At 42.2% G+C, this 144179-nt stretch overlaps 1 protein-coding gene across 1 annotated transcript; it reads right to left on the bottom strand.

Annotated features, from left to right (window-relative positions):
* Positions 1–36323: 36323 nt before the first annotated feature.
* On the bottom strand, positions 36324–89692 carry LOC131808362 (lysine-specific histone demethylase 1A-like). Its single transcript, XM_059134349.1, has 5 exons — positions 89594–89692; positions 88116–88556; positions 64109–64212; positions 61691–61723; positions 36324–39941 (listed from the first exon to the last, which is right to left on the bottom strand). Exons 1-5 carry the CDS (start codon positions 89690–89692, stop codon positions 39608–39610), a joined length of 1011 nt encoding a protein of 336 aa, XP_058990332.1. The 3' UTR covers positions 36324–39607.
* Between the last annotated feature and the right edge of the window lie 54487 nt (positions 89693–144179).

The raw sequence follows: 144179 nt of genomic DNA, 5'->3' as shown, positions 1-144179 counted from the left end.
CGAATAGCAAAAATCTGTGTTTAACCCAGCTGTGTCTGGCTTCTGTATAATCATGCTTCTAATAATTTGCTAAGAAATGAAAAATTGCTTAAACCCTCAACTCTAAGGAGCAAGAGGCTGGCTGAGGACAAAGCAAAAGCTGGCGCCTTGCACCCCCCCCCCCTTCACCCGCTCCCCTCCATATGTGTAGCATTATAAATAGTTAACTTGCAGAAATCACAGTCCTGCAGGGTAGGAGTCTCCCTTGGTTTGCAAATGTCCTTGAGATTTACAACAAAGAAGTTACCTTACGTTTGATAGCAGGAATGTAACATTTCACCAGGAGAGACTCCCAATTGTCTTTATGTTAGGACCTCATTAAAGGGAAAATGGCCTTGGCTTGATAGTAACCAGGCCTTCAATATCCTGATAGTGCTTTCATTCGCATGCGTGGGCTAACTGGCCAGTTCTGCTTCTGTAAGATTGCTTTGTCTGCTTTCGCACGTGGGTCCCCTGATCCACTCCACTGACGCCAAGTATGCCTGTTCAAATTATCAATCAGTCAGCTCAGCCCCTCCCGAAACTTGTTTGTCCATAAAAATCCTGCACTACCCCAGCCGGGGGTGCTCGGTTAGCTGGAGCTGCCGACCACCCGCCGGTACCTGCGTGACAATAAACCTCTTGCTGTTTGCATCCAGTGGCAGTGTTGGATTCTTGGGTAAGGGGATCCGCGGGTCTTTCACAAGTTAAGATTGAAGCCACTATTTTGGAGAGGAAGCAATAGTGTGTTAATGAGTTGAAATAATTTTTATTTTATGAAACATCTAGGATCAGGGGGACCAGGTTGTAGAGCAAATTAGGGTTTGGTTTTTGTTTTTATAATCAACTTTATTGAGGTGTGATTTAGATGCACTAAAATTTACTCATTTAACTTACAGTTCAGTGTGTTTTGATAAATGTAAGCAGTTAAGTCTCTATCAGAATCAACATGAAAAATTCTCATCATCCCCAATTGTTTTTTTCACTCAAAATTTTCAATGAAATATAAATGGAGGAGCTAAATATTTCAATTTTGCCTCATATTCTAATTTATTGCTAACTAAATTAAGCCACTTTTTTCTTGGTTTTCAGTGTCCTCCTCTTATAGCATGGAAATGAGACTTCTGTAGTGTCCCTGCTTTATTTATTTGGGGAGGTGATGAGGGAGCAGGAGGCTGGCTGAAGACAAAGCAAAAGCTGGCACCTTGCATCCACTCTTTATCTGCTTCCCCTCAGTCATATGTGTAGCATTCCTTAGGCATCCCTGACTGCCATGAACGATAAACAAATAGTTGCAGAGATCACAGTCCTGCAAGACAGAGATTCCCTTGGTTTACAAATGATCTAGAGATCTACAAACAAAGAAGTTACCTTATCAATAGCACAAATTTCCAGAGGCAAATAACTCAGCTCCTCAGCCCTAAATAAAGTTAAATTTCTTCTAAACCCAAATCTCACTAACAAAGACGCTTGATAGCAGAAATGTGAATGGCTTGCCAAAAGAACATTGATCAAGCCGCAAGGCCTCCGGTATCCCAGCACCTTATGAAAACTCCATTGAAACCTTCCTTCCCCTCACCTTCCCCCCAACCACAGGGTACATAATCTGCCATCCCTCACAACCTGGGGCAGCAGCTCTTCCTGCCCATGGGTCCTATCCCCGTGCTTTAATAAACTACCATTTTGCACCAAAGATGTCACAAGAATTCTTTCTTGGTCATCAGCTCCGGACCTCAGCCCACCGAACCTCACCTAGGTTCTAGAACTTCATCAGAGGGATATTCTACTTGTTTAAATGTCATAAGAGAAAATATTTAAATATTAACAAGCAAATAGAATTTATAATCTATCTCTCTATACCTGTCACCTTGTTAACTGTTTGCTGTCCTTATTTCATCCAACTCTCACCCCATCCCATGCTTTTTATTTTCCTACTAGAGTATCTTGAAGACAACCTAGAACATCATTTTATCTGTAAATATTCTAGTGTATTATTGTATAACTACTCTTCTCTGAGGACTTTTTATGTTTTTGCTTTTTAACAAGTATCATACCATTATCGTACTCAACAAAATTAACGCAATTTCTTAATTTCACCAATCACCCAATTCACGTGGAACATTTCACAAAATGTCTCAAATACATTTTGGATTCCATAGCTAGGACCATTAATATTAGAGGCTTGAGAAGAAAAGTATCTAAAATTCAGCATATGTCTTTCACTTCTCTCACCTATTCCCTTGCTCACCTTTCAGCTACTTGATTAGGCATTTAGTCCTATTGATTCTGTCTTTGCCACATGTTTTCCCTCTCCTCTCCTCTTCTTCCTTCCAGGTTTTTCTAACTCATACGCCCATAAGTAAAATACTGATCATTCCATTCACCTGGTTACCTGGCCCTAGTTCTGCTCAAATTATTATATATATACATATATATATGTATATGTGTATATATATATGTATATGTATATATATATAATAATTTGATATTGAAAGACCCCCCCCCCCGTCGTTAACTAATTAACTGCTCTTTTGTTGTGTAAGAGTACCCCTCCTCCCCTTGCAGTGAAAAGACCCTTCCCCCAGGGTTGAATTCAATGTAACTGCTCTTTTGCCTTTCTGTAACTGCTTGGCTTTTAGGGCATGACACTTGTCTCCTGTTTGAACAAGATACCTTCTCCTAATAGCCGAGGCATGGTTACATAGGCAAGGGGGCTGCATGGTCACGTAGGTCACGTAGACAGGGGGCTGCATAGTCACATAGACAGGATGTCTTTCTGCTGAGTAATAAGGTCAAACTTCCCCTCTTTGTTTCCCCTTCCCGCCTTTCTCTTCGCGCGAGGGGGTCTTCCAAAGCCAATCCGCTAACACCAAGTATGCCTTTTTTCAAATGTTCAAATTGTCAGCCAATCGGCCCCGTCCCATCCCGGACTTGTTTGTACCTGTCTATAAAAATCCTGCACCACCCCAGCCAGGTGTGCTCAGCTAGCAGGAGCTGCTGACCACCCACAGGCGCGCGCTGACCACCCACAGGCGCCTGCGTAACAATAAAGAACCTCTTGCTGTTTGCATCCTGTGGCAGTGTTGAATTCTTGGGTAAGGGGATCCGCGGGTCTTTCTATATATATATATATATACACACACACACACACATATATACATGAATTTCTAGAATGGAAGTGGGAGGAGCTACATGGACTCTCTACCCCAGCGAAACAACCATAACTATGGGAATTATTAAACAAAAACTATTACTTAAAATCTCTGGAAATTTTCTTAAGACCATTCAACAATTGGAGAGATACTTATCCAAAACAATCTAAATATTGGGGGAGGTTAAGATGGTGGAGAAGTAGGGGGACCCTGGGCTTTTCTCAACCCCCAAACACAGCTGTATTGAGGTCAGATCACATGGAACACCCAGGAAATTGGAGGATTGGAAGAAGGATCTTCTCAGTTGGAGAGAGACTGTGCAAGTTACATGGAGATGAGTTGCAGGAGAGAAAAACTGCTGTGCTGCTGAGGGGAGGGAGCCCTTTCTGCAGGCAGAGAAAAGGGAGAGAAAAACAGGGATTGAAAGACTGTGGCATTGGGTCCTCACAAGAAGAAAATCTGTGTGGACCATTGTTTGGGGAACAAGGGAAACTAAGTATGGAAGGTTTTTGTAAACCACGTGTGGAGCTGAAACTCTTGAGGTTTTGGAAGTGCACAGCATTCCCCAAAGGGGAGCTGTGGGTTGTACTACTGTGAAGAAAGAGGGTACTGGCCAGAAAGTGCACAAAGTAGCATGGGGGTCTCCTGTGTTACCCTGAGAGATAATTCCCCTTTTTGGAATACATTTGGAAGAGGGTATATTGCCTCTCCAAGGAGAAAAGACTCTGCAGATACCAGCAAACAGTCTTTCATTGGCAGGGGACAGAGTTGCACATAGAGGGTAAATAACCTGATTGCTGCTTTTCCAGGTGCTACACTAGAGATTCTGCACACCTGACAGGGGAGGGACTGTTTTTCTGGGACAAAGGACACTAGACACAGTGCTGAAGGAGGCTTGACTCCAGAGAATGCAGAAAAGGTGCAACAGAGGGTTTTTTAAGATTTGGAGTTCAGAATCCTAACTGTGCACCAAAGATAAAACACAGGAGAGATACCTGGTGTGCTGAAGGCCCTCACTTTTCTGTGAGGGCTTCCTGAACAGCAGAGGGTATAAGTTCCCCCTGTCCAAGGGAGGAAAAAGTGGGGTGGTGCCATATTTCCCTCCACGAACACAGACTTCAGAGAATGACCCCCAGTGGAGGTGAGAGCTGCTTGCACCAAACACAGTGCCCCTGTGCCTAGAAAGTATATATTCTTTGGGGCAGCACTGACACCAAGCTAGAGCAGCAGGCCTCTCCCTGAGAAGACCAACACAGGCAGAACCCCACATGCGCCAAGCTTACTGATCATACAGTGCTTCAAAGCAGTTCTGGTGGAAATAGGACCAGGCTCTATTTTTTTCTTTTTATTCCCCCTTGGAGTCAGGCTTATAGTTTTTGTTTTGTTTATGTTCAGTTAGCCAATACATAGTATAGCATTAGGTTTTGAGTTGCATATACCACCTAGTGCTCACAACAAACCATGCCCTCCTTAATGCCCATCACCACCATCACCAGGTTACCTCATTCCCCCAACTGCTCTCTCTTCTGTAACCCTCAGTTTGTTTCCTGGAATATAGAGTCTCTCATGGTTTGTCTCCCTTTCTGATTTTTTTTCCCCATTCAGTTTTCTCTCCCTTCCCCGATGGTCATCTGTGTTATTCCTTATGTTCACCATATGAGTGAAACCATATACTTGTCTTTCTTTGCTTGACTTATTTCACTTAGCATAATCCCCTCCAGTCCCATCCATGTCATTGCAAATGGTAGGTATTCAGCCTTTCTGATGGCCGAGTAATATTCCATGGTATATATGAACCATATCTTCTTTATCCATTCATCTATTAAAGAACATCTTATCTCCCTCCACAGTTTGGCTATTATGGCATTGCTGCTATGAACATTGGGTGCATGTGCCCCTTCTTTTCACTATATCTTTGGGGTAAATACTTAGTAGTGCATTTGCTGTGTCATGGGGTAGCTCTGTTTTTAGCATCTTGTGGAACCCCCATACTGTTTTACAGAGTGGCTGTACCAGCTTGCATTCCCACCAACAGTGTAAAAGGGTTCGCCTTTCTCCACATCCTCGCCAATGTTTGTGATTTCCTGTCTTGTTAATTTTAGCCATTCTGACTGGTGCTAAGTTGGTACCTTATGGTGGTTTTCATTTGTATTTCCCTGATGGCTAGTGAGGTTTAACATTTTTTCATGTGTCTGTTAACCATTTTTATGTCTTCTTTGGAGAAGTGTCTGTTCATGCCTTCTTCCCAGAAAAATGGGTTAAATATTTCAATAGATATTTTTCCAATGAATAAATGCAAGTGACCAACAAATATATGAAAAAGAGCTCAGCATCATTAATCATCAAAGACATCCAAATCAAAGGACAAAATCATGTCACCTGTTAGGATGACTATATATACATATATGTATGACTATATATATATATATATATATGTAAAAAAATGGAAATTTGAATTTTCATTTACCATTAGTGAGAATGTAAAGTGGTACAGCCATTATAGAAAACAGTACTGAGTTTCCTCAGATAATTAAAAATAGAACTACAGTATGATCCAATAATCACATATCTATGTATACATCCAAAGGAAATGAAATCAACAGATGACCCTGGTATTTGTTATGATAGCCACCAACTCCTGTATTTCCCACTAATTTTCTGTAAAGAAATAATTTTGTCTTTCATCACTGTTATGTTAACTATAAACTGTAAGTGTCCTTCATCAAGGTGAAAAAGTCTTTCTTAATTATTACTTTGCTGAGAGTTTTAAAAATCTTGAATATATGTTGAATTGTCCTAAATGTTTTTATCTATCTGTCTATCTATCAATGAATGATCAAGATTTTTCTTCTTCAGTCTGCTGACTTGGGAATTATTGTATCATCTTCCCATTTCTGTAACAAATTACCACCAATGTATTGCCTTCAAACCTCATAAATGTGATGTCTTACACTTCTGCAGGTTAGAGTCTCATGTGGGCCTTATTGGAGTAAAATAAACATGTCTGCAGGGTGCTCTAATTTTAGCAATGCTGGGAGAAAATCTAGTTCCTGGCTTTTTCCAGCTTCTAGAGGCTGTCTGCACTCCTTGCTGAGTTGCCCCTTCCACCTCCAAAGCCAGCAATGGCTTACTGACTTACCTCCATCCTAGCGAACTCTTCTGCTGCACTTCTACTTTTAATGACCTTGAGATGACCTTGGGACCACTTAGATAATCCAGGATCATCTCCTGATTTTAGTGTTAACTGATTAGCAACCTAATTCCATCTGCAATTTTTTCCCCCTTCCTCACATAAGGCAAAATATGGGCAGATTCCAAGGATTAGAACATGGACATCTTTGGGGGACATCGTTCTGCCAGAGGTGTGACCCATGGGTGAGTGTCAAGGAGCAGGGACATATATGAATGTAGGCACCCATGGGTGCCTAGGGAAAGAATAATAGGGAATTAGGGTTGCCCCTTTCTGGAGTCTCAGGGGGTAGAGTTCTTGATCATCTATACATGCCCTTTCATTGTGCTCCTCACTTTATGCACAGATGAGAGCTGAACTTCTCTGGGTGGAAGATTTGTGGGGGAACACCTCACTCAGTTCTGGTCCATTCCCTCATTCACACAACTCACTGTTCTACTTGTCCCTCCCAATGCCAGGGACTGTGGTCTAGGTGGGGTTGACTCAGCCACCCTCAGTGTCCAAGGGCCCAGGATAGATGGCCACTATCACTTGTACTAACAAAGGTAACAATGTTGGCAGGCAAGGAGCAGCCCAGCTGCAACAACACCTGGGCTGTGCTGCCAAACTCCTGACCAACAGATTTGCAAATGACTCTCAGGGATCTCAGAGAGATTCCTGGGCTCTAGGTCAGGCAGTCAGCCTTCTTGATCTCTGGCCTCTGGCCTAGAGAAGAGGCTGATCATTGTTGCTTAGTGTGAGACAGAAGCTTGATGTCTGCCTTGTCCTCAAGGCCCGCAGGGAAGAGATAAAAACCTGTTGGCTGCCTGTACCTACTTATTTTCTAGAGTTATTGCTGTTATTTTGTAGGCAAAGTGGCTGCTGCTGAGTTCTGGAGAAAAGTCATGGGGTTCACACATAGTCATCCTTTCTCTTCTGGTTCTCTGGCACTGGGTGGTTGCTGCACCCCCATTTATAAGGTCCTGGGTATGGTCTGCTGACCCAGCTGTCCACAATTCCTAGGGCTTTTGGTCAGATCACTCTGTCCTGCACTGGAAGTATTGGAGTAGATTATTATGTTAATGACTGGCACTAGCTTTGCTCAGGGAAAAAAATGCAGAGACCCTCCTCTTTCCTTGAAACTTCTGCTTACCTCCAGTTTCCTGATACTATATGTGTATACCCTAACAACAGACCCAATCAACCTTTGGGTCCAATATCAGGCAGAGGGTAACCAGCATGTGCCAAGGAGGGCTGGGTGGGCCCTCCTATTCCTCATGAGTGAAGCATCCACAAGATGTGCTTAGTTCTCTCTCCCTGTCCTTGAGGGCCTCCCTATGTTGTCCCCCAATCAGGGATGATGAAGAGAGAGCAACCACAGGATGAGGTGAAGGGCACCCCTGACTACAGTGGCAAGTGGGTTGGTCTTGGCCAGTCTGTCATGGTCCTTGGTCCTTCTGGTGTTCTGAATCTGGAACAAGCTCTCTCTGAGGTTGGGTTCCCTCTGGATCCCCCATCTATAGTGACCTACATGGAGGAAGAAGCTGTGGAGGTCACTTCAGTGAGTGCTGGGCTGTGGAAGAGGATACAGTCTTAAGAGGAGGCTCCCGGGCAGTGAAAATAACCCTCTCTGTGGGAAGGAGGCCATGGAGAGATGGGTGGGCATGCAGCTCTTTCTCCAAGGTCCCCTTCTAGAAATATGTGCCTCTGGTCTAATGCAGCAGGGGGAGCTGTGTGCCTGCCCTGCCGTGGACCCCTGGGGCACATCAACTGCTTATTTTTGGTCCTATGGGGAGACTGAGAGCTCAGATGTGGGAGGCCATCAAGGGGAAGAGAAGGAATATACATGACTTCCTTGTCCTCCCTTTGAGGGGGGCCAGTAGGTAAAATTGACTTTAGGCCCCTCAGGAAGCAGAGCTCCAATAGTCTTTCCATCATGGCCTAGTCCTCTTTTCTCCCTACTTGTCTGATTCTCTGCTTAAGTGATCTGCTGACAATGGATCAGGGGAGGCCCTGCCAGTTCCTTCTTATCGTATAGGTATCACATGACCTCAGACTCACCATCCCTGTGTCTCTTTCCATTCAGGGCCCTGGGCATTATCTACACTGTCTCAGGAATTTCAGTGTTGGGGTCTCCTGGACAGAGAGGTACTGTGTCTTGCACTGGGCTTGCAGTGCATCACTGGACTGTGTGGCACAGGCTGGTATCAACAGCTCCTTAATGCTGCCCTCAAAACTGGGATCCTCTGAAGTTCCTGGCATTTAGCTCCTTCTGGTATTACGGTGATGCATGCTATTTAAATTAGTTGTGAAGAGTCACATTCAGTGGAAAACTGAGTATATTTAGGATGATATGTTCATTGAATAGATGTAAGAATTGACCTCTAAAGGTCAATTGACCTGACACTCAGGTGTGAGTTCTTGTCCCTAGGAAATTGTCTTGATGACTCATCCCATATCTTCTATGACTATAGGATTAATCAGGCTTTTTTGCCTGGATTTGGACAAGTCACTTAACTACTTTGCAGGTAGGCTACATGCAGAGGTGACTAAATTCATTTTACAAGTTTGGACTTAATTAACAAATGTGTTAAGTGCTTGGGACATTTGGAGGATCCCTGAGGGTGGGGTCTTTGGAAAAACCTTGAGAGACTGTACAGTTAGCCTGGCCAGGAGGGCAGTGATTCCCCAATGCTGTTATGTAGCCCACAACCCCTAGATTCCAATAGAGACATCCAACTGTAGTCACCTACGTTTTAAGAAAATGTGGCAGGGGAAAAAAAAGATAAAGATTTCAGGCACATAACATAGAACTGAGAAAATAATGCCCATAACATAGGTTGACTGAGGTTGACTGTGACAGTGGAGAGAGAGAGCTGTGACAAGACAAGGATCTCAGAGCTTCAGAGAGGCTCACTCATGCTGAGTGATCTTGATTTGCTTAGAGGACATGACCCAGTAATGTGGGACTAGGCCATCTGCAGGCCACCAACCAACATTTAGTCAATGGTAACATGATAAATACATCCCAAGATCTTACATGAATACTGTTTCTCTCTCTCCTCACAAATGCCCCCTTGAGGAATTACTGTTACCTCTGTTTTAGACATGAGGGAACATACTCCTAGAAATTTTTTTGATCCTACCCTGCATCATGTGGTATGAATGGCAGAGCTAGGCATGGAGCAGACCATGCAGAATCAGATCCTGCACCCTCTCCACTGCAGAGTGTTTCCTCACCACACTGTCTCTGGAGAATTTCTGTCCTGTTCACCACATGCAAGGAGATATATACGCAGGATTACTCATAAGAACTTCACAGTCTCTGCCTCTATGGATCCTAATTATTCTTGCAAAGATAAACATAAAATAACCATACAATAAAAACCACATAATAAAAAGTTCAGCTAATAGGAGATCCCTGAAACAGATGACCTGGGCACAGCTCTAGTGAGAGAGATCTTGGGAGGTTCTGTGGAAGAGGGGCTGGCTGAGGAATGCATTCAGATTAACTTGGGGTACAACCTGGAGAATGGGTGGAGTGGGCAGTGGAGGGGGTGATGACTGCAGAAAGAACATCATACAGATGGAATTAGAAGCTGATGAGGAGTGTTTGAGGAGGAGGTGATGGGAGGTCAATGTGACTGAAGCTGTTTCTCAATCCACAGACAACTTGTAACCAACCAAGCAAACTGCAGGATGTGCATGCTGCCTAGACACAACTTAGGGCAGTCAATTCAAAACTACAGTAATGCTGTCATGAGGCTCAGACTTCCAACTGTGACATGAGGTACAATGAGAAGCCGAGTCTTTCCCAACCCATCTGCTGCATACACATCTGTGTGATGTCCATGTTTAGAGTGGTCTCCAGGAAAACAGGATGACAAAAATCAGCTATATCCTCTTGACTTCTCTAGAGAGGCCTGGGGCCAACTTAGAACAATTTTACATGTATTTTAAAGATACAGTGTGGATGTACAATGATAGGCAGCTTTACACCATATCTTGGAATCTCTGGATAACTTCATATTTCCTTTCCATAGAGTACAAGCCTTATCAAGATAATATATGATAAAATATACATGGCCAAAAATAATTGATTTTATTCCCAAATAGCTTTCTCTATGACTGTGAGGATTAATTAAGTAAATTTACAAGTTCAAGAAATCATACATAAAATATCTAAACTCTACCATTATAAAATTGTGATAAGCTTTACTTTATTTTTTTCAAGTTGGATGAAGAATATAACACAAGAAACCCCTAATGACCTAAATTAAACTGTAGGATATGGTCAATATTATCCAGAGGTGCCAACTCATATTAATCAGTGTATGATTTTAATGAAATTCCTTTATTTTAAAAATTTAACTCCTTTTAAGTGAGGAGCCTCTTCTGAGATGCAGTGTACACTGAACTGTGATTCCTGCAAACACCTGAGGTTAATTAGTGCAGACTGTGGCTTGAGGATATTCAAAAGAATATGATGTGGTGAATGACTTCAGTGCAAATTACAGCTTAAAGACCTCCAAAAATTATCTCCTCAGGGAAAAAAAAATCCACCAGGAAATTGGCAAAAATTGCCACCAACATCTTAAGAACTCTGGAAATAAACTCAAACTTACAGCAATAGAGAGAATGTGGATACTGGTAGGAGAAGGAGAAAAAAACCCAGGTGACTCTCAGAATCATGAGTTTTGTGCTTTTTTAACATGCCCTAGTCCCATCCCCTGCCCTGTGGCTCCAGAGGAGTTAAAAAAACAAAAGCCCATGTTCACAGTGAAAGTCAGCAATGTGGCAATCATTGGAGAGAACAATCTCATTTCTAGAGAATTATCACTAATGGATCTATCTGGGGGATGTCTGCAAGACCCTACTTGTTTGATTGTCTGTATTTAATCTCACTTGGTGCTTGCCTAGAACAAAAAGCCTTTTCCAGCATAATTGTCAAAAAAGTAGTTGTAGGCAGTTGTTTAACTTGTGCTTAAAATGACAGATATTGTTGGAAAACAATAGAGTAATAGAAAGTTTACAAGGAGGATCAAGAAATGAGATTAATAAGGGGATTTGAAAAGTTCTAACTTATTCCTAGGAGCCTAGAACACTGGGAGCATACTCAGGAAAGATCTTAGAAGGCCTTTCGCTCTCCCCTTTACTTGACCTGAATGTTCTGCACAAGCAGGAAGTGAAGGTTATGGCAGAGTTTTCAGCTGCCTGCTGAATGTTGAAGATATGATTCAACATGCTCACAAAGCCCTTTGACAAAGACTGAACAACTTCTCAGTTCTAGGCTGTTAATGAAATCTCTAGCTGGTCAATAGTTGACTACCATATAGCTGAACAGGGACTTTAGTGGTTACACATGGCAATACAGTCTTCGGAGAATTAGTTAAAGTTACTTATGAGAAAGCAATGACAAAAAAGAGCAGAGCCAATAAATCATAGGGAAGAGTGAGTATCAGATTTCTACAGTTCCCATATGATATTTTAAATAACCAATTTACAGCCCCTTGCCCCAATAACAAGAGATTTGCAGGAAAACCAGAAGTCTGACTGTACAGAAAAAAGTTGGCACACCAGGATGGAGTCTGCTTTCTTGACAGGCCTGCTTGTCAGACTGACCCTTGTTTGAAGTCTAGGAACTTGCAATCAGGAGGGTTCTCACCACTCTCTGGTAAGGGTGGCTTGCTGTGCCTAAACTCTTTATGCAAATCCTATGTAGAGTTTATGGAGAACCTATCTTTGCTAATGGAATTCTGAAATTCAGAGGTACTAGGCAGAGGGTGCCTAAAAGACCAGTTCACACTAAAAGATCTCTGGGTACAGAGTCTTTAATGAGCTTCCCTGGAAGATGTTTCACACTTTATTGCTGGAAGAATGAAGTGTACCTTTGTGATTCCACTGGAGTAGGATTCTTGAAAGCTTGCCTAGTTTTCTCTGGACCTCCCATGCACCTTTCCCTTTGCTTATTTTGCTTAGTGTGCTTTCACTGTAATAAATCGTAGCAATCAGTATGACTGAATACTGAGTTCAGTTAGTCTTTCTAGAGAGACAGATGTTGGAGGTGCTCTTGGGCTGACCCCTAACATAAGCTGATATAGAAGGAGGAAAAAAAACAACGAATAGACACTGTCCCCAAGTGTCTTTGGAGTCCAGACATTGGACTTACTAGACAGATATTTTGTATCCACTCTTTTAAGTATATTCAAACAATTAAGGGAAATGATAAAGAACAAAAAATAGTAAGAGAATTTTATCTCTTCAAGTAAAGAATAACAATAAAAGAGATATGAATTATAAAAGAGAACCAAATGGATATTCTGGAGTTGAAAAGTACAGTAACAACTGAAAATGTCACTAAAGGGGATTGTATTCATTTCCTAGGGCTGCTGTAAGAAATTGCAACATATTACATGACTTAAAATAATACTCTTTCACACTTCTGAAGACTGGAAGTCTGAAGTCAAGCTATAACCTGGGCTCTGCTCCCTATTGAAAGAGACAGAAAATTGTCCTTCCTTGACTCTTTCTAGCTTTTGGTATTTTCTGGAAATTCATGGCTTTCCTTGGATTGCATCTACATCACTCTAAATTCTGTCTCTTGTCATCAGATGGCTTTCTCCCCTCTGTGTATGTCTAATGCTCCTGTTCTTAAGTGGACAGCAGCCATTCCATTAGGGCATATCCTAATCCAGTGTAACTTTATTTTTATTATATTTGCAAATACCTTATTTCCAAATAAAGATACTTTCATGGGTACTGTAACCTACAGCTTTAGTGTATAATTTTGGGAGACACAAAGGCTGAACTACAGATTTGAGCAGGAAAAAGAAAAAAACCCAGCAAATCTGAAGATAGATCTAGAGATCTAGTCTGATGAACAGTATGTTAAAAATTAAGGGCAAGGAAAAAATTAGCAGAGCCTCAGAGGCCTGTTTAAAACTATCAAGCATATCAACATAGATACAAAGAAGAGTCTCCAGAAAAATAAAAGGGAATGAAATATAAAATAAGTAAAATAAAAAACAAATAAAAGAAAGGGACAGTGAGAATACATGAAATAATGACAGTAAAAATCTCACCAAATTTCATGGAAACATTGAAATATTTGAGAACTTCAACAAAGTCTAAGCAGGATAAACCCACTTCATAATAAAATTGTTCAAGGCCAAAGAAAATCATGAAAGCAACTAGAGAGATGTGATTAATCAAAAAGGCTCCTGTTTAACAGCCTATTAAAATCAGAAATGAGACTCCAGAAGATAGTGGGATGACCCAAATAGTACTAAAAGACAAAAACTATCAACCAAGACCTCTGTATCTAGCAGAGATGTCTCTTGGTGATGAAGGAGACACTGAGACATCCCCAGATAAAATTTGAGAGAACCCACTGCTTTCACCAGCCCTACAATGAGAAACAGGAGTCCTTCAGGCAGAAATGAAAAGACAACAGGGTAACTTAGAGAAATAAAGAGTTGCATAGGTTAATATACAAGAAAGTATAGATATATAAGTACATATATGTTGGCTAGTTGAACTTAAATAAAAAATATATAAATTCATAAGATGTATGTAATATAAATGTAAAAAATGTTTTCTCCTGATTTAAAAGAACACCACATGAAGTAAATACTATAAATATGTTGATGAGCACACAATGTGTAAAGATGTAATTTGTATGACAATGGCAATAAAAACAGCATGTGTATTGGATATACATGAAAATAGTTTCTATATGCCAGGGAGATTAATATGGTATAAATCCAATTAGAATGTTATAATTAAGGTGTTAATTGTAATCTGAGGGAAGCAATAAAGAACATAACCCAGAATATAGCAAAAGAAGCAACATGGGAATTTATTTGGTACATTAGAAAAAATGAGAAATAGAGGAATATTAGAAAAAATATGACATATACAGGCAAAAAAAGGGAAAAATTATGGATATCAATGCTACCTGATTGGTAATTAAGTGTTCATAGATTATATACTCTAATTCAGAGGCAGATATTGGCAGAATGGATAAAAAAACCCTATGACTCCTATAAAGGAGTCATGCTTTAAGTAGAAGATACAGAGGTTGAAAATAAAAAGAAAATAAATACTAAGCAAGAATAACCAAAAGAGAACTGGACGGGCTTTGGTAATATAAGACAAATTTTTATAACAATTTTTCTTCAAGAAAAAAATGACATTTTATAGTGACAAAAGGGCCCATCCTTCAAGGAGATTACAAACATTTTACACTTAACAAAAGAACTCCAAAATACATAAAACACACTGACAGGATTGAGAAGAGCAACAGATCCTCCAACGATAATAGTTGGAAATTTCAATATTCAACTTCCAATAATGAACAGAGTCTGTCACTTCTTGTAATGATCAGAAGGGTGGCAGGGTAGGGGCTGAGACCCATATTTCATGGTGCAGGGTACTGAAATTTAGAGAGATTAAGTGACTTGCTCAGAGTTGCAGCACTGATGAATGATGGTTCTGAGGGAGGGGATACAGATGGTTCCCTGGGGACAGAGATCCCTGATTACCTGAATATGAGATCATGTCCTAGACACCTGAATCAAGCCCTTCCCTTACTCCCTTTCCCATATCCTTTTGCCCCAAGGTTTATGCAGGGAAGACAGCTGGTGCCCCAAGGAGATGCCTGGACCAAGAGAAAGGCTCAAATCCTGACCCCACTTCTGGCTCTATATTTCTATGCCTGACTCAAAATACAATGTATTTTCCTCAAATAAAGAACCCCTGATGGAGCAGGGGTATCTGAACAGGTCTCCATCTCCCCAACTTGCCCCCAGCACTTGATTTTATCTTCTGCCTTTTAGTGAGACTTCCTGGTGATCAGATGGTCACCCCAAATGAGGTAGTTGACTCCCAATTGGCTCAGAACTCATGACATTCCAAACCAACTGCCCACATGACAGTTGCCCAATGCACTAGTTTCATCTTCAACTGACCAAACTTGGATAATGAGCAGTTAATTACCTAGGAGGGGTCTGCCAGGCTGGCACTTTCGTGGCCTAGGGGATGGAGTCTACAAGTCCCTAGTGTCTCCTTGGCTAAAGAACTGATCCACCATCTGAACTCACCAAGGATGGCATGGCTGAAAGCAGGAAGTTGCTGCACTGGCTCTTGATTATGTACCTTCCCTGCTCATTCTTTCCAACATCCAGTGTCCCTTGTACAAACTATAGACATTCTTCTTGAATCTACTTACTGATTTTATTCCCATGATACTTTCTTTTTTTTTTTTTTAAATTTTATTTATTTATTTAACAGACAGAGATCACAGGTAGGCAGAGAGGCAGGCAGAGAGAGAGACAGGAGGAAGCAGGCTCCCCGCGGAGCAGAGAGCCCGCCCGATGCGGGGCTCGATGTCAGGACTCTGGGATCATTACCTGAGCCGAAGGCAGAGGCTTTAACCCACTGAGCCACCCAGGCGCCCCCCCATGGTACTTTCAATGGAGTAGTCAGTGGAGGTGATATTTGTGGCTCTACCATTGTAGGGGCCTGGTTAGCCAGAGGTTGTAAACTTTGGTTGTAAACTTAGACTGACCCCGCACCTCCCAGAGGAACTTACTTGCAAACCCTGGATATAGTGGTGGGCCAGGCCGGATGGAGACATCCAATCAATGGGGTGCATATATATTTGCTATGGTGAATTGGAATTCAATTGGCCACCCCTATTGCCAATGGAACATGACTGTGCAGTTTTCCCTGTGTGTTGCAATCTCATTGGCCACCTGTGTGTGGCCAGGCTCAAGCACCTCTATAAAGGTTAGTCTGTGAGGGGGTGTGGGGGAGAGTAATAGTCCTCGGGGTAGTCGTCGTCAGGAGTGGTGCTGTTGCGAGCGGCCTCGCCACCGTGAGCGTCGTCGTTGGGGTCATAGTCATTGGGGTAGTCATCGGGAGCAGCACCATCAGGAAGCGTGGTCATCGGGAAGCAGCCTCCTCCAGGGAGTGGCCTCGTGGGAGTGGCTTCATGGGGAGCAGAGTCTGTGTCGTTGTCGCCTCTTCATAAGAGATGGCCCTGGCTGGTCAGTTTGATTCTGGATGCTTGGCGCGAAATAAAGCTTTGCTTGACCTTTGCTTTGCATCAGTCTCGTTCCTTTGATCATGGACCCTAACACCATGTTGTTTGGTCTCATGCCCATTTCAGTGTGACTGAACCACTGTGGGCACAGCCAGCAGAGCAGTGGACAGCAAGCAGAATTTCTTGAACACAGTTATGTTGTGAAACCTGTGTTTGAATCCCTTATGATCGTTTTCTTTTTAATACCCTGACCCACGATCCTAGAAAATACACTGAATAATATCTAACTTATTGGGTTACAAGAATGAAATCCTCTACTCCCATGTATAGTTCAGGCACAAGGATTACATATAATTAGCTCAAAATTAGTGTGGCAGCATCCTTCGAAGGTAGTTAAGTTGCCTGCATGGATAATTACCATCATCCTGTCTCCACTTTTGTGGTCACATGCATTAACAGCCACCCCAGTTTTTGGTTGGTTTTCCCGAAGTGTCAACAAGTTAGGGAAGCAATGGAGAACATGTGCACTTGTTTGCTTCACCATTTACATCCCAAGCATCTTGCATTCACATTTCCTCTTCCTGTTCTTCTTTCCCCCAGTTTGCTTTGTCTTTTCTTTCTTTTGAGTCCATTACAAAAGAATTTGTTGACAGCTGAAATGTAGAGAAGAATCAGGAATAACCAGAGCCACCTGGGGCAGGTAAATATTAAGATCTGCCAAGAGCAGATCCAGAATTTTGGGGGCCCCTCTAGCAGGAACCCTTCTGACTCCCTTCTGACTCCCAGCCCAACTCCCTGCTTGGGCCATTCAGGGCAGCTCACCAGGAGTCAGTGGTGCAGACCCAGGGTCAGGGTCCAGAGCAACACTAAGAAAGTGGATGAGGTAGGCTGCAGGGAAGTTTTTTAGACATTGATCCAAGGATCTTAAGTGCCTGGATGAGACCACATCCTACCGGATGAGAATCGTAAGAAGAGGGAATGGGGAAGAACTACAAAAAAGAATTTATGGAGAGCAAAACCAAAGAGGAAATAAATCACATGCACAGTTTTGTTCCCTGCATTGTAGTCCTCAAAATCCATTAAGTAACCCTGTGCATGTGTAATTGTAGGAGTGGGGAAGAGGGAATTTTGGGAAAGGATGGGGACAGGCAAGGTTGAGGTGAGAACTTGGATCTACAGTTCCTGTCAGGATAAAGGGTAACCTGGGGATAATTCTGTCTTCACCTCTGCAATGAGGGAGTGGGTCTCTTTGTTCTCCAACATATTTTTCCAGTCTTCAAATTTCATAACTGTGGCTAGTCAGTGCTCATGACTCAGTATTCCCCTTCTTCTTCTTGTCCTAATTAATGTTCATTGTCCTTCTCCTTGTCAATCTCTACCAGCCATATTGTTTTAAAATATGGGAACACTGGAGAAATGATCACGGGTATCCTGCCACCCTCCCTCATCAATCAAATGGTCAATTAATGAATCCTTCCAAACCCAGGGGGCACCTGTCATGGGACTGGGGTTTTGTTGGGCCCTGTGGGAGAGAATGGCAACCTGTTTTACATACTATCTGTCCTGTGTCTGGAGTAATTGCAGTTAATTTAAGATAATTAATTCTCCAAAAACCCCAAAAGTTTCCTAGTCCCTTAGAGAGCATGAACATGAAATTAGAAGTAAGCTAACTTGTCCAAATTCCCTTAGTCTATAAGTGGGGCAACAGGGTCTGTACAGCAGGTATGGCCATGTAAGCACACAGTACCTGCCAGGCTTTGTCCTGAACCTTGGGAGGACTGGGAGGGTGGGACTTGGGCAGGCCTGAGGAAAGTTCACAGGATGGGCATGACCAGGATGTTGGGGGCAAGGTCAGCACTGTGTGGCTGAAGCAGTGGGTTCTGAGAGTAGCACTGACTCCCTGCCCTGCTGCCCAGAGAGAGGCTCTGTCCTGTGCCTGGCCAATGACAGGTGACCAGGTCAGCTGGGTTGTAAGAGTAAGTATGTGAGATAGGCCAAGCAGCCCCTCATGCAGTCCTCTAGAATCCCTGGTAGCCATGGAGGGTCTCCTGGGTAAGCTGCACATGGGCTTCTCTCAGATGGAAGCATATTCACAAATCAGAGTTGGATGAGGTATGGAGGCTGGGATGAGCTAAAGGACATTGGAGCATATGCAGTAATTCCAGAGGAAATATTCTTTTATTTCCAGCTCTGGAAGTGGTCCTTAAGGAGAAGCAAATAGGAGAGGAACAAACTATTACCAGTCCTATAAATTAAAGGAGAGTTGACCTCTCATCTACCTCCTGGCTCACACTAGAAGAACTTCATATCCAGATTCAAGTGTCTGTGAGAGAGCCATTGTGTCCCACCAGATTACATCCATCATAGGTCAGTAACAAGAAAAATACCCAAATCCTAAGAGATGCCAATGAAACAGAACCTAAGCTTTGACGTCTGGCAGTGGGAAAGAGAAGGAAGTACAAGTTCCATGGGAAAGAATTTTTAAATAGGAAAGCAAAAATGAAGATTATAAACACAGCACACTCAATGCCTATGGACTCAATTATCCTTACTAATATGTCATTAAAATATGAAGTGAACAAATTAGACTTGTACATATATTTCCCTTTCCTTTCTGATTTCTTATCCACCTTCCCCAGTCTCCAGAGCAGGTGCAACCTAACTGTACCAGGAACCCTCTTACATTTCTTCTTCTTCTTTTTCTTTGAAGTGGAAGGAAAACTTCCAGACTCTTTTTATGAAGCCAACATTACCATGATCCCCAAACCAGACAAAGACCACACCAAAAAGGAGAATTTCAGACCAATATCACTGATGAATATGGATGCTAAGATTCTCAACAAGAACCCAGCAAATAGGATCCAACAGTACATTAAAAAGATTATCCACCATGACAAGCTGGGATTCATTTCTGGGTTACAAGGATGGTTCAACATTCGTAAATCAATCAATGTGATAGAACAAATCAATAAGAGAAGAGAGAAGAACCACATGGTCCTCTCATTTGATGCAGAAAAAGCATTTGACAAAATCCAGCATTTGTTCCTGATTAAAACACTTCAAAGTATATGGATAGAGGGAACATTCCTGAACTTCATCAAATCTATCTATGAAAGACCCACAGCAAATATCATCCTCAATGGGAAAAAGCTCACAGCCTTCCTGTTGAGATCAGGAACACGACAAGGATGCCCACTCTCACTACTCTTGTTCAACATAGTATTAGAAGTCCTAGCAACAGCCATCAGAAAACAAAGAGAAATAAAAAGTATCCAAATTGGCAATGAAGAAGTCAAACTCTCTCTCTTTGCAGATGACCTGATACTTTATACGGAAAACTCTTATAATGCTTCTTACCTAAGTGTTTTTCCCCACATAGTCATCCTCATCACTAATGGAATCGTGAATTCTCTCTACAAGAAAATTTATAGAAACACAAATATCAACAATCAGATTTTTAGAGAGGGCTCACCGTTTCCTCCTCCTCTAGTTGAGGTTTTGTGGGTCATAGAGCAACAACCTGATATTTCCTGTGGTTTCTCAGAAGTTCACTGGACTTGGTGAAATCAGAGCCCTTCAATAAGAGTTGGTCACAGTTGCAAACCTTCAAATGAGGCAGAGATGCTGAATGAATCACCCTTCACACTCTCAGTTTCTACAGGTTACATTATGGCTCTTACCTCCAAACTTACCACCTGAGATTCAAATTATTACAAGCCCACAGTGGCTAGTGTGACTGAGCAATGTGATGTTATTTTAATTCACTGAATTTTATTTTATTTTTTAATTATGAGCAGACATAGGTGGTTAGAGTCTACCACCCTGGGTAACAAGTTTTAGGATCCAAAGATGAAAAAGAAGTAACTTCCCCTCCCTTGGTGTTTCTTGCAGAGTAGTTTGCTATCTCATCTGATCATTCATGTGTAGGTATTTCTGGGCTCATGCACACATACTAGGCACTACGTAAGGCTCTGGGACACTAAACCATAAGGTCAATAAACAGGTCCTAGGGGAAGCAACCTAGAAATCCCAAACGTCTCTGTACACTCAATGGCATTAGTTACATTCACAATGCTGTGTACTCATCACCATCATTTATAGCCCAAACCTGTTCTTCATATCCAACATAACCTCTGAAAAACCCATGAAAAATCAATTAACCTTCTCCCCTGCTTCTGTACCATGGTAATCTTTACCTTCTGTCTCTATGACTTTGCCTATTCATATGGGTATATCATACATATGGATATATATATTATATATATATATATATATATATATATATATATATATAATGTCTTCCTGTGCCTGACTTATTTCAGAAAGCATATTATTTTTTCAAGGTCCATCCATGTTTTAGCATATTCTAAAATTTAACTCTTTATGGCTGAATTATCTCCTATTCTGTGTATATATCATATTGTACTTATCCTTTCATCACTTGATGGATTTTTGGGTTGTTTTCTTTTTTGGCTAATGTGAATAAGGGTGCTATGAACATTGGTGTACAGATTCCTGTATGATACTGTAATGATGATACATGACATTATGTACTTGTCAAAACCCAAATGCAAAACCACAAAGAGTGAATTTTAATGAAAACAATGGATTTTAATTAATAAAGTATACTAATGTTGTTTTCTTTTTAAAAATTTTTAATAAACATATAATGTATTATTAGTCCCAGGAGTACAGGTCTGTGAATTGCCAGGTTTACACACTTCAAAGCACTCACCATATCACTGTTTTGCTAATTTTGCTAATTTGCTAATTGTTGTTTTGCTAATTGTAACAAATGTGCCACATTTATAAGATATTAATAGGGGAAAAGGGGGGGATGGGCTTTCTGTATTATTTGCTTAACTTTTATGTTAATCTAAACCTATTCTAAATAATTCTATTAATTTTTTTAAAAAAAATCTAGAAACACTTCCAGGGAGAGATCTATTATCAGTCAATGTTCAAAAATCAGCTAAGTTTTCTAAATTAGCTAGAGACATTGTGAATCTAATTTTGAGTTAGAAATGCATTTTGACTTCTATAGTTTTAGTATGATCAATTGATGTAATAAATTTAAATTTACACACATAAAATAAGGGAAAAATGTGCCTTAGCATATTTATCCTTTTCATTTAAATATAGGGCACTGTGTAAACTAGAATAATTATTCGTGAATCAACTTAATAAGAAAATTTCTGCTTTCATCTAGATCTTCATCACCTTCACCTAGGTCTTTTATAAGGTACAACCTCTTGTGTGGCCAAAAGCAGATTTCTGAACTGCTGATTGGAGCTGAAAGTTGATATTCTTGACCTAACATGGGTGTTTCTTCTTACATCCTTAATGCAAGATCCTGGGAAGTGCATTATAATAGAACTATTGGCATCTCTCTGGCAGAAGATCATAGGGAAATTAGTGATAATTTACTCATAGTTCAACCTTCTGTTCTTCTTTTTTTATTTTTATTTTTTTTTTATTTTTTATTTTTTATAAACATATATTTTTTATATACATATATTTTTATCCCCAGGTCTGTGAATCACCAGGTTTACACACTTCACAGCACTCACCAAATCACATACCCTCCCCAATGTCCATAATCCCACCCTCTTCTCCCCAACCCCCTCCCCCCGGCAACCCTCAGTTTGTTTTGTGAGATTAAGAGTCACTTATGGTTTGTCTCCCTCCCAATCCCATCTTGTTTCATTTATTCTTCTACCCACTTAAGCCTCCATGTTGCATCACCACTTCCTCATATCAGGGAGATCATATGATAGTTGTCTTTCTCTGCTTGACTTATTTCGCTAAGCATGATACGCTCTAGTTCCATCCATGTTGTTGCAAATGGCAAGATTTCATTTCTTTTGATGGCTGCATAGTATTCCATTGTGTATATATACCACATCTTCTTGATCCATTCATCTGTTGATGGACATCTAGGTTCTTTCCATAGTTTGGCTATTGTGGACATTGCTGCTATAAACATTCGGGTGCATGTGTCCCTTTGGATCACTACATTTGTATCTTTAGGGTAAATACCCAATAGTGCAATTGCTGGGTCATAGGGCAGTTCTATTTTCAACATTTTGAGGAACCTCCATGCTGTTTTCCAGAGTGGCTGCACCAGCTTGCATTCCCACCAACAGTGTAGGAGGGTTCCCCTTTCTCCGCATCCTCGCCAGCATCTGTCATTTCCTGACTTGTTGATTTTAGCCATTCTGACTGGTGTGAGGTGATATCTCATTGTGGTTTTGATTTGTATTTCCCTGATGCCGAGTGATATGGAGCACTTTTTCATGTGTCTGTTCGCCATCTGGATGTCTTCTTTGCAGAAATGTCTGTTCATGTCTTCTGCCCATTTCTTGATTGGATTATTTGTTCTTTGGGTGTTGAGTTTGCTAAGTTCTTTATAGATTCTGGACACTAGTCCTTTATCTGATATGTCGTTCGCAAATATCTTCTCCCATTCTGTCAGTTGTCTTTTGATTTTGTTAACTGTTTCCTTTGCTGTGCAAAAGCTTTTGATCTTGATGAAATCCCAGTAGTTCATTTTTTCCCTTGCTTCCCTTGCCTTTTGCGTTGTTCCTAGGAAGATGTTGCTGCGGCAGAGGTCGAAGAGGTTGCTGCCCGTGTTCTCCTCAAGGATTTTGATGGATTCCTTTCGTACATTGAGGTCCTTCATCCATTTTGAGTCTATTTTTGTGTGTGGTGTAAGGAAATGGTCCAATTTCATTTTTCTGCATGTGGCTGTCCAATTTTCCCAGCACCATTTATTGAAAAGGCTGTCTTTTTTCCATTGGACATTCTTTCCTGCTTTGTCGAAGATTAGTTGACCATAGAGTTGAGGGTCTATTTCTGGGCTCTCTATTCTGTTCCATTGATCTATGTGTCTGTTTTTGTGCCAGTACCATGCTGTCTTGATGATGACAGCTTTGTAATAGAGCTTGAAGTCCGGAATTGTGATGCCACCAACGTTGGCTTTCTTTTTCAATATCCCTTTGGCTATTCGAGGTCTTTTCTGGTTCCATATAAATTTTAGAATTATTTGTTCCATTTCTTTGAAAAAGATGGATGGTACTTTGATAGGAATTGCATTAAATGTGTAGATTGCTTTAGGTAGCATAGACATTTTCACAATATTTATTCTTCCAATCCAGGAGCATGGAACATTTTTCCATTTCTTTGTGTCTTCCTCAATTTCTTTCATGAGTACTTTATAGTTTTCTGAGTATAGATTCTGTGTCTCTTTGGTTAGGTTTATTCCTAGGTATCTTATGGTTTTGGATGCAATTGTAAATGGGATTGACTCCTTAATATCTCTTTCTTCTGTCTTGCTGTTGGTGTAGAGAAATGCAACTGATTTCTGTGCATTGATTTTATATCCTGACACTTTACTGAATTCCTGTATAAGTTCTAGCAGTTTTGGAGTGGAGTCTTTTGGGTTTTCCACATATAGTATCATATCATCTGCGAAGAGTGATAATTTGACTTCTTCTTTGCCGATTTGGATGCCTTTAATTTCCTTTTGTTGTCTGATTGCTGAGGCTAGGACCTCTAGTACGATGTTGAATAGCAGTGGTGATAATGGACATCCCTGCCGTGTTCCTGACCTTAGCGGAAAAGCTTTCAGTTTTTCTCCATTGAGAATGATATTTGCGGTGGGTTTTTCATAGATGGCTTTGATGATATTGAGGTATGTGCCCTCTATCCCTACACTTTGAAGAGTTTTGATCAGGAAGGGATGTTGTACTTTGTCAAATGCTTTTTCAGCATCTATTGAGAGTATCATATGGTTCTTGTTCTTACTTTTATTGATGTGTTGTATCACATTGACTGATTTGCGGATGTTGAACCAACCTTGCAGCCCTGGAATAAATCCCACTTGGTCGTGGTGAATAATCTTTTTAATGTACTGTTGAATCCGATTGGCTAGTATTTTGTTGAGTATTTTCGCATCTGTGTTCATCAAGGATATCGGTCTATAGCTCTCTTTTTTGGTGGGATCCTTGTCTGGTTTTGGGATCAAGGTGATGCTGGCCTCATAAAATGAGTTTGGAAGTTTTCCTTCCATTTCTATTTTTTGGAACAGTTTCAGGAGAATAGGAATTAGTTCTTCTTTAAATGTTTGGTAGAATTCCCCCGGGAAGCCGTCTGGCCCTGGGCTTTTGTTTGTTTGGAGATTTTTAATGACTGTTTCAATCTCCTTACTGGTTATGGGTCTGTTCAGGCTTTCTATTTCTTCATGGTTCAGTTGTGGTAGTTTATATGTTTCTAGGAATGCATCCATTTCTTCCAGATTGTCAAATTTGTTGGAGTAGAGTTGCTCATAGTATGTTCTTATAATAGTTTGTATTTCCTTGGTGTTAGTTGTGATCTCTCCTCTTTCATTCATGATTTTATTTATTTGGGTCCTTTCTCTTTTCTTTTTGATAAGTCGGGCCAGGGGTTTATCAATTTTATTAATTCTTTCAAAGAACCAGCTCCTAGTTTCGTTGATTTGTTCTATTGTTTTTTTGGTTTCTATTTCATTGATTTCTGCTCTGATCTTTATGATTTCTCTTCTCCTGCTGGGCTTAGGGTTTCTTTCTTGTTCTTTCTCCAGCTCCTTTAGGTGTAGGGTTAGGTTGTGTACCTGAGACCTTTCTTGTTTCTTGAGAAAGGCTTGTACCGCTATATATTTTCCTCTCAGGACTGCCTTTGTTGTGTCCCACAGAATTTGAACCGTTGTATTTTCATTATCATTTGTTTCCATGATTTTTTTCAATTCTTCTTTAATTTCCCGGTTGACCCATTCATTCTTTAGAAGGATACTGTTTAGTCTCCATGTATTTGGGTTCTTTCCAAACTTCCTTTTGTGGTTGAGTTCTAGCTTTAGAGCATTGTGGTCTGAAAATATGCAGGGAATGATCCCAATCTTTTGATACCGGTTGAGTCCTGATTTAGGACCGAGGATGTGATCTATTCTGGAGAATGTTCCATGTGCACCAGAGAAGAATGTGTATTCTGTTGCTTTGGGATGAAATATTCTGAATATATCTGTGATGTCCATCTGGTCCAGTGTGTCATTTAAGGCCTTTATTTCCTTGCTGATCTTTTGCTTGGATGACCTGTCCATTTCAGTGAGGGGAATGTTAAAGTCCCCTACTATTATTGTATTGTTGTTTATGTGTTTCTTTGATTTTGTTATTAATTGGTTTATATAGTTGGCTGCTCCCACGTTGGGGGCATAGATATTTAAAATTGTTAAATCTTCTTGTTGGACAGACCCTTTGAGTATGATATAGTGTCCTTCCTCATCTCTTATTACAGTCTTTGGCTTAAAATCTAATTGATCTGATATAAGGATTGCCACTCCTGCTTTCTTCTGATGTCCATTAGCATGGTAAATTCTTTTCCACCCCCTCACTTTAAATCTGGAGGTGTCTTCGGGCTTAAAATGTGTTTCTTGGAGGCAACATATAGATGGGTTTTGTTTTTTTATCCATTCTGATACCCTGTGTCTTTTGACAGGGGCATTTAGCCCATTCACATTCAGGGTAACTATTGAGAGATATGAATTTAGTGCCATTGTATTGCCTGTAAGGTGACTGTTACTGTATATGGTCTCTGTTCCTTTCTGATCTACCACTTGTAGGCTCTCTCTTTGCTTAGAGGACCCCTTTCAATATTTCCTGTAGAGCTGGTTTGGTATTTGCAAATTCTTTCAGTTGTTGTTTGTCCTGGAAGCTTTTAATCTCTCCTTCTATTTTCAATGATAGCCTAGCTGGATATAGTATTCTTGGCTGCATGTTTTTCTCGTTTAGTGCTCTGAAAATATCATGCCAGCTCTTTCTGGCCTGCCAGGTCTCTGTGGATAAGTCAGCTGCCAATCTAATATTTTTACCATTGTATGTTACAGACTTCTTTTCCCGGGCTGCTTTCAGGATTTTCTCTTTGTCATTGAGACTTGTAAATTTTACTATTATGTGACGGGGTGTGGGCCTATTCTTATTTATTTTGAGGGGCATTCTCTGAACCTCCTGAATTTTGATGCTTGTTCCCTTTGCCATATTGGGGAAATTCTCCCCAATAATTCTCTCCAGTATACCTTCTGCTCCCCTCTCACTTTCTTCTTCTTCTGGAATCCCAATTATTCTAATGTTGTTTCGTCTTATGGTGTCACTTATCTCTCGAATTCTCCCCTCGTGGTCCAGTAGCTGTTTGTCCCTCTTTTGATCAGCTTCTTTATTCTCTGTCATTTGGTCTTCTATATCACTAATTCTTTCTTCTGCCTCATTTATCCTAGCAGTGAGAGCCTCCATTTTTGATTGCACCTCATTAATAGCTTTTTTGATTTCAACTTGGTTAGATTTTAGTTCTTTTATTTCTCCAGAAAGGGCTTTTATATCTCTCGAGAGGGTTTCTCTAATATCTTCCATGCCTTTTTCGAGCCCGGCTAGAACCTTGAGAATTGTCATTCTGAACTCTAGATCTGACATATTACCGATGTCTGTATTGATTAGGTCCCTAGCCTTCGGTACTGCCTCTTGTTCTTTTTTTTGTGGTGAATTTTTACGTCTTGTCATTTTGTCCAGAGAAGAGTAAATGAAGGGGCAAGTAAAATACTAAAAGGGTGGCAACAACCCCAGGAAAATATGCTTTAGCCAAATTAGAAGAGATCCAAAATCGTGAGTGGGGAGAAAGGGGATAAAAAGAGGTTCAAAAAGGAAGAAAGAAAAAAGAAAAAAAAAAAAAAAAAAAAAAAAGAAAAGAATTTTTTTTTAAAAAAAGAAAACACCTAAGAAAAATGTAAAAAAAAATATATATATATTAGATAAACTAGTAAAAAATCGTTAAAAAATAAAAAGGTAACAGTTAAAAAAAAAAAAATTTTACCCGAAGGCGAGAAAAAAAAAAAAATGAAAAAGAAAAAATTAAATTAACTGCAAGACTAAAAAAAATCACAGGAAAAAAGCCATGAGTTCCGTGCTTGGCTTTCTCCTCCTCTGGAATTCTGCTGCTCTCCTTGGTATTGAAACCGCACTCCTTGGTAGGTGAACTTGGTCTCGGCTGGATTTCTTGTTGATCTTCTGGGGGAGGGGCCTGGTGTAGTGATTCTCAAGTGTCTTTGCCCCAGGCGGAATTACACCGCCCTTACCCGGGGCCGGGGTGAGTAATCCGCTCGGGTTTGCTTTCAGGAGCTTTTGTTCCCTGAGCGCTTTCCGTAGAGTTCCAGAGGACGGGAATACAAATGGCGGCCTCCTGGTCTCCGGCCCGGAGGAGCCGAGAGCCCAGGGCCCCACTCCTCAGTGCGCCCTCAGAGAACAGCGCCCAGTTACTCCCGTCTGCCTGACCTCCGGCCGCGCTCCGAGCTCACCGAGCCTGCGACCGGTTCAAGGTAACACGGAGCTGCGAGCTTACTGTCGGCTCTGTCTCTGTAGCCGGCTTTCCCGTTCCAATACCCGCAAGCTCTGCGACACTCAGACACCCCCGATCCTTCTGTGACCCTGCGGGACCTGAGGCCACGCTGACCCCGCATGGGCTTCGCCCCGGTTTAGCCTCTGGAGCGATGTCCCTCAGCGGAACAGACTTTTAAAAGTCCTGATTTTGTGCGCGGTTGCTCCGCCGCTTGCCGGGAGCCGGCCCCTCCCCCCGGGGTCTATCTTCCCGTCGCTTTGGATTCACTTCTCCGCCGGTCCTACCTTTCAGAAAGTGGTTGTTTTTCTGTTTCCAGAATTGCTGTTCTTCTTCTCTTCGATCTGCCGATGGATTTTCAGGTGTTTGCAATCTTTAGATAAGCTATCTAGCTGATCTCCGGCTAGCTGAAGCAGTCTCAGCTTGCTACTTCTCCGCCATCTTGACTCCTCCCCCCTTCCCTTAGCATTTTAATCCAGATAATGGAAGATCAAATTGAGCACAGTTGGCAGGCTCTAAGAAGAAAATCAATCACTGAAAGGCAAAATGCAGCCTGAGCATGATCCGCTGAGGCGCGGCGACCCCGGCGGGCGAAGATGCGCTGTCCAGGGTAGCCAGCGTTCCTCTGCCCCGCGCTCCCGCCGCGCCCGCTCTACTTACCCACGCCCACACCCACGCCCGGCGCGCGCACGCCCGCCCGCCTCCCCGCCCCCTCGGGCTCGCGCCGCTCCCGCCCCTTCTGTTCTTCTTATTCACTAGCTGACCAGCAGAGCCTCTTGAATCAAAGATGGACTTCAGAAGATGTTGTAGTTTGGTGTTCTCTTAAAAAACATCCAAAGACAAGTTTTGTGGGCAAATACCTTTATTTGGTTGAGATATTGTAAGAAACTCAGTGAAGCACTCTGACCACACCTGATGGCCTGGGTTCAAATCCCATTTAGAAGCTATAAATACCTGAGAGAATTATGGAGATCCCTCTGTGCCTCAGTTCACTGCTCTGAGATATAGAAATGTTAACATGACTTTCTAATTAGTGTCCTGTTTTGAGGTGCAAAGTGATTTACTATGAGTAAAGCCTTAGAAGAAGTAAAGGACTGGTGATTCATAATTTCTCTGAAGTGTTCAGTTATTGGATGACTATGGGAATAAGGTAGACACCTGGTTGAATCCAAAGAGTGGAATTGGATGGTTCTATAGCAAGGAAGGATGGAAGCTTACTCTTCAGCCTTTACATGGGAATAATTCTTTACAATTATGCAGAATGGGTATTATTGTCTATTGTGATCCCTACACCAACCCTCTTGGGATGGAGGCAAAGCAGGGGCTCTACCCCATATTTTATAGTAGAGAGCACTGAAATTGAGAGAGATGAAGTGACCTTCCCTGATGAATGCTGGATCCGAGGCAGGAATGTAGTTGGTTCCCTGGGGGAGATCCTGGACCACCTGAGACCTTCCCAAGACCCCTCTCTGAGAAAAATCCCCTGGCCTTTAGAACTGAGAGCAGGGCAGGTAGGGTGACTTCTCTCTGCCAAAGCACTGTGAAAATGACTGGAACACACATGCCATTTACCATACCCTGGGAGGGGCAAAGTGGCTGTGCACACAACCAGGCAACAGCTCTCAGGGCCCCAGAAAGGACAGTAGGGAGGTCCCCCAGTTATCTCCCAGGAGCAGTGGACTTTGGTACAAGCATACGCCTGCAACCGCACAAAGGGCAGTGACTCAGACTCCCTCCAGGAGGATTACAGTGGGCATCCACTGCAAGAATCTTCAGAGTTTGGCACACACAAGATTGAAAACTGTTTGTCCCAGAGGGTTTATTGAAGAGGGGGGACCATAATCTTTTGGCTCTGGGCTGGAGATATGGGCAAGGCCATTTTTATTCTGCTCCTCTAAAGAGATGTAGAAAGTCTTTAAGGAACAGAAAGCTACATGGAGGACCAGACTGTAAGGGCCTACTTAATCAGAGGGAGCCACTTTTTTGTTTATGTAGTCAACTTAGATTGACCCTATGCATTAAACTTAGATTGAACCTATGCAGTAAACTTAGATTGACCCTATGCAGAAAACTTAGATTGACCCTGCCCCTTCCAGAGGAACTTACTTGCAAAGCCCAGATACAAGGGCGGGTCAGGCCAGGTAGAGACAGCCAATCAGTAGGGCATGCATACTGTCTCCCTAGCTACCAGTCCCAGGTAGCAAAGCCCAGATACAAGGGCAGGTCAGGCCAGGTAGATACATCCAATCAGTGAGGCACGTATATATCTACTACGGTGAATTATAATTCAATTGGCTGCCCATGTGTGACCTAACATGACTGTGCAGTTTTCTCTGTGTATCGTAATCTCATTGGCCACCTCTGTATAGTCCGGCTACACTACCTCTATAAAAGTTAGTCTGTGAGACTGGGAGGGGTCGCCTCTTTGCAAGAGATGGCCGTGACTGGTCAGTTTGATTCTTGATGCTTAGCGTAAAATAAAGCTTTGATTGACCTTTGCTTTGTATCAGTCTCACTCCTTTGATTACGGACCCTAACATCCGGACATTCTGAGTCCAGCCCGGGCAAGGGGTGGTGCAACTCTGTCTAGGCAATACACCTGAGAAGCAGTACAGCAGGCCCCTCCCCCAGGAGATCAACTGGAAGAACAGGTGGCCTACAACTTTAGGGATTCCACAAGACCATGAAAGTCCAGTGCCAGGGAAAATAATATTCTGAATTCCAGGTGTTTTTTCATGATTCATTTATCTTTCATTTCTTTTTTTTAACCTTTTCCCCATTTCACTTAGTTTCTTATTTTACCAACTTATGTTTTAAAGTTGCTTTTTAACTTCTAATTTTTAACATCCATGTTTTATGGATATATGCTTTATTTTAGTCCTTTTTTTCACTCAATCCAATTTTATTTATAAATATAAGTTTTGCTTTCTTTGCAATTTTGGAATGTAGTGTCTTCTAACACACAGACCAAAATTCAATCAGAAAAAAGTGAATCACCCTACTTTGTCCAACCTGTGAGATTACAGTCTCCCTTCCACCCCCCTCCCCCTTTTTATTTTGGTTTGGTTTGGTTTGCTTTTCTGTAGTGGTTTCTGAATGTTTTGTATTTGTCTAGGTTGTATTGTGCTAGGGTCATGAGGGATCTTTTGGGCTTTGCTCACTTGCTCACCCATCCTTCTCTGGGAAAAATAACTAGAAGGAGGAATTAACAACAAAAGAGAACCAGAGACAATGTTCTCTGCCACAGAGCTAATTGATATGGCTATAAGGAAGATGTCAGAGATGTAATTCAGGATAGCAATTATAAAGTTAGTAGCTGGGCTTGAAAATACCCACAAATCACAGTAGAGAATCTCTAAAGGCATAAATGAGATATAATTAGGCCGAACTTAAAAATGCTGCTGAGATGCAGTCTAAATTGTGTGCTCTAACATCTAGGGCCAGTGAGGCAGAAGAGAGAATAAGTGATCTAAAGAACAGGCTGACAGAGAGAAAGGAAGAAGGGAGAGAAAGACAACTCAGAGCCCATAAAGAAAGGCTTAGAGACCTGAATGATTCATTGAAAATAACCAATTTCAGAATCATCAGGATAAGAGAGGGAGTGAAAATAAAGAGCTAGAAAGTATATCCTACAAAAGAATGAATGGGTTAACTAGGAAATTAAAGAAGAACTAAAAAAAACCCCACAGAAACTAATGAGAATGAAAACACTTTAGCTCACAATTTCTGGGATATGAAAGTACATGGTAATAAAAGTCTCTCTCAAAAAATTAGAAAAATCCCTAATGCACAAGGTAACCGTACACCTAAATGACCTGGGGAAAGAGCAGTAAATAAAGCCTAAACCAAGAGGAGAAAAGAAATAATAAAGATTCGAGCAGAAATCAATGAAATAGAAACCAGAAGAACCATAGAACAGATCAATGATACTTAGAAGCTAGTTCTTTGAAAAAAAAATTAATAAGAATGATAAACCTCTGGCCAGACTGATCCAGAGAGAGAGAGAGAGAGAGAGAACCCAAATTAATAAAATCACCAATGAAAGAGGAGACATCACAATTAATACCAAGGAAATAAAATTGTTAGAGCATATGAGCAACTTTATACCAACAAATTAAGTAATCTGGAAGAAATGGATGCATTCCTGCATAGTTACAAATTACCAAGACTGAAACAGGAAGAAATGGACAATCTGAACAGACCTAAACAGCAAGGAAATTGAAGCAGTAATAAAAATCTCCCAAAAAAACAAGAGTCCAGGGCCAGATGGCTTCCCAGGGGAATGCTACCAAATATTTAAAGAAGGAATAATACCTATCTACTGAAGCTGTTTCAAAAAACAGAAATGGAAGGAAAACTTCCAGAGGCCAGCATTACCTTGATCCCCAAACCAGACAAAGACCCCACCAGAAAGAAGAATTACAGATGAATATCCCTGATGAGCATGGATGCAAAAATTCTCACCAAAATACTAACCAATAGGATCCAACAATACACTAAAGTGATTGTTCACCACGACCAAGTGGGATTTGTTCCTGGGCTGCAAGTTTGGTTCAACATTCACATATCATTCAATGTGATACACTACATTAATAAAGGAAGGGACAAGAACCATATGATACTCTCAATAGATGCAGAAAAAGCATTTGAAAAATCACAGCATCCTTTCTTGATTAAAACTCTTCATAGTACAGGGACAGAGGGCACATACCTCAATATCATAAAAACCATCTATGAAAAACTCACAGCAAATAATTCTCAATGGGGAAAAACAGAGATTTTTCCACTAAGATTAGGAACATGGCAGGGATGTCCACTATCACTACTGCTGTTCAACACAGTATGAGAAATCCTAGCCCCAGCAATCAGACAACAAAAGGAAATAAAAGAGGGCACCTGGGTGGCTCAGGGGGTTGGGCCTCTGCCTTTGGCTCAGGTCATGATCTCAGCTTCCTGGGATCAAGCCCCGCATCGGTCTCTCTGCTCGGCGGGGAGCCTGCTTCCCCCTCTCTCTCTGCCTGCCTCTCTGCCTAACTGTGATCTCTGTCAAATGAATAAATAAAATCTTAAAAAAAAAAGAAATAAAAGCCATCTAAATCAGCAAAGAAGTCAAACCCTCACTCCTTGCAGATGATATGATACTTTATGTGGAAAACCCAAAAGACTCCATCCCAAACTGGTAGAACTCATACACAAACTCAGTAAAGTGGCAGGATAAAAATAAATGCACAGAAATCATTTCCATTTCTGTACCAACAATGAGACAGAAGAAAGAGAAATTAGGGAGTCCATCCCATTTACAATTGCACCCAAAACCATAACATACCTAGGAATAAATCTAACCAAGGAGACAAAGGATATGTACTCAGAAAACTATAGAATACTCATGAAAGAAGTTGAGGAAGACATAGAAATGGAAAATGTTCTATGCTCATGGTATGGAAAAACAAATGTTGTTAAAAGGTCTACGTTACCTAGAGCAATATACACATTCAACGCAATCTCTATCAAAATACCATCAACTGTTTTCACCGTAATGGACCATATAATCCTAAAATTTGAATGGAACCAGAAAAAACCCTGAATAGCCAGAGGAATGTTGAAAAAGAAAACCAAAGCTGGGGGCATCACAATTCCAGACTTCAAGCTCTATTACACAAAGCTGTAATCATTAAGACAGTATGGTACTGACACAAAAACAGACACATTGATCAATGGAACAGAATGGAGATCCCATAAATGGACCCTTGACCCTTATGGTCAATTAATCTTACACAAAGCAGGAAAGAATATCCTTTCAGAAAAATGACACCCTCTTCAACAAATGGTGTTGGGAAAATTGAACAGCCGCTACATGCAGAAGAATGAAACTGGGCCATTTCCTTACACCATACATAAAAATAAATCCAAAATGGATGAGAGACCTCAATGTGAGACAGAAATCCACCAAAATCCTAGAGGAGAATACAGGCAGCAACCTTTTTGACCTTGGCCACAGCAACTTCTTCCTAGATACATCACCAAAGGTGAGGGAAACAAAGGTATAAATGAACTATGGGGACTTCATCAAGATAAAAAGCTTTTGCACAGCAAAGTTAACAGTCAACAAAATCAAAAGACAACTGACAGAATGGGAGAAGGTATTTACCAATGACATCAGATAAAGGGCTAATATCCAAAATCTATAAAGAACTTCTCAAACCCAACACCTGAAAAGCTAATAATCCAATCAAGAAATGTGCAGGGACATGAGCAGACATTTCTGGAAAGAAGATATCCAAATGGCCTACAGACACATGAAAAAGTGCTCAATATCGGGCACCTGGGTGGCGCAGTGGGTTAAGCCGCTGCCTTCGGCTTAGGTCATGATCTCAGGGTCCTGGGATTGAGTCCCGCATCGGGCTCTTTGCTCAGCAGGGAGCCCGCTTCCCTTTCTCTCTCTCTGCCTGCCTCTTCATCTACTTGTGATTTCTCTCTGTCAAAATAAATAAATAAAATCTTAGGGAAAAAAAAGTGCTCAATATCACTCAGCCTGAGAGAAATACAAATCAAAACCTCAAAGATACCACCTCAAGCCTTAACAAATCAGGAAATGACAGATGTTGGCAAGGATGCAGAGAAAGGGGAACCCTCCTACACTGTTGGTGGGAATGCAAATTGGTGCAGCCACTCTGGAAAACAATAGGGAGGCTCCTCAAAATGTTGAAAATAAAGCTACCTTATCAACCAGCAATTGCACCACTAGGTATTTTCACTAAAGAAATAAATGTAGTCATCTGAAGGGGCACTTGCACCCCAATGTTTATAGCAGCAATGTCCACAACAGCTAAACTATGGAAAGAGCACAGATGTTCATCAAGAGATGATTGGATAAAGAAGATGTGGTGTATATATCATGTAATATTATGCAGCCATAAAAAATGAGATCTTGCCATTTCCAACGATGTGGATGGAACTAGAGGGTATTATGCTAAGCAAAATAAGTCAACCAGAGAAAGACAATTATCATATGATCTCACTGATATGTGGAATTTGAGAAACAAGGCAGCCAATCATAGGGGAAGAGAGAAAAAGCTCAAGATGAAACCAGAGAGGGAGACAAAGAAAAGAGACTCTTAATCTCGGGAAACAAACTGGTTAGTAGAGCAGAGAGGTGGTAGGGGGGATGGGGTGGCTGGGTGATGGACACTGGGGAGGTATGTGTTATGGTGAGCACTGTATATTGTGTAAGACTGATGAATCACAAAACCATACCCCTGAAACAAATAATACATTATATGTTAATACATAAATAAATAATAAATAAATACATAGATAGATAGATAGATAGATAGATGATAGATAGATAGATAAGGAAAAGGATAGGAAAAGTGAAGGGGTGAATCAGAGAGGGAGATGAACCACGAGAGACTGTGTACTCTGAGAAATTAACTGAGGGTTTTAGAGGGGGTGAGGGGGATGGGTGAGCCAGGTGTGGTTGTTAAGGAGGGCATATATTGCATGGGGCAATGGGTGTTATACATAAACAATAAATCTTGGAACACTACATCAAAAACTAATGATGTTCTGTATGGTGACTAACAACATTCAAAATAAAACATTCAAAAAAAATCAAATATAAATAAATAAAACATTCAAAGTAATTATTGATAAGAATGTATTTATTGCCATTTGATTACTATGGTCATCAGTTTGGTGGTATTCCCCTGATGGAAGCCCCAGAATCCTCCCCTCTCATTCATCATTTCATTCATCATTCTCCTGACAAGGAAGGTTCACGAACCCTATGACAACCTAAGCACAAGATTGTGGAAAAGAGCAGAACAATTGCATGGCTCTAAGATCTAGGGGTTTAAAGCAAAGTTAGCAATTTCAGACGAGTCAGTGTAAGTGTGTAAGCTGAGACTGAGCATGTAAACTAGTGAATGAGACCATGGACTTCAGAACAACATGGACATAAAAGTCACCTTGGAGAGTGTGGGGTTTCTCTGGTCAAGGATGTGGACCATTATCTCGGCAAGAGAGAACCAATTCCTGCTCCATCAAGTCCCAGCCAGGGAACAGTGGCTACCATGGATCTGACCAAGAATCTGGGGCCTGGAGGGCAATGCTGACTTCCAAAGAACTGCATAAGGAAATGCAGGAATGCTGGAACTCTTAGCTCATAAGCCAGCATAGATGTTAATGGAATCAGGCCTAGCTGTGACCTTAAATGTACATCTCACATCTTTTCCCCACATACAAAGCAAGCAGGAAAAAAATCCAGAGGTTATGGACAAGGATCCCAGGAGGATTCTGATCTTGGTAAAGGGGTGAACCTGGAGAGCCTAGAGGGAGGCTGAGGATGGAAAGTCCTGCCTGCCCTTCGTCCCTTTACAAATTGTCTTCCTCTGGCTTTGTCTTTTTTACATACAGGTTTTGATCTCTTTATCTATTTTTCCCCACTTAGTGCTGATGCAAATCCAGAGACTAAACTAGAAAACCATAAGCTCCAAATACTGGGTCCAAACAAACACAACTCAAAAACACCATGCTGACAAAGGAAGCAGGATATAGTCTTCCTTCTTTTAGAGTGGAGAAAGGCAGCCCTTCTCCTGGGAAGGACTGGGGAGTGTAATTCTCAAAGACTTGCAAGTTCAATGGTTGTTGCTATCCCTGTGAAAGTACCTGCAACATCTCAATCTCAGGAGTTCGGTGGGGCTGTCTCTGCTGTTTTCCCAAAACCATTATACTGAAATGAACCTTTCCTATGAGTTAAGAGGATTTGGGGATGCCACAGTAGCTAGTGATGAAAGATGGCGCTTCTCCTTCTTCCCAGGTAGAATAGTTGATGACTCTGTATGATTTCTTAGTTCAGGAATGAATAGGAGAGTCTACATCTTTTATATTACTGTAGGAAGTAAAAGAACAAATCACACTCCTTGGCTATAAGAGGAGAAAAAAGAGCTTTAATATAATCATATTCAAATATGTTACTTAACTATTTAAAACTATTAAATATTGTCCCCCCCCCATTATAAATAAGTAACTAGGAGGGAGGAAGGGTTGCTGAGTAGATGGGGTATATGCACCACAAGTACCCCAGATTCTGAAGAGGAATCCTTGCACTGCCACTAGACATGGGCTCATGAGGGTGACTGTGGCCAGTTCTACTTGTTCTTGAGTTCTGCTGGCCAGCTAGGATGGGGTTCTGTCTGGCAGGACAGGATGTAGCCAAGGACAGAGGGACACCTGTGAGTTGACCAGCAGCACCAATTCAGGAGTCTCTCCATGTGTTTTGCCACAGCTGGAGTCTGGCACCCGGGGAACTGCCTGAGGCTGCCCAGAGAGATATAGAAGAAAGATCTCTGGAAGGGCCAACAGAGAGTCCACACTGACCCTCACCCAGCTCTTGATGGGCCTCACCTCTCGTCCCCACTGAACCCCACTGAACTACAGACTGGAATGAGTGCCTAAATTAATCCTTGGGTTCTGGGATGCAATTATCTGCAGCCACCTGGAGAAGCACGATCTCCATCATAACTTAGTATCCCTGGGCCAAGAGAGAAGCACAGAATGCATACTGAGCCTGGGTGAGGAAGCTGCAGGGCCTGGTGAGAGTTGAGAAGTGGGATGGGGGACCTGTCCTGGGTTTTGGCACACATGGCCACCCTCCTGCCTGCAAATTCATCTGGTCCCAGGCTGTTCTCAGAGGCAAGCAGAAATATCCCACCCTCTAGGAAGATCTCCTTGATGCCTTTCCTCTCTCCCTACTTACTAACTAGAAGGGGTTTCCACTTGTTTCTTATCAACCTATTCCAGTGAATGAGAGAGGGAGGGGATGGAGCTGAGAAATGTTCTTCCCAGGGACATCTCTGATACCCACTCCTCTCCCCTTTCCTTCAAAAAGTGTCATTATGCTCACCTTATTCTTTTCCTGGCAGTTGTTCTCATTCCCTTGGAAAGCAGACAAGCAAAGTCCATTATAGAGAGCTGCCTGGTTAGTACTAGTACCTTACATCTACCACTTCTTATGCTGCACATGAAGGGTCTGTTCATACAAAGATAATGGGATTGGGGTCCAGGATAGGCCTTGGGATCCAGAGAAAGGAGGGTGTGGAACAGTTGAAATGGTTACAGGTTGGGACCCTGCAACACAACCCTCTCTGATGATAGAAGGTTTGGCAGCCTCAGGCAGGAATGGGCTTCTGGACTATGAAGTGTTGCTGATGTGCAGGGTCCTGACTTCACTCTTCCTCCACAGGCAACCACAGAGGGAGGTGTTCATTCAGGCAGAACTCATGAACCTTTGCCTTCAGGAAGCTCTGCTGCTTCCCCAGTCTTGGGCATCGGAACAAATGTCCTAAGTGCAGCCTCCCTTCACTCATCACTGAGATGAGCCAGAGATCCCAGCTCACGGGGGCGGCTGTGAGACTGTCAAGAGGGGAGGTTTGCCAAGTACAGAGAGGTCAGGGCTCAGTACAGGGGCTCTCTGCTCCCGAACCTCAAGACTTTGGTCCCTCCTCCACAATCCTCAGGCTCACCCACCTCCAGATAGTTCTCCACTGCAGTATCCAGCATCATCAGGTCAGTGAGGAAAATGCCAAGGTAGGGGATGACACCCTGTTTCATGAGGGGTAGGGTAGGGATGAGTCCCTGCTCTCTGGGGCCCACAGGGACCCTCCTCTGAAAATGCTTCAGCCTCCTGGCCTGCCACAGCTTCCCATGTAGAGGGTCCTAGGACCCTTGGTACCTTCCCCTCAATTTCCTTTCCCCTAGCCCTCCCAGAACATCAGACTTCTAATCACTTCCAGGGCCTGATTTTTGAAAATCATAGGGTATGGAGCCTCACTCAAAAGTAGGAGCCAGATATGAACTAAGCATCCCAACACTGGACCATCAAAGTTAAGGTCAGCATGCCCTTGGAAGAAGAGCCCAGAAGCCACACTGTCCCTAGGTCTTAGATGAGGGACTTCAACTCTGAGAAGTGATAAAGACAGAAGAACAGTTCCTGATGCTCAGGAGAGCAAATCAGCTGGGCCTCCCATAGCATACCTTGGCCACCTTGATCCAGTGCTACACTACCATGGACCTGCCCCCAGTGGTCATGCATGCGTTGCCAAGGCAGGTGGTGATGACACAGTTGAGCACACTGTTGAATTGGGTAATGGTGGCCTGGACTATGGTGCCAGGTGCTCATTGCCAGGCTTATTCTACTTGGACCAAATGGAACCAGGCACTGATGGGGCAGCATCTTCTTGAACACCTCCTAGAAAACAGTGTGAGGTTTGTTTACCCAAACACATGTTCTCACATACAAGACTTATGTCCTAGATAGAGATCACAGGTCGGAGCTGGAGCTCAGGAAGCTGAGAATGTGGCCTGAGCCTGGCTAGAGACCCTGGATTTCATTTCATTCTTTTTCTCTCTGGGAATCCAGTACAGGATGACCCAGGAGTAAGTAGAGGCAAGGGAAAGAAGGAGGGCATGTGCACGTTGATCATCCCAGCTCCAGGTGGCCATTTGAGGTGGTGCCCCCAAGGGGGCATCTTCTCCTCCAAATTTTCATCCCTCTGGTCCTTCTTTCCTTTCACATGCACATTCTCACATGTTCACTGAAACCACGGGTTTGTCTCTCTACCTTGTCCTTAAGTACACAGCACATGCCTAATACATGTTGAGGGTGCTCAGCCTCCAAGGCAGATGTGTAGGTGACCCATGGACTTGGCTGCACACAGGGAGCTGCCCTCCTCCACCCTAAAAGGAACCAGAGCCTACCCATTTGTCCATCTGTTCTGGCTCATTTCATCTACATAGTAACTCTGCATCAGTCCTTATCAGTGTCTATCTCTACGGTCCGCAGCTAGAAAGTGAAAGCTTAGGTCTAAGTACCCTGATGGGTTTCCATGGTTGGTAAGGGGTGCAGCTGATATCTGGTCCCATATCACAGGAGTTCACATCATGGAAAGGTAGGTATAGTGCAGCTGAGAACAGAAAATCCTGCCTCTGCCGTTGCCCCGCCCTGAGAGTACAGCTGCTCACCACATCCAAGTATGTCAGATGCTCTGCCACGAGCTGGGAAGGGAAGTCCAGGAAGTCAGGCTTCTCCTCCATCAGCTGGTTCTTGGGGTGGCAGGAAGCCTCTGGGGCTGGAGTGGGCTCGGTGTCTATTTGGAGAGCTGGACTGAAAATTAATAGGCAAGCAGATAGTCAGGCTATTTTCAGCTCAGGGCCCAGTACCCATACAGAAAATGGGAGCCCTGTTCCAGTTCTGGAAGGGAGGCAGGCTCTGACACTGGAGGAGGCTTGGTGTCTATTTGGAGAGCTGGACTGAAAATTACTAGGCAAGCAGATGGTCAGGCTGCTTGTGGCTCAGGGCCCAGTCCCATACACAAAATGGGAGTCCTGTTCCACTTCTTGAAGGGAGGCAGGCTCTGACACTGGAGGTGTTGGTTAATACAGAGCCAGGGTTGGCTCTAGCTCCAAGGGAGACCCTTTTGCTGACTCTGCCACTAGAAGGAGCCCTGAAACTGGCACTGGGTCAGGAGAAAGGGAAAGGTTCATCCACGTCACTGACTTTCCATGTGCCTTTCCAAAACCAGAACAGATCCCATGGCCTTTGAAGGAACACCCAACCCATGAACCCCCATTCCAGATTGGCTGCCCAGTTTGCAAAACTCCTTATCCTGTGCGTCTGCCTCAGTGAGGTCCAGAAGTTCCTGCTGCATCAGGAGAATGGGAGCATGGTTATTCAGGTCCCAGTCAAACCACTTCAGAAGCATGTTGGCCCCCTTTACCTTGAAATGGCACAGTGCAGGGATGGCCAGATGTACTGCAGTGTCTGGTCAGGCCAGGGACCCAAGATGGGGTACAGGGTGCTGGGGAGACTCATATGTGGAGCAGAATCAGAGGCCTGGCTTTTCCCTCAGAACCACTCTTTCTCTGTGGGTCCCACAGAATGACCCCACCCACTTCCAACCCCTCTGGGCTATACTTGCCATGGGAAGCCTAGTCATCCAGAAAACCTGTATGAGTCTGTTTTTCCACTTATACTCTCGTTTTCATGTCCATGCATCTAGTCTACTCCATCCTCCACGCAGACCAGTATCAGGGCTTATGTTGGAGGGAGATTTTGAGTAGTCTGCTCACTATACCTTCTGCTCTTGGCCCCACTTGTGGTGGTCAACAGAGGTGTATATGGAAAGAGGCAGGCAGAGCAAGAATGGGCCATAAAAGAGATGGGTGTTTTAGGCACCAACTCAGCCCAGACTGTGCTCTGCTTCCCAGAGAGTTTGGCACCCTTTCCAGAGTTTTCTCTGATTCATTTTCTTCTTCACAGGAAGCTTCCCAATTAAGCCCTTCTATGGAAATAAAGTGATCTGTAAGATCCATGGTTCTGAAAGTCCCTCCCCAGCAACAACCCCTGTAGTCTCTCTCCTGCTCTGTGGAGGCAGCATGCCCTCCTTCTGGACCCAAAGACCTATCATGTTTTTACTTGACCTTATAGTCCATCCTCATACCCAAATATAGGCGGATCCTTTCATCCCTGGCATAGGCCATGAAGATGTTCCATCTAACAAACTAGACATGTGTGCTTATGATGTGTAGAGTTCCTATCTGACCCTCTGACTAGAACTGAGACCTAGGCATTGTCTTGACTTTATCCATTCAGGCATCTTAGTTACTAGAAAATGCCTGCATTCCTCTTTGCTTAATATATATTATTGAATGAAATAATCCCAACCAAGACTTTCCAAGCACAGAGTGGCTCTTGGGCTGCTCTGCCTGCTCCCAGTATCCCCCCTAATCTGGGCACATAAAGCACAACAACCAGGCCAGCTAGATTGAATCTCAGACGTCCTTTGTAAATAGGAAAACTGCCTGCTTTCCATTTCTTTTTCAGAAACCTGAAGGGCCACAGGCCTGTGAGGATTGAGTTTGAGAGTATGTTCCTGGAGTGAGAAACATTAACCATGAAGATGCCCAGCATGCCCAGTAGCCCTTTCTACAGAGACAGGCACCAAATAAGCCTATGCCATGTTTCCTCCATGATTTCCTAGAGTCACCCTACGAGGTTCACTCTCTTACCACCCCCACTTTTCAGAAGAAGAAAGGGAAGTTCAGAGAAGTGCAGTGACATTCTCAAGACATACAACTAGTAGATGGGAGGCTCCCCCTGTGCTGTGCCTGGGATGGTCACTCACGTATTTAACTGCTGGCCCAGGACATGCTGGAATGAGGTTGAACCACTGGTAGATGTGGAAAATGGCGATGCTCAAGATGCTTCTGTCTGGGAAGGATAGTACCAGGGAGTGTACAAAATTCTCCGTTGTGCCTTCTTTGAGTGTGAGCATTGTGCAAATCTCATCCAGGGATGGGGAGGATTCCCTTTTCCTGTCAGATAGACAAAGCGGGGGGACAACTTGGTCAACTTCAACACCATGAATCACCAGGAAGATCAGGGTCTGGAGCTCAGACTACATACTCCCATCCCTTTAAGGAACTTGTGCCAGAGAAGGGACTTGAGTGCCCACGCAGAAAAGAGTTCTAGGCTTAAAAGTATAATTGGTTGTAGGAATGAAATGATAAAACACTGATGACTTCAACATGTTCTGTTAGCTGAGCAATGACAGCATTTCTCTTTATAGCCTATATTAAGAGCTGTGTGCCTTTGAGTGATCAGTAAACATCCCTACTGTAGATAGGAGAAAAAGAGAGGCTTAGAATCTCTAACACTGCTCAAGATAATCTATGTTGGGATAACTGTCCCTACTTTTCAGTTCTTTTCCCAGTTCCATGTTAAGAACTGTCCACAGCATGGGCTGCATGGCATTGCCCCCATGCTGATGAGGCTTGGTCTGTTCCTGAATTGGGGAGAAAGGTTTGGGGGAAACCACCTTCCTTGGCAGGTCCCAGGGCAACCAGTTGTGTCTAGTCTGGATTCTGGCCTTGCCCTGATCATCTCTGGGTCCTGCGACTGGATGTGAATCTGGAACCATTCTCACCCCAGACCAGCACTGGATGTTGATGGTGGCCTAATGCCCCTGCTGCTTGTCCGGGGTGATGGAGTAGCTGAACTATTGCAGCAGCTCATTAGAGATGTCCTGGGTGGAACTCTGAAAAGCCAGCTACCTGGGCCAGGAGGCATCAGAGGCCTTCCACCCAATCTGTGATTCTACCCTCTGGCAGATCAAGCAACTAAAAAGGACTGTTAGAGCACTTAAAGTGTTTGTTCCTTGCAGCATTGCTGAAATGGCAAGAGAATTGAATCACGGGAATTTCCACTAGTCTTGAAAGGTCACTGTGGCAGACGACCTCCTTTATAGAGTACTGTAAAGACATATAAGGACACAGCTTGTGACTTGGTGGACCTACAATGATTTGATGTGCTCTGAGAGATAACATGTTACAGAAAAGCCTATACGATGGTTTCATTCCACCGTGTTTTTTTGTTTTTGTTTTTCTTTTTGTTTTTTAATAAACCTATAATGTATTTTTATCCCCAGGGGTACAGGTCTGTGAATCACCAGGTTTACACATTTCACAGCACTCATCATAGCACATACCCTCCCCAATGTCCATATCCCCACCACCCTCTCCTGACTCCCTCCCGCCCAGCAACCCTCAGTCTGTGTTTTCAGATTGAGTCTTTTATGGCTTGGCTCCCTCCCAATCCCAGCTTCTTTCATTTTTTCTTTTTCTACCCCCCAACCCATCACATTGCATCTCCACTTCTTCATATAAGGGAGATCATATGATAGTTGTCTTTCTCCAATTGACTTATTTTTCTAAGCACGATATGCTCTAGTTCCATCCACATCATCGCAAATGGCAAGATTTCATTTCTTTTGATGGCTGCATAGTATTCCATTGTGTATATATACCACATCTTCTTTATCCATTCATCTGTTGATGGACATCTAGGTTCTTTCCATAGTTTGGCTATTGTGGACATTGCTGCTATAAACATTTGGGTACACATGCCCCTTCGGAGCACCACGTTTGTATCCTTAGGATATATACCCAGTAGTGCAATTGCTGGGTCATAGGGTAGCTCTATTTTCAGTTTTTTGAGGAACCTCCACACGGTTTTCCAGAGTGGTTGCACCAGCTTGCATTCCTACCAACAGTGTAGGAGGGTTCCTCTCCCTCTGCATCCTCGCCAGCATCTGTCATTTCTTGACTTGTTAATTTTAGCCATTCTGACTGGTGTGAGGTGATATCTCATTGTGGTTTTGATTTGTATTTCCCTGATGTCGAGTGATGTGGAGCACTTTTTCATGTGTCTGTTGGCGACCTGGATGTCTTCTTTGCAGAAATGTCTGTTCATGTCCTCTGCCCATTTCTTGATTGGATTATTTGTTCTTTGGTTGTTGAGTTTGCTAAGCTCTTTATGGATTTTGGATACTAGCCCTTTATCTGATATGTTGTTTGCAAATATCTTCTCCCATTCTGTCAGTTGTCTTTTGGTTTTGTTAACTGTTTCCTTTGCTGTGCAAAAGCTTTTGATCTTAATGAAATCCCAATAGTTCATTTTTGCCCTTGCTTCTGTTGTCTTTGGCGGTGTTCCCAGGAAGAAGTTGCTGCAGCTGAGGTCAAAGAGGTTACTGCCTGTGTTCTCCTAAAGGATTTTGATGGATTCCTTTCTCACACTGAGGCCCTTCATCCATTTTGAGTTTATTTTCGTGTATGGTGTAAGGAAATAGTCCAATTTAATTTTTCTACATGTGGCTGTCTAATTTTCCCAGCACCATTTGTTGAAGAGGCTGTCTTTTTTTCCATTGGACATTCCTTCCTGCTTTGTCAAAAATTAGTTGACCATAGAGTTGAGGGTCTATTTCTGGGTTTTCTATTCTGTTCCATTGATCTATGTGTCTGTTTTTGTGCCAGTACCATGCTGTCTTGATGATGACAGCTTTGTAATAGAGCTTGAAGTCTGGAATTGTGATGCCACCAACTTTGGCTTTCTTTTTCAATATCCCTTTGGCTATTCGAGGTCTTTTCTGGTTCCATATAAATTTTAGGATTGCTTGTTCTATTTCTTTGAAAAAAAAAAAAAAAGGATGGGATTTTGATAGGGATTGCATTAAATGCTTTAGGTAGAATAGACATTTTCACAATATTTGTTCTTCCAATCCATGAGCATGGAACATTTTTCCATTTCTTTGTGTCTTCCTCAATTTCTTTCATGAGTATGTTATAGTTTTCTGAGTATAGATTCTTTGCCTCTTTGGTTAGGTTTATTCCTAGGTATTTAGGGTTTTGGGTGCAATTGTAAATGGGACTGACTCCTTAACTTCTCTTCCTTTTGTCTTGTTGTTAGTGTAAAGAAATGCAACTGATTTCTGCATTGACTTTATATCCTGACACTTTACTGAGTTCCTATACAAGTTCTAGCAGTTTTGGAGTGGAGTCTTTTGGGTTTTCCAGATATAGTATCATATCATCTGCAAAGAGTGATAGTTTGACTTCTTCTTTGCCTATTTGGATGCCTTTCATTTCTTTTTGTTGTCTGATTGCTGAGGCTAGGACTTCTAGTACTATGTTGAACAGCAGTGGTGATAACGGACATCCTTGCTGTGTTCCTGACCTTAGCAGAAAAGCTTTCAGTTTTTCTCCATTGAGAATGATATTTGCAGTGGGTTTTTCATAGATGGCTTTGATAATATTGAGGTATGTGCCCTCTATCCCTACACTTTGAAGAGTTTTAATCAGTAAGGGATGCTGTACTTTGTCAAATGCTTTTTCAGCATCTACTGAGAGTATCATATGGTTCTTTTTCTTTCTTTTATTAATGTATTGTATCACATTGATTGATTTGCAGATGTTGAACCAACCTTGCAGCCCTGGAATAAATCCCACTTGGTCGTGGTGAATAATCCTTTTAATGTACTGATGGATCCTATTGGCCAGTATTTTGGTGAGAATTTTCACATCTGTGTTCATCAAAGATATTGGTCTATAGCTCTCTTTTTTGATGGGATCCTTGTCTGGTTTTGGGATCAAGGTGATGCTGACCTCATAAAAAGAATTTGGAAGTTTTCCTTCCATTTCTATTTTTTGGAACAATTTCAGGAGAATAGGAATTAATTCTTCTTTAAATGTTTGGTAGAATTCCCCTGGGAAGCCGTCTGGCCCTGGGCTTTTGCTTGTTTGGAGATTTTTAATGACTGTTTCAATCTCCTTACTGGTTATGGGTCTGTTCAGGCTTTCTATTTCTTCCTGGTTCAGTTGTGGTAGTTTATATGTCTCTAGAAATGTATCCATTTCTTCCAGATTGTTGAATTTGTTGGCGTAGAGTTGCTCATGGTATGTTCTTATAATTGTTTGTATTTCTTTAGTGTTGGTTGTGATCTCTCCTCTTTCATTCATAATTTAATTTATTTGGGTCCTTTCTCTTTTCTTTTTGAAAGTCCGGCCAGGGGTTTATCAATCTTATCAATTCTTTCAAAGAACCAGCTCCTAGTTTTGTTGATTTGTTCTATTGTTTTTTTAGCTTCTATTTCATTGATTTCTGCTCTGATCTTTATGATTTCTCTTCTCCTGCTGGGTTTAGGCTTTCTTTGTTGTTCTTTCTCCAGCTCCATTAAGTGTAGGGTTAGGTTGTGTATTTGAGACCTTTCTTGTTTCTTGAGAAAGGCTTGTACCACTATATATTTTCCTCTCAGGACTGCCTGTGCTGTGTCCCACAGAATTTGAACCATTGTGTTTTCATTATCATTTGTTTCCATGATTTTTTTCAATTCTTCTTTAATTTCCTGGTTGACCCATTCATTTTTTAGAAGGATGCTGTTTAGTCTCCATGGGTTTGGGTTCTTTCCAAATTTCCTCTTGTGATTGAGTTCTAGCTTCGGAGCATTGTGGTCTGAAAATATGCAGGGAATGATCCCAATCTTTTGATACCAGTTGAGACCTGATTTATGTTGCAGGATGTGATCTATTCTGGAGAATGTTCCATGTGCACTAGAGAAGAATGTACATTCTGTTACTTTGGAATGGAATGTTCTGAATATATCTGTGATGTCCATCTGGTCCAGTGTGTCATTAAGGCCTTTATTTCCTTGTTGATCTTTTGCTTAGATCATCTGTCCATTTCAGTGAGGGGAGTGTTAAAGTCCCCTACTATTATTGTATTATTGTTGATGTGTTTCTTTGATTTTGTTATTAATTGGTTTATATAGTTGGCTGCTCCCACGTTGGGGGCATAGATATTTAAAATTGTTAGGTCTTCTTGTTGGACAGACCCTTTGAGTATGATATAGTGTTCTTCCTCTTCTCTTATTTTAGTCTTTGGCTTAAAATCTAATTGATCTTATATAAGGATTGTCACCCCAGCTTTCTTCTGATGTCCATTAGCATGGTACATTGTTTTCCACCCCCTCACTTTAAATCTGGAGGTGTCGTTGGGTCTAAAATGAGTTTCTTGTAGGCAGCATATTGATGGGTTTTGTTTTTTTATCCATTCTGATACCCTGTGTCTTTTGATTGGGGCATTTAGCCCACTCACATTCAGGGTAACTATTGAGAGATATGAATTTAGTGCCATTGTATTGCCTGTAAGGTGACTGTTACTGTATATTGTCTCTGTTCCTTTCTGATCTACCACTTGTAGGCTCTCTCTTTGCTTAGAGGTCCCCTTTCAATATTTCCTGTAGAGCTGGTTTGGTGTTTGCAATTTCTTTCAGTTTTTATTTGTCCTGGAAGCTTTTTATCTCTCCTTCTATTTTCAATGATAGCCTAGCTGGATATAGTATTCTTGGCTGCATGTTTTTCTCATTTAGTGCTCTGAATATATCATGCTAGCTCTTTCTGGCCTGCCAGGTCTCTGTGGATAGGTCTGCTGCCAATCTAATGTTTTTACCCTTGTATGTTACGGACTTCTTTTCCCGGGCTGCTTTCAGGATTTCTTCTTTGTTGCTAAGCCTTGTAAATTTTACTCTCAGGTGACGGGGTGTGGACCTATTTTTATTGATTTTGAGGGGTGTTCTTTGCATCTTCTGGATTTTTATGCTTGTTCCCTTTGCCATATTAGAGAAATTCTCTACAATAATTCTCTCCAATATACCTTCTGCTCTCCTCTTTGTTTCTTCTTCTTCTGGAATCCCAATTATTCTAATGTTGTGTCATCTTATGGTGTCACTTATATCTTGAATTCTATTCTTGTGGACCAGTATTTGTTTGTCTCTCTTTTGCTCAGCTTCTTTATTCTCTGTCATTTGGTCTTCTATGTCACTAATTCTTTCTTCTCCCTCATTTATCCTAGCAGTAGAGCTTCCATTTTTTATTGCACTTCATTAATAGCTTTCTTGATTTCTACTTGGTTAGATATAGTTATTTCTCTAGAAAGAACTTTTATCTCTCCATATAGGGTTTCTGTTATACCTTCCATGCCTTTGTTGAGCCAGGCTAGAACCCTGAGAATCATCATTCTGAACTCTAGATCTGTCATATTACCAATGTCCAAATTGATTAAGTCCCTAGCCTTCGGTACTGCCTTTTGTTCTTTCTTTGTGGTGAGATTTTCCACCTTGTCGTTCTGTCCAGATAAGAATATATAAAGGAGCAAATAAAATGTTTAAGGGGTGGCAAAAACACAGGGAGTACCATGACCTTAGATCCTTAGATAGGAGATACAAGTGTGGGAAACATGAGACTTTCCACTTAAGCCTTCCTTTATGAAGACAGAAGTGATTTCAATGTACTTGAGGAAGGCAAAGGAAAGTGCTCTATATTAAGTCTCAGAGTACTTACTTTCAGGAAGCAGTTTCAGGGTGGGAGTGTTGTTCCCAAAGACAGATGCACTTTGCCATGTCTGAGTGAACAGCACTGACAGAGTTCCCTCCATACTTATAAGGAAGAACCCTGAGAAGAGGCATCCTTCCACTGACACATCCCAGGCATCCGGGAGTGACAGCCAACCTCTGGGGTGCAATACACAGTAAGTAATATATGCTGAACTCTGTGGAACTGCTTCATGGACAATGGGTCTCTACAGGCACATCTTCCGTCAGGAAGCCAGACCTCATTACGAAACTAAGCAGGGAAGCTAGAGAGCGTGCCTTGTGCTTAAGGCCAAGAGGCAACGGTGTCATGATGAATCCCAAAGTGGGATTCATCTAGAAGACAGAATCATGTCCCATACTTTGTGTGAGAGCTTGAGGAAGGTGTTTTGCACTTTACTGTGAGCGAGAAAGCACGTTTCAACACAAGCAGCAATGTAGAGCAACCATACATCCACAAACATAGTCTGGCCAGAGGACAGAAGAGGACTCCAAAGTGTATGCTTTCAATAGGGAGAACTGAAATAACCTCCTCTGGGAACCCGAAGTGTTTGCAGATGGTAAGTGCAATGAAGCCCTAGTTTCAGGAAGAGGGTCAGCAAATGGCTAGGAATGTAACTCTAAGAAACAACACGGAAGAGAATGGCCTCTCAGTGAACACTATCTCTCTGGCAGGTGGAAGCCTGATCAATCGTTGGAGTGAAGAGCTACAGGGAATACCATGACCTTAAGTGGGAGATATAAGTGTGGGCAGCATGAGACTTTCCACTGGAGCTTTCTTTCATGAAGACAGAAGTGATTTCAAATGTACTTGAGGAAGGCAAGGGAAAGTGCCCTATATTAAGTCTCAGAGTACTTACTTTCAGGAAGCAGTTTCAGGGAGGGAGTATCGTTTCTGAAGATGGAAGCACTTTGCAATGTCTGAGTGACAGCACCGACAAAGTTCCCTTTCCATGCCTATGAGGAAGAATCCTGAGAAGAGGCATCCTTCCACTGACACATCCCAGGCAGCTGGGAGTGACAGCCAACCTCTTGGGTGCAATATATAGTAAGTAATGCATGCTGAACTCTGTGGAATGGCTTCGTGGACAATGGATCTCTCCAGGCATGTCTTCCATCAGGAAGCCAGACCTCACGTCCAAACCAAACACAGAAGCTAGAGAGTGTGCCTTGTGCTTAAGGCCAAGAGGCAACGTTGCTGTGAGGGCCAGTTCCCCAAAGCGGGCATTCATCCAGAAGACAGAATCATGTCCCATACTGTGTGTGAGAGCTTGAGGAAGGTGTAATGCACTTCCCAGTGACCTAAAAATAAGTCTGTTGAGTAAGCACCTTCCAAGTCAAGCAACACTGTAGAGCAACAATCCATCCACAAACATAGTCTGGCCAGAGAACAGAAGTGGACTCCAAAGTGTATGCTTATAATAGGGAAAACTGAAACAATCTCCCCTAGGATCTTAAAGTGTTTGCAGATGGTTAGCGGAACGAAGCCCTGGTTTCAGGAAGAGGGTCAGCAAATGGCCAGGAATGTAATTCTAACAAACAATATGGGGAGAAAGGCCTCTCAGTGAACACTATGTCTCTGGAAGGTAGAAGCCTGATCAATCATTGGAGTGATGAGACACAGGGATTACCATGCACTTAGGTGGTAGATATAAGTGTGGGCAGCATGAGACTTTCCACTGAAGCCTTCCTTCATGAAGACAGAAGTTATTTCAATGTACTTGGGGAAGGCAAAGGAAAGTGCCCTAAATTAAGTCTCAGAGTACTTACTTTCAGGAAGCAGTTTCAGGGAGGGAGTATTGTTCCAGAAGATGGAAGCACTTTGCAGTGTCTGAGTGACAGCGCCGACAAAGATCCCTCTCCATACTTATGAGGAAGAATCCTGAGAAGAGGCATCCTTCCACTGACACATCTCAGGCAGACGGGAGTGTGAGCAACATCTGGGGTGCAATACACATTAAGTAATATATGCTGAACTCTGTGGAACGGCTTCGTGTACAATAGGTCTCTCCAGGCACGTCTTTCGTCAGGAAGACAGACCTCATTTCCAAACAAAGCATGGAAGCTAGAGAGTGTGCCTTGTGCTTAAGGCCAAGAGGCAACGGTGTCGTGAATGCCATTTCCCTAAAGAGGGCGTTCGTCTGGAAGACAGGGTCATATCCCATACTGTGTGTGAGAGCTTGAGGAAGGGGTTATGCACTTCACTGTGAGTGAAAAACATGTCTCTGAGAAAGCACCTTTCAACTCAAACAGCACTGTAGAGCAACCATCCATCCACAGTCATGGTTTGGCCAGAGGACAGAAATGGACTGCAAAGAGTGTGGGAACAATAGGGAAAATTGAGGTAATGCCCTAAGAAGCCAAAGTGTGAAATGCTGTGAGGGCCAGTTCCCCAAAGCGGTCATTTGTCCTGAATACAGATTCATGACCCATACTGTGTGTGAGAGTTTGAGGAAGGGCCAGTGCATCTGGCTCTGGGATTGTGGTCAAGGGGTCTGCCAAAGTTGGGGGTCACAACAGGGGGCATGCAGGTTTCTCCCACCATGAGGGTACTGCACAGGGCCAAAGGGCACAGTTTCCTCATCGGTGGAAGACTGAGTCCTGGGTTGTGAATAAGGGGTTCCCAATCTGGAGGTCTATGGGGCCAGGCCTATGGGGATGGAAGCCTCAATATCCACCCTAGGGTTAGGGTTAGGTCGTAGGGGCATGGCAGTCCCAGTCTGCCGGCACTCTGGTGGCCTCTCCCTATGGCTGAGTTGAGGGCCTGTGTCTGCAGGATTGTCAGAATCCTGGTCTGAGGTCCTGCGGGGCCCCTATGGTGAGCTGGCCCGAGGGATGCATGCAGGTTTGTCCCGCGCTGCGGGTTGAGCACATTTTTAAATGGCATGCTTTCCTCCTGGCATCAGGCGAAATTATGTGGTGCACCATAGGGGTCCCCCATCTGGAGAGTTTCTGGACCATGCCTCTGATGACGGAGCCTGAACACCCACTAGGCATTGGGTTAGGGTTAGGGTTAGAGTTATGTCTTAGGGACAAGACATGTCGGATCTGCAGATAAGGGCTCACCCAAGGGCTGAGTTGATGGGGGGAGTCAGGAGGCTCATCAGGCCTGGGCTTTTGGTCTAGATGGGCAAAGGTGGTGGGGATATCCCCAGGGGAACATGCAGCTTTCTACAGCTCTGAGGCTGTAGATAGCACCCAATGAAACAGTTTCCGCCTGGTTGAGAGGCTGAGTCCTGCTGTCAGTCTGATGCCCCCATCCATGGGAAGAATTGGGTGTCGGACTTCTGGGGTCCAGAACATGAACACCCATGCTAGGGTTAGGGTTCTGTCCTGTGAGAATGGCAGGCCTGAAGGACCAGTGAGAAGGCAGGCTCCCCGGAGGGCTGAGATAGAGGATTGTTCTGGAGGCCTGTCAGGCTCCGAATTGTGATCAGGAGATCCTCCGAAGATGTGGGTGGCTTACGGGGCATGCAGGTTTCTCCCACCATGAGGGTTCTGCACAGGGTGAAATGGCACAGTTTCCTCGTGGGTGGCACCCAGAGTCCGGCATTGAGAATAAAGAGTCCCCAAACTGGAGGGCTACTGGGCTAGGCCATTGGGGATGGAAGTCAGAATACCCAATGTAGGGTTAGGGTTAGGCTGAAGGGGCATGGCATGCCCGATCTGCCCGCGCTGAGGTGGCCTATCCCTATGGCTGAGTTGAGGGCGTGTGTCTGCAGGATCGTCAGACTCCTGGTTCGTGGTCCTGGTGGGCGCCTAATGTAGATGTGGCCCAAGGGATGCACACAGGTTTCTCCCACTCTGCGGGTTCAGCACATTTCTAAAGGGCATGGTATCCTCCTGGGATCAGGTGCAATGGTAGGGTGCAGCTCCAGGATCCCCCATCTGGAGAGTTTGGAAACCAGGCCTCTGAGAAATGAAGCCTGAACATCCAACCTGGGCTTAGGGTTATGGTTATGGTTATGTCCTAGGAACATGGCATGTTGGATATGGCAACAGAGATGTGGGCTCACCCAAGGGCTGAGTTAAGGGCGGGACTCACGAGGCTCCTCAGGCCCTGAGTTTTTGGCCTGGAGGGGCAAAGATGGCGGGATGGCCTAAGGGGAGCATGCTGGTTCCTTCCCCTCTGAGGGTATTAAATAGCACTGAATGAAAGAGTTTCTACCTGGCTGAGAGGCTGAGTCCTGCCGTCAGTCTGATGCTCCCATCCATGGGAGGAGCTGGGTGTCAGGACTCTGAAGTCCAGAGCCTGAACACCCATCTCAGGGCTAGTATCTGGTCCTGGGAGAATGGCAGACCCAAAGCGCCAGTGCGGAGGCAGTCTCCCCAGAGGGCTGAGTTAGAGCATTTTTCAGGAGGCCCATCAGGCTGCGCGATTGTGGTCAGGGGGGTCCTCGGAAGGTGTGGGTGGCTTGATGGGGTGTGCCAGTTTCTCCCATCCTGAGGGTCCTGCAAGAGCCAAATGGCATAAGTGCCTCCTGGGTGACACCCAGGGTCCTGCGTTGTGAATAAGGAGTTCCCAAACTGGAGGGCTACCGGGCCAGGCCATTGGGGACGGAAGTCTGAATAACCACCCTAGGGTTAGTTTTAGGCTGATGGGCCATGGCAGGCCTGATCTGCCCACGCTGTGGTGGCCTCTCCCTATGGCTGAGTTGAGGGCGTGTGTCTGCAGGATCTTCAGACTGCTGGTTCATGGTCCTGGTGGGCGCCAAACGTGGATGCGGCCCAAGGGATGCATGCAGGTTTCTCCCGCTCTGTGGGTTTGGCTCATTTCTAAATGGCATGGTTTCCTCCTGGGATCAGGTGCAATGGTGGGGTGCAGCTCAGGGGTCTCCCATCTGGGTTGACCAGAAATCAGAGGACAGAAGCCTGAACATGAAACCTAGGCTAGACTCAGTATTGGGGTTAGTGTTAGGTATAGGGTTAGGTTGATGTCTGCGGGACAAGGCATGTTGGATCTGCCAGCACTGATAAGGGCTCACCCAAGGGGTGAGTTGAAGGCGGGAATCAGGAGGCTCATCAGAGCCTGGGCTTTTGGCCTGGAGGGGCAAAGATGGCGGGAATACCCCCAGGGGAACATGCTGCTTTCTACTGCTCTGAGGCTATGAGCTAGCACCCATTGAAATGGTTTCCTCCTGGGGCGCCTGGGTGGCTCAGTGGGTTAGGCCTCTGCCTTCGGCTCAGGTCATGATCCCAGGGTTCTGGGATAGAGCCCCGCATCGGGCTCTCTGCTCAGCGGGGAGCCTGCTTCCTCCTCTCTCTCTCTGCCTGCCTCTCTGCCTACTTGTGATCTCTCTCTGTCAAATAAAATTAAAAAAAAAAAAAAAAAAAAAAAAAGAAATGGTTTCCTCCTGGCTGAGAGACTGAGTCCTGCCATCAGGCTGATGCACCCACCCATGGGAGAAATTGGGTGTCAGGCCTCTGGAGTCCAGAGCTTGAACAGCCACGTTAGGGTTAGGGTTTGGTACTTGGAGAATGGCAGGCCCGAAGGGCCAGTGAGAACGCAGGCTCCCCAGAGGGCTGAGTTAGAGCATTTTTCAGGAGGCCCGTCAGCCTGTGCAATTGTGGTCAGGGGGTCCTCGGAAGGTGTGGGTGGCTTGATGGGGCTTGCAGGTTTCTCCCGTCCTGAGGGTCCTGTACAGGGCCAAATGGCACAAGTGCCTCCTGGGTGACACCCAGGGTCCTGCGTTGTGAATAAGGAGTCCCCAAACTGGAGGGCTACTGGGCCAGGCCACTGGGGACGGAAGTCTGAATAACCACCCTAGGGTTAGGTTTAGGCTGATGGGCCATGGCAGGCCTGATCTGCCCACGCTGTGGTGGCCTCTCCCTATGGCTGAGTTGCAGCGCTTGTGTCTGCGGGATCGTCAGATTCCTGGTTTGTGGTCCTGGTGGGTGCCTAATGTGGATGTGGCCCAAGGGATGCATGCAGGTCACTCCTGCTCTGTGGGTTTGGATCATTTCTAAAGGGCATGGTATCCTCCTGGGATCAGGTGCAATGGTGGGTGCAGCTCAGGGATCCCCCATCTGGAGAGTTCGGGAACCAGGTCTCTGAGGACAGAAGCCTGAGCACCCAATGTGGGCTGCGGGTTAGGGTTAGGGTTATGTCTAAGACATGTGGGATCTGGCAATACAGATATGGGCTCACCCAAGGGCTGAGTTGAAGGCAGGAGTCAGGAGTCTCATCAGTCAGCAGACCAGACCCACAGTTGGGCAGAGTTCTTGTGGAGCTCTTCCCTCTGCCCTGGGGTCTGTAGAAGGGAGTAGGATCCACAGGGGTGGGAAGATGGGGCCCAGGCCCAGGAGTGTGGACAGAGACATGATAAGGGGAAGGCCAGAACTCAGGCCAGACAGAACTGGCTGTGCTCAGGCGTGCCAAGGAAGGTGGTTTTCTCCTGCATCTTTCTCCCCCTTAAATCAACAGGCCAAGCCTCATCAGCATAGGTGAAAGGCCATATCGCCCATGCTTTGGACAGTTCTCAGGTCCAGGGCTGATGATCTTGAGCAGTGTTGGGAGATTCTCAGCCTCTCTTTTCTCCTCTCTTTCTCCAGTAGGGCTCTTTCCTCATGACTCCAAGGCACACAGCTCTTCACATAGGCTATGAAGAGACAGATATGTTATCGTTGTTCAGCTAACAGAACGTGTTGAAGTCACCAGTACATTTAAGCCTAGATGGTCCTTTGGATGCCTAAGACCTTTTGGCTTTAGGCTTTCAGCATAGAATCTTTTTCTGGGTGGACTCTCAAGTCCCTCATCTTGCACAAGTTCCCAAAGAGATGGGAGGATGTAGTCTGAGCTCCAGACCCTGCTCTTCCTGGTGGTTCACGGCATTGAAGCTGACTACATAGCCCCTGAAACCCACCCCCTTGTCTGCCTGGTGGAAAAGGAATAATTCCTGTCCCTGGATGAGGCTTGCACAATGCTGGCGCTGAGAAGGCACAATGCAAAATTGTATACGTTCCCTGCTCCTATCTTTCTGGGATAGAAGCTTCTCAAACATTGCAGCAATGTGATCCATCTACCAGATTGTCACATAGGCCAGGCAGGTCCTGGATCAGCAGTTCAATAGGTGAATGCTCACTCCATACACAGCACAAGGGGGAGCCTTCCGTCTACTTGTTGTATGTCTTAGGAATGTTAAAGCACTTCTCTGAAATTCTCTTTCCTCTTCTTAAAAGTTGGGGTTCTAAGAAGATGAACCTCATAGGGCAACTGTAGGAAGTTATGGGAGAAAAACATGGCATGTGCTTCTCTGGGGCCCGACTCTGTAGAAAGGGCTGCTGGACATGCTGGGCATCTTCATGGTTAACACTTCTCTCTCCAGGGAAGATGCATTCAGGCTCAACCCTCACAAGTCTGTGGCCCTTCTGGGTATATGAAAAGGAAGTGGAAAGCTGGAAGGTTTTCTATTTGCAAAGGATTTCTGGCATTCCATCTGGTTGGTCCTGGTTGTGGTCCTTTAAGTGCCCAGTCTCAGGGGAGACTGGGAACAGGCAGAGCGGCCCAAGGATTTGCAAAGTCTTGTTTGGGATGATTTCATTCAATCATGGGTCTTAAATACCTAGGAATTCAGGCAGTCTCTAGTCACCAAGAGCAGTGAATGGGTAAAGTAGACACAATGTCTGGGTCTAAATTGTGTCCGAGGGTCAGATAGGCACTCTCCACATTCTAGAGTTCACCAGATAGGCCATTTCTGTGGCCTACTTGAGGGATAAATTGACCCAACTCTATTGGAACCATGAGGATGCACTCTATGATCAAGGAAGAAAAGGATAGGTCTTTGGGTGCCAAAGGAGGGCCTGCTGCCACAGAGCAGGGTGGGATATGACAAGGGTTGTTGCTGGGGAGGGATGTTCAGAACCATGGATCTCCCAGAAGTCTTGATTTCCATGGGAGAGTTTAATGGGATGGCTTCCTGTGAAGAAACCAGAGTCCAAGAGAGCTGTGGATGGGCTGCCAAGCTCCCTGGGAAGCAGAGCCCACTGTGGGTTGAATTGGTGCCTTAAACACCCATCCCTTGGGTGGTTCATTCTTGCTCTGCCTGCCCCTTTGAATGTCCACCTCCGATGACCACCACAAGTGGGGCCAAGGAGAAATGGTGTGGGGATCAGACCACTTACCAATTGGCCTCCAATAGATCCCTGATACTGGTCTGCATGGAGGATGCATGACTGAGGAGGAAAAAGACCTGCCTATGGGGGGTCATTCATCCATCCTGGTCAGCTGTCAGCAAGGACAGCTCCAGAGGGGTTGGAAGTGGGCTGGGGTCATTCTGTGGGGCCCATACAGAAAGAATGGTTCTGTGGGTGTAGCGAGAGGAAGAAAAAGCCAGGTCTCTGACTCTGCTCCACATGTGACTCTCCCTAGCACTCTGTGTCCCATTGTGGGAACCTGGCCTGAAAAGACACTGCAGGATATTGAGCAGTCCTAGCGCAGTGCCCATATCCAGGTCAAGGGGCCTATTTGCACCTCACGTGGCATGACTGGAACCTGAACACCTATGCCCCCATTCTGTTGAGGCAGCAGGGACTTCTGCAGCTTAAGGACGCTGAGGTGGAGGGTAAGGGGCATTGCAAGTGGAGAAGGCCATCTGGGATGGAGTTCATGGACTGGGTATTCCTTGAAAGGTCATGGGATCTGTCCTGTTTAGGGAAAGGTACATGGAAAGTCAGTGATGTCGCTGAACCTTTCCCTTTCTCCTGCCCCAATGTCAGCTCAGCAACTCATTCAAGCAGCTGAGCCAGACAAAGGGCATCCCATGGAGCAAGAGGAAATCCTGGCTCTGCATCTTCCCTCACCTTTAGGGTCATTGCCAGCCTCCCATTCCTCAGCTGTTCCAGAATTGGGACAGGGGCTCCCATGTCGTATATGGGTGATGGGTCCTCAGCCCCAGGAGCAAGGCCATCAGCTTGTGTGGAAGTATTCACTCCAGCTGTCCCCGTTGCCACTGAGCACACTGCAACACCAGAGGCTTCTAGCCAACACAGAAGGAGCTGAAAGAGAAGCCTGATCTCCTGGACTCCCCTGCCAGGCTGGTGGCAGAGCAACTCACCTACATGGATGCAGTGAGTATCTGGGCCCTCAGGGTAGAAGGGCAAGGCCAGCTTTTCTACTCCTCTCAGCTTCCCTATACCTCCCTTTCCCTGATGTGGACTCCTAGGATATGGGGCCAGATCTCAGCTGCATCCCTAACCAACCATGGAAACCCAACAGGGTTTTTTTTTATTAAAAAAATTTTTTTTTTAAAGATTTTGACAGACAGAGATCCCAAGTGGGCAGAGAGATAGGCAGAGAGAGAGGGGGGGAAGCAGGCTCCCTGCTGAGCATACAGCCCAATGTGGGGCTCGATCCCAGAACCCTGGGATCATGACCTGAGCCGAAGGCAGAGGCTTTAACCCACTAAGCCAACCAGGTGCACCCCAACAGGGTGTTTAAACCTGAGCTTTCACTGTCCAGCTGCGGACTGTGGAGACAGACACTGAGAAGGACTGAGGCAGAGGTACCACGTAGATGAGTCAGGACTGAGAGATCATAAATGGGAAGGTTCTGGGTGAGCAGGAGCCACGTACTGGAAGTGGTACCCTGCCCATTTTGGGCACCACCTGTGTGGTGATGGAAGCAGCGAGCAAATGACTGGACACGTCCCTAAGCTCAGCCCTTCTTGAAAGGGAGACTTTTATTGCACTCTGCTCCAGTCCTGTTTGAAGGGTTTTTTTAATCTGATGAGGGACATAGATTTCTTCCATGACAAAGGGTGAGAATAGTGGTGTGGTGACACCTGTCTCCAAGGAACTTCTCACCCCTCTATCATAGTGAGCCACTGTCTGGAGTCAGTCGCCAAGAAGGTTTGGATGAATCAAGAACACTGTGATCCACCTCCAAGAGGGACCAGTCTGTAATTGTCATGCTGAGCTGAATTCAGGTAAGACGACTCTACCCTTGTTGTGTGTTCCCAGTTCATAGTAACGTAGTTCTGCAGGTTCTTCTATGGGAGAGAGGGGAGGGCTGTGTCTGAAGGTGAGCTGGAGAGCTCTTGAACCTCCATGAGTGAGATGGAAACCCTGCCCCTAGTCATCCCACAAGTGAACAAAGGGTTGGATGTCATCCAGGTTGAAACCTCCAGCCACCAGTATTCATGCCACCTTTCAGGAAAATTTGTAGTGAGGCCCTTGTAAAGGATGGAGAGGGCACACCTGTAGTAACTTCTGTAACAAGTACAGATGTTACCTGCTTGGGGTGAACCACCTTGAAGAAAAAAAGTGTTTGCCCCCCTGTCAAGAGTGCTCCAAATTGACTAGAAGGGCATGGGGACTGCAACTGATGAAAGCATGTTTGAAAAACTCTTTAGGGCTGAAAAAGGCAGAGTGTCCTGAGAATCGCCTCCTCATGAATAGGCTGTCTCATCTCCTTGCTTGAGGGAAGACAAAAAATCATCCAGTATTTTCCACACTGAAAATCAAGAAAACACAGAACCTTGGATTGCATTTTCTTGTTGTTGTTGTTAAATCAGTGAGCCACCATACTTACCTCATTAGTTTCCAAGGTAGTGCCCAATTATTCATCAGTTGGGTATCACCCCTAGTGCTCATCCCATCGCATGCCCTCCTTTATGCTCCTGCCTGAATTGTCCAATACTGGCACCACCCCTCCAGCAACCCTCTGCTTGTTTCTTAGGTATGAGCCTCTAATCCTTTTTCTCCCTCTGGTGGCTTCCCATTCATTTTTCCCTCCCTTCTCCTGTTATTATCAAATGGCTTCATGCATAGGTGAAACTTAAGACCCAGGCAGGGAATCACAGTGGGCTTTCAGTGATGTTATTTTGTATCTTTCTATGTTTGACTGCATTTCCCTTTTTCTGAGAAATGACCCATTTCAGAGATGTGTCCATTGGTCTGGAGGGATGGGGGTTCTTCACTCTTGTTCAGTGAGTTGGGATCCTGAAGCAGGAGAACCTCCTCTGTATTACTGTTCCATTGGTGCCATTGCGGGGCCTCTGTCTCCTTCTTTGTGTTATCCTACCAACCCCCTTTTTTCTTAAGGGTCTGTTTTCTCTGGATAGAGGTATTCCTACCCTTGCTTCCTTTGGCATCCATTTGCATGACAGATGCTTCCCCTCTGCTCAGTTTACATCTGTGTTTTGGTCTACTGGGTCAGGTGAGATCCCTAGTTCAGACAAGTGAGTGGAACATGGGGGTGTCACGTGGTTGATGTTGGAGACCAGGGACTTCAGAACCACTTGGACCTAACAGTCTCCTTGGCCAGCAAGGAGAGTGTGGGAATCTCTGGTCAACATATGAACATTTATCCTGGTAAAACTGAACCAATCTCTGCTCCACCAGTCCCCAGCCAGGGAGCAGTGGCTACCATGGACCTGACTAAGAGGCTGGGGCCTGGAGGGCTCTGCTGCCTTATCAGGAACTGTGTAAGAAAATGCAGGAAGGCTGGACATCCTAGCTCCTAGGTCAGCATAGATGTGAACAGAGCCAGGCCCAGCGTGGCCCCAAATGTACACCTCCCGGTTTCTTATTTTCCCCAGCAGATCCATAAAGAGCAGGGAAATGGAATCCAGAGATCATAGATAACCATCCCAGGAGGATTCCATTCTTCGTAAAGCATGAAACTGGAGAGCTTAAAGCGAAAATGTGTCCAGAATGTCCTGCCTGCCCTTTTTCCATTGACAAAATATCTTCCTCAGGTTTTGTGTCTTCCACAATCGGGACTGGATCTCTTTACATGTTTTTCCCCACTTCGTGCTGATGCAATTCCAGAGACTGAACTCGACAACTGTCAGTTCCAAATACTGGGTCCAAACTAACACAAACACAAGCACAAACACCATATCCCAAAGGAAAAAAGACATAGTCCTCCTTGCTTTAGAGTGGAGAAAAACAGCCCCTCTCCTTGGCACCACATATTTCTGGAGAGTGTAAGTCATGCTCATGGACTCTCCAGTTCAGTATTGCCTTCCTGGGAAAGGACCCGCAACCTCTCCATCAAAGGAGTCCTGAGGGCTGTCTCTGCTGTTGGCTCAGATGCCTGACACTGAAATAAACCTGTCCTCTGAGGAAAGAGGATTTGGAGATGCCACCTATAGGTAGTGAGGAGGGCTGGCCCTTCCTCTACCTGCCATTTTGAAAAGCTGATGACTCTTTAAGATTTTTGGATTCAGAAAGCAATAAGAGTCTCTACATGTTGCACAGTACTGTAGGAAGTATAACAACCATAGCATTCTCGTGGGCTAGAAGAGGAGAAAAATATAAACCATTTAAATATATTAAATGTTGCCACCCCCACAACAAGTCATTAGTTGAGAGGAAGGGGTGTGCAAATGTGGCCCATGCAGCACGAGTACTCCAGCCTCCGAGGGACAATCCTTGCTCAGCCACTGGGAATGGGTTTAGCCCTGATGTTGGCTGTGGCCAGTTGTCCTGGTGCTTGTATTCTGCTGGCAAGATAGGACCTAGCTAGGGACAGAAAGACACCTGTGTGTTGAATAGCAGCTTGTATTCAGGAGTCCCTCCCAGGGTTTTTTCACAGCTGGTATCTGGCTTCCCAGTAAGGAGGCCTGAGGCTGCCGAGGGAACCCTAGAAGAAGGATCCCCAGTGGGGCCAGCAGAAAGTGTCTACCCCGACCCTCACCCAGCTCCTGAATGGGCCTCACCTGTCATCCTCGCTGAGCCGCTCCACAGACCAGAACCAGGCCGTGAATGGACGCTGGGGCCCTAGGCAGTAATTCTCTGCCACCGCCTGGAGCAGCATGGTATCAGTGAGGACTCTTCTCCAGGAGAGAGGCACAGGATGCACACCGAGCCTGGGTGCGGAAGCTACAGGGCCAGGTGAGGGCTGAGCAGTGGGACAGGGAACCGGTCCTGGGTCTTGGCACACATGGCCACGCTGCTGCATGCAACTACATCCGGTTCCAAACTGTACTCAGAAGCAATTAGAATTAGCCCCTTCTCTGGGATGTTCTACTTGACGCCTTTTCTAGACCCCTACTGACTCACTAGATGGGTCTTCCACTTCTTTCTTAGCATCTTATCCCAGGAAATGTGAGATGGATGGGATTGGATGAAGCAATGGAATATTCTTCCCAAGGGCATCTCTGATAGGGGCTGCCTCTCCCTCCCTACAGGAAGTGCCACGTATGCTCACCTTATTCTTTTTGGAGTAGTTGATCTCATTCCCCTGTAAAGGAAACAACCATTTTTTCCTTAGAAATAGCCCCTGGTCAGGACTAGCACCTTACACACCCCCCTTCTTAGGCTACACATAGGCCAGGACCCAGGAGGGGGCTGCTGAGACACAAACAATGAGACTGGGGTCTAGGGCAAGCCCTTGGGTCCAGAGAAAGGAAGATTTGTAATCCTTAATAGGGCTCCAGGTCTGCACCCTGCAGCACAACATTCTGTGATGACATAAGGGAGCTGCAGAACTCTCAGGCAGGCAGGGGTTTATGGGTTCCTGAGCTGTTGTTGATGTGCAGGGTCCTAACTTCACTCTCCACCACAGGCAAGCTCTGAGGAAGAGGCTGGGGCACAATCACACATAATGCATGCAGCTTTGCCTTCAGGAAGCTCTGGTGCTTCACCAGTTGGGCAGCCATCTAGGTGCAGACTCCCTTTCCTAAGCACTGAGTTGGGCAAGAGAACCCTGTTCACATGGGCGGCTGTGAGGCTGTCAGGAGGAGAGGTTTCCTAAGTATGCAGAACTCAGTACAAGGACACTCTGCTCCCAGTTCTCTGGACTCTGGTCCCTCCTCCACAGTCCTCGGGCTCACCCACCTCCAGGTAGTCTTCCATTGCAATATCCAACATCAGGAGGTCAGTGAGGAAAGTGCCAAGCTACAGGACGACACCCTGTGTCATGAGGGGTAGGTTTGTGATGAGTCTCTGCTCTCTGGTGCCCACAGGGGCCCTCCCTTGAAAAAGCTTCAGCGTCCTAACCCACCCCACTTTCCCACATGGAAGGGCCTAGGACCCTTAGTTGCTTCCCCTCAATTCGCTTTCACCTAACCCTCTCAGAATATCAGACTCCTCTTAATCCCCTCCAGGGCCTGCTTTTTGAAATTCAAAAATCACAGGGTATGGAGTCCTGGGCCCCTCCCCAGCCACAAATCCATTTTCTACTAGACTACTTCCTCCTGGTCCCCAGGAAAGCAGACATTGAGGAATTGCGGTGACAGGAGGTGGAGCTGGAGTCTCATGTCCCACCTGTCCTGATCTGGAGGCTTCCAGCCCTCAGGGAGGAGCCCCTCTCCCCTGACCTTGGAGGCCCTGTCCCTCAGGCACACTCACCTTCTTTGGCAGCCCATTCTGTGCTCTCTGCAGCTTCCTCACCAGGGTGGCAAGTTTATTCAAGGGCCGCTCCTGGAGGGCCAAGGACAAGATCCTTGAGAGCAGAATAGCCTCAGTCCCCTTGCGCCCACTGTCTTTGACTTCAGACCCTAGACTCCGACCTATGTCTGCTGATACCGATGCTCCATTTTCCTGAAGCATGCCACGAGTCCTTCTAGAACAATCTCAGCTCCCCCATTCAGTCCATGAGGGACCTGGAGCTTGGAGCCTGGCCTCCCTGAGCCTGTTTTCTCATGGGGAGAAGGGAGAACTCCACCTACCTCCTAGGGTCTCCTGAGCACTCAGGATCCTCTTATGATTATCATTTTTTGGCCCACAACCAATCCCCACTCCATCTGTGAGCAGAGGCCTGTCCTCTGGGCTGTCCGCATTCATCTGGGCCCCCATGTGGATCATCTCGATGGACACAGAGAGACCTGAAATCTAGCCTAGGGAGGCTGGATGTGCAGCACCAGCTTGTCCCAGACCCAGGGGAATCTTCAGCCCAGGCTGTCACCACATTCATGCCAAAGGCTTCTGCTCCCTGAGGAATGCTTCGGGCCATTCCCTCCTTCATCCACACATGACCATGCCTCCTCACAGGCCTCCTGTCCTTCTAGCCCTGCACCTTCCTGCTACCTTGATGAGTAGTTCCCTGCCCTGGGGGTTGTCTTGTTGGCAGAGCTTTGTGAATGTGTGAAAGCTCTTCCTGAAGAGAGGGAAAGAAGTTAGGCTCAAGGAAGGCATAACGTGGCAGGGTAGAGTGCGAGTCCCTTTTCTTGGAGAACCCCCACATGTCTGACAGGCTGGCTGAGGGTTTGCTCTGGGCTGCTCTGAGCACTGAGGTCTTCGTAGGACATGGGAGGAAGTTCTCCTGGGCGTCCTCCTGGGCGTCCCTCTGGGCGTCCCTTCCCAGCTTAATTGAACAGCTCAGTTTGCGGGGTGGGGAGGTTCTGGTTGAACCATGGGCAGAGACTTCAGTGGTTGCCAAGTCACCACGTGGGAATATGGAATTCAGCTCAACCCAGGGTGGCGCATGGAGGAAACTGGATTTCTCAAGCAGGAGGCATGGGGGCCTGTTTCCCAGGAAGGCTGAGAGAAGCAGCCCCATGTCCAGGTCCTATGGTCAGGGTTTGCTGCCTCTCAGGAGGTCCAAGCTGACTGAGGAGGAAAAGGACAGGCCTTTTGGGAGGTCCCACCTCCACCCTGGTACCCCCCTGGAGAGAAGCCTATTCACCTGGAAACGCTGTCCCATGTCCTCTTCAGGTGGCGAATGGAGACTCTGCAGAGCCATGAGGATGGCATGCAGGGAGGAGTAGTTCCTCCCAGGATCTGATAGGCCTGGGGGAGGGAAGAGAAGGAGCTGTCAGTGGGAGAGCAGGGGCCTTAGATGCTCAATAGCTTCAGTGCCCCCATCAGTTTACGCCCCCCCCCCTCCGATGAAGCTGATGTCCAGGGAGCTGCAGAAGGGCACAGGTCAGCCCTAAACAGCAACACTGCTGGCAAGAGGGAGGATGTCCCTTGCTGCAAAGAAGGAGTCACGTAGGAACTAAGCATCCTAAAGTTCGCTACTATTCTTCATAATCTTTATCAACCAATTGCTGTAACCTCTCTTTATTCAAAATAGGCATATTTTACATAAATGACAAAATTCAGTCTCTACCTCTCTTTCTCTTTGCTTTTACCCCTCTTTTTAATTTGTTAGTTCCTAATTTAAGGCTCTGTATATAATAACTATTTAATAATTCTTTGAAAATAATCTTTGTAATTGAAATTCATACCGCATTCAGAAGTACCATTAATCTATTTACAGGCGGGAAGCATGACCATCAGGTTTAATGAGTTGCCCTAAGTCAGAAATTAAGTCTGTCTTTGAGATTTCAAGTGCATTACAATATTTTCACTGAGCCAAGTTTTTAATAGTGCTATCTGCTGAGAAACAGATGATCATTTGTGAACTCAAAGGTGTTTATTAATGTGTCTGCTTGCTTTCCTCTCCCTCATAAGTAATGATATCAATAAGTAGTCACATTTGTGAATATTCACTCATGCCCTCTATTTAATCACATGGAAGCCCTTTCTCAATTAAAAGCAAATGATCTACCACCTCTGTTTGTCTTATAGTGGGGGCCAGACTGCTTGCCAGGATGCCAGGGACTTAAGTCTTGGGACTTGGCAGGTCTGGTGAAGGTGAGAGTTAGGAATGGAGGTAGACACAGTGGGAGGGAAGAATGTTTACACAACTTCCCTGGAGAGTCCCTCTCTCCCAGGTGCAGAATCCCCATCAAAATCTGGGGAACCTAATCTGAAAAATCTGCATGTACTGGGAGGAGTGTGTTCTCAGGAGTGGATGTTGGTGTTTCTCAAGCAAAGGTTTCATAAATCTGGCCACTGCAGAGTGTGGAGCTTGCCTGTTGACTCACACCTACTCAACTGTATTATCAGGTCTTGACACCCCAATTACAATAACACACAGTGGGTTTCTCCATGAAGGACTGTATCTAACACTGCTTCCGGTCCTCCAGGCCTCACCTGTTTCTTGGTCCAGCCACTGCAGACTCCAACTTCCTTTTCACAGGTACAATTCAGTAATGTTCGAGACTGGCCTTATTAAATGTCACTTGATCGCAATTCAGCAATAAGCACTACCAACAAACAAACCTATGAAAGCAATGGGGTTATTCATCCATTTCCTCACATATAATCCTGTTCATACCATTTCCACTCCTTTTTAATTGAGAGGATCATAACAGAGCCTCACAAAAACCTGCTTCAGCACACCCCAGAAAACACCAAAGAAAGGGGGAAAGATCCTTATCCCACTCGGGAGCCCCAGTGGAAACCCTCAAAAGGAATAAGGAGCTCAGTGTGATTCTTCCCTAGCGAATGACCCCCCAGTCCTTCCTATCCCTCCATCCCTCCTGCTGCCAACCCCCACCCCACCCAGAGAACTAAGAGCCTTCCCAGCCCTGCCTACACATCCAAGTATAAATGAAGATGGTATCATTTACTAGCTTACACAAATTCCCTAGACAATGGCATGAAATCATGAAAGCAGGATGCTCAAGGTTACAGACTTACACAGAAAAAGGGGAAATAAACATTCAAGGTGAACTTGACAACTTAAATAAAAGAGAATTTTATAAATAGTGAGAACAAGGAAAATAAACTGAAAATAAAAAGAAAACAGTGTTTTCTGTCTTATGTCATTAGTGATGACATAAGGATAAATGTCATTAGTGATGCACTCTTACTTAAAAGCTAATATGACTCTGGTGATTTCACCTTCTAACAACTGCCTTGGTCCCTGTCCTCTTTCCCTCTTGGGATAGTTTGTAAAAATGCCACAAATTCTTCTTTAGCTGAAGCCACACCTTTGGATGACACACACCCACAAATGATTTGGGGCAGCCAGTCCTTAGAAATATGACCCAGTTACGGCTGGAGAACCTCAGGCAGTCTCTGCTCTAAGTGATACAAGGAAACTCCTGGAGCAGAGCTGGACCGAACCCATCATGGAGCCCACCCCAAGCAACCAGCAGCCAGAGACAGAACCACCCCAACCAATGGAGACTGGTGAGGAAGAAAATTAGACACTTGTTGCCATAAGGCCTATATAAGTCATGGGGTTTGGGAGGAGCTGTTTTTCAACATTACTGTGGAAATGTTGACGGGGAAGAAGAAACTCACCCCAAGGAGCTTCACCAGCCATGAAGGTCAGAAAGCCCATAAAGTGATGACCCCAAGGATAACATAGTAATGAAAAGCAGAAAAAAATGGATCTGAATAACAGACGCTGCCCACTGATACAAACTTTCTGTCAACAATAATCCATGCTAATCAGGGTGCAGGCAAGACTCCTTTTCCTGACACTGGCCAGTAGATTTTAGAACTTCCTGTGTGTGCAGTATACTGTGCCAAGGGCAGATGAACGACCTGGGGCTTCATACCTGGTAAGGAGGTAAAATCCACACAGGGAAGCCCTTTTGAGACTCAGCAAGTAATCATATCATAAGACAGCAGGTATGCTGATTGTGCTTCAATGTTAAATCAACACTTTTATCATCATCATTATTATGAAAGAGAAATATACATTTGAAAAATGCACCTATTTACAGAACTAAAAATGTCCCTTGTACAGATTATATGCAAATACAGAATCCTAGTGTGGATGAAATACTAACTACCTAGCAGATGAAAGGTTCAGCTCAGTCCATCAGTGCTGTGAAAGATGTGGTCAAGGACACGGTGGGAGAAGGCTGGTGGAAAAGGGGTCTCAGGAGTTGGGACTAGCCATCCCCTAAAGTCAGCTTGCATGAAAGGACACCTGGCGTGACACACCACCTAATATGCCACCATGCAAAATTATTTCTAGTAAGTTCCGGAAAGCATTAAGAACTCAAAGAGAAAAGTCCAGAAGAGTCTGGAACAGGAAAGAGTCCAGACTTTTCAAAGAGAAAAGTCTGCAAGCACACTTTTTCTGATGCCATGGAGACTTCAAATTTCAGAAAAACTCTCTCAAGTGCCATGTTTTCCATCCACACCCACTTTTAGGTATTAACATCACTGGACATATTTGACATGGAATTATTCCTGAAGTCATCCAAAAGTTAAGCAATAAGGGACTGAATATAACCCTTACTGCACCCCAGGGCAACATAAAGAGATGTTCTCCTTTCTCCTGCCCGAAACCCAGCCCCTATTCCTCACCTCCCCACAAGATGCCTGACACCAGAATCAATAAATAGGCAACCATTAGACTAGGCACACAGCAGGGATGTCCCCTCTGGTCTTCCACTGGTTTCCATCCATGTTCCTAGAAATCCAAGCTTCCCACATGACCAACATTTCTGACTGTCACTTCCATATGGCTCTGGGTATCACTTAATCTCACCCCAGCTTCCTAACCACAACCTGTCCACGTCCGAGATCCAATAAAGCTCACCAAATCCCCTCTTCTGCACCACATCTCTTCTGGATCCACCTAAAACATGAAGTTCCTTGAGGGGACTCCTTCCCTGTAGACTGCCAGGTAAGTCTTTCATTATTCCTACATCACATACTGCCAGGCCTAAGATGAGGTCGGCATCCTCCCTGCTCCACACTGCAATATCCAGATCATGGCAGTGCTTCCCCTCATGCACACCAGTGCTTCTTTGCTAGTCATACAACCAGTCTGCTTGCCAACTAGCCCACCCACCCGAGCTGCACACAGTTTTTCGCTCATCCCAGCATACTCTCAGAAGATTTCAGGGCCTGGCTCACTCTTTCTCTTGTAACTAGCACTGATTTCAGCATTTCCAAAGGTCATGCCTGACTCCCACACTGCAAGGAGGCTGTCCTCCACCCCCTGTCCCACCATGCAGGTATGCCCAAACCACAGCCTAAACCCAGGCACTGCTTTTCACCTCCCCACGTCTGGGGGTCCTGTCACCTGCCATTTCCCCTAATTCCAGCAACTCTTCAATCCTACCATGTCCTTGAACCCAAAGACCCCACCATCTGGTCACTATCTATATAGGCTCAAGTCTTCCCTTCTTTTTTTCTCCTATTTGGTTTCCACAGCCCACCTTTTAAATCAGCCCTTGCACATTGACCCCCAATGCCTTTCTTTTCCTCTTTCTATATTCACTCAAGAGAAACCCAGTCTCAATTTCGGTCTTGAATCAATTCAATGTACCTGTGTGCACACAGATCATATGCTAGACATAAAATTGTTTTAAATATTGAATGCATATGTGAAAGAATAAGCTTCATAAATATGTAACTTGTGATATAAAATAAAAAACAAAAACACTTTAAATCCACCCACCCAACCAAGCATCCAAGCCAATCAGGCTTTTGTCCCACCATTCCAGCGACCCCCATCCACACTGTTCATCCAATTTACAGACCTCTCCAGGGCCAATAGCAGGTACACATGTGCCTGTATGCCCAAGCACAACCAGGCTGGCCCAAGAGAAGGAAAAGGCCACTAGAACCCTGGCATAATGATTCTGAAGCATACTGGGGCCTAAACTATATATATATTCCTCCTTGCAAAAGGTGAACCAAACTCCTCTTTTAGCTTTGATGATAGCTTTGTTTCTTGCATCCATTACAGCCTGTTGTATAAACCAATTAGAGTGCAAAATTTTAAATTCTTCCCTAAAAATATACACATATCCAAAATGTTACCATGACTGATAATTTACTTCCATAGATATTCTCCACACCATTTAAACTAAAAAGTAACAGTGGCCTAGAGAGAAACTGTTGGTTTCCCTCTAGCCCCCCACCCCACCCATTCCCACAGTGAGACCTTTCCTCTTCCCAACAGAGCTCCTATCTGCACAGGGCTCATCCTCCCCCAACAAAGTCATGTCCTTTCAGGAGGCTGGCCTGTCCCTGGCCCTAGGAGGGAAGACCTGATGCTGCTGAGCCAATTATAGTGCCAACACACCCCTTGCCAGTGATAGGTTTAGGCTCAAGCCTGTGACGTAACACTTCAGTCAGAAATGGGAAGAATTCTGATGGAGATGTCTGAAAAAGATTCATTGTTTTTAAAGAGACACAAAGAACAATTTCTTCTGTTTCTGTCTCTGGATGTTATTCTATCTGGGTGCAATGCCTGTAAGGGCTGCAGGCATTTTGCCACCTTGAAGACAAGCCTGCCACACTGAGGACACTAAGGATGGCAAGGCAGGGAGGCAGAGCAGATCTGAGCTGTTAATGTCACAGAACTGATGAATGAATTAGCTCATCCTAGCTTGGGGCTGCTTTTATAGGAGGAAAAAAAAAATCCTTATCATTTGCATTTTGGTTTTCTGTTACCTGCACCCAAAAACATCCTTGTAAACATCGAAATAAAACCTGACAGTGAACAGGAAACAATTATCAGTTATGGCCGAAGAAGTTGTAAGATAGCCATCCTACGAAAATGGATTATTTTCATATCTTTATATTTAGAAGGTAAACTAGAAGTAGAAAATAAAATTCTTACAAGTCAGGAAGATATTAATCCTTTGTTATCCAGGACTGGCAATCTACATGTAAAAGTCATTCTATATAAAAATGGAACCCAATTACCTAGTGCTAAAGTTTTAAAAAGTAGAGCTGCTTTATTTAAATATTTTGACATACATTTCTCAAATGTAGGATCCTAACATGTTCTTTTTAACTAATAGGGAGTACCAATATACATACAACATATGTATATACACCATATATACATACAACATATGTATATAACATACAACATACAACATAAATATACACCAATGATATACAATGTTTAAGTCAAATGTGCTTCATATCCATTTTAATATATCTATACCTTCAGTAGGATCAAGTTTCATCACACTTTTAAGTCAATGCAAAATTGCCTCTTCTTCTCTTGATCTGAATTGGGGCTAGCCTATATTACAGTCAAAACCACTCATCAGGGAGTCACTGATAGAAATAAAACAACAGATAAAGCAGGAGCTAGCTGGTAACCTCTATCTGCACCCATCTCCAGCAACTAAGGAAGTAGAAAAGTGATGATGAGGGCAGAGAGAGCCATCTTACTTACGTCAAATAATTAGTAATAATTATAGTAATGGCTTAAAAAAGAGCTTTGATTATATCAACTTAATTAAACCTCTAGTAGCCATAGAAAGCAGGTACCATCCTTAGGGTGAGTGGAAGGTCAGAGAGGTTAGGTTAGACTCGAACCCAAGCAGTCAGGCTCCCACACTGCTCTGCCATATCAACATTAAGAGGAATTGATTGAGGAGGTACAGGGAAGTATAACTCGAAAATGATTTTTTTTTAAAGATTTTATTGATTCGTTTGAGAGAGAGACAGAAAATATGAGAGAGAGACAGAGACAGAGAGACAGAGAATAGGCGTGGGGAAGGGGAAGAAGGAGAGAGAGAGGGGAAGAAGACTCCCTGCTGAGCAGGGAGCCAGACACAGGGCTGAATCCCAGGACTCTGAGATCATGATCTGAGCTGAAGTCAGATGCTTAACCAACGGAGCCACCCAGGTGCCCCCAAAACATGATTAAAAAAAAAAAAATCATAATGATCTGGTAGAAGTCACAGAACTAAAGAGTTGCTAAATCTAAAAGTGGACCGACCCAGACGTTGGTTTATTTAGGACACCAAAGTCAGCTTGCACATGGAATGACCTTCCTCCTGGACAGGTTACAAAGGTGCTCTTTCCCCAAAGTACCTCAGCAAAGGCTGAAATGGCCTTCCCCAAAGGCTTCTCTTTACTTCTGGAAATCCATCACAATGTCCCCCAACCTTCCAGCAGCTACAAACACAGCCCACTGTATTCCTTACAAAAAGCCAAAGGCCTCTGGTCACCAGGCAGCCTCTTCTCACTCCCACGCTTCAATCTTCTAGCAGCATGGGAAAGGCAGAAACCCACAATCTGAGGAATGGGTGGCAGATCATTTGTTATAGGAGTCTAGTGGAACATAAGAAAGCCATTTAAGTATTATGGAAGTCTTCACTTACTGAGGTGGAAAAATGGCCAAGAAATGTTGTCAAAAAATATACACTATGAAGTATTATGCCTCCATCAGAAAGGATGAATACCCAGCTTTTGTAGCAACATGGACAGGACTGGAAGAGATTATGCTGAGTGAAATAAGTCAAGCAGAGAGAGTCAATTATCCTATGGTTTCACTTCTTTGTGGAGCATAACAAATAGCATGGAGAACAAGGGGAGATGGAGAGGAGAAGGGAGTTGAGGGAAACTGGAAGGGGAGGTGAACCATGAGAGACTATGGACTCTGAAAAACAATCTGAGGGTTTTGAAGGGGGGGATGGGAGGTTGGGGGAACCAGGTGGTGCATATTAGAGAGGGCATGGATTGCATGGAGCACTGGGTGCAGTGCAAAAACAATGAATACCATTAATACTGAAAAGAAATAAAAAATTTAAAAAAGCAGTCTAGGGTTAGACTCTGCCTAATGACCATTCAGGTAAAACTGTGTTTCTATGTGATACGCACCCAAGACAGACACAGACAAATAGGGGGAGAGACAGAGAGAGAAGAGGATGCACATAAGCAAGGGCAAGCATAGAAAACATGCTTACCAAAACTGGAACAATGGACATTAGGAGACTGCAGAATTTGAAGAGCTTTCTCATACTTCAATTATTTTTTTTGCTCATTTGTATCATTCTAATGTTTATAGTGAGTACATTAAATTTCATAGCCAAAAAAACTATGCACAACAACATGGATGGATCTTGAAGGCTTTATGCTAAATAAAACAAGTCAGATAGAGAAAGACAAATATGTACTCAATGATCACACCTGTACATCACGTAGAAAGAAAGAAAGAAACTGACTGATGCATTGGAAGAGAAATCAGACTTGCTGTTACCAGAGAGGGGAAGTAGGGTGGGAGTGGGAACTAATGGAAGGGGGGAAAAAAAAGAGCCACTAGAGTGTTTTGGAGAGATCTTTTTTTCAGCCATTTTTCAAAGCCAAATTCCTATAACAAAGGAAAGAACAACTCAGCAAACACAACACCAAACTATAATGTTCTCCAAACCTGTCCTACTCTTTAAAACTGAAGTACATTCAAGACCCACACAATATATTAAATAGTATTTTCACCAACACCAAAATGCCCCCTAAAGCAAATACCTTAAATTTCTTCTGTCCAAAACTGTATAGAACTGTTACAACACATATGTTGTAGATAATACCTTGTAATGGCCTGTTGGTATCTTTAGGGAAAGCTGTGTTTCTCTAATTGTCATTTACCAAAATTGCAGAAAAATAACAGAGCCAGGCAAAAATAAATGATCTCTGCCCAGCCACTCAATAACTTGCACTGACCCAGGGTCAAGCACATGTGTGACACCCCTGAATGGAAAAGATGATGACATTACTAATCATGACAAGTTCATATACAAGACCTGGTGGCCTTAGCACACATTCAGTCATGTTTCTTCGTTCTGTGTAAACCGGACACCGACAAGCAACTTCCAGAATACAATCTCCATCAGGTATTCCATCGTCTAGCAACAATGGCTTATAAAAATGAGGTCTTTTCAGGTTATACTGAAAAGAGAGATCAAGAGTCAGAGATCAAGACTCCCTTGGGTCTTTCCATTAAGAAACACAATATAAAGTACAAACGGGGCCCTAATTTAGCAGGTTCCTGAAATGAAGCCAAGCATTGGCTTCTATTGGCAATCATCTATATAGATAAATTAATATTACCCTGACCAATCAATATTTTCCTGTGCTCATTCTTTTGTAGCAGCTGGAAGATCTATCTCCATCTTTTGTCAACATCAGGGTAATTTTGAGGGAGAGAGAGAGAGCAGGAGCAGAAGCAGAGGGAGAGGGTGAGAGAGAAACTTTTGCAGGTTCCATACTCAGCATGGAGCCTGACACAGGGCTCAATCTCACAACCCTGAAATCATGACCTAAGCCAAAATCAAGAGTCAGATGCTTCACTGACTGAGCCACCCAGACATGCTAGGGGTACTATCTAATATATCTGCTTCTTGCCTCTTATTAATATTTGGGGTAACATAGCAAGCCCGCCTCCATACTGTTACAAGCCTGGGCTGTTGTGTGGGCCCCGTTACAAGGCCCACAGCAGTCTAGCTTCCCTGTCCCATGAGCTGCAGCCAGTCTGTCTTCTCATCACTGCTCACTGCCACAGTAAGGACAGACACAGGCCATGTGTGCCCACCTTCTGCAAAACCTGCTCCTGCTATGGATTCCATGGCTACTCACTTCTCTTCTCCAGCACCACTTTTTGCCCTTACCTCTTTCCTTTTCTGTCTCCAGTCACTGCTCAGTATTGGCGCCAAGGATCAGACTTTTTATAAAGCAAGTCAAAAGAAAAGAAAGGCGTTCTTTACAAAGAAAGATCCTGAAGGTCAACTCAGGTCACTCCCCTGCTCATCCATCCCCTGGGGCTTCCCATCTCACCTTTCAAAAAAATAAAATAAAATAAACCCAAGTCCTCAGTAAGACCTACAAGCCCCACCTCGTCCTACCCTTTCCTCGTCCACCCCCAACTCCTCCAACTCTATTGACTTCCCTTAGATTATCAAGCGTATTGATGACTCAGAGTCTTTACATTTACAGTTCCCTCTGTTTGGAACACTACTCCCATAAATAATCCCAAACTGTTCCCTGCTCAATCCAGTTCTCGACACTAAACCCCTCTTCAGGGAGGTCTTCCCTGACCCTGCTATCTAGACCAGCATACACACTCCCCAGTCAAGCTTCATTTTCCTATAATCATTACCTGAAACTATACACTTATTTGTTAATTGTCCATCTGCCCTAATAGACTGAAAATCTCATGAAACTGGAGCTTCATTTGGCCCACAGCAAGCCCTCAGTATCTACTTGCAGAACGACTTCAAAAAAGTATATTATCTAACATAGAGCTCAAAGAGTGGGAAATTCATTTATTAAAAGGGAAACCCTTACTTCCCTCCAATTAGATAAATCCCCCACTATTACTCCCACAGGTTTAAGTAAAATTTATAAAATGTCATGTAAGGTTTTCTCAGTGACCTAGGATTATCAACACAAAAGTCAATGTTCTCTTGATACACATGGGAATGAGCAGAGATATGAGCAGTACTGTTTTATGTGGGAATGTATCAGAATGCCTTTCCAGAACTACTTTCTCAGGAATATATGAGCCAGAATGAGATTCAGTCTCCAGGAACAGGGCAAATAATATGCAGGCCAGCTAATACAAGTATACCATCTCTTACAGGAACAGGTCCATGACCCATGGAAAGCCAATCAGTGTGGTCTCAAGACCTGGAGCCCAGAAGGGCCACACTCTTCTCAAGGGTCACTAGCTTTCAGGGACCATCTCTCCTGCACCTGGCAGAGACAGCCTGACAATGAGGCAGAAGCACAGAAAAGAAACAAACACAGAGCCAAGAGTGGAAAGGAATAATTTTCACCAACAGGGAGGTCAACAAAGAGAGTGGATGTGAGAATGGGTGGGTGTCCTGGACTCCACTTACATCCCTGTCAACAGTAATAAATACTTAAAACTAAATGTACCCCTGGTATAGTCGTGTGTATCATTAAATCCCCTCCTTTTGAAGTCAGACTTTCTGCCACTTACAACCAAGAATCTTGACTCATACAAATATGCTCAACATATACAACTAACCCTTGAATAATGCAGGGACTAGGGGTGACTACGCCCTCCATTTAACTTTTGACTCCCCAAAATCTTAACTCATAACAGCCTGTTGACCAGAAGCCTCACTGATAACATAAACAATTAACACATATTTTGTATACATGTAATATGCACATGGTATGCTGTATTCTTACACTAAAGTAAGCTAGAGAAAAGAAAATGTTATTAAGAAAATCATAAGGAAGATAAAATACATTTACATTTCTGTAGTGTTATTATAAAAAAAAATCACATAAAAGTGGACCCATGCAGTTGAAACCCACTGTTCAAGGGTCAACTGTACTATCACTTGGGTGGAACAGAATGATTTTAAAAAGAAAAAAAAAATCCCCCAACTGGTTAAACACACACACAAGTAGTTGCCAGGGCTGGAGGGAGGAAAGAACAGAGACTGCTTCATGGGTACAGGGTTTTCTGTTGGAGTGATGAAAATGTTCTGGAACTAGATAGAGGTGTGATGATTGCACAGTACTGTAAATGTTCTAAAGCCAGTGAATTATTCACTTTAAAATGGTTAATTTTATATTATGTGAAATTTACCTCAATAAACAAAACTTTAATTGTGAAAACAATGCTGCAATGCATTTTTAATCGCCTTTAAGTGTACCTGTCATCATTTCCTAGAAAAGGAAATTAAGCTAAATGATATGTACATTTTTAGCATATTAGCACATACTAACAAATTACTTTCCAGAGAGATCATACCAAATTAGAATTCTATCAAAGGTATATTGGAAAGAAAACACAGATAACCAAGAGGAATCATTAAGGGAAAAAACACACACCAGGCACCTTGGTGGTTCAGTGGGTTAAGCCTCTGCTTAGGTCATGACCTCAGGGCCCAGGATCAAGCTCTGCATCTGGCTTTCTGCTCAGTAGGGAGACTGCTTCCCCCCTCTCTCAGCTTGCCTCTCTGCCTACTTGTGATCTCTCTTTCTCTCTCTCTCTGTCAAATAAATAAAAAGTCTTAAGGGGCGTCTGGGTGGTTCAGTGGGTTAAAGCCTCTGCCTTCAGCTCAGGTCATGATCCCAGAGTCCTGGGATCTAGCCCCACATCTGGCTCTCTGCTCAGCAGGAAGCCTGCTTCCCTTCCTCTCTCTCTCTGCCTGCCTCTCTGCGTACATGTGATCTCTGTCTGTGAAATAAATAACTCTTTAAAAAAAAAAGTCTTAACACACACAAACACCAGCAACTTTGCTAAAATAATAGGTAAATACATTCTTATTTGTAAGTTTATATATCCTAGAGAACTGAAGTGACATTTAAAACACTGGTTCTTATCATTTCTTCATTTGTGAAATATATATGTATAATTTAAACATTTGTTCTAAGTTTTCCTGTTAATATATAGGCGCTCTCTATGTACTGAGGATATAACTATATCCTGTCCTATAAATTTCAAATATTTTTCCAGTTTATTCTTTACTTTTCACTTCAGTTAAAATGATGTGTCTGCTTGTGCACATATTTATTTTAGGCACAGAAGGAGAGGATCAGAACCATTCTCTCCAAATCAAACAGCTGCAATATGACACACACGTGCACACACACACACACACACACACTCACTCACAAGATATTATTTTACCTCTAACCCAAAGTTCAGCATAAGCTCTACTACAACAAGCCTAAATAAACCAAACACATACTTCTCTTATCAGACATAAAATCCATGGAAAGTGGAGGTTTACACTGTTTGTCCAAGAAACATGACCGTATAGAAATAAAACACGTTAATCCCTTTCAGAAGTTGTAAAGAAGCAACATATGTCACTGTTCCCCTCTCTTCCATGCTGTCTTAAAAATACTACCAAAGATCTCATTAAAAGAATTTTTCCTAGTTAGAACCAGTCCTTTTGGAGGGACAGTGACTCCGTTTCAGTTGCTATATATTTAAAATTTTACAATAGCGTCTCTGCAATTTGGTTTCCATGAAAGAAGCCTCATTCAAGCCTATCCTTCCCAACAGCCCTCTGGTCCGGCTGCCCCTCTCCTCCGACCCCTTTGCCCAACCTCTTCTCCCTTTTTTCCACACTTTGTCCTCTCTTACAGCTCTTCTCCTTGGGGTCAGAGGGGTGGGTGTGATAATGAGTGCATGTACACAAGGGAGAAGGTCAGGGGACTCTTTCAGGAGACCTTAATTCTCAGTCTCAAATCACTACTTTAACGATGGGAACACTGGCTTGCGAAAACAATCATTGGGGCAGGAAGGCTTTTAGAAATTTTTCAAAATATCAAGTAGCTGTTACTCTCCCAGAGACTTACACCCGCCTATTTGGAAATCACGTTTTGGGTTTTGCTTTTTAAATAGTTGTTAATTCTAGACTTGGATTGAAGCTCTGGCAACCCCAACACTGGGTATAGCACCTGGAACATATTCTGTCTGAATAAAAAATAACTGCTAAATGAACAACAGGACCATGGAGCCAGCCACCTCGATTCAAACCCTGCCTCTGTCACTTACCAGCTATGTCACCCTGGACAAGATTCTTAATCTCTCTGGATCTCATCTGTAAAATGAGGAGAATATTACCTACCTTATTTGGAGGATTACCTGAATTAATTCATGTAAAAGTATTTCTGGCAGTGTTGGGCACATGGAAAGTACTGATTATTACGATTACAAATAAAGAAGTATGTTACCAAAACGAATCAGATGAACAAGAAGCTCTTCAAGTTCTCAGTGTATTTATCATCTAGGAGGAGAGATCCAGCAGATACAAAGCCAAAGGACATAACTGCCAAACACAAAGTTCAAAATGCCATGGGAATTCTGAGGAAATATCATCTCAGGGCAGAGGGATAAAGAAAGTTGATGTGGAAAATGTAGTGTCCTCACGCTGTCTCCTGAAAGGGTTTTAGATGGTAGGATGGACACCTCTGGGGAAAGGGATGGTGTGTCAGTTTGGGCTCCCTGAGAAGGAGATACCAAGACAGCATTACACCTGTAGGAGATTTATTGGGGGAACTGGCTGTGAAGGCGAAAAGGGAGAGACCTGAGAAGGCATGGGGAGGTTGAACCACAATGCAGGTCTGATCCCTGTGAAGGAGACAGGGAAGGAAGGAGGGCTGGAAGGAAGGATCTCAGACTCCCAACTCAGTCCAAAGAGGGTCTTGACCAACCCAGAGTCACCCTTCAGAGGCATCTGGATCTCAAGCCAGAGTCACCCTTCAGAGGCATCTGGATCTTGCATGAGTGGACCACAGTAGTATCCCCACTTGCTCAGTAACTGCAAGTAGCCAAAGAGAAGCTCAGTTTTGGCTAAGAAGTGGTGGTGAATCCAGAGGGCAGCAGCTGGAGCCATCAGTCAGTCATGATCCCCAAAGTAGAGGCCTAAGTGATACATTCTCATGGTCCCACAGTGGGGCACAGGCAGTGTCACTAGTAACCATTTGTCCTTGAAACCCTGGTTGGCGTTCAGTTAATATGTGCCATCACTTAAAATCAAATGCAAGACAATATCATAGGGCTCTTTATCTTTTTAGGCTAAAGCACAGTTGCAATAGTAAAATGAAATATTTACTGTTAAAATGCCTTTCAAATGTGGGTTCAGTTTCTAAAATAATACAAAAGACATAAAAATGGTAATGAAATCTCTCTTTTATAAAAATCACAGTTAAAAACTTGAAATGGACATTCAGAACTACGTCAGAAACAAAGTTTGACTAAGAATCTGAAAGGTAAGTCCTTTCTGAACTGGTAGCTTCAGGCAGCATATTGATCCAATGAGAATATAAGAAAACACTGCAAAAGGGCAAGGTGCCACATGAATATGTATAATCCCAAGACATCTTATGTGAGGTGAAGTGGCATTCAAGGCAAAAATGGAGAAGATCAAAATTACCCTTAGCCACTAGAGCCACACCCAGCAGGACAGATGGTCCCACAGAGGAGACGCATGAAGGAAAGAAGACCATTAAGAACACAGCACTTCCCTGGGCCCACCCACTGCACTCGGGGACACATAGTCACTGAGTGGAAGGCCAAACAATATGTGCACTCCCTAACTGTTCTTGTTTTACATATATATATATACATTTCCTGGCTTCTGGACAATTACTGAATACATAAGTTAAATGCATTTATGAGAGTGTTCCCCCAAAGAACAACAATTATCAGTAACAGGTCTTACTGATTACTGTAATTCCTTTGTTTTAAGGCATGGGAGAGGGAACAAGACACCCTTAGTCCCTATTACTACACGGGCAAGAAAACTGGCTCAGTAGCCTGGTCTACCTCTTACCTTCACAGAGAAAACAGAAGCCAGGGCAAGGGAGCTCCCTACACATCTAGGACCTCATTCTTAGTTCCTCCAAATGGCCTTAGAGGAAGTGATGTCCCTCTTGTCAAGCCTGATCTGCTCCACACCCTTCATCCCACTGAAGGCCTCACCTTTGTCCATCATTTGTATTCCCCTTCTCTGCACTGCTTCTTCAATTTTGCTCTTTCATTAGTTCCTTCGTCTACATATATATAAGATCAATTGGCTCAGCTCTTAGAAATAGCACACCCACACATACCCACCCACCCACCCATTCTTGACCTGGGATTTCCTCCCTCTCTTTCTGGCATATGAATCTGTATTCTTTCCACTTTAAGACCCAGAACTATGACTCAAGCTAGCTGAAGCAAAAGCAGGGTGTTACTGGCACCTGCAACCAAGAAACTCAGAGTTGGAGATGGCACAGACAGAGCCGGACCTCTCAGCTCACAAAGGGTCTGCTGCACTCCTCTCACCCTCCATCTCTCTGCCCCGCTTCCCTCTCATTATGGATTCTATTTCAGGTAGGTTCCCTCCACGCTGGGGAAAGATGAACGCTGGCAGCCCATGCTATACCCTCAGGGTTTGCAATCCAAAAGGTGGGAGCTCACACTCCCCTGGCACTCATGTTTCAAATCTCAGAAAGTCTGAGAATCTTGGGCCAATCATCAAGGGGGCAAAACCGGATCTGGCCCCTGCCCTCTACTTAGGTCTTCCTGGCTCCCAAGAACTACCACACCACAGGATAAAAGCCAATGGACACTTAACTCCATGGTGGCCACACCCTTGCCTTCACACAAGTTCCTCTATCTGCAATCCCCTCAGCCCCAATCTGTCCCCTGGGAAAACCCCATATTCATCACTCCAAATTCACCTCAGACCGCATCTCCCTCAGGAAGCACTTGCAACCTCGCCAAGAGGCATAGGTTCTGGGATTCTGCCCTATGAATATCTGAATACACAGCCCTCCCGAGCAGGTAGACAGACAGACAGACACATACACACACACACACACACACACACACTCACTCATACACTCATGAGAAAATGTGTAGGGAACTGATATTTCTTTTAAATCTGAAGACAGCATAGTTGTCTACTACTTTTATATATTACAGTACAATAACATATTCCTCCTTTAAAAAAACTTAAAGGTTGATATCCAGGATCTATTATGAACTCCTCAAACTCAACACACACAAAACAGACAATCATATCAAAAAATGGGCAGAAGATATGGACAGACACTTCTCCAATAAAGACATACAAATGGCTATCAGACACATGAAAAAATGTTCATCATCACTAGCCATCAGGGAGATTCAAATTAAAACTACATTGAGATATCATTACACCAGTTAGAATGGCCAAAATTAGCAAGACAGGAGACAACATATGTTGGAGAGGATGTGAAGAAAGGGGAACCCTCTTACACTGTTGGTGGGAATGCAAGTTGGTGCAGCCTCTTTGGAGAACAATGTGGTGATTCCTCAAGAAATTAAAAATAGAACTTCCCTATGACCCTGCTGTTGCACTACTGGGTATTTACCCCAAAGATACAGATGTCGTGAAAAGAAGGGCCATCTGTACCCCAATGTTTATAGCAGCAATGGCCACGGTCGCCAAACTATGGAAAGAACCAAGATGCCCTTCAACGGATGAATGGATAAGGAAGATGTGGTCCATATACACTATGGAGTATTATGCCTCCATCAGAAAGGACGAATACCCAACTTTTGTAGCAACATGGATGGGATTGGAAGAGATTATGCTGAGTGAAATCAGTCAAGCAGAGAGAGTTAATTATCATATGGTTTCACTTATTTGTGGAGCATAACAAAAAGCATGGAGGACAAGGGGTGTTAGAGAGGAGAAGGGATTTGAGGTAAATTGGAAGGGGAGGTGAATCATGAGAGACTATGGACTCTGAAAAACAATCTGAGGGTTTTGAAGGGGCAGGGGGTGGGAGGTCAGGGTACCAGGTGGTGGGTATTATGGAGGGCACGGATTGCATGGAGCACTGGGTGTGGTACAAAAATAATGAATACTGTTCTGTTGATAATAAAAAGTAAATTAAAAAAAAACAACTTAAAGTTTAAATGGAATCAATTTGACATTTTGAAAGACAATTTTTAAAAAATGAACAATTCTCTACAGTTTTATCTGTAGAAAGGTCAGTATTCTAAACAGTTAGTAAAATGATCCATGCCCAATTACAAGTAAAACGCACAAAATCAAAATACAAGTTAAAAAAAGTTTACATCAAAATATTCTGGACCTAAAATTAACTCTCTTCTCAGAATAAAACAAGGAAGTCAATCTTTTTCAGTTGTCCCAAACAAAATCTTTGTTTGAGTTCCATTGGAACTCTGTTCTTACTTTTATCCTCTGTTCTTACTTCTCTCATTAGAAGTCCAGATATTCCCGAGCCCTAGAGGCAGGGAGTAGTGTATTTCTGATAAACACATCTGTGTCCAAAGTTCATCTCACGTTCCTGAGGCTACAAATATAAAATGTTGGTAACTGATGAAAAATTAGGAAAGTGAGCATTATGGCAAGGTGACTTTGCTTCAAACAAGGTTAAATGAGAGAGACAAAACAAAGACGTCCTGAAGAGCCTGAAATTACACCTCAGGCTTTGCTCTGGTTGTAGAATGTCCTTTGGCACTAACATCCATGCAAATATTTTACCACCTACTCATCCTGCCCAAGGCCCAGAGAGGCCAATAAACAGGAAAACACAAAGGGAGTCTTTTTATCTTCTGCCATCCTGAAATCAAATATAGCCTCCCTAGAAGTCTCTAGTCTCCCTAGAGATATAAGTCTCCCTAGAATATAAGTCTCCCTAGAAGAATCTAGTAAAACAGACTAGGAAGAGAACCGCACAAGTCCAAGCAATATTTTTGGGAGACATGCAAAAACCCTAGGGCTTTTGTTTCTATGTTAATATCCAGTGCGGTGGGTAAATATATTTTCTGATATATAAATATACTTTTGGGTCAGATAACTAGCAGAGGTACAACACGGCCTTTAGAATCAGGAATCCCAGCTCTGCTGCTAACTGACTGGGTGCTGACAGACAAGCAGTTAAGCTCACTGAGCCTCAGTTTCTGCACCCTCTCAGTGGAGGGTAGGAACACTGCCTGCAACAGAGGTTGTGGGAAGATGTGATGGAACCAGGATGAAAATAAACAACCATACCATATCTTTCTACCCTACTATTATGTTCCAGACCCCCTGTCCCACAACCTCCTAGACATTTCCACTTGGATCTTGCCCTTTTCTCAAAATCAGTGCCCCTAACACCAAATTTGTCTTTCCCTATCATTAGCCAGGATCTCCACCTAACTCCTCTGGCCCTCCTCCCAACACTCCCATTCTCCAAGATGCCTCCCTCCAATGATCAAATTACACCAATGTGTCTATTGCTAGTCGGACTACAGTGCACATGGTAGTCTTTTTTTTTTTTTTTTAAGATTTTATTTATTTATTTGACAGAGATCACAAGCAGGCAGAGAGGCAGGCAGAGAGAGGAAGCAGGCTTCTCGCTGAGCAGAGACCCCGATGTGGGGCTCGATCCCAGGCCCTGGGCTGAAGGCAGAGGCTTTAACCCGCTGAGCCACCCAGACGCCCCAGTGCACATGGCAGTCTTAATCCTTGCTGCTAGCAGTCTTACTGGGAGCAACATTTAGGAAATGAGAGCAGTCAACTGAGTCATAAACATGTTCAAATCCAGCAATTTGACTTCAGTGCAATCTGTCCTAAGGAAATGACACAAATTAGAGACAAAGCTGCTTCCCCAGATGCTTAGAGCAGTATTATTCAGATCAAAGAAAAAAAGAAAGAGAGAGCGAAAGGAAGGAAACAATTCAGCCATCCAAGAAATGGTAATCTAACTTACAACACACAGTTTCAACAAATGTTTGTAGTTAATAAAAATGAGAGGAAAATGCAAATAATAAAATAACTTTAAATGGCAACATTTAAAATTGTAAGCGAGGGGCTCCTGGGTGGCTCAGTGGGTCAAAGCCTCTGCCTTCAGTTCAGGTCATGATCACAGGGTCCTGAGATCGAGCCCCAGGGTCCTCTCTGCTGAGCAGAGAGCCCAATGCGGGCTGAGCAGAGAGCCTGCCTCCCCCCCACCCCGCCTGCCTCTCTGCCTACTTGTGATCTCTCTCTGTCCAATAAATAAATAATTTTTTAAAAGATTTTATTTATTTATTGGACAGAGAGAGATCACAAGTAGGCAGAGAGGCAGGCAGAGAGAGGAAGGGACGCAAGCTTCCCACCGAGCAGAGAGCCCTATATGGGGCTTGATCCCAGGACCTGAGATCATGACCTGAGCCAAAGGCAGTGGCCCAACCCACTGAGCCACCCAGGCGCCCCAATAAATAAAATCTTTAAAAAAAATTGTAAGCGAACTTGTCCCTATCTAAAGTAACAAATGCTTAAAAGGAAATAGACCAAAACAGTCCATTTTACTCCATCAATATATAGAGAGCATTTGTGAGAGACTCCTCTCCACTCTGTTTCCAAATATTGGGACCAAGCCCTAATGTCACTCGATTTGCCTTGACTGAGGCCTCTTCTCCCAGATCTCTTCTGCTTCAGACTGATCACTCCTAGCCTGGCTTCAACACACTTGTTTCATTACTTAACTGAGACAATCACTAGTTCCCACTGCCTTGGCCCTTTGAAATCCCGCCCCTCTTCTCCATTCACGGAGTATCTTCTTTCAGACCCTTGTCATTTGTCTCTTCTTTCTCTGACAGCAGGGTAATCCTTACCATCACCACTCATCCCCAATCCATTTTGCTGGCCCTGCTGACAGCTAGGCAGCTCTCAATTCTTATCATTTGACTTGATAAGCCTTCTTCAAGAGGGCCCTCCTACCTGCAAAGTAAGATAGGAACTTCCAACTCAGACGAACAACACCTTTTGTGATCTGACCCCCAAACTGCCTCAGCTTCTGCCAGTCAGGCTGCCACTCCTCTCCCTCTACCAAGATCCCCCAGTCCAACTCACTGTCCTGTCCCTACCCCTGGCCTACATACCATCTAGTAACATATCTGACAATGTGAGCACCCTCAGGGCAAGAATTCTACCACTCTTTCTCATGACCAATGTTACCCTGGGACTCCCTTACTGGACAGGAGGAAGGAGCAGGCTGGTGTACCTCACCTTTCTACATCATTGCCATGTGTATTTCCACTACCAGCTTCCATCTCCCCTTGCTTGGAACTGCCTTCCTGCTGCGCTTCCCAAATGCTAACCTTGCTCTGTCCTGTATGCAGCTACTAGCCACATACAGCTACTGAGCCCTTAAAATGCAGCTAGTGTAAAATGAGACATGCTAGAAGTGTCCAACACACACTGGATTTCAAAGACTTGATATGAAAAACAGAATGCAAAAAAAAATAATGTTTTATATTGGTTACCTGTTGATATAATACAGACTAGAGCTGTGGGATTCAATAAAATGCATTATTAAAATTAATGTCACCTCTTTCTTTTTACTTTCTTAAATGTGGCTACTAAAAATTTTGAAGTTACACATGTGGCTCAGTAGTCTAGACACCCTTCAAGGGACCAGCATGAGGAAAACCTTCCTCAAAAGGCCCTTCTGTTTGTGCCACTCTTCATGATCTTTTCTGACCCTTTGGAATCCTAAAATGGAGTCCAACATAGAAGCCACTATCTAATTACATGCCATACTATATGCTTCCTGGTACATCATTCTTCTTGCTACATCAATACCATTTATAGATGGGGATTTGTAGTAGGGACTCAACCTTTAATTAAACATGGCATCTTTGCTGGAATAAGATAGCAATACATGGATTTTTTTTGGTTTCTGTTTTGTTTTGTTGACTCATTTACTCTCCCATTGATGATTTCAACAATGCAGGGAGAACTGGAAGTCAGGGGACCTAATAGCTCTTTGGTCTACCTGTAATTAACACAATGCATATAGGCCACGGCTTGGCCCCTTGCAAGGTCTATCTGTCCTCAGTCTCCACCCTTGTAAAATAAGGTTAATGGTATCAGGCCAATCTACAATACACAGTCAGATTAAAGTAGCTAAATAAGTTCTAACTGGAATGAGAACTACTCTACTTTCCACAGTTCATTGGGTGTCTCGCAGTTTGTGTTGTCTTTAACACAGACTAATTTTTAGAAAGAGAGAACAAATTTACAGCAACCATCCAAATACCAGGGGTAGTGTGGGAAAGTACCTATCAAAATACTTTTCCTAGTCTGTTCATGATGGAGGGCCAGTAATAGGAGAGGAACTATTATATGCCTGCTGCAAGCTGAAGTCATTTATACCTTATACTCACAACAAATTTTACAAAGTAGTCATGACCATACACATCGGACAGAGTAATGAAACCGAGGTTCAAAGACAGGCTAAGTAACCAGCCAAAGTGATGTTGCCAACGACTGGAAATCCAGGTCAGCGGTATCATCTTTGTAGAAAAGAAAATCTTTATTATTGCTTGAAGACAAAATATGTGAAAATCAAGAGTATTACAAGAAATATGCAAATAAAAATACAACAATAATGTCTATTCATTTCCTTCAGTAGTTTTCTTGCTCTTGGCTAATTCTTGTCTTTCAGGTCAAGAGGCCATTTTTTTTTTCCTAAGTAGACTTTTTCTTTAAGTAGCAAACAAATAGGGTATATGATGTGCTAGGAACTAGCCCATGAATGTACTGTATTTCTTTAACATCTTTATTTTTTATTTTTTTAAAAGATTTAATTTATTTATTTGACAGACAGAGTTCACAAGTAGGCAGAGAGAGAGAGAAGAGGAAGCAGGCTCCCTGCTGAGCAGAGAGCCCGATGTGGGGCTCGATCCCAGGACTCTGGGATCATGACCTGAGCTGAAGGCAGAGGCTTTAACCCACTGAGCCACCCAGGCGCCCCTCTTTAACATCTTTAAACCAGAGTTGTTGGCCAGAGTTTACGTGAGACATTATCACTAGAAGTCTTCAGACACATTTGCAAAAATGTAGTCCCTATGGGTAAGACTGCAGCCAGAAAGGACACTGGGTCATTCCACAAACAAATGCATCCACAAAAAACAGCCTCATATCAAAGAACCTGCCTGTGTTACAAACTGAGGTCATCATGAGGTCAATGAAGTGAAAAAAGAAAGTTCCTCAAAATAAAATACTGCACCTTAAAATGAAACCACAACTATACAGTCTCGAAAATGAACTACTTTCTCAGACTGTAACAATGTACTGTGCATCTCTAAGAAGCCATATTCATCTAGGTTTAATTGATTCCGCCTTTACAAAATGGAGCCAACATAATCCTGCAGACTTGGGACAGAACAAAAGTTCAAATTCTCTACCACAGAAACAGTCCCAGAGTATCAAATCTATTCCTTTATCAAGTGTCCCTGCAGTAGTATTTATCACTCACTAGAAGAACTCTGCACAATGCCACCTGTGTGAGCATGAGATTTTCCTACAGGGAGGAGACAGGTCAGTTTACCAAGGATACCACACTTCACTTTCACAACTCTTGAAAACTAATCTCTCGTAACAGTAAGTAATTAATTTACATTCATTGCAAACTGAACGAGATAGTGTAAACCTCAAGGAATCTGAGATTGTAAATAACCTCACTTGGGAACCAGGTGTGTGTGTGTGTGTGAGTGTGTGTGTGCGCGCGTCCTCTGAGGTACTTCACAGGGTATAAAAAGAAATAATTAGCAAGTTTTAATCTCATGAACAAGATCTTTATTTAAAATTCTCACATATAAAATGAATTATTTTATGTCATATTTCCTCAAGTGTGTTTTTTCCCTCATTTTAAGAATAAAAAAGACATCCAGAGGAAACAAGGTGTCCTTTTCTCAGCCTCCAGAAACACTAGGGACAGCACAGGTAGCACAGGTGTTTGGTCTTAAACAAAATTTAAGACTAAGTAGGGAAAAAAAAGTAAAAGAGAACACAGCCTAGCAAAGCAGCCAGAGATCCCATGCAGCAGGTGACAGGAAGCCTTGGGGACACTTCACAGCCACCAGGATGAGCTTCATCCCAAGTCCCTGCAGGCCCCCTGGGCTCCACAGAACCTCCACCCAGCAGTCCATAAAAACGAAAGGCGGCAAAGAACTCTGTCATCCGGGCAAGAAAGCAGCAGCAGCCTCCTTGAACCCCTCCCTCCACAAACAGGAGGAGGCCCTTCACACCAACCACACAAGGAAGCCCAAGCGGCCAGACCCAAAATAAAGATAAGAGGAGCGCGGGAAGATAGACGACAGCTCAATTAAATTTATCGTGGGAGCGCTGGGAGGCTCCGTCTCTCTGAAGACTCCAACTCAAAAGTAAAACTAAAATTTAAGGGGAGGGAGCCCACAGAAGAGAGGACAGTTCAGTTAAGTCTGGGCTGGGAACACTTGGAGACTCTACTTCGGCTGTCAGAGTCAGAAATAAAAATTAAAAAACGAGAGGGGGAGGTGTCAGTTTATTTTGTGTGTGAGTGTGTGTGCGTGTGTGTCTGTGTAGCACCTGGAGTGCAGGATTTGCCAGGGAGGGGAAAGTGGCGGCTCCGCCGGCCTTGAGGTGACCAGGCTCAAATCCGGGGTGAGTTTACGCCCTGGGCGACAGGGCAGAGTCCGAGGCCAGACTGCCCGCAGTCGGGAACAATGCTGGGCCCGGGAAAGGGGGGGTCTCACACCATCCCCACGGCACCCCCATGCCGTCGGCATCCCAGCCCCCACCCTCCCCCGGCCCACGTCAGGGCAAGAACGCCCGAACCCGGAGTCCCAGAGCGGGCCTCACCCAGCAGTCAGCGTCAGCCCGTCCTTCTCGGGGTCCAGCACCTTCTGGGTGGACTTCTCCGCAACCCTGTGGCTCCTTCCAGGGAACATCCCGCCGCTGCTGGAAACCGCCCGCTGGAAACCGCCGCTGGAAACCGCCCGCTGGCGGGGCAGGGGCAGGGGCGCCTGCGCCTTGCGAATAACCGCATAGGATCCACGTCCCTGCCGCGCGGACCCCTAGCCAACCGCCGGCGGCCGCGTCCGTTGCCTGCGCCGCAGCCGCCGCAGCCGCCGCAGCCGCCGCAGCCGCCGCAGCCGCCGCAGCCGCCGCAGCCGCCGCAGCCGCCGCAGCCGCCGCAGCCGCCGCAGCCGCCGCAGCCGCCGCAGCCGCCGCAGCCGCCGCAGCCGCCGCAGCCGCCGCAGCCGCCCCACCCCAACCGTCGCAGCCGCCGAAGCGAAGGCTCTAGGGAGGAGGGGCGGGGCGGGTATTGTGAAATCCAGGGGCAAAAAGGCGGTGTCCACGCGGAATCCCCGCTGCACTGCGGGAGATGCGAGTCAGCCTTTCGGATGCAGCGCGAGCACAGCCCACTTGGACCTGCCAACGGAGGGCGGGCTCAGAGCTCCTTCTTCCTCCTCCCCTGGCTGTGGGTGGCAAGGCCTCTCGGGAAATGTAATTCTTTAGGGGACGAGGTGCAGGGAACTTACCTTTCCAGAGTCCCCAAGTTGCTGGACAGCACCCGCCTGACCCCTCCAGGAAGAGGCCCAGAGTTCCCAACCCTTCACTCCTTGCTCTGGGCCACCAGCCCATTTTCCTCTAGTGCAATGTGAACCACAAGAACATCTCAGTAAGAAAAAGTCAAGGCTTTAAAATGCAAACTATTGGGGCGACTGGGTGGCTCAGTGGGCTAAGCCGCTGCTCAGGTCATGATCTCAGGGTCCTGGGATCGAGTCCCGCATTGGGCTCTCTGCTCAGCAGGGAGCCCGCTTCCCTCTCTCTCTCTGCCTGCCTCTCCATCTACTTGTGATTTCTCTCTGTCAAATAAATAAATAAAATCTTTAAAATGCAAACTATTTTTCCTTTTGACTTCTAGGATTCACACAAAGGAGGGAGTCCGAGTCCCTTTGACCAAACTAAAATCAGAGCTCCAGCTTCACACGAACATCAGTGGCTTTGGCAGCAGGAAGAGCATCCCTAGACTGTTCGTGAGGAGTCCAGCCGGTACACTTGGCTCCTAGGATCCAGCTTCACTGGGGTATGAGGTAGTCTTGCCTAGAGGGCTCCTCAGGCTCTTGTCTCTTGCTTTGTAGGAAGTGCACCCACCTTCCCTGTGGTGTGCAAGGTCCCACAGCAATTCAGTAGCAGAACCAGAAATAGAACCTGAGGGACCTGACTCTCAGGCTGGTATGCTTTTGCAGATTAGGTGCCTGAAACCTGGAGCAAAACTTTGAAAAGGAAAATGGCCTGGAGATTTCTTACAAGAGATCTGTAGGATTATTTACTGGCCTCTCGATCCTCTGACACTCCAAATGTGGACAATTGAGCGAGTACTTAAGCTGGCTCTTTAAAATCATGGGCTTTCCGTCCACTTGGAGCACCATTTTTCTCATTCAAGGGAACCTGTACCTTGGGGAGAAACCCAAGAGATGTGACATAGCTTTGTATTCTCATAATTAGCATAATATTTGACCTCCAGAAGCACTTGCTAAAAGTTTATTACAGAAAATGGAATAAGAGCTAGTTCTATCTATGCTATTTTGACAACTCTAAAAATAGAAAGCCTCTAACAACTAGAAGATATGTGTTTGCACGCCTGGATGATAGACATGTCCATATCCGAATCCAAGGAACATGGGATTGTGACTATTTCTTAGAAAAAGGAAATCATCTTTGATGACCTGGGTGGTCCCTAAATCTAATGACTGTCTTCTATAAGAGACAGAAGAGGAGAAGACACAGAGAAGGCCATGTAAAAATGGAGGCAGAGATTGGAGTCATGTAGCCATAAGTCAAGTGATCCCTGGAGCCACCAGAAGCTAGAAGAAACAAGGAAGGATTCTGTCAGGGGGTTGTCCAGAGGGAGCACCAACACCTTGATTTTAGACATCTGAACATAAGAAATCAGAAAATAAATGTCTGTTATTTTAAGCCACCTCGTTTGTGGTACTTTGTTGTAGCAGCCCTGGAAAATGAATACCACCAGATGCTGGAGACAATCCAGTGTGACTGTCTAGCAAGATCAGAATGACCAATATTGATTATAAGACCTTGAATAAATAAACATTCAAGAATCCATAATGACACTCAAAAGAATGCTTTGTGATGTCCTAGCTGGGTGTTTCCAGTAGAAAACATAGCGTGTACTTTTGATGATTTGGGGCAGAGTTGGGTTTTCGTTTGCTTTTGTTTTTGTTTTTGTTTTTAGCTTATTTATTTGAAAGAGAGAGTGAGAGAAGGGGGAGGGGTGGGTAGAGGGAGAGGGAGAGGGGCAGAGGGAGAAGAAGAAGCAGTCTCCCTGCTCAGCAGGGAGCCCCATCTTGTCCCTAGGCTGATTATCATCCAAGGACCCTGGGATCAGGACTTGAGCTGAAGGCACGTGCTTAATGGACTAAGTCACCCAGGCCCCCCTGGGTGGGCATTTTTTTAAAAAGAAGAGAATGTGAGAGACCCAGATGGCTAAGACCCTTTCTCAGTAACAAATGGGGAACCTGATCTGAACTGGGTATGTGTTTCACGATTCTTTCTTTCTTTATTTATTTTTAAAGATTTATTTATTTATTTATTGGACAGAGAGAAATCACAAGTAGATGGAGAGGCAGGCAGAGAGAGAGGGAAGCAGGCTCCCTGCTGAGCAGAGAGCCCGATGCGGGACGCGATCCCAGGACCCTGAGACCATGACCTGAGCTGAAGGCAGCGGCTTAACCCACTGAGCCACCCAGGCGCCCCGTGTTTCGCGATTCTAACCAGGGAAGAGTGCAGGGCTTTAGAGCTTTATAATTCCCCCCATACGTCACATATCAGAAAGGATCATGTTTTCCTGATGACAGAAAATTGAATTCACGTCTTCAGGAAGACAGAGCCCAAGAAACCAGGACTGAGTGAGGGAAATGAGAGACCAAAAGGTCCCAAAGAATGAGAGAACACATCAATTCTTGATGTTGTCTGCAGGAGAATTTCAGATTTTTGTTTTGTTTTGTTTTTGTATCCAATTTACATATATTCAAACCAACACATATTTACTGAACAAGTCCTACCATTAAACTGTGATGACCATAGTTTTCTAATTCCCATTCTTTTCTATTTTGCAGAAAATTGTTGTTTCAAGGGCCATGTGAAAACTGCAACTCCTGCCGTTATTGATGTTAAATACTTATCAAACAATTCTACCATTCCTCATTGTTGGGCTTATACCCAGCACAGGGTCAGGGTCAGCAGTCAACCACTATTTGTGGAATAAAAAAAATCATTCATTTCTTCATTAATATCTCCATGAGCATTATTAAGGAATGTTGTTTAGTACAATGTTTTCAATTTAACTAATGTGTTATGAATCCAAATGTTAAAATTTTACCCTCCTTCCCTCAGAAATCTTTCTAAAATATAAAGAGACCTCCCTGTCTTCTTAAAGACCTTATTCACTGTTTATGAAACCACAATCTGCCCCACCCATCCACTGTGATTCCCTTCAACTCCTCTTACAGTGGTGTTGCTACCAGACACAAAGGAGAAATGCCTGGTAGATCTTCCCCATCTAATTTTAACCATTTCTTGACTCCAAATTCAGTCTCTGCTATCAGAGATCATTTGTTTACCTTTTGAACATCCATATTGGAATGTTTCTATATGTTTAGAACTGCCAGTTCTTAGTTTCCAGATAATCTAAAGGTTAAGGTATTTTACTTTCTAGTTGTCTCTCATCAGAGTTTTTCAGTTTGGACGGATTTGGGGTTTCTTCAGGTTGACTAAATTATCCTGTGCCTGAACATCAGTCCTAGTTGTCATGATTATTCTATTAATTTTAATATGTGTGAAAATTCAACTTTTTGATGCAAATTTTCTTATCAGATAAGCTCATCGTGCCTGTCCTCAGAAGTAAGATCTTTTTCTATGCTAGACACACTGTGGATCTTCATTTGGATATTGCCACAGAGAGCCAGCCCCACTGAACTTCTGTGACATAGTCTATTTTTATTGATCTTTGCATTCTTATTTTCTTAACAAGGAAAGCAATGATCTAATAAATTAATTTTTTATATCAACTCTTAGCTAAAATTTTGAATTCATTCAATGTGTATGCTGTGCCCCTGAGAATCCACATCTATCTAAAATTCCTAAGAAAAGAAGGATGCCCCTCCCAAAGAATGAAATGCCAAACTCAACACCTAAGAAACAAGAAACCCAATGTCCTTGTTTTCCAGATGCTATATTACTGTAGACACGAAAAACATGTTTTTCTCCTCCAGGAGGATTTCCAAATAGTCTTTTCTTTCCAAATATCTGTTAAATGAGGAGATTTAATACTTTAAACTTGATTATAAATCATTTTATATGAGAATTTCACTTTAGGACAGACTTGAAAAAGTTTTCAAAAATATGCTAGCCATTTTGATATGTCTGATGGACGCTTGATAACAAAGAAATGCTTTAAGGGGAAAAAAACCTAATCACTTTTATTTTTTTTAAATTAAATTAATTAATTTATTTTCAGAAAAACAGTATTCATTATTTTTTCACCACACCCAGTGCTCCATGCAATCCGTGCCCCTAATACCCACCACCTGATACCCCAACCTCCCACACCCCCACCACTTCAAACCCCTCAGATTGTTTTTCAGAGTCCATAGTCTCTCATGATTCACCTCCCCTTCCAATTTCCCCAACCCCCTTCTCTCTAACTCCCCTTGTCCTCCATGCTTTTTGTTATGCTCCACAAATAAGTGAAACCATATGATAATTGACTCTCTCTGCTTGACTGATTTCACTCAGCATAATCTCTTCCAATCCCATCCATGTTGCTACAAAAGTTGGGTATTCATCCTTTCTGATGGAGGCATAATACTCCATAGTGTATATGGACCACATCTTCCTTATCCATTCGTCAGTTGAAGGGCATCTTGGTTCTTTCCATAGTTTGGTGACTGTGGCCATTGCTGCTATAAACACTGGGGTACAGATGGCCCTTCTTTTCACGACATCTGTATCTTTGGGGTAAATACCCAGGAGTGCAATGGCAGGGTCATAGGGAAGTTCTATTTTTAATTTCTTGAGGAATCTCCACACTGTTATTCAAAGAGGCTGCACCAACTTGCATTCCCACCAACAGTGGAAGAGGGTTTCCCTTTCTCCACATGCTCTCCAACACATATTGTTTCCTGTTTTGTTAATTTTGGCCATTCTAACTGGTGTAAGGTGATATCTCAACCCCCAAACTACTAGAACTCATACAGCAATTCAGCAACATGGCAGGATACAAAGTCAATGTGCAGAAATCAGTGGCTTTCTCATACACTAACAATGTAAATACAGAAAGGGAAATTAGAGAATTGATTCCATTTACTATAGCACCAAGAACCATAAGATACCTGGGAATAAACCTAACCAAAGAGGTAAAGGATCTGTACTCGAGGAACTACAGAACACTCATGAAAGAAATTGAAGAAGACACAAAAAGATGGAAGACCATTCCATGCTCTTGGATCGGAAGAATAAACATTGTTAAAATGTCTATACTGCCTAGAGCGATATATACTTTTAATGCCATTCCGATCAATATTCCACCGGTATTCTTCAAAGAGCTGGAGCAAATAATCCAAATATTTGTATGGAATCAGAAGAGACCCCGAATCGCTAAGGAAATGTTGAATAACAAAAATAAACCTGGGGGCATCATGTTACCTGATTTCAAGCTTTATTACAAAGCTGTGGTCACCAAGACAGCATGGTCCTGGCATAAAAACAGACACATAGACCAGTGGAACAGAGTGGAGAGCCCAGATATGGACCCTCAACTCTATGGTCAATTAATCTTTGACAAAACAGGAAAAAATATACAGTGGAAAAAAGACAGTCTCTTCAATAAATGGTGCTGGGAAAACTGGACAGCTATCAGTAGAAGAATGAAACTCGACCATTCTCTTACACTGTACACAAAGGTAAACTCAAAATGGATAAAAGACCTCAGTGTGAGACAGGAATCCATCAGAATCCTAGAGGAGAATATAGGCAGTAATCTCTTCGATATCAGTCACAGCAACTTCTTTCAAGATATGTGTCCAAAGGCAAAGGAAACAAAAGCGAAAATAAACTTTTGGGACTTCATCAAAATCAAAAGCTTCTGCACAGCAAAGGAAACAGTCAAGAAAACAAAGAGGCAACCCACGGAATGGGAGAAGATATTTGCAAATGACAGTACAGACAAAAGGTTGATATCCAGGATCTATAATGAATGCCTCAAACTCAACACACACGAAACAGGCAATCATATCAAAAAATGGGCAGAAGATATGAACAGATACTTCTCCAATGAAGACATACAAATGGCTATCAGACACATGAAAAAATGTTCATCATCACTAGCCCTCAGGGAGATTCAAATTAAAACCACATTGAGATATCACCTTATACCAGTTAGAATGGCCAAAATTAACAAAACAGGAAACAATATGTGTTGGAGAGCATGTGGAGAAAGGGAAACCCTCTTCCACTGTTGGTGGGAATGCAAGTTGGTGCAGCCTCTTTGAATAACAGTGTGGAGATTCCTCAAGAAATTAAAAATAGAACTTCCCTATGACCCTGCCATTGCACTCCTGGGTATTTACCCCAAAGATACAGATGTCGTGAAAAGAAGGGCCATCTGTACCCCAGTGCTTATAGCAGCAATGGCCACAGTCGCCAAACTATGGAAAGAACCAAGATGCCCTTCAACTGACGAATGGATAAGGAAGATGTGGTCCATATACACTATGGATTATTATGCCTCCATCAGAAAGGACGAATACCCAACTTTTGTAGCAACATGGATGGGATTGGAAGAGATTATGCTGAGTGAAATCAGTCAAGCAGAGAGAGTCAATTATCATATGGTTTCACTTATTTGTGGAGCATAACAAAAAGCATGGAGGACAAGGGGTGTTAGAGAGGAGAAGGGATTTGAGGTAAATTGGAAGGGGAGGTGAATCATGAGAGACTATAGACTCTGAAAAACTATCTGAGGGGCTTGAAGTGGCGGGGGTGTGGGAGGTTGGGATACCAGGTGGTGGGTATTATAGAGGGCACAGATTGCATGGAGCACTGGGTGTGGTGAAAAAATAATGAATACTGTTTTTCTGAAAATAAATAAATTTAAAAAATTTAAAAAAAAAGACCACTGACAGAATGGGAGAAGATATTTGCAGATATCTTCTTCAAATTTGAAGATATCAGACAAAGGGCTAGTATCCAAAATCTATAAAGGGCTCAGCAAACTCAAGACCCAAAGAACAAATAATCAAATCAAGAATTGGGCAGAGGACATGAACAGACATTTTTGCAAAGAAGACATCCAGATCGCCAACAGACACAAGAAAAAGTGCTCCATATCACTCGGCATCAGGGAAAAGAAATCAAAACCTCAATGAGATACCACCTCACACCAGTCAGAATGGCTTAATTTAACAAGTCAGGAAATGACAGATGTCGGTGAGGATGCAGAGAAAGGGGAACCCTCCTACACTGTTGGTGGGAATGCAAGTTGGTGCAAGCACTCTGGAAAACAGCATGGATTTTCCTAAAAAAAAATGTAAAATAGAGCTACCCTATGCCCCAGCAATGGCACTATTAGGTGTTTATCCTAAATATACAAACATAGTGATCTGAAGGGGCAGTGCACCCAAAAGTTTATAGCAGCAATGTCCACAATAGCCAAACTACGGAAAGAACCTACATGTCCTTCAACAGATAACTAGATAAGGAAGATGTGGTATATATATACAATAGAATACTATGCAGCCATAAAAAATGCAATCTTGCCTTTTGTGACTATGTGGTTGGAACTAGAGGGTATTATGCTTGGTGAAATAAGTCAGTCAGAGAAAGAGAATTATGATCTCCCTGATATAAAGAAGTTGAGAGGCAACGTGGGGAGTTTGGGGGGTAGGAAAAGAATAAATAAAAGAAGATGGGATCAGGAGGGAGACAAACCATAAGAGACCCTTAATCTCCCACTGAGCCACCCAGGTGCCCCAAGACACCCTTAATCTCACAAAACAAACTGAGGGTTGCTCGGCGGTGGGGGGTGGGGTGGGGAGAAGGTGATTTGGTTATGGACATTGGCGAAGGTATGTGATATGGTGAGTGCTGTGAAGTGTGTCCACCTGGCGATTCACAGACCTGTACCCCTGGGGCTAAAAATACATTATATGTTAATAAAAATTTTTTAAATTAAAAAAAAATGTAGATTATATGATGTCCACAAAAACTATTCATTTAAATGGAGAAGTCCATCACACAGTTTTGCTTCTATATCTTGTAATTTCTAGAAAAATGAATCTCAACATAATTCTTAGAGAACACTAATTCTTACTAATCATGACACAAGAATGCAAATTCTTTTACTTATCTACATGTAAATGTATGTCCTAAATGGAGACTGCTTTTACCTGGTATTTCAGACAAAATTCTCAGTTTTTTTTCAAAGATTTTATTTATTTATTTGACAGAGAAAGATTACAAGTAGGCAGAGAGAGAGAGAGAGAGGGAAGCAGGCTCCCCGCTGAGTGGATAGTCCGATGCAGGACCCGATCCCAGGACCCCAAGACCATGACCTGAGCCGAAGGCAGGGGCCTAACCCACTGAGCCACCCAGGCGCCCCAAAATTCTCAGTTTTAAGCAACAGAAATTGACTGGCTATTTAGGTAAAGATGACTCATGCAGAGAATGCCAGGCTCCCAAAATCAATGGAAGGTTGGAGATGCAGTCCTGGAAAACAATGAGAAAATTAGATTTAAGGTAGCACTGGGAGGCCTAGAAAAGTCATAGAGCAGAACACATGGGTCAGCATACAAAGACTTCCATGACAATGAAAGAACTTCCACCGTCCTACACATCTTCAAGTTCAAAGTCTCAAGAATATCCAGTTGGCTAAGTCTTAGATGGCTACCAGCTCGTGTGTCCACCCACCTGGCTGCTCTGGGTCAGAAAATCTGAGGTGTTAATTCTCTTTGTACGTAGGACCTCCTTCACCAACACACCTATACAGGATAAGAAATACCCCACCCCTTAAATTGAAAGGGGAGGTGAATCACGAGAGACGATGGACTCTGAAAAACAATCTGAGGGGTTTGAAGTGGTGGGGGGGTGGGAGGTTGGGGTACCAGGTGGTGGGTATTATAGAGGGCACGGATTGCATGGAGCACTGGGTTTGGTGAAAAAATAATGGATACTGTTTTTCTGAAAATAAATAAATTGAAAAAATAAAAAAAAAAAGAAATACCCCACCCCTAAAATAATGGAGTGTATTATTGGAGAAAGGGAAGTTGGATGCTGAGTAGCTAAAGTAACAACAATAAGGAGTAAACAATAACAAAGAAAATAACAAGGTGAATCATCATTTAGGATTCACGTGACATAAATTAACATATGCCCTGGAATATGAAAATGAACCATCTATAATTATAATCTATAATTAAGATCTTGTATTTTATTAAGATGATTTGAAGACATAGTTTACTGCTTTCAGTTAATTTTTAAGAAAGACTTAGAGCTGATAGTTTTTTTTTTTTTTCCCATATGTTAACTGGGAAGCTCCTGATATCACTTAAACATAGGATATGTGTCAATTAGGCAATTATTAAAATCATCTTAGTGATAACTGGAAATAATTGAATCCTAATTTTTTTTCCTGTTTAACCAAAATCGAATAATTCAAATACCACAGAGAACATTACTAAGTACTTCCCTTTATATTATCCTTCTTTCTATGTCTTCATGTTCCTTATTTTCTCTAAATTTCTTTCTCTAAATTGATGTCCCCTCCATGAGACACACGTTTTCAAGTCCTTCTGAGTAATGTTTTTGATCCAATCAGTAGACTTCACTGAGTCCCTACTCTGTGCTAGTTTACACCCAGAACTGAAGTTACAAACAGAATGAGGACACAGTCTTGATCCTCAGAAAAGTCACAGTCTAGCTGAGAAGTCAGACATAGGCCTGAGCTCAGAGAGCTCACAGTCTAGTGCAGGAGATGGATACCTAAGTAGATAATAATAATTAACAATAGTGATACAGGCAGGACATTATGGGAGATACCAGGAAGGACTGGGCAGTAGAGATGAGGGGAGGATCAGAGAATGCTCACTGGAGGAGGTGACATCTGAACTGGGGAAAAGATCTCAACACACCACAGGCAGAGTAAGGAAGAAAATGCAATGGACTGTGTGAAGATCACCAGAAGCAGTCTGGTTTTGTGTGGTTTCCCCTCAGATTTGTGCTTGTGGTTGTACTCAGTGTCATATAGGGGTTGCAGAAATATATGATGTTCTTGTAACCTTATAAAAACAGAGGGCCAAATCATAGTAAAGTGTGATGAGGCCAAAGCTGGAAGAGACTCTATAGAAGCAGGACAGGATGAGGGCAAAAGCAGAGGGTCTGAATCCCAGTCCATCCCCCTTACTAGCTATGTAATCTTAAGTGGGTGACTCAATTCTCCAAGCCTCAGTTTTCTTCATTTATAAAATGGAGAGAAATTCACATTAGGCTATTCATTCTAAGGAGTAAATGAGTAGAGAAAGGATCGAACACAATTCTTGGTACAAAAATGTTGTTCACTGACTACTATTTTGTTTTTCTCTTCTCCTCCACTTCCAGAAAATACAAACAAGACAATTTCTTCTTGCTAAGATTGTGCACACTTGATTTTTCCATGTGTCACCTAGGAGGGGTTGACACAGCTGAGTTTCTCATGGTTTTACCTAATTGAATCTGAACACCATCAGAATAGGTCAAAGCAATATCCAAGAACCGTTTATCTCACACATTGGTGACATGTACTCTTCAGTAACAGGGGACGTATTCATGGATGCTGCCATCACATCAGGTTAGATATTGCTCCTTTCTGAATTGTCAGTGATACTGGATTAGGAATGTTGGCTAAGGGAAAAGACATAACATGTGACTCAGCAGTTTATTCTGGGCATATTTTGCTTCCTCTGCTTTCTGTGAGACCAAACCCATGAAGAGTTTATGGGTCCTTTTCAAAAGTTAAATCACAGTTCAGATGATTATAAATCAGGTTATAATGAATCAAATTAATAATTCTGCTATAGCAGTCATAAAACAACAAAATAACACCCCACAGTATAAAAGGTTTGGTTTAAATAACCTACCCAAAAGATACCAATTGAGGTTTTTCTCCAGCACTTACATGTTTATTTTTAAATCAAATAATAAGCCTTTTGTCTGAGCCTCTTCACAATTCAAGGTTCTTATCATTCATTCATTGATTCAAAAAGCATTAACTGAGTTTCTTTTGCTGGGCACTTATTCTAGTCACTGAATGGGTAGAATTTTTTTTAAAAAAAAGACAAAATCCTTGTTCCTGAGTTGCTGTCTGGTTGGGTAAACTATCTGAAGATGACACCTTACAAAATAATGTTGAAGATGTTTTTATTTTTAACTTTCAGAAAGTATTTTAAAAAGCCCCTCCTTTCTTTTGCATTTGTATAATTCTGCCCCACTCCATCTCAGCCCTGGTTGTGAGATTCCCTACTGTAGGTGCAGGCTAAATAATTCCACTGGATTGTCAAGGGTTATCAGCAAGGAAATCCTGGAGTCTTAGAACGTCTTGAGAGTAAAATGTAACTGACAGATGTATTCCCTCAGTATAAAATGAAAAAATAAGAATCAAAGTCAGTTAGTAAGTGGTTGTCACCAGCACTGGAGATGGAAAGACCAACCTGAATATGACATGCTAGTGCTGGTGGCATTAGGGTGGCTGGGCAATGCCATCTCATCCCAGTACCATTTTGCAAAGCAATTTTGTGTGCCTTCTCCCATTCAGTCTTCACCACAGTTATAAATCTGGGGTTCTTATCCCCATTTCACCTAGACTAAGAGAAGTTGTGTGGCTTCCTAAGGTTATCCAGCTCGCAATAAGCAGGTCAAAAGGACAAATCAGAGGGACTGAGATCAGCAGAGCTCAGGAATTAAGTAAATAACTGGGTTGGCCTTTTGGCAGCTGGAGATCAAGATAGACCAGCTCAAAAAGAATGGGATAGACTCATAAAGGAGAATGTAAAGACTTGTCTGGGAACTGAAACCTACCAAGACTTTAGACTCTGACTTTCAAACCAGATGCTACTTTAAAGTTCATCCAGACAAACTTTAGAATCTGGTCACTTCTCCAAATCTCTGAAGTTAATGAATAGTCCAACTAGGTAAGAAGTTCCAGTGTCTTGACTCCTAGGCCAATGCTCAACTTCACCCCATTATTTGCTGGCTAGAAAGGTTAGTGGAAGTTCAACTTTTAGTAAAAACTTGAAGGAGCCTGGACTTATCTTTGACAGTGGTTGTTCTCAATGAACCATACTCCCAGTGTTCATATACCCCTGCATTTTTCCTTTCCCTTTGAATCGAAACTGATTCTGTAATCTTCTTTAACCCATTGAACATAGAGAAAGTGACAGGGTACAAGTTTTCATGCTACAGCTTTTTTTTTTTTTTTTTTTTTCACACTGGAAGGAGACAGTCACCGTGGAAGAAGTTTGACTATTTGGAGACTGCCCCCCCGAGAGATATCAAATCTAGCCATATGGAGAGACCACACAGAGAGGAACTGAGGCCCCTGGCTAACAGCCTCAGCTGAGCTTCGAGCCAACAGTTAACACCACCTTCCCAGCCATGAGAGTGGGGCCATCTTGCAAGTGCACCTTTGAGTCCAGGTCAAAACTATCAGCCATGTAGAGCAGAGTTGAACTGTCTCAGCCAAGCCTTACCCAAAGTACAGGATTGTGAACAGATAAACATAAAGGTTATTGGAGTGAGCCACCAAGTTTGGAGATGATTTTTTACATACCAGGAAGTAGCTACAACAGTGAAGGTATGTGCTGGTGTCTTCAAGAATCTGGAACACCAAATTTGGAAGACTTATCTCCTTAGTTGGACAGAGCTACACACTGCATCCATTGGCTTATGTCTAACATCCTTCTGGTTCTAAAGTTCTTTGAGCTTGTGACTCCTTGGGGCTCTTCCCTATGACTCTAAACAAGCCTGGTGTCTGCATGATAAAGAGATTGTTGCCCCCCAGAAGGTGACTGGCCTGAGAGGGATTGCTTTTCTTACCAAGGATTAGATATGTAGGTGACAAGAAGGGAGGGGGACTGGTCTTCTAGAGGTAGAGGGATACAGAAGAAGAAGCTCCAAGAATTTGGGTGCTGGCAACAAGGAGATAAAGCTCAGAGTCTGTCTCCATAAAGGACATTTGGGAACATTTACAGATTAATTAACCAAACATCCATAGGAAAAGCACCGTGAAAGCCTGAGATAGGCAGGTCAACAGAAATTGACTTGAGAAAGTAACTTTTGATTCATTCAGTATTAGCAGAAGCACTTTAAAAACTACTGGACCTGTAACTAGTTCCTGGCAGCTGGTGAGCAGGCAGAAACATAGATAGAGTCTCCAGGAGAGTTTGGAAGAGCACATATCAATTATATCTACCACTAAAATGTTGCGTGGCAATCAACCACATAACTGTAGTGGCATACACCAATTAACATTTATTCAGCTCATGAGTCTGTAGGGTTCATCCGATCTGGGTCAGTGTTGGCTGCTCTTCACTGAGATCACTTAACTTGGAGTTCACAGCTGTTGGCTGACCTTTGTTGGGACAATGGTGGTAACTCTGCTCTGGTCCATAGGTTTCTCATTCTTCCCCTGGGACCAGAGGACTTGCCTGGGCAGGTCCTGCTTGGGGCAATACTACAGGGCAGAAGTGAGCAAACCCAACTGTACAAACGGTTTTAAGACTGCTGGACATATTTACTATTATCCTATCGGCCAAAGCAACTCACAAGGCTGAGGCAAGAGCCAGAGTCAGAGAGCAAAAGGAATGGATAAGAGGTTAAGAATGATGAGGATTAATCCGTCTAGCACAGAAATTCTTTTGTAAAGATCAACCTTGATGGAAAGGGTAGCTTTTGGAAGGACTTCTCAGAACCTCTATCTGATTAGGCTGCATGATTAGCCCCTGAGGAACTGAAGCTAAGGAAACCTTCCTCTTCAACAAGCAGTGGCTACTATCCTCAGTCCTTTTGTGACATTGTTGCAAGCACACTGTGAAGGTACACACACACAAGTTGTGTCTTTCCCCAATGTCTGCTTCCTTCAGTCGTAAAGCAAGGTTAACAAATGAAAAAGCATGTGCAAGATTCCAAACTCAATGGCATTTCATCACATATGTTAACTTGGTGTCTTACACATCACACAAAGCAAAGACAAAACAAGTCACACAATAAAGAAGACAGAACAGGGGTGGGAAATCAATGCACCAAACACGAAGTCAGTCTGTGAGTGTGCAGTTGAGGTAAGGCCTTCTCCTGGTCTGGGTCAAATACGGGCACATGCTGCTTATTATGTTCAAGCAGTGGAAGATCTCTGTTATGCTCAGCAATCAATAGGGCAGAGTGTTTGGCAGCAGCTGCCTTTGGGATGTGGTCAGATGTGAAAGGGTCAGTCAGCATCTAGACAGTCAGTTTGCTGCAAAAAAAAAAATTCTCCTTTTTTAAAGAGATGGAATAATTCTTGGGCATTTTTAGATGTCCTCTGGTTCTGCTGGTTATCAGTTCAGGGTGCCACCAGCTGTTGCCAGTTTTGGCGATATGTGGTCTTGGCTGCAATGCCCTCAGTTGCTGGCATCACTGCCTGACAGAAGTGACTGCTTGACACGAGTGACCCCATCTTGCTCTGTAAGCACTTTAAAGGAATTAATATTTCTGCCTGGTTATTTGTATGACTACCTTGTGGTGACCACCCTTCAATATCCCCTGCCTTTTGGAGAGCACATAGAGATCACTGAACTTTGGAGTCTGGGGATGGACGCTGTCCCAAGGGTGGAGAATAAATGTGGTGATGGTGGTGATACTAGTGGTTTTTCCAAGTCTATGTTACAAGACCCAGGTGGGTTATTGGGAAGGAATTGCTGAGGTGAGATCAGTGCAATAGACTTAGTTATATTACACTTTCCCTACTACAAAATAAAGGGAACTTGGCAGCAATGTCCACAAAAGCCAAACTGTGGAGAGTGCCGAGATGCCCTTCAACAGATGAATGGGTAAAAGATGTGATCCATACAGACAATGGTATGTTACTCAGCTATCAGAAAGGATGAATACCAGAAATGATGTTACTGTAGGAGAACATGCTGAGTGAAATAAGTCAAGCAGAGAAAGTCAGTTATCATGTGGTTACACTTTTTTGTGGAACATAAGGATTAACATGGGGGACATTAGGAGAAGCAAAGGAAAAGTGAATTGAGGAGAATCGGAGGGGGAGACAGACCATCAGAGACTATGGAGTCTGAGAAACAAACTGAGGGTTTTAGAGGGGAGGGGAGTAGGGGGATGGGTTGACTAGACGACTAATATTAAGAATGGCAGGTATTTGGGGAGACAAGATGGTGGGGAGCTAGGAGGAGGTGCCATTTCAACCTGTACCCTAAAGTGAGCTGATTACCTACCAAATAAGTCTGATCACCCATGAAATCAGCCTGAGATTAGAATTATACACTTCTGGGGGCACCTGGGTGGCTCCGTGGGTTAAGCCTCTGCCTTCGGCTCAGGTCATGATCCCAGGGTCCTGGGATCGAGCCCCACATCGGGCTTTCTGCTCTGCAGGGAGCCTGCTTCCTCCTCTCTCTCTGCCTGCCTCTCTGCCTACTTGTGATCTCTGTCAGATAAATAAAGAAAAAATCTTAAAAAAAAAAAAGAATTATACACTTCTGGATCTCTACGGGGGCAGAAGACACCAGTGGGCAGATAAAGCAGGGAGTGGGAACATTGGACTGATATTGGAAGATAAACAAAATGGGGAGGGAGCCACCAGAAACAACCCATTGGAAAGTAATACCCCAACATGGAAGTGCCCTGCCACTGGGGACCAGCATTAACTTGGAGTCTGGTTGAAAGCACTCAAAAAGAACAAAGGATCATGGGGAGAAATTGTGGGAATTGGGGAAGTTAGGGACCTAGGACAGCCACCCCAGTGCTGAGCCAGAGAGAGTGCGGCGAAGAAACCAGGTCTTGGTCCCTGAGCTGCAAGCATGCCAGAGAGTGCGTGGGTGGCAGCTCCCATGAGGGGCTGGGAGCTTCGCCAGCCAGCAGAACCATTGCTTTTTGCACTCTCCAGGCACGTGCTGTGTCATGCTATTAGAGTCTGAGTCATGTCCCTCACCTCTCCCTGAGAGAGGTGCCTGTGGTCTCCAGCTGGCAGAAGCACAGCCTTTTGCACTCTCCATGCGTACAGGCCACGTGACCAGAATCTGAGTCATGCCCTACACCCTCTCCTGAGAGAGCCTGGTGCTCTCGGACCTGGAAAGTCTGAGCACTCCTAGCCCAGGCCAGCGGGAAAATCTCAGTGTGCTATCACTGCATGGAACCTCTCTGGTGGTCTGAGGCTATCCAGACAGCTACCACTGTCATGGTTTTGGGTACAAGCAGGAGTCCCTGTGTCCCCAGGGACCGTCACTGGGAACGTGCTCTTCCAGTGGCCAAGGGGGAATTTATGTGTTCTGGAGTACCCAGAGGGGAACAGACTGAGTCTTCTCTCTGAGACGGAGGTATGGGTGCAGTTTGCTTTCCTCTAAACCTCCAAAAAAACCCTCAAAAGCTGTCAAGGCAAGAGAAAACAAATTAACAAACAAACCAAAAAACTCCAGAGAACAAAAGCCTGAATAACCGGTTTCCTCAGAGTCCACCACATCAAAGGGGGGTGGGAGGTCTTAACTCAGTAAATACTGCCTGAAAACCCATGCAACAGGCCCCTCCTGCAGAAATCCAACCCAAAAAAAAAAAAAAAAAAAAAAAAAGACAAGAGAACAACCACCACTACTTTGTAGATACAATTTTTATTTTTGACTCGTTCCACTATTCTGGTTCATTTTTTTATAGATAATATTTTAACCTATTTACCATCACAGTGAGATGTCCAGTACATCAAATTCCATAATAGCCTTTTAACCTGAACTTGTTGATGCATGTACTTGTGTTTTCCTTTTGGTTTTCTATTTTTAATTTTAAAAAAAATTTTATTTTAGTTTAATTCAGTTTATTCTTTTTTGTTTTTATTTTTTAATATTCATATAGAGTAAGGGTAATCCCCTTTCCCCAATCAGTGCTACCCCTATAGGTAAACCAATTTTTAATCCCCCTTTATCTTACGAAATTTGAGTCCTTTAACAAAGATATCAAGATACATCCAGGAAGAATCAAAATAAACTTCCTCACCCATACTGAGAATTTATAACCACTCTCCCATCTTTTTCTTCCCCCAGTGTTTCTGTGTATTTGTGTTTGTCCTGGTAGTGTATAAATCTTATGCTGTGGTTCTTTTTGATGAGGTTCTTTTTTATATATACATATTATTTTTCTCTTGTCATCTACTTTTATCAGTCATTTTGTTTGTTTTTGTTTGTATACTTCATAAATCTTATCTTGGGGCCCATTTGGGCTAGGCCTTCTCTTTTATTCTTTATTTTTTTTTCCTGTCTCTCTCTCTCTCTCCCTCTCTCTTTCTCTCTTTTTTTCTCTCTTTCTTTTTTCTTTCATTTGGGTGGGGACTCTTGATTGCTCAGAAGCGTTCCAGGGTGCACCTTGACTGCACCATGGTCGATCCATCCTGCTACATCTGTTCAGCCATCTCTCACCAAAATGACTGGGAGGAAGAATTCCCAGCAGAAGAAAAATTCAGAGGCTGGGCCTTCTGCAACAGAGCTAATGGCTACCAACATAGACAGTATGTCGGAAAGGGAAATCAGGCTAACAATTATCCATGCAGTAGCTAGGTTGGAGAAAGCCATGGACAACAAAATGGAATTGAATAGGGCAGAACTAGAAGCCACCAGGGATGATGTTCACAATGTTCTCAATGAGTTCCAATATAATCTAAATTCTGTAAAAGCTAGGGTAACTGAGATAGAAGATAGAATTAGTGATCTAGAGGACAAACAGATAGAGAGAAAGGATCAGGAGGAAGCCTGGAACAAACAGCTTAGAAGCCACGAAAACAGAATTAGGGAAATAAATGATGGCATAAAACATTCCAACATCAGAATAATTGGAATCCCTGAGGGGGAAGAGAAAGAAAGAATACTAGAAGATACAGTGGAACAAATCCTCCATGAAAAATTTCCCAATTTCGCGAGTGGAAACAGTGTTCATGTACTAGAGGTAGAACAGCCTCCCCCCAAGATTATAGAATCTAGAAAGACCTCAAGACACCTGATAGTAAGAATGAAGAATCATAATTGTAAACAGGATCCCTTGAAAGCAGCTAGGATAAAGAAGCTCCTTACTTACAGAGGAAAGCCCACAAGAATAACTGTAGGCAACCGCGGACTGGGCTAGAGTCAAGAGACCAAACCAGGCCCTGACTCGTGCCTCCTGGAAGCCCAAGGGTTAATAACCCTGTGAGTGTAAAGTTGAGCAGCGCTTGAGAAAGGGCCTGAGCTATGGATCCTAAGACTTGCTGACGTGCTTGCCTGCATGTGCTTATCTGGAATGGGCAAAACAGGTCTGCTCATTAAACCATTGTGGGATTCTGCTGTCCTTGCATGGGCCATAAACTATGTCTTAAGTTACTCTGAAGATAGTGCATCTGGTGTAGGAGTTATCTGAAGACAGAGACCACTGGCATCAGAGGGACTACTATTATTCCTTGGGAAATAGATAATAGGGAAACTTGAAGGGTTTTCTGTGCATGTTGAAAATTCTTTGGTAATCAGCTAAAAATAGATACTTTCTTATGATTGTTTCTGTTAGCTATATAATACCTCACAGCCTTGAATAAAATTGACACTGCTTGGACATCATCCACTGTGTCGCTCCTGTCCCCATCTCTTTACATCTCATCTTCGTCTCACCATCCTCTTACCCTCTCAACCCTGGTCATGTTGTCGCACCGGCCACGACAAATAAGAGTAGACCTGTCCACAGAAACCTAACAATCCAGAAAGGGCTGGCAAGACATATTAGGGCACTAAATGAGAAGAACATGCAGCCAAAAATACCTTATCCAGCAAGGATGACATTCAAAATGGATGGAGAGATAAAGAGTTTCCAAGACCAGCAAGGCTTAAAAGAGTATGTGACCACCAAGCTGACACTGCAGGAAATATTAAGAGGGGGTATATAAAAGAGGAAAAATCTCAAGAATATTATTGAACAGAAATATATGGAGACAATCTACAGAAAGAAAGACTTCAAAGGTAACACGATGTCAATAAAAACGTATATATCAATAATCACTCTCAAAGTGAGTGGCTTAAATGCGCCCATAAAATGACAAAAGATTGTAGATTGTATAAAATGACAGGGGCCCTTCCATCTGTTGTCTTTGAGACACATTTCGAACCTAAGGATACACCCAGACTGAAAGTGAAGGTATGGAGAAGAATCTTTCATGCCAGTGGGCCTCAAAAGAAGGCCGAGGTAGTGATTCTCATATCAGATAAATTAGATTTTAAACAAAGACTGTAGTCAGAGATAAAGAAGGATACTACATAATTCTTAAAGGAACTATTCACCAAGAAGATCTAACAATTGTAAATATTTATGCCCCCAATATGGGAGCAGCCAATTACATAAGAAAACTGTTAATCAAGATAAAGAGTCATATTGATATGAATACAATAATAGTAGGAGATCTTAACACGCCTCTCTCAGTAATAGACAGATCATCGAGGCAGAAAATCAATAAAGAAAAAAGAGTATTGAATGACACATTGGACCAGATGGACCTCATAGATATATACAGAACATTACACCCTAAAACAACAAAGACTCATTCTTCTCAAGTTCACATGGAACCTTCTCCAGAATAGACCACATACTGGGTCACAAATCAGGACTCGACTGATACCAAAAGACCGAGATTATTCCCTGCATATTCTCAGATCACAATGCTTTGAAACTGGAGCTCAGTCACAAGGAAAAGTTTGGAAAGAACTCAAACACCTGGAAGCTAAAGACCACCTTGCTTTAGAATGCTTGGATCAACCAGGAGATCAAAGAAGAACATAAACAATTCATGGAAACCAATAAGAATTAGGACACTTTGGCCCAAAACTTATGGAATACAGCAAAGGCGGGCCTAAGGAAGAAATACATAGCCATCCAAGCCTCTCTCAAAAAAATTGAAAATTCAGAATACACCAGCTCTCTCTACACCTTCAAGAACTGGAGAATCAACAACAAATTAAGCCAATTCCACACACAAGAAGGGAAATTATCAAGATTAGAGCAGAGATCAATGAGATAGAAACTAGAGATACAGTAGAACATATCAATGAAACTAGAAGCTGGTTTTTTGAAAGAATCAATAAGATTGATAAAGCATTGGCCACACTAATCCAAAAGAAAAGAAAGAAAGCCCAAATTAATAAAATTATGAATGAAAAGGGAGAGATCACAACTAACCCCAAGGAAGTAGAAACAATCATCAGAAGTTATTATCAACAGTTATATGTCAATACATTAAGCAGCCCAGGTGAAATGGATGCATTCCTGGAAACTATAAACTCCCAAAATTGAACCAGGAAAAAATTGACAAACTGGGGTAGACTGATATGAGATTGAAGCAGTGATCAAGAACCTCCCAAAAAACAAGAGCCCAAGACCTGATAGGTTCCCTGGGGAATTCTGCCAGACTTTCAAACACAAAATAACACCTAATATCCTGATGCTGTATCAAAAAATTGAAGCAGAAGGGAAACTTCCAGACTTTTTTTATGAAGCCAGCATTACCCTGATCCCCAAACCAGGCAAAGACCACACCAAAAAGGAGAATTTCAGACCAATATCACTCATGAATATGGATGCTAAGATTCTCAACAAGATCCTAGCAAACAGGAGCCAACAACACATTAAAAAGATTATCCACCATGACCAGGTGCGAATCATCCCTGGGTTACAAGGATGGTTCAGCATTCGCAAATCAATCAATGTAATAGGACAAATCAATAAGAGAAGAGAGAAGAACCACATGGTCCTCTCAATTGAGGCAGAAAAAAACATTTGACAAAACCCAGCATCCATTCTTGATTAAAACGCTTCAAAGTATAGGGATAGAGGGAACATTCCTGAACTTCATAAACTCTATCTATGAAAAACCCACAACAAATATCATCCTCAATGGGAAAAAGCTTGCAGCCTTCCCGTTGAGATCAGGAACATGACAAGGATGCCCATTCTCACCATTCTTATTCAACATAGTATTAGAAGTCCTAACAACAGCCATCAGACAACAAAGAGAAATAAAATGTATCCAAATTGGCAACGAAGAAGTCAAACTCTCTCTCTTCGCAGATGACATGATTCTTTATGTAGAAAACCCAAAACACTCCACCCCCCAAAATACTAAAACTGATACAGCAATTCAGTAATGTGGCAGGATACAAAGTCAATGCGCAGAAATCAGTGGCTTTCTTATACACTAACAATGAAAATACAGAAAGGGAAATTAGAGAATTGATTCCATTTACTATAGCACCAAGAACCATAAGATACCTGGGAATAAACCTTACCAAAGAAGTAAAGGATCTGTACTCGAGGAACTACAGAACACTCATGAAAAAAATCGAAGAAGACACATAAAGATGGAAGACCTTCAATGCTTTGGATTGGAAGAATAAACATTGTTAAAATGTTTATACTGCCTAGAGCAATCTATACCTTTAATGCCATTCTGATCAAAGTTCCACCAGTATTTTTCAAAGAGCTGGAGCAAATAATCCTAAAATTTGTATGGAATCAGAAGAGATCCCGAATCGCTAAGGACATGCTGAAAAACAAAAGCAAAACTGGGGGCATCATGTTACCTGATTTCAAGCTTTTCTACAAAGCTGTGATCACCAAGACAGCATGGTCCTGGCATAAAAACAGACACATAGGCCAGTGGAACAGAGTAGAGAGCCCAGATACAGACCCTCAACTCTATAGTCAAATAGTCTTCGACAAAGCAGGAAAAAATATACAGTGGAAAAAAGTCTCTTCAATAAATTGTGCTGGGAAAATTGGAGAGCTATATGTAGGAGAATGAAACTCAGCTATTCGCTTACATTGTACACAAAGATAAACTCGAAATGGATTAAAGACCTCAACGTGAGACAGGAATCCATCAGAATCCTAGAGGAGAACATAGGCAGTAATCTCTTCGATATCAGCCACAGCAACTTCTTTCAAGATATATCTCCAAAGGCAAGGGAAACAAAAGCGAAAATGAACTTTTGGGACTTCACCAAGATCAAAATATTATGCAGAACAAAGGAAACAGTCAAGAAAACAAAGAGGCAATCCACGGAATGGGAGAAGATATTTGCAAATGACAGTAGAGACATAAGGCTGATATCCAGGATCTATAAAGAAATTCTCAAACTCAACACACACAAAACAGATAATCATGTCATAAAATGGGCAGAAGACATGAACAGACACTTCTCCAATGAAGACATACAAATGACTATCAGACACATGAAAAAATGTTCATCATCACTAGCCATCAGGGAGATTCAAATTAAAACCACATTGAGATACCACCTTACACCCGTTAGAATGGCTAAAATTAGCAAGACAAGAAACAACGTGTGTTGGAGAGGATGTGGAGAGAGGGGAGCCCTCTTCTTCTGTTGGTAGGAATGCAAGTTGGTGCAGCCAACTTTCTTAAGATTCCTTAAGAAATTAAAAATAGAGCCTCCCTATGACCCTGCAATTGTACTACTGGGTATTTAACCCAAAGATACAGATGTAGTGAAATGAGGGGCCATCTGTACCCCAATGTTTATAGCAGCAATGGCCATGGTCGCCAAACTGTGGAAAAAGCCAAGATGCCCTTCAGTGGACAAATGGATAAGGAAGATGAGGTCCATATACACTATGGAGTATTATGCCTCCATCAGAAAGAATGAATACCCAACTTTTGTAGCAACATGGACGGGACTGGAATAGATTATGCTGAGTGAAATCAGTCAAGCAGAGAGAGTCAATTATCATATGGTTTCACTTATTTGTGGAGCATAACAAATAACATGGAGGACATGGGGAGATGGAGAGGAGAAGGGAGTTGAGGAAAATTGAACAGGGAGATGAACCATGCGAGACAATGGGCTCTGAAAAACAATCTGAGGGGTTTTCAGGGGTGGGGGGTGAGTGGGAGGTTGGCGGAGCCAGGTGATGGGTATTATGGAGGGAACGTATTGCATGGAGCACTGGGTGTGGTTCATAAACAATGAATTCTGTTACGCTGAAAAAAATTAAAAAAAAATTAAAAACATAGCTTTAACCATGGTGGGGGGAGAATGGCAGGTGTAAGGTTTTATAGGTGAGATAAACACAACACCAGGGAAGTGGGTGCAAGGCAAGATTTATTAAAGGCACTCTCCGGCGAAGTTTCAGGGCTCAGGAGAAGGGGAGCCAGGAAAGTTGCGCAGCGTATGAAGTGGGCACCCTGGGGCATGGTTCTGCAACTCTGGAAAGCAGAGTGGGGGAAGTCTGCTGGGAGGGAGTTGGTGGGGGTCTTTTATCTGTCTCCTGCATAGGTATCGGGTTACCTATGGAGACATGACCTGGGCATACATTCTTTTGCGGGAGAGTCAAGTGTTAAGGAGGGGGGCGGGTAGACTGGAAGATGGCCTGACCCCAATGGTGGCCATTTCCTGGCACCTTGTAGGCCCTCTTTAGCATATGAAATATCCGTTGAAACCTCCCTTCTCCTCCCCTTCCCCCAAGGGCAAGCTACACAACCTGCCATCTCTCACAACCCTGGGGCAGCAGCTCTTCCTGCCCATGGGCCCTGTCCCCGTGCTTTAATAAACCACAATTTTGCACCAAAGATGTCTCAAGAATTCTTTCTTGGACATCGGCTCCGGACCTCAAGCCCACCGAACCTCACCTTGGTTCTAGAACTTCATCACTGTTGCATTCCCTCCTTTTTCCTCTGTCTTGTGGTCCTCTGCCATCACTCTTCTCCTTTCCCTAGGTGTCCTCCCAAGTCAAGCCATGTGCTCACAAGCCCTCAAGAGTCTCAGGTGAGGTGGGATGGGTCCACATCCTAACCATGACAGAATTATAGTGGAATCTAAAATAACTCCTAAGGAGCACCTGGGTGGCTCAGTGGCTTGAGCCTCTGCCTTCAGCTCTGGTCATGAACTCAAAAGTTTTGGGATTGAACCCGCATTGGGCTCTCTGCTCAGCAGGGACCTTGCTCCCCCCTCTCTCTGACTGTCTCTCTGCCTACTTGTGATAGCTCTCCCTCTCTCTGTCAAATAAGTAAATAATTTTTTTTTTAAATAAAAGAACTCTTATCTAAAATTTCTTTGCCTTTGGAGACATGTCTTGAAAGAAGTTGCTGTGGCCAATGTCGGAGAGGTTACTGCCTATGTTCTCCTCTAGGATTTTGATGGATTCCTGTCTCATATTGAGGTCTTTCATCCATTTTGAGTTTATCTTTGTGTATGCTATGAAAGAATGGTCGAGTTTCATTCTTCTGTATATAGCTGTCCAATTCTCCCAGCACCATTCATTGAAGAGACAGTCTTTTTTCCTTTGGATATTTTTTCCTGCTTTGTCAAAGATTATTTGATCATAGAGTAAAAGCAAAGGAAACAAAAGTGAAAATGACCTTTTGGGACTTTGTCAAGATCAAAAGCTTCTGCACAGCAAAGAAAACAGTCAACTAAATGAAGAGGCAACACAGAGAATGGGAGAAGATATTTGCAAATGACACCACAGACAAAGGGCTGATTCCCAAGATTTATAAAGAACTTCTCAAATTCAACACCCAAAAAACCAAATAATCAAGTCAATAAATGGGCAGAAAACATGAGTAGACACTTCCCCAAAGAAGACATACCAATGGCTAATAGACACATGAAAAATTTTTCATCATTATTAGTCATCAGGGAAATTCAAATCAAAACCACATTGAGGTACATCCTTACACCAGCCAGAATAAAAATTTAATTAGATTTCAATTAAAATTAGAAATTAACAAAATTAAAAATTAACAAGGCAAGAAACAACAAACGTGGGAGAGGATATGGAGAAAGGGAAATCCTCTTACACTGTTGGTGGGAATGCAAGTTGGTGCACCACTTTGGAAAACCATGTAGTGTTTCCTCAAAAAGTTGAAAATAGAGCTACCCTGTGACCCAGCAATTGCATTACTGGGTATTTACCCCAAAGGTACAGATGTAGTGAAAAGAAGGGCCATGTGCATCCGAATGTTCATAGCAGCCATGTTCACAATAGCCAAGCTGAGGAAAGAGCCTAGATGCTCTTCAACAGACAAATGGATAAAGAAGGTGTGGTCCATATACAGAATGGAATATTACTCAGCCATAAGAAATGATGAATACCTAACTTTTGCATCAACATGGATGGGACTGGAAGAGATTATGCTGAGTGAATTAAGTCAAGCAGAGAAAGTCGATTTTCATATAGTTTCACTTACTTGTGGAACTTGAGGAATAGCATGGGAGACATTAGGAGAAGGAAGGGAAAAATGAAGGGGAGGTCATCAGAAGGGGAGACAAACCATGAGAGACTGTGGACTCTGAGAAACAAACTGAGGGTTTTAGAGTGGAGGGAGGTGGGGGATGTGTTGGTTTGGTGATGCGTATTAAGAAGGGCATGTATTTCATGGTTATTGTACATAAACAATCTTGGAACATTACATCAAAAACTAATGATGTACTGTATGGTGACTAACATAACATAATAAAAAATAATAAAAAATAAAATTAAAATTCCATCTGCCCACAGACTGGCTTTACTGAATTCAGTTTCATGAACAAAGCTTGAATCCAATCAAATAGCCATTTTTGTCAGTCTAAATGATATCCAGTCACTGTCCCAATTTTTATGTGCTGGTTTTTGGGATTGTGTATACATGGTCTGAACATGATGCGAGTCAATTTGTTAGTTTCTCCTTGTATTTTTGTCAATTTTTACTTTATTCTTTTGGAGTTGCATTTTTAGGTGTATACAGGTTAAGAATTCCTGAATTTTCCTCATGACCATTTACCATATGTAATTTTATTCTTGATCTCCCATCCTATTTTGAACTATAGTCCATTTTGTCTGGTATTTAATTCATATTTATTTGGTAAATATTTTCCATGCTTTCAGTATCAATATTTCCGTATATTTACACTTTTAGGTTGAGGTATATTGCTTGAAGAAGTATCTAATTGGGATTTTTTTTTTTTATCATGTCAACAATCTTTGTCTTCAACAAGAGAATTTACTCCATTTACTTGGAATATAATTATTGACCGTTTTGAATTTGTTTTCACTAATTCTTTTTTTTAAATTTTTTATTTTTTATAAACATATATTTTTATCCCCAGGGGTACAGGTCTGTGAATCGCCAGGTTTACACACTTCACAGCACTCACCAAAGCACATACCCTCCCCAATGTCCATAATCCCACCCCCTTCTCCCAAACCCCCTCCTCCCAGCAACCCTCAGTTTTTTTTGTGATATTAAGAGTCACTTATGGTTTGTCTCCCTCCCAATCCCATCTTGTTTCATTTATTCTTCACTAATTCTTTTTTATGTGTGTGGGAAAACTTCTCACCTTTCTTCTTTTGTTTCTTTTAAATGTGTTTCTCCTTTCTTTCTATAGCTCAGATTGCTCAGATTCTCTTGTTTTCCTTTCCCTGCTACTAGATTAAAAGTTGTGTTTCTATTTGTGGTTAATCTAGAAATTGTAACCGTCATATTTACTTAAATTTAAAGCTCTCCCAACCACTGGATGGATTATAGGATGCTACTCCCATCACTTCTACAGTCTTGTTGTTCAGGATTTTGTTTCCATCTCTGATTCATTCCACCATGTAGACATTGCTGTTCCAGTTATATAGCAAATGATTGTTTTGATTTACCCCCAAGTGCAACAACTTCCTTGCCTATTGCCCTCTTGAATTTTAGATCTTCATTTGGGGCTAATTTCTTTTTCTCCTGAAGGAATTCATTAGCGAGGGAGTTGTGTGGAGAACTCTATTAGTTTTGTTTTGTACTTTGCACTTGTTCTTGAAAAATGGTTTCACTAAGTACACTATTCACAGTTGGCAATTATTTTCCTATAATAGTTTAAAGATATCCCACCTGTGCCAGATGTCAATCTAATCACCATTCCTGTGTAGGCGATCCATCTTTTCTTTCTGTTTTTATGACCTGCTGCTTGTCTTGTCTTTGCTTTCTGACAATTTTACTATGATGTGTGTAGGTGTTGATTTCATTTTACTTAACCTGCTTTGACTTGTGCACTTCACAGGCTGAGTATGTTTTCACTAATTCTGGAAAATATGCAGCTTTTAAATCAATGAATATTGCCTCTTCTTAGTCTCTCCTTTGGAACTTCAAGTGTGTGTGTGTGTGTGTGTGTGTGCGTGCGCGTGCATGTCTTGCATCCTATTTTTCAAATTTTCTATTATTTTGACTCTATGCAACATATTTAATAGGTAAAATTTGATTAATTATAGCTATTACAGATAAGATGTTTGGACATACATCCCCTGATCTTGTTTTATATTTTCTAACTTACCTTTCTTGCTTTGTCCTTTCCCATGTTACTCAATCCAGCTTGTATTTTTTTGTTTTGTTTTGTTTTTTGTTTTTTGATTGGCCAACTTTTGTTCCATTTTGTCCAACAACGGTTTGTAGTTACATTCTCTATTTTTAGTTTTCTAAGATTATTTCTGATTTCTAAAAGCATACTGTATGTGTGTTTGGGCTATAGTTTCTTCTCCAAATTCCACCATTTGCCTTCCATATGGCAGGGGTTCCTCCTCAGGATTTTTCTTCAACCATGGTGTATGGACCAAATGTTTGTGTACCTCCAAAACTTGTGTGTTGAGATACTAACCCGAATGTGCTCACATTAGGAGGGGAAGCTTTTGGGAGATGCTGAGGTCATGAGGGTGGAGCCCCCAGGTTGGGTTTAGTGCCCTTGTAAATGAGACCCTAGAGTGATTGCTTGTCCCTCCCACCATGTGAGGGCACAGTTTAATGATGGCTGTTTATGAGTCAGGAAGAGGGTTCTCCCACCAGACACTGAATCTGCCAGCACCTCATCGTGGGACTTACCAGACACTGAATCTGCCAGCACCTCATCGTGGGACTTACCATCCTCCAGATCACTGAGAAATTAACTTCTGTGTTGAAGTCATCCAGTTGGTTGTACTTGTAATAGCAGCCCAAATGGACTGAGATATGAAGCTTATCTTTCCCATTTTATCAGAATTTAAAAATAAATTATTTTGATTCATTCATATACCCAGTCCACCACCATGATCTCTTTCTCTCTCTTTCTCCCTACCATATTATATGACAGATGTTTCATGTCCTTAACCAGAGGGTGTGTCCTTTGAGTTCAGGACTGCCACACTGCCTTGGACACAATCAATCTTTGCTCAGGAACTCACTAAAGAGACAAAAACTATTTCAAGGGGTCTCATTATTCAGAAAACCCTCTTGAATTTCCTTTGATGATGACATGATTTCAAAGAATGTATTGTGGTCATCTGGTTGACCTGTCTTGTAGTAAAAATATTAGGTTTCCCAGACAGGATTGGAAGTAACATTAACATTAAATGTAGACTTACCATAAAAAAAAGAATATCTTGCCATTTGCAGCCACATAGATGGATCTAAAGAGTATTATGCTAAGTGAATTACATCAACCAGAAAAAGACAAATACCTTATAATTATACTCATATGTGGACTTTTTTTTTTTTAATGTGTGGAATTAAAGAAACAAAACAAATGAGCAAAGAAGGGGGGGAGCAAAACCAAGAAACCTACTCTTAATTAGAGAGAACAAAAGAACGATTACCAGAAGGGAAGGGGGTGTTTTGGGAAAATGGGTAAAAAGGGGGACTGGGATTAAAGCCTAGACTTAATAATGAAAAAAGTTAAATGAAGAATTCATCGCCAGGTGGCAGTGTTGGTCGGTTTTAAATTTCTCCAAATACCATGTTTGGTGCCACCAGATTTATATTTTCTACCACTAGTTTTCTGAAGCAGTCAATGAGTACACATCCTCCTGTATTCTCAGCTGGTGCTTTCAGGGTTGGGGTCCTGTTTAATCTGTCTTTGGAACCAGCACCCAGAGAAAGCAGTGTCTTCCCCCAGAGAAAGCAGGGTCTCCCCAGGTGGCCAGCATCTTTTTACTGGCTGAGCCCTCTGTTTTCAGGGTGTTTGTCTCAAAGTTGTGCTGTATGTAAAACCTCATATTTGGGTTGTTGATTGAGGTGAGAGGCTGGGGAGCCCATGGAAGCATTCCTGTTGCCACAGGCAAAGATAGCAAGAGTGGTTTCAGCTGCCTTTTGCCTTCTTGGGGCAAGAAAAGGGGCCCGATAGCTCAAACCTGCTCAAAGACTGCTCCCTGGATGTCCTTCCTCCCCCATAGACTCTTGCGATGGAGAACCCAAGCATCCAGGGTGATCGCTGCCAAACAAGTGTCTGAAAAGTAGAAAAACAGCTACCTGAAGTTACCAGTCTCTGAGTCTCCTTAGAGCAAGAATTCTTTCCTTTCCTTCTCTGGAGTTCTAGTGCTTAGTGTCTCATAGATAATCAATATTTTTAAAAATCCATTTAGTATTTAGTTCAACAGACATGTGTTAAGCACCTGGTATATGTCAGGCACATATCTAGGGATGGTAGCTATAACAGTAAACAAGCCAGCTCTGTTTGCTGTTCTCTCAGAGTGCATATTTCAGACCAGAGAGAGACAATAAGGAAGTAGGTACATAAACAAGAATGAATGTGCTCAGTCCTATAAGGAAATAAAAAACAGAATGGCATGATAAAGTATAGTAGGTGGGTATTAGACCCAGTGGCATGGCAATGCCTCTCTAAGGAGGCTGAGTCTTCAGTGATGAGCAAATGAGGGCAATGTGAACAAATCAGCAAAGAGAAGATCTCCCAAAAGGAAAGGGGACAGAGAGTGAACAGGTCCCATGCAGCGAAAGAGTTTGGCAGGTATGAGGAACAGAAAGAGGGCCAGAGGGATTGGGGCCCCTGAAAGGGGGAGAAAACAGGTAGTAGAGCAGAAGGGAGCAGACAGGAACTAAGTAATTGGGGCTTGGTGATGTGATCCTGGAATATGGATTTTATTGTTATTTTTTAAGATTTTATTTTAGAGAGAGAAAGTGAGAGAGTGAACATGAGTGGGGGGAAAGGAAGAGAAGAAGGGAGAGAATCTCAAGCAGACACCACACTGAGATCAGAGCCCATTGTGGGACTCAATTTCATGACCCCGAGATCATGACCTGCCTGAGCTGAACTTGGATGCTTAACCAACTCAGGCACCCGGGCACCCTGGACTTTATTCTAAGGGTAATATGGAGTCAGATAAGCTGGGTAATAACATGATTACTTGAAAGAATGAATGAACGAATGAATTAATGAATGAATGAATTGTTCCAGTTTAGTTCTGCACCTGTTACTTCACTAACTGTAAAACTCTGATGTAACTTTTCATGTTCAATGAGATTTTCAGATCCAAATGATGTCTAAAGTCCTAGAAAAGGCTATACTTTTGACTGTGAGGAAAGATTTCCCTTAAGGAAAACATGCATTTGGAAGACGTGAAACCCCATCTAGGGATCATATATTACATAAAGTTCTTCTTTTTCTTATTCTCCCTGTTTGCCTTCCTCTTACTCTAACCTTTCTCCTTAACCCCTAAGTTCAAGAGAGAGCAAAAATAGCAAACATTTCAAAAAGGATTGGCTAATGTCCTAAGAGGTTTGAGCTTGAGAATCTTTCCTTTGTGGTTAACCCTTTACATATTAGGGGAAGCCACCCACCAGAGACACTACATTTCATCTGACACACACACACACACACACACACACACACACACACACACACACACACAAAGTGTTGGTGCCAGACCTGGAGAGAAGGCTAACTGCAAGAGAATAGCCATCCAGGGGTTGCATCAAATGACAGACCGCAACAGTTCTGTGTTCTTTCTGTAAGCACTGGACCATAAGTCAGGAGATTTGGATTTTGGTCCAGGTTATATGAATTCACTGTCTGGCCTTGGGCAAACACACACTGAATTATTTCCCTTAGGTTTATTCTCACAAGAGCACGGTAACATCTGTCTCCTTCACGTTACAAAATAAGGTTGCTTAGATCATCATGTATCCTATGCTTTCAGACAGTGAGAAACCCACAACAGACATCCCCCTGTTTCAGTTCAGTGTATTTCCGGAGCTCTTGGCTCAAGGGGCAGTATTGTAAGGCATACTCCTCATTGTTTATTCATGGTTGCTGCTTCTCTTCAACTCCAGCAGAAGCGTTTGAAGGAACAAGTGCATCGTGAGGAGAAAGGACAGGTCTCTCACGGTAATGAGGAGCAGAGCAGAGGGATGTCAGAGAAACAATAACATGTGCAGGGGGACTTTGTAGACGTCATGTCAGAAAATAGGGATATGAGTCGTGGGCATTCTCTTTGAGAATTTAAGATTGTGAGTATACAATAGCTTCAAATACATGAGGCTCAATATGAAAATAAAGGCAGATGCGCACTCTGCTCTGAGGTTGTCTCTTCTCGCCATAGTCACTCGCCTGGTCTTATGTAATATCAACAAAGTGGGAGGTTTGGGTTTGTTTTTTTGTTTTTGTTTTTGTTTTTTTGAAGACTCTGTCTTCAAATGGAATGGAGGTAAGGTTCATAAAATTCAATGGATTGAACTTGTTATCTGGGATGAATTTTTTCTCTTGGAAGGCAATATTTACCTTTATTTCCTCTTAAAACCATGGCTAATTGCCCTGACAAGGGCATTCTATTGAGCTATGTAGTCTCTTTGCTAATGGTACTCCAGTTTGGCCACAAAATTTGGTCTTGGTTTTCCTCATTATTGTTGACTGCTAATATGATTTACTGCTGCTATGTAGACTTAGCTCTCACCCTTTAGCCAAGAGGAGACGACACAGCTGTGTGAGTGTTGAATAAAAAGTGATTGCCCAAGTGATCATCCTTTTCTCTGTTTATGGCAAATTTGACAAAGAAATTACATTCTTCAGAGACCAGGACCACATAATTTTGGTTCTGTAGATGATAGGGCACCCATAACCCTTCCCAACTGTTCCTTCCAAACTTCAGTGTCTTTGATTTCTAATGACATTTCTTTATTTTATAGTTCAGTATTTCCTAGAGGAAACACAAAGATCAACACATAAAGGATTCATACAGGATTATAAGACTCATTGATTAATATACTAAACATCCATATGTTTGTCAGTGCAATACAAAAAAAAATTAAGGAACATCCCTAAGAAAAAATTGTTTTTAAAATGAGTGCTTTATAACTTGTTATCTTTGGAAAAGATATAGTACATTTGAAAGATAGACCTTTTTCAATATTCTGGGAGTAGTCAAAGAGAAGCAAATATTATTACTGAGCACAGATCAGGCCATCTTTCAGAGGCTGCCAGAACTACATTGTCTCTCTGTTGAGACTTACAGAGCCAAGTTACTTATGGCTCTGTGCATGGTCAAGTGGCATTCAGTATTGTAAACCAAATCTTAAAAGATGGAGTCAGAAATGTCCTGTCAAGTTTCTGGAAAAAGCCTTTCTGGAAATTCATACACTTTATAAAGAAATGCAAAAAAAGGGGGCAGAGGAGTCAAGATGGCAGAGAAGTAACAGGCTGAGACTACATCAGGTAGCAGGAGATCAGCTAGATAGCTTATCAAACCATTGAGAATACCTACAAATCCAACAGGAGATGAAAGATAGGAGCAGCAACAATTCTAGAAACAGAAAATCGACCACTTTCTGAAAGGTAGGGCCAGCAGAGAAGTGAATCCAAAGCAATGGGAAGATAGACCATGGGGGGAAGGGTCCGGCTCCTGGCAAGTGGAGAAGCAATGGAGCACAAAATCAGGACCTTTAAAAGTCTGCTCCACTGAAGGACATCACTCTAGAGTCTAAACCAGGGTGAAGCCCACGTGGAGTCAGCGTGGCTCCAGGTCCCGCAGGGTCACGGGAGGATTGGGGGTGTCTGAGTGTCACAGAGCTCAAAGGTATTAGAGTGAGGAAGCCAGCTACAGAGACAAAGCTGAGGAGTGAGCTCTCAACTGGTACCTTGTACCTGTCACAGGCTGGATGAGCTCAGAGCACAGCTGGAGGCCAGGGAGACGGGAGAAATTGAGTGCTTTCCTCCAAGCATGGCCAGAGGCCAGGGAGATGGGAGTGTTTGAGCGCTTTTCCCCAAGCACAGCCAGAGGCCGGGGAGACGGGACTGATTGAGCACTTTTCTCTGAGGACGCACTGAGGAGTGGGGCCCGAGCTCTCAGCTCCTCTGGGCCAGAGATTGGTAGGCCGCGACTATCATTCCCATCCTCTGGAAATCTATGGAAAGCCTTCAGGGAACAAAAGCTCCCGAAAGCGAACCCAAGCAGATTACTTAGCCTGGCCCCTGGAAAGGGCAGGGGCAATTATGCCTCGCTCAAAGACACTTGGAATCACTACAACAGGCCCCTCCCCCAGAAAGTCAACAAGACATCTAGCCAAGACCAAGTTCACTTACTAAGGAGAACAGCGGAATTCCAGAGGAGGAGAAAGCAAAGCAAGGAATTCATGGGTTTCTCCCAATGATTTTTTAGTATGGTAGTTAATTAATTTTTTTTCTTCTGCTAATTTAAAAAAATTTTTTTAAACTTTTACCCTTTCCTCTTTTAACTTTTTAAAAACTGGTTTATCTTAACAATATCTTTCAAATAATAATAATAATAATAATAATATATATTTTGAACCTTTATTAATATAGTCATATTTTATCTTTCATTGTATCTCACTATATCTTTTGTATACACATAGGGCTTCTTCTAAAAAATGTGGGGTACAACTTCTCCTAATAGATCAAAATATACCCTAAATCTAGCTCTGGTCTAGTTCTAGATTCAAGCCTGAGCAAATTCTCTACACTTCTTTTTCTTTAGTCTCTCCACCAGCTGACTTTATCAACTCCTTTTTTAGAAATTTAAAAAATATATTTTTTTTCTCATCTTTATAGGCATATACCTCCCTTCAATGGGTCTACCCATATATATGTTTTTCATTCTTTAAAATGTTGGGAGGTAGTTTCTTCTAAGAGACCAAAAAACTCAAAAAATTAAGTGGGTGACTCTGTTACAGTCACCACTCTAATGTATATATATGATATATATATATGTATATATATCATATATATATATACTTCTTCTTTTTAAAATTTTTTTCTTTATTCATTTTCTTTTTTTAACTTTTTTTTCTGAACTTCTTTTATCCCTTTTCCTCTTCCCCCACAATTTGGGGTCTCTTCTGATTTGGTTAAAGCACATTTTCCTGGGGTCTTTGCCACCCTTTTAGTATTTTATTTGCTCCTTCATATATTCTTATCTTGACAGAATGACAAGTTGGAAAAACTCACCAAAAAAAAAAAAAAAAAAAGAACAAGAGGCAGTACTGAAGGCTAGGGACCTAATCAATACAGACATTGGAAATATGTCAGATCTAGAGTTCAGAATGATGATTCTCAAGGTTCTAGCCAGACTCGAATAAGGCATGAAAGATATTAGAGAAACTCTCCCCAGAGAGATAAAAGCTCTTTCTGGAGAAATTAAAGAACTAAAATCTAAGCAAGCTGAACAAAAAAAAAAAAAACAAAAAACAAAAAGCTATTAATGAGGTGTAATAAAAAATGGAGGCTCTTACTGCTAGAATAAATGAGGCAGAAGAAAGATTTAGTGATACAGAAGACCAAATGACAGAGAATAAAGATGCTGGGCAAAAGAGAGACAAACAAATACTGGAACACAAGGAGAGAATTCAAGATATAAGTGACACCATAAGACGAAACAACATTAGAATAATTGGGATTCTAGAAGAAGAAGAAAGAGACAGGGGAGCAGAAGGTATATTGGTGAGAATTTCCCTAATATGGCAAAGGGAACAAGCATCAAAATCCAGGAGGTGCAGAAAACCCCCCTCAAAATCAATAAGGATAAATGCACACTCCGTTACCTAATAGTAAAATTTACAAGTCTTAGTGACAAAGCAGCCCGGGAAAAGAAGTCTGTAACATACAATGGTAAAAATATTAGATTGGCAGCAGACTTCTTCACAGAGACCTGGCAGGCCAGAAAGAGCTGGCATGATATATTCAGAGCACTAAACGAGAAAAACATGCAGCCAAGAATACTATATCCAGCTAGGCTATCATTGAAAATAGAAGGAGAGATTAAAACCTTCCAGGACAAACAAAAACTGAAAGACTTTGCAAACACCAAACCAGCTCTAAAGGAAATATTGAAAGGGATCCTCTAAGCAAAGAGAAACCCTAAAAGTAGTAGATTAGAAAGGAACAGAGACAATATACAGTAACAGTCACATTACAGGCAATACAATTGCACTAAATTCATATCTCTCAATAGTTACCCTGAATGTGAATGGGCTAAATGCCCCAATCAAAAGACACAGGGTATCAGAATGGATAAGAAAACAAAACCCATCAATATACTGCCTACAAGAAACTCATTTTAGACCCAAAGACACCTCCAGATTTAAAGTGGTGGAAAACAATGTACCATGCTAATGGACATCAGAAGAAAGCTGGGGTGGCAAACCTTATATCAGATCAATTAGATTTTCTGTCAAAGAGTATAATAAGAGAGGAGGAAGGACTCTATATCATACTCAAAGGGTCTATCCAACAAGAAGATCTAATAATTTAAAAAATCTATGCCCCTAACATGGGAGCAGCCAACTATATAAACCAATTAATAACAAAATCAAAGAAACACATGACAATAATACAATAATATTAGGGGACTTTAACATTCCCCTCACTGAAAAGGATAGATCATCCAAGCAAAAGATCAGCAAGGAAATAAAGGCCTTAAATGACACACTGGACCAGATGGACATCACGGATATATTCAGGACATTCCATCCCAAAGCAACAGAATACACATTCTTCTCTAGTGTGCATGGAACATTCTCCAGAATAGATCACATCCTGGGTCATAAATCAGGTATCAACTGGTATCAAAAGATTGGGATCATTCCCTGCATATTTTCAGACCACGATGCCCTGAAGCTAGAAGTCAATCACAAGAGGAAATTTGGAAAGAACCTAATACCTGGAGAATAAAAAGTATCCTTCTAAAGAATGAATGGGTCAACCAGGAAATTAAAGAAGAATTGAAAAAAATTCATGGAAACAAATGATAATGAAAACAAAATGGTACAAGATCTGTGGGACACACAGCACAGGCAGCCCTGAGAGGAAAAATATACAGTGAATCATGCCTTTCTCAAGAAAAAAGAAAGGTCTCAACTACAGAACCTAACCCTACACCTAAAGGATCTGGAGAAAGAACAAAAAAGAAAGCCTAAGCCCAGCAAAGAAGAGAAATCATAAAGATCAGAGCACAAATCAATGAAATAGAAACTAAACAAACAAACATGCTATGAGCAACTCTATGCCAACAAATTTGGCAATCTGGAAGAAATGGATGCATTCCTAGAAACATATAAACTACCACAACTGAACCAGGAAGAAATAGAAAGCCTGAACAGACCCATACATAACCAGTAAGGAGATTGAAACAGTCATTAAAAATCTCCAAACAAATAAAAGCCCAGGGCCAGACGGCTTCCCAGGGGAATTCTACCAAACCTTTAAAGAAGAACTAATTCCAATTCTCCTGAAGCTGCTCCAAAAAATAGAAATGGAAGGAAAACTTCCAAACTCATTTTATGAGGCCAACATCACCTTGATCCCCAAACCAGAGAAGGATCCCATCAAAAAAGAGAGCTAGAGACCAATATCTTTGATGAACACAGATGTGAAAATTCTCACCAAAATACTGGCCAATAGGATCCATCAGTACATTAAAAGGATTATTCACCACGACCAAGTGGGATTTATTCCAGGGCTGCAAGGTTGGTTCAACATCCACAAATCAATCAATGTGATACAACACATCAATAAGGAAAGAACAAGAACCATATGATACTCTCAATAGATGCTGAAAAAGCATTTGACAAAGTACAGCATCCCTTCCTGATCAAAACTCTTTAAAGTGTAGGGATAGAGGGCACCTACCTCAATATCATCAAAGCCATCTATGAAAAACCCACTGCAAATACCATTCTCAATGGAGAAAAACTGAAATCTTTTCCACTAAGTTCAGTTGCATTTCTCTACACCAACAACAAGACAGAAGAAAGAGGAATTAAGGAGTCAGTCCCATTTATAATTGCACCGAAAACCATAAGATACCTAGGAATAAACTTAACCAAAGAGGCACAGAATCTATACTCAGAAAACTATAAAGTACTCGTGAAAGATATTGAGGAAGACACAAAGAAATGGAAAAATGTTCCATGCTCCTGGATTGGAAAAATAAATATTGTGAAAATGTCTATGCTACCTAAAGCAATCTACACATTTAATGCAATTCCTATCAAAGTATCATCCATATTTTTCAAAGAAATGGAACAAATAATCCTAAAATTTATATGGACCTAGCAGAGAAGAGAAATCATAAAGATTAGAGCAGAAATCAATGAAATAGAAACTAAAAAAACAAACAAAAACAATAGAACAAATCAATGAAACTAAGAGCTGGTTCTTTGAAGGAATTAATAAGATTGATAAACCCCTGGCCAGACTTATCAAAAAGAAAACAGAAAGGACCCAAATAAATAAAATCATGAATGAAAGAGGAGAGATCACAAGCAACACCAAAGAAATACAAACAATTATAAGAACATACTATGAGCAACTCTATGCCAACAAATTCGACATATGGAAGAAACGGATACATTCCTAGAGACATATAAACTACCACAACTGAACCAGGAAGAAATAGAAAGCCTGAACAGACCCATAACCAGTAAGGAGATTGAAACAGTCATCAAAAATCTCCAAACAAACAAAGCCCAAAGCCAGATGGCTTCCCAGGGGAATTCTACCAAACATTTAAAGAAGAATTAATTCCTATTCTCCTGAAACTGTTCCAAAAAATAGAAATGGAAGGAAAACTTCCAAACTCATTTTATGAGGCCAACATCACCTTGATCCCCAAACCAGAGAAGGATCCCATCAAAAACGAGAATTACAGACCAATATCCTTGATGAACGCAGATGCAAAATTTCTCACCAAAATACTAGCCAGTAGAATCCAACAGTATATTAAAAGGATTATTCACCATGACCAAGTGGGATTTATTCCAGGGCTACAAGGTTGGTTCAACATCTGCAAATCAATGTGATATAATACATTAATAAAAGAACAATAAGAACCATATCATACTCTCATCGATGCTGAAAAAGCATTTGACAAAGTGCATCATCCCTTCTTGATCAAAACTCTTCAAAGTGTAGGGATAGAGGGCACATACCTCAATATTATCAAAGCCATCTATGAAATACCGACTGCAAATATCATTCTCAATGGAGAAAAACTGAAATCTTTTCCGCTAAGTTCAGGAACACAGCAGGGATGTCTGTTATCACCACTGCTATTCAACATAGTACTAGGATGTCCATTATCACCACTGCTATTCAACATAGTACTAGAAGTCTTAGCCTCAGCAATCAGACAACAAAAGGAAATTAAAGGCATCCAAATTGGCAAAGAAGAAGTCAAACTATCACTCTTCACAGATGATATGATATTATATGTGGAAAACCCCAAAGGCTCTACTCCAGAACTGCTAGAACTTGAACAGGAATTCAGTGAAGTAGTCAGGATATAACATCAATGCACAGAAATCAGTTGCATTTCTATACAGCAACAACAGGACAGAAGAAAGAGAAATTAAGGAGTCAATCCCATTTAGAGTTGCACCCCAAACCATAAGATACCTAGGAATAAACCTAACCAAAGAGGCAAAGAATCTATACTCAGAAAACTATAAAGTACTCATGAAAGAAATTGAGGAAGACACAAAGAAATGGAAAAATGTTCCATGCTCATGGATTGTAAGAACAAATATTGTGAAAATGTCTGTGCTACCTATAGCAATCTACACATTTAATGCAATCCCTATCAAAATCCCATCCATTTATTTCAAGGAAATGGAACAAATAACTCTAAAATTTATATGGAACCAGAAAAAACCTCAAATAGCCAAAGGAATATTGAAAAAGAAAGCCAAATTTGGTGGAATCACAATTCCAGACTTCAAGCTGTATTACAAAGCTGTCATCATCAAGACAGTATGGTACTGGCACAAAAACAGACACATAGATCAATGGAACATAATGGAAAGCCCATAAATAGACCCTCAACTCTATGGTCAACTCATCTTTGACAAAGCAGGAAAGAATGTCCAATGAAAAAAAAGACAGTCTCTTCAACAATTGGTATTGGGAATATTGGACAGCCCCATGCAGAAAAATGAAATTGGACCATTTCCTTATACCACACAGAAAATAGACTCAAAATGATTGAAGGACCTCAATGTGAGAAAGGAATCCATCAAAATCCTTGAGGAGAACACAGACAGCAATGTCTTTGACCTCAGCCGCAGCAACTTCTTCCTAGGAGCATCGCCAAAGGCAATTTTTGCAAGGGCAAAAATGAACTATTAGGACTTCATCAAGATCAAAAGCTTTTGCACAGCAAAGGAAACAGTTAACAAAACCAAAAAACAACTGCAGAATAGGAGAAGATATTTGCAAATGACGTATCAGACAAAGGGCTAGTATCCAAAAATCTATAAAGAGCTTAGCAAACTCAATACTCAAAGAACAAATACTCCAATCAAGAAATGGGCAGAGGACATGAACAGACATTTTTGCAAAGAAGACATCCAGATGGCCAACAGACACAAGAAAAAAATGCTCCACATCACTCAGCATCAGGGAAATACAAATCAAAACCCAAATGAGATACCACCTCACACCAGTCAGAATGGCTAAAATTAACAAGTCAGGAAATGATAGATGCTGGCGAGGATGCGGAGAAAGGGGAACCCTTTTACACTGTTGGTGGGAATGCAAGCTCTTGCAGCCACTCTGGAAAACAGCATGGAGGTTCCTCAAAAAGCTGAAAATAGAGCTGTCCTATGAGCCAGCAATTGCACCCCTGGTATATACCCTAAAGATTAAAACATAGTTATCCGACGGGGCACGTGCACCCGAATGTTTATAGCAGCAATGTCCATAATAGCCAAAATATGGAAAGAACCTAGATATCCATGGACAGATGAATGGGTAAAGAAGATGTGATATATATATATATATATATATATATATATATATATAGAGAGAGAGAGAGAGAGAGAGAGAGAGAGCAGCCATCAAAAGTAATGAAATCTTGCCATTTGCGATGATATGGATGGAACTAGAGGGTATCATGCTTAGTGAAGTAAGTCAATCTGAGAAGGACAACTATCATATGATCTCCCTGATATGAGGAAGTGGAGATGCAACGTGGGGGTTTGAGGGGTAGGAAAGAATAAATAAAACAAGATGGGATAGGGAGGGAGACAAAACATAAGAGACCCTTAATCTCACAAAACAAACTGAGGGTTGCTGGGGGAAGGGGGGTCGGGAGAGGATGGTGGGGTTATGGACATTGGGGATGGTATGTGCTATGGTGAGTGCTGTGAAATGTGTAAACCTGACGATTTACAGACCTTTACCCCTGGGGATAAAAATACAGTATATGTTTATAAAAAAATTTAAAAAGAAACTACAAAAAAATTGAAAAGCAAAAAATAGAAAAAAAGAAAAAAAAGAAAGAAAATTTAGTTGAGGTTGTTGTTTGTTCAAAGAAAAGGCAGTGATTGATTGATAAAACTTAAAAACACCCATTGGCCACTACGTTATTATCCCTGAACTTAATGTGAGGAAACCAAATTATTGCCCAGATGGAATGGAAAGGATTTATTAGCTTAGGCAATGACAAAAACAGCAGGTTTCCAAGCATTTACCCTTCAAGTGCAGGTACCCTTCTATAGCGGTAGCTTTTGGCATGAGATCCAGCAGAGGGCTACTCCTTTCATAAATAAAACCAACCATCCCATCAGCGAAGAAAAAAGTCCACAATTGTTCTCTCGGATGCTAGATCCAGAATTAGAGGTCAAATTGCAATTATTTTGATAATAAGCCTCTAAAGAGATGTCCAGGTCAGGCTATAATATTTATTTAAAAGTTGAGTACCTTAGTTGAGTTATTTTAGAACTGCAATGGTGTGTGATGCATGAACAAGGCTTATAATAGATCACTAGTGATTCCAGACCTAGAATTTGAGAAATCACTGCTCTAAACCAGATTTTAGAGGGGGAACATGTCTTTTTTTGACACTAACAATTTGACTGCAGCAGAAACATAGTCTCTTACCAATGAGTTTTTGTCTTACCTGTTAAAGACTATAGATTATATGACAATATCAATTCTTTCTTCCTTTTTGTTGCAGAAATGGGGCAACATTATTTTCTTTGCTTTGCATGAATTATTCAAAATAGTTTATGTTCTTACCCTAAGATATCCTTCCATTTTTATACCTGGCTATACATTAATTAAAACCCCAAATCTCATTCTTTCCTCTGAAGGACACCTGTTTAAGGGAAGAAGGCATTCTGGGAAATATACCCGAAATGCTCAAAATAATACTCAAAACTATCTAAGATAATGCAGGTCCACATAAGATCTTGCAACCACTTATTGTTGAACACATATATGTGGAAAAGAAAATTACTCTTTTATCCCTGGCCAGCAGGAATCATGTCTTCTATAAACATCTTTTAGTAATGTGGGTCCTCTGGACCCACCTTCTCTCCTCCACCCTCCAAAGAACGCTCTCTGAAGGGCACTGCTTTATGCATTATGATGCTGGCCCTTATTGAGTGTTGTCAAATGTGATTAGGAACTGTTAGCACCTTCAAACAAGCCACCTAACTAGAGGTCAAATGACTCACCACAACCGATCTGGGCCCATATCCAGCACCTTTCTGTGGGTCACATCACTGTCACCAAAGTACAACAGACTGCCATAGATTAAATGAAAGTATAAGTGTTATGATGCAATGTCTGGCAACTAATAAGATGTGTGAGTCATATGGTGGGAGGAACAACTGTCCTGTACTTTATAAGCAGAGAAGAGGTCCTAATACATCAATTATACAATTCATCTTAATTTTAAGTCTGAACAAAAAGCTACCATCAGCACATTGCATGTAGCCATTGATCTTAATAAATATTTATGGAGGATTTCTGTCAGTACACATTATTCCAGCTTATAGCCTCCAAGTGCCTCTGAAAATGCCTCCTGGTGCTCTCACATTGTCACAGTAATGCTATGGAGTCAAATGATTGCTCTTAGGAGTCCCCCATGTCATCCAGTCCACATAGAGAAGTCTAGCTTCGTGTCAAACATGGTCATTAAAGGCTGCTGACATGTTGGCACTGGGGTATTTATGCTAGTTCATATACAAAGAAAACAGACCTTGCAAACCAAATTCTATAGCACATCAGGAATCTTGGCATGATGTGAAAGAAAAAATATAAGGTGAATATGAATGTATTTATTTTTATTAAAAAGCAGGAATTAGAAAGAAAGGTCAATGTTAGCATGCTAATGAGAGACTTTTTAAAAAAGATTTTGTATTTATTTCACACACAGAAAGAGATCACAAGTAGGCAGAGAGGCAGGCAGAGAGAGAGAGAGAGGAGGAAGCGGGCTCCACGCTGAGCAGAGAGCCCGACGGGGCTGGATCCCCGGTCACTGGGACCATGACCTGAGCTGAAGGCAGAGGCTTTAACCCACCAAGCCACCCAGGCACCCCACGAGAGGCTTTTTTATTACAATGTACAATGTAGGTCATTCGGTTTTGATTCATTTTCCAGAAAAGCTAACTAGCTGTTGCTCAATTAATACATCTTAAGAAATTTTCCCCAAATGATGCCTTCCACATTTATAAATTCATAGTTTCATTTCTCCCCATAGTTCTCAGTTTGCATTTTCAACAGCATTGTTGAGTGTTACCTGGCCCATGCTTCCCAGTCAGAGGAGCTGGAAAGTCAGGTCAAAAGAGTTGGAGAGTAGAGCATCAAGGAGCCTGGGCAGCTCCCCCTGGACCATACTCACTAGAGCACTCCATGGGCTGTCAGACTTCCTAAGGTCCCTCAGACTGGCTGAGGCCAGTAGAACTTACCACACGACCCTCAGACAGTCCCAGGTGAATGAAGAGAATACCCTAGGAGCAGCAATTCAAATTGTGCAGATGTCTTTCAGTACTATCCCCAAATGTCTGGATGCCAATGTAACAGAAGTCAAAGGAGGGGCAAAATGGATAATTCCAGGTCCCAGATAGACACTGTTCCCTGACCCCAACACACAAGACCTTGAATGCTTTCACTACGATGAAGAAAATCAGTTTGTATTAAAATAGAAATAGCACATTTGACTGCAAATCCTATCTCCAAAGTAAATTTGGGCTGCAAGCATGATCTCTAGGTTTTCTAAAATTTCATAGGAGTAAAAACAAAAACAAAAACAAAACAAACTGTAACAAAAACAAAGTTACAGTTTGGAGAGTGGCATTTTGCTTATATCTTTAAAATATGAATGATCCTTACATCGTTTTAAAAATACAATTACTTCTTAAATTAAATGCAAATGAACCGTTGTGTTCACCTTGTGGAACAGAGGCAGGTTCAATTCAATGATGCATTGCACTTCCCTGTCTGATCTTAGAACCTCTACAGAAAAGCTGCTGTAAGAAATTGAAATGTGGGTCCTTGCAATGAAACCCTTTCTCAGTCATGAGTCAGCCCTGGAGGCTTATGGGCTCAGACAAATACCATTAGTTACTCACTCTTTCCTCTCTGATCTAAATCTGGTTCAAAGATCTCTGGAAGGAAGCTTTAAATGGATTGTGGGAAACCCAGAAGGCAATGTTTCTACTGAGGAGTATATGCACTGGTGGTCTACTCGCTTTTACTTTGAAAATCATGGGTAATTTTACCAATGAGAGATATCTATACATAATGGCTTCACATGATGTTGGCAGTGTAGTTATTTTGACTACCACTAACTAGCTTTGTGATCTTGAGCAAATATCACCTAAGTGTCAAGGCTTCTACCTATAAAATTAGATGCTGACCCACATGACCTCTGGAATTTTGTGCAGCTCTAATATGCCATGGTTTATGACTTGTTTTTATTTTTCTTTCTTTCCTTACTATTCATTTAAATATTTAATTTATTGATTTGAGAGAGAGAGCATGAGCATGAAAGGGGTGAGGGGCAGAGGGAGAAGGAGACTCCCTGCTGAGCAGGGAGCCTGATATGGGACTCAATTCCTGGACTCCGGGATCATGACCTGAGCCGAAGGCAGTCGCTTAACCAACTGAGCCACCCAGGCACCCCTGGATTGTGTTTTAGATCAATAGGAAGAACTACATCCTCCACGGATGTAGTTTCTATCAGCCTATAGCAGCTGGCTCCTAAATGCAGGGCTTTGGGCACTTATATCATTTTTGTAGGACTTGGATCCTCCACAGGCATTTTTAAATTTTGACTCATGAATCCAACTACATGATATGCTGAGATCATTGGCATATAAGGATTTTAATTTTTGTCTTGTCTAAATAGTATCTTTTACAAGGCATTAAGAAAAATCCATTCAAATCCAATTCAGAAGAACACATTGCCATAGAGTCAAATGAACTGGTTTTTTTCAGACACACACATGCAAACATAACTATAGATTGAGTCATATCATACATGTCCATGATGACATGGTCATAGAGTTTTGGAGATTGGAGGACTTCTTCCTTTATTTTATTGAAGTATAATTACATAGAGTAGTAAGTATAGACTTTGAATGCGCAGATGAGTGAATCTTAACCAATGCCTATGTTCATGTTATCAGTGTCCCACGAAAGCTATAAAACAGTGCCTTTGAAATTTTCCTTACCTCTTTTCCCAGTCAATTTCTCTTCTGAAAGGAACAGGTATGCTCTTTATTTTATCCCCATAGATTAGTTTTGCCTATTCCTGAATGTTGTGTGTTGTTTAGCATAATGTTGTTCAGATTGATCTATGTGATTGCCTGTGTTTGCAATTTGTTCGATTTGCTTGCTGCACAGTATTCCATTGTGTGAATTTATCAATTTGTCTATGCTTCTGTTAATAGACAAATTGGCTTGATTCCAATTTTTCACTCTAATAAATAAAGTTACAGTGAATATTCTTTTCTATGGCTTTTGTTATCTTTGGAAGGGGAGGGGTGTGTGTATATTAGTACCTAGGAGGGAATTGCTGGGTCAAATGTTAGATATTTAACTTAATGAGAAATTGCCAAACAGCTTTCCAGTGCTGATAGACTCTTTTCCTATCCCATCAGCAATGTGTGAGTAATTCCACTGCCCTTTATTTCTCCTGACATTTGGTACTTTTACTTTAAGCCATCCTAATGGATGTATAATGATATCTTTTTGTGGTTTTAATTTGCATTTCCTTTATGTGTTTCCCATATTTTCATGTGTGTGTATATATATATATAAAACTACCCACAAAATTCACAAAATTAACTGGAAAAGGATATCTAGTGTATTTAGCATCTTTCATTGGGGAAAATTATTTTTCTATTAAATTTCATTGACATCTTTGTAAAAAAAAATGTTGACCATAAATGTACAATCTATTTCTGCACTCTCTGTATCATTCCATAATCTGTTATCTCTCCTTACATGGAAACCACATTTTCTCAATTATAACTTTATATGAACTCTTGATCATATAGTGAAAATCCTCTAATTTTATTCTTCTTTTGGAATGTTGTTTTAGTTATTGAAGGCCATTTATGTTTTCAATATCAATTTTAGTTTCACCTTATCCAAAAAACCAAACAAACAAAAACCGCCTTGCTGGGTATGTGGTTGGAACTGCATTGAATCTATAGATGGATATGGGAAGAATTGGGATCTTAGCAATATTCAGTCTTTGGACACAGGAATTTGGTTCATCTCTCCTTTTTTTTTTTTATTTTATTTATTTATCGGGTGGGGGGGGGGAGAGCGAGCACAGGCAGACAGAGTGGCAGCAGAGGCAGAGGGAGAAACAGGCTCCCTGCTGAGCAAGGAGCCCGATGTGGGACTCGATCACAGGACGCTGGGATCCTGACCCGAGCCGAAGGCAGCTGCTTAACCAACTGAGCCACCCAGGCATCCCTCCTTTTTTTTTTTTTTTTAATTGGTATTTGTCTTTCTCATTAGTATTTTGTATTTTTCACAGTATGGGTCTTGCAGATATTATATTAAATGTATTCCTAAGTATGTCACATATTTTTGCCATCATTTTGAAATGTTTATTTCTTGCTATTTATCACTAGTATATAGAAACAGAATTGGTTTTTTCTTCTTTTTTTGTATATTGATCTTAAGTCTTGTGACCTTGTTGAATTCACATAATCATTTATTACATTTAATAGATTTTTGGTTTTGGTTTGGGGGGTTGTTTCTGTTTTTTCTTTTTTTCTAAATTCCATAGAATTCTCCTCATATAGAATCCTGTTGTCTGAAATAAGGGCAGTTTAAATTTTTCTTAGAATCAATACAATGTTGGCTAAGATTGGTGAAAGAAAACATCCTTAGCTTGATGTTTGCCTTGGTGGAAGTATTCCATATTTCTCCATTAAGTGTGATGTTAGCTACAGGTTTTCATAAATGTTCTTTATCACATTAAGGAGTTTCCTACTATTTCTGGTTTGCTGAGTTTGTTGGGTTTTGTCAAGTGATTTTTCTATACTTCTTGAAATTATTGGGTGAGTTTCTCATTTAGTTTAATACAGTGATTTCAGCTGTAGATGTTTAAATATTAAACCAATATTGCATTCTTCAGGTGAATGCTATTTGCTAATGATGTATTATCTTTTGAATATATTGCTGAATTTTGTTAAGGTTTTGTGTGGGTATGTGTGTTCATGAGGAATATTAGTCTATAATTTCTTTTCTTATAGTGTCATTTTCAAATTTCACTTAGAAGATTATTCTGGCCTTATAAAACACATTGAGATGCATCCCTTCCCCCTTATTTTCCAAAAAGTTTTGTGTGATACATATTTTTTTGTTTTAAATGTTGGATAGAATTTAACCTGAGCCAGGTGTCTGAGTAAGGAATTTTCTTTGAGAAAATTTTGAATTACAAATTGAATTTCTTTAACCTAGATACTTTTCTTCAGATTAGATATCTTCTTGTACCCACTTTGGAAATAATATTACTCAAAGAATTTTTCCACTTAATCTATGTTATCAAAATTGTTGGCATAGAGCTTTTCATAGCTTATTTTCTTATTTTCTTTCTAAGGATCTGTGGTGATAATCCCGCTTTCATTCTTGATTTTGGCCTTTACAAAAATTATTAGTTTTGATAGAAGTTTATTAATCTTATTAATATTTTAGAAAAACCAACTTTTGATTCTTTCAAAGTTATTAATTTTCTTATTATAAGTGTGTATTCATATTGGTAACATACATTTCAGTCATATTATTATTCATTCTGATAATCTGTTTTTTATTGCCATTTTTAATACAATCATATTTAATATAGGAATTAATATAGTTCAATTGGGTGCATTTCTTGTTGTTTTTTTTTTCCTTTTTCCTTCCATGGTAAGTTTCCTTTTGTTATATATTATCTAAATAGGTTCCTAGGTGTCATCTTATTGCTTAGGCTGCTTCTCTACCTCTCAAGAAAAGTAGATCAATACAACATGTATGTCTTAAATATGATCAAATAAGTAGGTAAATGAAAAATTAGTGTATTAGGAACTTAGCCTAGGGTGGATCACACAACTCATGATCATTTTGCAGAGAGGACTTCTCAGTGGATCCGTGTCAACATTGGTGGTACTACTCTGAGGCCAACACCAGCCCTGACACTGCTAAATATGTTCCTTGGTGATTTGTGAGAATAATAATTATGGCAGTAAATTATTGCTGCCAGGTGGAAAGGTTAGTCAATCCATGGCTGCCCAGATTATAAAAATAAAACAATATGTTGGAGAAATAATATGTAACAAAAAATGAATGTTAATTAGATATGTCTTTAGCTGATACACATAAAAACAAAGTTGAAATAATTTAAAGTTTAAGGCTGAGGGAGATTAGCAGGAAAAGGTCCACATGGATATTAAATAATTCCTTCACTCTTTACATCCAATAATTTTAAAATATTATGAGACCAGGATTCAGAGATAGTAATACAGCATGCCACAGTGATGAACTAATTTCTGTATTCAGCACCAGCATGCTGTGTCCAGTTGCAGCTTCCCTAACTAAGATGGACAAACTAGACAGATTTCAGGGAAACATCAGAAATTTGGTTTTAGAGATGGATGAATAGTTAGAGATAATTGTGTCCAAACTCCACAGTTCACTGATGACAAAGCTCAGAAAGTGGAAGTATATTATCCAAGGGCAGACAGTTAATTTGTGAAGAACTGTGACTACAGCCTTACCTCTCAATTCCTTATCTGTTGTTCCTTCCAATCCTCAGAGTGAACTAAGGGATTCTGAAACAAGAGTAGATGAGGAAAGATGCAGGGAAGTGAGATTGTTAATGGTAGAGAAGAAAATGTTTAGATTATATACAACACCTATCATCAAGCCTATGAAAATTTCTTATTTAAAGGTTGGTGACTCCTCTAATAAGGAACTTCATTTGTTACTGAGGACTAAATGGGAGGAAATGCACAATAAAGTGCAACTGGAAGAATTTTGGAAATGCATAAGGGAACTATTTTATGCAGCAAGAATCATTACTTATTAGTGTGGTAATGGAGAAAATCTGTTACAGTCCAACACAATTCCCAGAGTGAACTGACTCCCTGTTGAGCCTTTATTTTAAGATTTCTGCCTTCATCTTCTACTCTGAACTGCAGGGCTGTGGTGTTAGGTGAGACAATTTACCGAAGTGCTCCCTTGGCTGCTCAAGATCTGTTGGCAAATATGACACTCCCTGTGAGCAGCCAATGGAATTATTGATGGATGCTATAGCAAAATTTTAAATTGCCAAGATTTGAATTGTTCAAAATAATAATTTGTTGCCAGTTTACTGAGGAAATGGAAAAACAAACAAACAGAAAAACCTAGATACTACAAACTACATGAAAAATTACAATTAGAAGTCATTATCTGTAGTGGATTTTGCTTCTGAGACAAAGAGTTTTTAAATGGAAAGCAGGTTCAATTAACATTAAAATCTGTATTATTTAAGTTCAGAATATAAATTTGGAGCAATCATAAGGATCTTAGAAATTCAGAGAATGTTTTTTGTTGTTATTTATTTTCTTCCCCAAAGATCCTATGCTACAAATAAAATAAATTTCCCCTTTTCCCCCTTTCATTTCTTTTTATTGTATTTATAGGAGATGATGGAGGTTAGCTGAACCTATTGCAGTTATCATTTCATGGTACGTGTAAGTCACACCATCATATTGTAGGTCTTAAACTTATACAGTAATGTATGTCAATTATTTCTCAATAAAACTGAAAGAATATAGCATCTTTAATAGTTGAAAGTGAATTGAAATTCTTTTTTAGGCATGTGCTTTCAGTCAAGAAAAATAACTCTGTTTTAGTTCATTTCAAGGTTGCTTCTTTTCCATTTTGGAAGAGTGTTTACAAATGATTTTAACAAAGATCGCACAACCAAATCATTATTTTTCTTTCAAGAATGTACCTCTATAAGAGATAACAAAATAAGAACCAGCCAAGGAAAGTAAATACGTTTGTTGACTTCTCCTGAATATACATGAGGACCATTTGACTGGTCCACCTCCCAGATAATTTATAAAGGAAGGAAAACAGTTACATGCTAATACGCAGCTGTTTGAAATGGCTTCAGTGTTAAAAAAATATCTCATATTTCAGGTTGTTTTCCATTGGGTAACATGCACCCATTATATGATATTACAAAGCATTTTGTTAGGCCATGGAATCTGTGGCACAGATTTTGTATGCTCAGTCATAGACTTCATGTAGGGAGAGGAGTTATGTGTAGTGGATGGGTAAGAGCATGGACGATGGAAGTCAAGAGACTGAGTTTCAGATTTTGACTATTTCTGGGGGTATAGCTCAGTGGCAGAGCATTTGACTGCAGATTTTTATTATTTCCTGTGAATGAGCACTGTGGGCAAGTCACTTAACCTTTAGGTTCTCTGTGCTTGTGGATGATGACTCAATTACATTCTTTTGTTTCTAGTAATCATCTCTGACTTCTGTAAATGTTTTCTGTTTGTCTCTATGCTTACTCGCATGAAAGAAGGCAGAACAACCTCCACGAATCCAGGAAAGTTGGTCCTGACATGTTATACCTGCACAGCTCTCCTACAATGTTCTCAGGCTGGAGGGAGCAGCTCTCTCTATCTTGGGCAAAATGAATCCTAAGTAATCCTCTTCAGTGGTGGTGAATAGACAGACTGGGCCATTGTTTAGTTTAAAATGATGTATTTGGTTTACATTCCTGGAATATTAATCCCACAATGTTTTATGCTAATTAAGCTATACCATGGTTAGAGCTTCCTTCTGACCACCCAATAAAGTGATTTTTTAGAGTTCCATGTCATGATTTACAACAGCCAAGCATTCTAGACTGAACCACATGACAGCTCTTCTGAAGGCTTGGGCTGCCATAACAAAACGCCACAGACTATATGACTTTAAAGAGTAGAAATTTATTTTCCTGTAGCTCTGCAGACTGGAAAGTCTAAGCTCAAGGTCTGACAGGGTTCTGTTTCTGATGAAGCCTTTCTTCCTCATTTTTAGGTGACCATCTTCTTACTGTATCCTCACATGGCCTTTCCTCTGTTTGCAGAGAAAGACAGAGAGAAAGAGGTCTCTTTTTCTTCTTCCAAGACTATCAGTCCCATCTGATTACGGCTCCACCATTATGATGCCAATCTCCAACTACAGTCACATGGGCCATTAGGGCTTTGATATATTACTTTGGGGGGCATAATTCATCCATAGCCAATAATAAATATGGAGATTTATTGGCATTGTCTCAATTTCTTAATGCGTTTTTCTAAAGAAAAGCAATTATTTAAATGCATGGCTAGATATGCTTTGCCTTTTTTTATTTTACTGGATTTTTTTGCATGGATTTTTTTTAATGATAAAATACTTCTGCATCTTTGCTTGACACTGCTAGTCTTATACTTATAAAGTATATTTAGATACATTATAAATCCAAAGGTCAGTTATGTTACATCACCAGCTGTTGAGGTCAAAAGATCACCATAGTTTTATAAAGTGCCATTAAAACAACTGTATGGGGAGCATGAAACAGGAACACCATCTTGTAAGGCCAGACAAATTGAGTTCTGTACCTCCTGAAAACTGTAAAGCTTGTGAACCCGAGGTCCAAGGAAAATCACACACAAATAAGTAACTTCTGCAAACTTGATCAGCTTTCAGACTGTCACTGAACTTTGCCTTCCTCATTAATTCACCCACAATCCTTTCTTGTACCCATGTTCTTTCATGGTCAAGAATTAAATGTAAAACCCTTCCATGGAATGCATCCAAAGCATAACCCGAGCCTCTAGCAGGAGAAATTCTTGTGCTGGGAAGTAGTGGAACAACTTTGACCTTATATATTGATCTAATAAATCTGAACTTTCAGGTGAGTAGAGATTCTTGGGCACAAGATAGATCACAAGATGTCCTTATTTGGAAGAATAAATAATGTAATCATATACAGCCCTGAAGAGAAAGACATCAACTCTGGACTGAATCAAGTTATTTAATACTTGAATTATTGGCAGGTTTAACACTCATCAGATGGACCAGAATAATGAGAAATTATTATAGGGGTTATTTTATAAAGTACATTTCTAGCAATTATCTGATCAATAATTGCTGTTGATGGAGTACCTACTAGGAAACAGTATCAAATAGAAAAAAGCATAGATGCTCTGCTTTCCACATTGAGACAACCTTCCAAGGTCACTTAAAGTATTTTAAACTAATATAAAACATATATGCATTGTCTTATAAACAGAGGATTTCATATGAAGGGCAAAATAATTAAAATGTTACTTATTTTTAAAAATGTTTTACTTACTTGAGAGAAAGGGGGCATGAGAGGGTGAGAGAGCATGAGTGTGTGGGGAGAGGCAGGGGGAGAAGCAGAGGGAGAGAGAGAAACAGACTCCCCACTGAGCAGGGAGCCTGACATGGAACTTCATCCCAGGACCCTGAGGTCATGACCTGAGCCAAAGGCAACTGCCTAGCCAACTGAGCCACCAAGGCACCCCTAAAATTTTAAAATGAAAATCATAGACAGTGATATTTTATTCCATCCCAAATTACTGAGTTCCATTGTAGTGAACGCTGTCAATTCACTATTCAGAATAGGTCAAACATGGGGGTGAAGAGGTACCAAGGGAAAAGAAAGAGCTCTAAATAAATGCTTGTCCTTTCTAAGAGTTAGTCAGGTCTCTCTTTGGGGTGCTGAGATCCACCTGCCCCCACCATACTCTTTCCCTTAACTGCCATTTGACTCTTACTCGGTTTGAGTGCCTTGGTGAGAGAGTGAAGAGAAGTAACTTTGGGGATTAGCTGTGTGTTGTAAAGTACTTTTGCTAATAGTGTAGATAAGCACCTGGTTCAGAGGTGGTTAAATGAAAGCCATGGAGCATTCTTGCTTTGTGTGGCAGAAATCTCCAAGTTGTTACTGAGCTTAAAAGTAATGTAAACTGCTAAAGATCAATAATTAAACTTATGCCTTTAACTGTTAAGTGACTGATCTAAAAGCCCCACCCCTCTCTCTGAAAAAACATAAATTAAATAGCAGAAGTCTGCTGTTGGCAACTGCAGTGAGTATATGGGACATGCAGTCTGGGAGTATTTGGATTAGGAGTAAATTGTATGCATGGAGTGTTCAACCACTGAGAAAGTATTATGAGTCTTCTAGGACATGTTCACTATTAAATGATATGAATATATATCAGATAAAGCCAAAATCTCCCCAGAAAGGAAACAATTCACAATTCACAAGACTACATCCAAAACAGTAAGAAAAAATTAAATGTGCTTTCTTTTGGGTCTTAAAATAATGAAATTCTCTATTATAAAATTTACTTTAATGCCACTTGGAAGGAAAATATTATCATAAAGTCCAAATGGAGGGAAAGTCAAGATTTATATCCAAACTATATTGAACTGTATTCAAACTATACTAAACTATATTAAAAAGTGTTAAGTTTTTCATAATATGAAGGCAACAAACCTCACTAGAACACCTCAAGAAACCAAAGAAACAGAGACCTCATTTAATCCAAGGGAGAGACTGATGGGTAAAAACAGTCAGGTGTTCCATTCAGCACCTTCTGTTGAGGGTACAGAGTTGGTAAAGAAGAATCGATGGCCCTGTGTTTTTCCTTCAAATCCTGGCTAAATCGTACGTGTATGTTTGTGCACAATGAAGAATTTCATTAGGCCTCAGATTCAGCTCCTGCCTCCTTCCTTTATATGGATTTGTCTTTTAATGTAGATTATAAAATTCTCTCTGGCAGACACCCTAGAAGTTTGTCTGCTGTGGTACACACTTTTAGTGAGCACTCAGTACACCAGACCTGGCTATCCATGAGTACCTTCTCTCTGCAAGCAAAAGTGCCCTCTACTACTTGATCTTTCCTAGTGCACTAAAGAGTAATCTTCCTGGGAGAAGTGATTCTGCTCAACTAAGTGAGATGATTTTGCTGGGGAAGAGTTTGCCCTCCATGCTTCTCGGCTGGCATGGCATTAACAGAATTCTTTGAAGGCCATGGCCTCACCAGTGCTCAGTCACCCCACGTTCTTTAAATAATACCACACAGTCATCTAGAGGCATCTCAACTAAGTGAGCATGACTATCCCAAGTAGGCAAGGGTCCTCCCTATTAAATATTATTAGATGTAATTTGGTGCCCTGGGAAAGTCTTGAGGAAACCCATCCCACTAAGGACAGTGTATTGTAAAGGCACAACAACATACTCGGAAAACACCTCGACAGTCATGCTGAATAAGTCGCAAGCAAGATCCTTTGGTGACATGGTCACTAGATATATAGAAACATAAACCATGACAGCCAGAAGGAACTTTGGCAATGTCATCACATCCGACCCAATGCCAGTTTACAGATGAGGAAATAAAAGCCCATGGTAGTGTGGTGGACTAGTTAGGAGAAATGAGGCTCGATCGTAGGCTTCCTGACTCTTCCCACCCTGGGCTTTTTACACAACACCAGCATGCATCCTAAAACACACTAGTGATTGAAAGCACATCTCTAAAGCTGTGATCTCTGAATGTTGTTGTTGGCAGTGGAATTACAGTCCTTGGTTTTGCATTTTTAACCAGTGTTTTAACCTTGAGGAATTCAATCTGACTGCATCTCATTTTTAATTTTAAATTAGAGAGAATTCTGTCTATCTCAAGGAGTTGTGGTAAAAACGTAACACATATTGCATGACAAGGTGCATTCTGTAAATATAATGTTAAAATGGAAATGAAAATTTTTCTTTGGAAGCTTATCTGTGACTTTTGTTTCCAGAAGGTGGGTTGAATACATGTTTTGTTTTATGCAATGGGCAAGCCTGATAGCTCACTACTGTCTTAAGTATTAGTGGAATTTATCTTCTGTTCATGTGCTTATTAACCATTTGTATTTTTATTCATATCTTTCAATTAAAATTATTTTCTTATTTATCTGTTTGTGGTTTTCTTGCTGTTTTGTATTTATTTAATCTCTTAGAAATATTTGTTTTTTTTAATATATGATATAAGTATTTTCACCCAGGCTGTTTGTCTTTTGTGTTTTTAATTTGTAAGTGTCACAAACTGCCTATGGATTATCAGAGAAGAAGTCATAGAGGGAAAAGAGCTGGTTTGTTATTTCTGAGAGCTATTTATTTATTTATTTATTTGTTTGTTTTTAATTTTTAATTTCTATTTCTATATATATATTTTTAGCACATCACGACCAGTGCTTTTTTGTGGGTCAGTCTGAAGTTACAGGAGTGGGCAAGCCCCACAGCCTTTTGCTGGTGCTGAGGCTCACATGACACCCCTGCCACCTCAGATGGGAGCTCCAGGGCTGGAACCCTGTGGCAGAAGCCCCAAGGCAGGAAAGTTCTTAATATTTTATACACATCAGTTTGCTTTGACTATTGAATTTTTACTATATACGAATACTATATGACTCACATCTGCAACTTCTTAGTATATATCACATTAAATTAAAAACAAAATTTAATAAAACTCTTTTCAGATTCAATTTCCCAAGCAAAAATTTTCAGAAGTTTTTAAGGATTTATCTTCCGCAAAATGAGAGATGGGACCAAGAAAAAAGAAAAGCATGAACTCAAGTGTATCCAAAAAAGGAGAACAGTTGAAGGAAGACCCAGAAGGGCAACTGCCCAGCAGGCTCACAGAGCAACCAGTGCAGATGGAAGGAAGAAGGACCTTCTCCTGATGTACGATGTGATTTTTTTTTTAAAGTATACGCATGTATTACATTCACTAGAAATACTTGAGAAAAAAAGTGGTATGTTTAATGTTGCTAACTTTAAGCACACAAAGCCCTACCTCTGCATTTTTATTTTTAGAACATTGTGTTTTTAAAAATTTAATTAGGTGTCGGAGTGCCTGGGTGGCTCAGTCGGTTTAGGGAAATGAATTTGGTATTCACTCAGGTCAAGGCTCTGAGAATTGAGCCTTGCATGGGACTTTATTGTCAGCATGGAGTCTGTTTGAGATTTTCTCTCTCTCTCTCTGTCTATCTCTCCCTCTATGCCTCCCACTCTTCCTCTTTCCCTCTAAATAAATAAATAAAA

Source organism: Mustela lutreola, chromosome 9 (genome assembly GCF_030435805.1).
Source record: "Mustela lutreola isolate mMusLut2 chromosome 9, mMusLut2.pri, whole genome shotgun sequence".
Lineage (NCBI taxonomy): Eukaryota > Metazoa > Chordata > Mammalia > Carnivora > Mustelidae > Mustela > Mustela lutreola.
The sequence above is the reverse complement of the archived record's forward strand: the minus strand, read 5'-3'. Positions and strand labels throughout refer to the sequence as shown.

Bases quoted from the DNA above. Each gene is read 5' to 3' on its own strand.
- LOC131808362 (XM_059134349.1), bottom strand. From the start codon at position 89,692: ATGGTGCTCCAAGTGGACGGAAAGCCCATGATTTTAAAGAGCCAGCTT. The intron at 61,724-64,108 runs GTGAATAGGCTT...TTTCCTTTACAG, and splicing joins ACATGGGACAGCGTTTCCAG to GGGAATGAGATCAACTACTC. The intron at 39,942-61,690 runs GTGAGCATACGT...ATTAATTTTCAG, and splicing joins ACTACTCCAAAAAGAATAAG to TCCAGCTCTCCAAATAGACA.